Source organism: Amblyomma americanum, chromosome 2, assembly GCF_052857255.1.
Source record: "Amblyomma americanum isolate KBUSLIRL-KWMA chromosome 2, ASM5285725v1, whole genome shotgun sequence".
NCBI classification, from domain to species: Eukaryota; Metazoa; Arthropoda; class Arachnida; order Ixodida; family Ixodidae; genus Amblyomma; species Amblyomma americanum.
Window position 1 is genome coordinate 166,591,861 of NC_135498.1, and position 143,179 is coordinate 166,735,039.

General features: G+C 47.4%; 1 protein-coding gene and 4 non-coding genes across 7 annotated transcripts; all 5 read right to left on the minus strand.

Moving 5' to 3' along the window:
- Window positions 1-225: 225 nt before the first annotated feature.
- S6k (Ribosomal protein S6 kinase) lies at window positions 226-67,202 on the minus strand. Of its 3 annotated transcripts, none has more exons than XM_077655430.1 (16): window positions 65,409-65,860; window positions 64,138-64,175; window positions 58,226-58,343; window positions 51,843-51,911; window positions 51,005-51,076; window positions 43,000-43,133; window positions 40,720-40,820; window positions 40,223-40,313; window positions 38,950-39,040; window positions 37,689-37,730; window positions 36,383-36,448; window positions 26,910-27,050; window positions 24,539-24,646; window positions 19,779-19,885; window positions 13,181-13,415; window positions 226-6,427 (listed from the first exon to the last, which is right to left on the minus strand). In XM_077655430.1, exons 1-16 carry the CDS (start codon window positions 65,499-65,501, stop codon window positions 6,422-6,424), a joined length of 1,512 nt encoding a protein of 503 aa, XP_077511556.1. In that variant the 5' UTR covers window positions 65,502-65,860; the 3' UTR covers window positions 226-6,421. The 3 variants fall into 3 exon arrangements, with proteins under 3 accessions (XP_077511556.1, XP_077511555.1, XP_077511554.1); XM_077655429.1 differs by lacking the exon at window positions 226-6,427 and adding an exon at window positions 67,112-67,202 and having other exon boundaries at window positions 10,291-13,415; window positions 65,409-65,567; XM_077655428.1 differs by lacking the exon at window positions 226-6,427 and having other exon boundaries at window positions 10,291-13,415.
- A 63,853-nt stretch (window positions 67,203-131,055) lies between these two features.
- TRNAK-CUU (transfer RNA lysine (anticodon CUU)) lies at window positions 131,056-131,128 on the minus strand. Its single transcript has one exon. It is a non-coding gene; the product is annotated as a tRNA-Lys (tRNA).
- A 71-nt stretch (window positions 131,129-131,199) lies between these two features.
- On the minus strand, window positions 131,200-131,272 carry TRNAK-CUU (transfer RNA lysine (anticodon CUU)). Its single transcript has one exon. It is a non-coding gene; the product is annotated as a tRNA-Lys (tRNA).
- A 35-nt stretch (window positions 131,273-131,307) lies between these two features.
- On the minus strand, window positions 131,308-131,380 carry TRNAK-CUU (transfer RNA lysine (anticodon CUU)). Its single transcript has one exon. It is a non-coding gene; the product is annotated as a tRNA-Lys (tRNA).
- A 73-nt stretch (window positions 131,381-131,453) lies between these two features.
- Window positions 131,454-131,526, minus strand: TRNAK-CUU (transfer RNA lysine (anticodon CUU)). The gene has a single exon. It is a non-coding gene; the product is annotated as a tRNA-Lys (tRNA).
- Window positions 131,527-143,179: the final 11,653 nt, after the last annotated feature.

Sequence of the window (143,179 nt, forward strand, 5' to 3'; positions counted from 1 at the left end):
CATGAAATACTATCAGGTGTCCAATAGACCGGCACTGTTTTTTTTTAAAACTTCAGCTGCATTAGACAAAAGGCAACAGCATTAAAATACCTCTACGATAGGTATGATAGCACACAGTGCTGTGGCTTTGGTTAAAGAGTCTTCTTGAACACTCACTATTATAAACACACAGAACACGATGCAGAAATGTGCACTGATCCCCAACAAATAAGTTGACAGGAGATCTCGGGTTATCCATCTTTTATTTCAATAACATATTGCAACCTAAACGCGCACATCAGCATTCCTGTAACAATACAAAAGAAAAAGAAAAAAAAACTCAAAAATGAAGACCATATAGAAATAACTGCAAAAACAAAAGAGCTGTAAGAAAAAGCGCTTTAGAAGCCAATTTTATATAAATGTAAAAATGAAAACAAAAACTGAGTAATACCTATACTACAACAAAACAACATGCACTGAAATTATATTAAAAACTGGAGAACAAACAAAGAACTGCACACACACAAACACACTGATATCTTCACTCTATGCATTTTTCCAGGAGAAGCCTTACACTCGCAGTTGTCTGCAGAGTAAGAACTGAACCAGTCAAGGCAAGCACTCAAATTTAGGGGCAGTTCGCTCATTGGATTTGTGCAGTGCTGTCTATGCCACCACAACAGGTGATGAGATCTCGAGGCAATCCACAGTCAGGCAATCGTGTCATCTTGCTGTACAATGGGCATGTGCTCGATATAGCTGGCCAAGTTCACACAGGACTTCACATACAGGTTTCGGCAGTTTACATAACATAGAAAATCTAGAAAGCACTGGTGCAGCAAAATGAGCAATTCTCTCCAAAGCAAATGAAATCCTGCAATGTCACAAAACAATTTTTTTTTTGACGGTTTGTGTTGAGCATGCCAGTATACTGAACCTGTACTCTGTAGTAAGGATTTGTGGCGTAAGGACATGTCAGCACCAATGGAGCTTTTTGTAGCTTACACAAAGGAGAAACACTTGCTCTTTAGATTGTTGCGAGCTCATGCATCAAGCGCACGCTGCTGCTTCCTGCATGCTTACCACGCATGCACAAACCGCCCAGGGAGCAAGGTGGCAACCCACAAGGAGCACTCTTTTTAAGGGTTTATAGAAGCAGCAAACTTGGCCAAGAACAGCGACAACAACCTGTTACCCGTTACAACACACGTACGTGCGTGACGAGGACGCACAATTCTTGATGTTAGGAGACGGCTGAAGACTGCAAAGTGGCATGGTGTACACCCCCGCTACGATACTCTCATTTCTAATCCCTCCACGCTTGCTGTCAAAAATGGGCAATATCACTGCAAGCACATTCATGAGCATTTTCTTCGCACACAATGCAATGTACAAGTGTGTGGCCACTTTGGGTAACACCTGCTACTCTGGCATATGAAAGCAAACCCAAGCATGTGTCCCGTTAGCCACGAGATTGACAGCACACAAATCAGCAGCAGGGCTAGCTACTTAGGTTAACCCATCATGTGCATATGACTAATGCAAAGATATGCAGGGCGTGCCTTGCAGTGCACCAGGCTAGGCGGCAATGCTGGAGCACCATGCGAGATCATATGCCACGTTATAAAATTTGTTCGCCTTGCAAACCTTTCACTTGCAGCAACAGCACCCTAGGCAGCAGTCACGACAGCGGTGCACAGAGCCACAAAAACATATACAGTGTCATATCAACCAAGAACTCATTGCTTGGCCCAAAATCGCATGACACGGCCCAAGCTCGAGATGTGTGGCGTCTTTTTGAGAAGATGCGCATGTTCAGCATGATATGAATGCAGCATGAGCCCCGCCAGCTAACGGGTGGCACATGTCTGTATACGAGGCACTTGGCACCTCATGCGCGTGAGCCTGCCGGCACAGTGCGAATAGACATCACCATTATCGCATTTTACAAGAGTCGATGATGCACAGCTGCTTTGCTTTTTCTCTTTCCACAATTTAAAAAAAAACGTTTGATTCTATCAGTGACTGCACAGCAGTTTTCAGCTGGATGGTACACACACACGTATAGGCATTCCCCCTCTCTACTCTTCGATTCCTGCCCACAGACTACCCTGTTTAAGAAACAGGCACGCTCATGTTTCCCTGACTGGAATTATGCAGAACCAAGGCAGTAGTTATCACTCGAACAACCGGAAAACAGTGCTAGCCCAGTGCCACAGTGTCTCGTTATTCCAAAAGCAAATGGCAAGCTCAAGGGCTTCAGCAGACAACAGTACAAGCTGTTCAAGTGCTACATCAGCCTAGGACACTGCCAGCATTCCTGCACCACACTACAGCAGCTCCCTGCTACATTCGTGTTGCATGTGATATCACGGCCGCCATGACCAAGTCAAAGGCCTTCTACAGTGCACGCTGGTGCAAGCCGCTCTGATGTCGGTGCAACCCATCTATAGCAGAAAGCGCCCTCGATGGCAGTGCTAGTGTAGCATGACAATGTCTGCTGCTTCAAGAGTACTACTTTTCCACAGACCATTATCAGCAAAAAAATCAAATGCTTTACCAGCTGCAACAGAGTATTTGGGCGTCAACATAATAAGGTCAAAAAGAGAGTGCTTGCTCTCTATTCCAATGGCAGAACACCACGGATTCACGGTGCTGCCAACAAGGCTGCACACATCTGTGTCCAAAGCCGCATTGTAGAAATCTTGAGCATGCTAAAGCAACAACCTCTGCCAATTTACGCTTGCTTAAAGCAACACAGCAGCTGTTTCCTCAATCCTGAGGTACAGCGCCACTGGTTCAGGTCACCCAGGGTTTGTACTCCTACTATCATTGAAATATGTGCGCAAATCAGCACCTGTGCCAGCAACAAGCATACATGCTTAAACCCATAATAAAGAAAAAGCTTGCATTGAACTCAACGGTCTCCGCTGGGGGTTCCAAAAATGATCATGCACCGTCTCTCGTACCCTGGTCGCTAAACCATGCTCAAAAACATTCGTAGCCTAGCTCTCATAAGACAAACACCCTTCCTATCTGCACGACTAGTGGCATGCAACAAACGGCAAGGCCAGGCGCTCCCATTGTGAAACTGAGGGAAAGCACACAGCATTTCTTGGCACTAGATGGCAGCCCAGCTGCTAGAATGCACCCCCTCCAGCAGAGACTATGTGCATGGTAGCCTTTAGTTGTCCAGAATACTGCCACTGACCAGGCACACTTCCAGTGCACACTTGCATACGACCCTCACATAAACAAAAAAATTGCAAACATGACATTTTACAGCGATTTCTACAGATGGATACCAAGTTTCTCCACAGAATCTCATAAAATGGCAGCAGCTTCAAATTTGTTTTGCGGAGCAGTTCCATTAAGGCATACATCACTCCATTCTTGTGCAGGTGGCACATTTTGGCCATGTTTCTTGGCACCACTCTGAGTACTTCGGACTGACGTAGCACTTCTTGCATATCTATAGAGAATACTAAAAAAGCAAGCACTGTAAGACTGCAGAAGTGCACATGGCAAAATCATCAACAGAGATGCTGATTATTAGAAGCTCAGTCAAATAACGCGCTCACAACAGATGCTTCCTAGCATCTCTTTCAAGATACTATGTGTTTTTGAACTACGCAGGAGTGCTGAACACCACCTTCGAGCAGGAATTCACCATAAAGAACGAATTAAAGAGATTTTCTTCGCATGCTCCACTAAGCAAGTCAAGCCCTCAAATGCATTTTCACAGAAGGAAGTCGGAGATTTGATGCTCATGTCACCCAATGAACTGTGAGTAACCCTCAGACAAGTACGCCACCACAGGACCACAGTCTCAAGGACTGTGTATGGCACTACAAAACCGTCCCGACAATGCCTGGCTTGCACCAATGCTTTTGTGCAATAAAGTGTCGAGAAGAAGCTGCACTCATGAGCCACCTTATGAACATGGCCATCCAGCAAGCAGCACGATGGCAGCCCAAGGAATATCTTCAGCAGTGCAACTTGATGAAAACTTCAGACCAGAAAAGCTGCCTCTTTCAGAGCACATACATACCTGGCACACCAAGCTCTCGGAAGATTGAAACAAGCTGATTGAAAGAACAAACTGCTCCCCACCAACAACATAGTTTGCAGGTTCAAATCCTTCAGCAAGTTTGCCAATGGTGTTGCTGCCTCTCTGTTAGCAAGTTGTAAGTGGTGGAAGTTCTTGACGACGATGTAAGGCACTGTGTTTTTTTTTTTGCGGGGGCGGGGAAGGTTGTGTTCAGAAGAAGTGACCGTGCGGGAAGAACCGTGCCATTTTTACACCAATAGTGGAAAGTGACTGACATGCACTCTCCAGATGGTGGTCCAGGAGCCACATGGTGACCATTCCTACAAGCTTTCTAAAACGCGACTGTTGCGCATCGAAGTACACATACAAAACACGATAACCATCACAAGTGCAGTCTTGGCCCACAAAAAGTCTACTGAACAAAGGAAAGTGTTACAGCAAAAAATTAGAGAAGCAAGAGAAAAGAAGAGATGCTGTTCATCAAAAGTCTTCACGATTCAAAGCAACGTCCCAGAGACGAAAAAAAAAAACACGATGGAACAAATAAAAGCTGCACAACAAACACCATCCTGATCTGTTTGCCTCGTTGAGCGCATCTGTGCAAAATGCGATACCAAAATTACGTGTTGGCAGATGCACCACACAGTGAAGTGCAAAACAGAACATCTCTACTCTTCAGGCTTGTTCAGACAGATTATTGTCTTGAGAATGGAACACACATAGCTCTGTTTCCAAGGTGCCCACACATGGATTACACATAATGTGTGTTACACGGAGGGAGTTTCAGCAACAAGCCAATGGGCAAGAAACGAAAGAGACAAACTCCGCTGCTCTTTCCAGTGACTCATGTCGTGAAATTTGAGACACCAAACCTGAGAAGAACAGAAGAGGTCGTCAAGAACTGAATGTGGCACAATGATGTCCATGGATACACAAGCAACGACTGCTATGCTAGCCTGTACCAATGCCAAGACGCTACACTTGTTGGGCCACCTAACCTTAGTTTGCCACTGATTACGTCCGACAGCCAGTTCAGAGTAAGGCACCTTCATTTGATGAAGTTGTTTGTTTTTTCCATCAATATTGCCCACACACTGGCTACGTTGGTCAAAGCGACTGCTTTTGGCTCACTAGGGGCAATGTGAACAGCAGCCGCTATGCAATTTGGCCGGCTGCCTTGACCAGAGATCGGGCAAGATAATGTGACCACAGAGCACAATGCACAAAACTCAAAATGTTCTTAACACCACAGGAGAGCCAGGAAGTGGAGACATTATTGCAGGAGGCGCATAAAAAAATAACAATTCAGGCATGTTGCAAATTTCCTTACTTCGAGAAAGCTAGTGTGCAACTGCAAGATGATCTCCAAAGATTGACAGCACCATTGTAATCTTCGTTTCTCGACTGCAAACACGCTGCACGTTGAAAGCTGTGCAAAGTGGCAGCAGTGAACGCGGTGTCAACACTGTTCCTTGCACAAGAGAAGCAGGCACACACATTTGTTTGACAATGGCCCAGAATGGTCCAGAGAAAATGCTGGACCATCCCCTGACAGCAACCAACACCAACGTTGGGATGAAGCATAGTGGAGACGCGGCCAATAGTTTAACATGCTACAGGACTACACGCACAACAGACTTGGAACCAAGTGCACACTGCTGATGAACAATGGCTAAAACGGCCAGCACAGCTAAGAAGTTCAGACTTTCCACTGACCATCGTGCAAAGATGGCCGTCTTGTAGACAAACACTAGTGTAGACACACAAACACGCAATGCCTGCTATGTACAGATCTCAGACTATGCATGAAATAATTGGCCCACACACACAAACATGCAGAAAAACTTGTAGCGAGACAGTACAAACAAAAAGCACAAACCAGGACAGCACCGGTCAAAACAACAGTCAACTAGGGCGGGCAGCACCGGAATGGGCAACTTGTGCCGCAAGCATCTGTGCCGTGGGCCCCCAGGCCCAAACATAGCCCCCTCCCACCATCAGGTGGTGCACGGGATATGCATCACGTCAGTACTTGATCGAGCCAAAATATACAGCATTGCCGCCACAAGAGCAAAGAGGTGCAAAAATACAACGAGTGGCTCCTCCGCGCACATTTACACCGCCTCTCGTTGAGCAAAGCAGGATGCCTCCACCCACACACAACCAACGGCGCGGGGCAGAGTTCGATGCCGCACTCAACCCGCCTCAATCGATGCGAACATGCACACGCTGAAGGGCGGCCAATTACGGCCGATCGCCGACACTGCCGCTTTTTTTTTAGGAGAGGCCACCAGAACGGCTGGCCCTGTCCCCCAAAAGACTCCTTGGCACGTGACACTACTAGAGGACGACTTGGAAGCCAGGAGAAGCCGGCTGGCACGGTAGCTGTTACGGCTGCAAAGGAAGAAAGAGAAAGAGGGACACCAGGTCCAAGCGGTGCAAGACTGTCCACTGCCGCACATTCATCTCGGTGCAGGGCAAGATTTTGGGAGGGGGCAAGGGGGTTAATTTGTCGTGGCACAACAGCAAAGCAGAGCTGCATTCACTAAAGAAGCCGGACAGAGAGCACAGCTGAAGGCACTCAGCTAAGCTGTCAAGCACTTTCTCTTCGGTGGTTTTTGTGTGATCAAGTTAACAGTCTGCCTTTAAGGCACACTGTACATGATATATGAAAGTCAATTTCAACTAACTGGCAATGCACCAAAATCTTGGCACACGGGTGTATGTGCCTGGCCTCCACGGCCACTGTGACCGCGATGGTATGTTCATACTAAGGCATTTAAGTAGTAATCATCATCAGCCTGACTGTGCCCACTGCAGGACAAAGGCCTCTCCCATGTCTCTCCAATTAACCCTGTCCTTTGCCAACCGCGGCCAGCGTATCCCCGCAAACTCCTTAATCTCCAGGTCTTACGTGCAACTGGTCCGCAACAGATTTCTTCCAAAGCAGAAAATCTGGCTGCTCGCACCAGCTAAAATGGAATGCAAGGAAAAGGTTACGTTCACATCAACATCTTGGACAACGTGCAGTCAAATCGGTGACGTAGGCAGATTAGGTGCGATCATCACAGTATTTCAGGGCTGGCAAACTTCACTCTTGATGCTGAACGCCGAAGTGTGAACACACCAATGCTCAAGCAAGCTCATGACCAGCAACACAATGCCATACTCACTAAGCTATAGCAAAAACCAAGGTGTATAAACTTTTTTTTACGATATTCCGCAAACTGCCAATGAAAGGGGGCCTGCAGCCCTGTCAAGCTGGCTTCTGGCAGCTTTTTCTGCAGGCTTCCTGCATCATGTAATGTGACGTGAATAAACTTCTTCTTCTTCTTCACTTAAAAATATGTACTCTTTTAATGATGCCCACTAATTTCTAACAATTAAAAGCGATTCTTTCAACATCATGGTGTCCAAGTTTCATAAACAGTAAAACCCAGCCCATGTACAAAATTCCAGCACTTTTGAACAGTAAAATCCCAGGAAACATTAACTTCCACTTTATTTTTCTGCTGTTTAAATGGGCAGCAAAAAAAGTTACTACCTTGTGAACTATCATATAAATATCATAAATAGCTGCAAACATAAATGTGGCACCAGGCCTCCGAGTCGAAATGGTTGGCATTTTGTTCCCAACAAGGTCGAAAAGCAGCGAAGATGACTCTGAAATAAGTGCACTTGTTGAAAGTGCAGCAATCTATTCCTGAGTGTCCTTAGGAGTGGGGAAGTATGAATTTGCCACAACCAAACAATAATGCTCTACAATTATCCGGTTGTAAAAATCAACCTGGCCAGTCTTCCGCCTTCTTAAAAGCTGTGCAGCATGGGTGCCTTCAGGTATCTGCTAGCAAAGCCAATGCTAATCTTCTGCGACACCATACTTCACTGTATTTGGGGTGAATTAAGCATTTGACATCAGTGAATGGCAAGAAAAAAATAAAAACAAAGTCTGCTCTCTGTAGCTTAACCAACCTGGTTTACCTTGCGTGAAAAAGGCATGCCCCAATTTATAAACCTCAACTCTCGATTCTTTAACCACAGTTGTCGCACACGCCGTGCTCTTAATGGTAACAGCAACAAACAAAACCAGGGGACTAAACTTTTTTTCCAATCTAACAAGCAAAGGACATTTTCGGGCTGTATGCTTATCTACAATGAACTACGATGTTAGAGTGAAGATGACAATGTCTTACCGTACCTTCACTAGATTATGTCTTACAGTACCTTCACTAGATTAACTCATGCTGGCAGCCCAAAACGTTCAGCAAGGCGAATGACGACAAAACAAATGCTCTCCATAACACAAGAGAACAGTAATGAATTGGAGACAAAGAGCACAGCTGCACTTTGCAACTATGCACATGCGTCTCAAAAGGAGGAAGCCACCAAAGCTGCCACATGGGCCACAAAACACGGCACTAGCAGATGAGCCCCTTTACAGACATGTCAAATTCCTGCAGTCTACACACAGCATGAGGTGCTAAATGTGAAGACATAGCAGTGTTGCCAAGAAACGAATGGCAGCAGAGATGACAAAGTGCCTCGGTAATCAAATCATCCTTAACAAGACTTGGCAGCTGGTATGACAAGTAATCCATCTCACTGGCATCTGACATCCATCCTTCCCCAGTAGGCTGCTGCAACATGCATAGAAGTGCACTTGTACTGCAGCCCGAGATAGCTTCCACATGGATAGCTTCCAAGCCGTCAAGCATGCGGAGTATACAGTGGCATTTCTTATTGGCAATTCAGGAACCTGTCTCAATTTTCCGGGGCACTTACTCTGAAAACTTCCCAACTTTTTTTTTGGCTTGGTAGAAGCACCAGAACTCTAGGTACATAAAAAACAACTGTGATGGCAAAGAGACTTTGATGAAATTGTGACCTATTGGACTGTACCTTTAACTGCACACCTGAGCACACAAAACTGCTGTCCGAATGCAGCAATGTGCACAATCCAATGCTGCTCAACAAAAACTCACACACACAAGCAGGAGCTGCACTATCATTTTTTTGTCAATGTTGTCGCAAACCATAATAGAGTGCCAGGATGCACACAGTTGGCACTGACTCACAAAGGTCAGCGAGCCCCTCCTACCCAAAACCGCAGCCATAGTTTGCAAGTGAACAAAATGTATTCCGATTTTCTGCAAGGGTTTTTCTGTGACGCTCATCAGAATACTGAATTTATCCATTTTAAAGGACACATTTTTTTTTTTTCCACAAAAATTAAGCTTCGAAATGGCATGCACGATAGGAATGGAAAACCTGAAACCGCACTATGAACAGCCTCAGTGAAATTGCAATCACAAAATTGCAGCTAAGCGTTTCTGTATTGGATGATGGCATGATTGGCATCTTGGAGAAGATAGCCCAACTTTCCCTGTGCTGTCCTCTGCTTTCAGTTGACATCATTCATCACAACATGCTGGACATCCCTTCAGCATGTACAGAGGCCCATCAATACGACAGCACGAAGGCCGAAATGCTGAAGTGTACCAACGGAAAAGATAAACTGCCAAGAGCAGATTCAGGTTGCTTAAACAAACTGCGCCTCTTCCACTTTCATGAACATGACAATCAGCTGCTTCATTCAGGCTTCAGGAGTTGGGGGCAAGTTAGAACCGCATAATGGCGGTAGTTTTGTTGAGGCATTCATCACTTCCCTCACCTGTTCCGACACCGAACCAAAAATGTGCTCCTTGCAAGTATGCTAACAAAGCAATGAAGAAAATTGCATTCACTAAAAAAAAAAAAAACACTCATGCACACAGAATGACAACTATATTACATCCGCTCAGAGTTAAACATGAAAGCAAGCATCTCTTGTCTGAATCAAGCAAAAAAATTAATCAACTGCTCAGAACCTTCCCATAAGAAGCAAACTCATTGTCGAGCAAGAGACAATATGCTCTTGCGAATAAAAGCATTCAAGGCACCTAGCACAAGATCTACACAGAATTGTGCGGAATTCCCTTGCTGCAAGCACGTTTAAATTTACACAGAATGGCACGGTTCACTTTTTGGGCAAAAGTTGTGAAAGCTGGACTGGCATGCACGAGAACCGTGCTCATTACCGCATGCAGGGTGAAGCGAAATCACGGTGGGACTGGTGCCGCAACACATTACTTACCTTTGAGGCTAAGCAAAAGTAAATGGGGAGTCATTGACTCAAAATCACTAAATGTTTGCTGCCACCCGATTTGCCTAGTCGCCGATCGTGGCGCAGTTGAACTGCTCAGCAATCAACAACCTCATCAAAAGCCAAAAATCTTCTTTTATTTACAGCCTGCCAATGATACACAAACTGTCTTCATTTCCTGGAAATTCAACATTGACTAACCAAATGGGATGCTCAAAGCGACTGGCCTGCACCTGCAAGTCATCAGTTTGCATCGCACCCCTTCACGGAGGCTTTTTTCAGTGATTCACCCGAAATAACGACAAAGGTGCCCACTGCAAAAACCTTAAAGAAGGTGACAGCAGAAAGGAGACTTCAGTGCCACAGCACACGCCGCTGCTGCGCAAAAAGAACTGGAATGATGTCAAGATACAGTTCGGTGAAACTAACAGATACACCAGTCATTGCTAAAAGCAGGCGCGACCTTGCGTTCTTGCCAACTGCGCCACCAAAATGGTTGCTTCTTCATGACACTATTCAAGCATTCCGTGCCTGATATGCCCAAATATTGCACCGAAGAGACTGCGGTGATGACAAAGTGAGGCCATTTCTGACTGAACCCTTGCCACCGACCATATCACACTATCTACCTCACACAATGAAGCAGTGAGTTCCGCCACTTTGAAACTACCATTCATGGGATGCCCACTGAGGACAGTGACAGCCGCAAAACTTGCAGTTTCCAATCTGTGCTTACAAGAAAGCACCCGTCATGCAGGTGGCAACAACAAGTATGGCAGCAAAACTTAAACCTGCTCTACTGAATGTAACACTTGTCCCTGAATCTGCATAATCCGCCAGGTGCAACACCTGTTCATTCTGGGGAGGCATTCAACACGACTGAAGCATACGAAAGACTATCACGCAGGAAGGAGACAAAAGTCAGCATCGAGCAACAGACTGTCTGTGCATGCAAACTAAATGTGACTCTACAGAACAACACTGACCCACTGCCACAAGCAGCAGAAAGTCTGCACCAATGCGTACTCCAGGAGCAGAGACGACCACCTCTAATAATGACATGCGCAAAACTGAGAAAAAGTGCCAGCAGCAGCACAAATCGCAAACCAAGAATAGAATTCTGTTGAAATGAGAAAGAAACACTTAAAAAAAAAAATAAAGTGGGAGTGGTCTTGGCGATGCTAGAGAATGGTGTGCGTGCAGGCATTTACGCCAGCTAAGCGAAGCATCCTCCGAATGTGCCCATGCATTGTCACTGGAGGGAAGGCCTGTCCAGGAGCATACCCTGCTCTCGAAGCCAGGCAAAGCAAGACAACTATTTCACACACAGGTCCCATCCTAAGAAATATACTGGAGCCCTATATGAGAGAAAGGTGCACTGGTGCTATTTACAACTCCACTCATGGAAAACAAGCCTAGTATATATAAAACTGAGGCCCTGAGGAAAATGACGTGTGCACCTTAAATATGAGCTGCTGCAACCTAGACTGAGGCGACCGCAAGTGGTCCGGTCAAGGCCATGTAAGCCCCTTTGACATCTCGACAGAGCCAGCTCCGAGAACAGCCCACCCCAAATCTCGATGATGATGGCAACGATTGATATAAAAGACTGCGAACTGCCGCCGACTCCTCCAGTCACTCCACAATCGTACTGGAGAGGCACTGACTATCTGCAGTTTGATGAGCTAGCACTAAAAACACAAAGTGAAAGCACGTGGAAGCAACGAGCCAAGGCAGGGCAAGTCTGCATACCACGTTTGTCACTGCCTGCCCTAAAGGTTTTTGTGACATAATTCAGATAACACAAAATCTAGACTGAAAACTTGGAAGAAAGGACTATCAGCCAGATTTTGCAGCTTACAGGCCTCACTACCAACCATGCTGTGGAACGACAATCAAATCTGCACTTGCGTGCCTCAGCACAATTCTGCCATCAAGGCACACCTGCCTGTTTGCGGGAGCAAGTCATGCTAGGAGAGCTGTGTGGATGACTTGTTACAGAGCCTTGTACTTGCCAAACAGACCTGAGGCAAAAAAGAACTCGAAAGAACGATGAAGTAGTCAGCCTGTAAACCACTTTTCAGTTCACACTGAAAACCTAGATGATCAGGTGAAATAAACTAAAGGGCAGGGTTGACCAACTGATATCTGTTCTGATGGCATGCAGCTACCTTTGGGCTCAGCTCTAACCGAGCAAATGTGGAAGCTGAAGTTGAAATGTGCAATATAAATGAGGAATTTGGCCTTGATGGGAGTAGAAGATTCGAGACAAGACCATAAATATAAAAGTGGCACACATGATGATGACAGAGCTGCACATTGCAGCCGTGTGCAGCATTCGCTTGTCTTCCACAATACTGAGCAGAAATTAATGCCCGATTTGTCTTCTCAAGGAAAACAGCAGCAGGTGAGTGACTAAGTACCTCTGCTAGTTTTCCAGATCTAAAAGCGATCTAAAATACAAACTGGAACCCAAGCTGCTCGCTAATGCTGCGTTGTCTTCACGTCATGCCGTGGGAAAGTGAAGGCATGAGTGCGAACGGACGGAAAAGAAGGCACACTTGGAAATCAGGACTCGCCCCTTCCCGCCAAGCTAGGTCGGCAGCCATGCATGGGCTTCGCCAAACTCTAACAAGGAAGCAGGACGCTGGCAGTTGAGAGCTCTATAAGTTTCGTAAACGACCTGTCACTCTGAACTAGAGGCAAGTCTGCTGGCAATGTTTAAAAGCCACAGTAAACACTAGGAGTGCAGAAAAGAAACCCCACAAGATGCTGGAATAGACAAATAAGGCAAGCACCGCCCCTACATGATGAACATGCTTCGTCAATAGATTCCAACAAGCCCACCCGCTCCCACCTCTTGGAAGGAAGACAGTCAGGTGCAAGTGTGGGAGGAAGGAGGTGGAAAAGTGAAGGCGGTGTGTGCCAGGTGCTCAGCGGAAGGGTGCACCCAGATACGCAAGCAGGCGGCGCGACCGGGAGCGGGGATGTTCGTCGTCACGTGCCTTGGGTCGGGGTGGTGGGGCCACCTTGCTCCTCGTCGGGATGGCCGGCGAGCGCGGAGGAGCTGCTGCGACGACTGCGGGGGCCGCAGGAAGAGGCAGGGGCCCGCTGGTCGTGTCCATCTGCTCGTCCAGCGGTGAGGGAGGCAGGCCACCGTTTGTCCGACTGCCTCCGCTGCATGTCACCAGGGGAGACGGGCTGAAGCCGAACTGTGGCTGGGGCCGCTTGGACACCGGGCTGAGGAGTATTGGGAAAGAAGTAGCCACAGCCCTCATTAAAACATAATCTCCAGCCTACTTCCAACACCAAATGATTGCCTAGTTACTGGTCACTAGACAGGGAGAAAATGGTTACTGAGTGTGTTACCAGAAGCCAGTTTTTCTTCTCAGTGCCTTGTAGCTATATAGTGTAGGTAATCCACTTATAAAGATACCAGATATAACGATATATCACTTTTAATGATCAAATTCTTCAGAGTTGTCAATTCTCCTATTGCCCCTATGTAAAAAACTGTATGTAACGATACAATTATCGGAAAACTAACAAATACAACGATAGGGTTCTGGACACCCGGATGGTGTTCACCACCAAGATTTGTCTGAAAATAAATACTTTGAAGCGAACGATGTAAAAACTCCGCGACCAGACCGGCATGGCAAAATCCATCAGAGAGCATTGCCTATGACCATGGGAACTAAGCGCTACCACCGTCACAATCACTGGAAGGAGGAGCTGCTTGGCTGCTGCCCTACAACCACCGCACTTTGCCTCACACAAATTTAGTTTCTGCATGAGATGGTTAAGAATTTACTTTTTTTTTAAAAGTTGGCTTTCCTTGCGAGTTCTCCTGTTTCGCACTGTCCGCAGTGCAGACCCTGGCAGCATGCCAAAATGCTGTGCGCCGAAAACACTGCGACTTGCCGCAGTGGCTCAGTGCTCAACACGCTCATCTACCAAGCCCATGGAGGAAGGAAAAGAGGTTTTCTTCCTCCATGACTGAGCCGGAGTTCCAACCGCGGCGGCCGCGTTTCGGTGGAGGTGAAATGCAAAAGGCGCCTGTCTGCTGCGTGATGTCAGAGCACGTTAAAGATCCCCAGGTGGTCGAAATTATTACGGAGACCTCCACTACAGTACCTCTTCTTCCTTTCTTCTTTCACTCCCTCCTTAATCCCTTCACTTAGACGCGCTTCAGGTGTCCACCGAGATGTGAGACAGATACTGCACCATTTCCTTTCTTCAAAACCAATTTTCGAATAACATCCCGAGTTCCAGAGGGAAGGGGGGGGGGGTGAACTTTAAGCTCTGCAAATTTGGCAGATCGCAAAGACGCTGTGCGCCCTTGACTGGAGCACGGGTGGTGGTGGCTACATGCTTGGGGGTTCCTTTTGCTTTTTTTTTGCAGGTCCAGATACAACGATAATTGGCTTTAACGATCAGATTTTTCCGGTTTTCTCAATGATGTTATAAGTGGATTGCACTGTATATAGCAAAAGCCCGCTGTCACGTTCCCAGATGCTGCGTTTTCGTGGGTCAGTCCCTTCCAAGCTCCCACAGATATCTAACCTAACTCGGATATTAGTCACAACTAGGGCAGCTTTCCCACATGCTACGTCGCGAATGTCACTTCGCGATGGCGATTTACCCCACGCCGGCATTTTGAAAGCTGCACATTTAGTGCGCACGGAATGGCGACAGCAAACCGGTCAAAGCGGGACTAGAGACTCCATAGGCGTTTGGCGGCCTCTGGCATGTTGCGCCGACGCTGAGCACGCTGACGAGTGGCGCGAATTTTGTTGTGACTATTGGTGCAGTTCCATCACCTCTGTGGTGCAAGCACAAATGAGCAAGAGATCGAAAACATAAAACTATGCCCTGGCAAATGCCACGCCGGGGCAGCGTTATACGACACGTGGTTGCACAGCTTCGCTCTGAGGAATTTGTCATTCGCACTGTGCTTGTCACCTGCAGACTGAAAACGAAATTTATATGTTCCAACAGATGAGCACTGTGTATGACTGAAGCAGCTAGCGTAAAAACAGCACTAAAACGCGTACATCACAACTATGGTCTGCGTGCCTCTGCTCAGTTAGGACTTTCTGTGCATGCGAGCGATCACGAGAGTCAAAGCCTTGCAAATTCCAGAGACGCATACTGCCTTTACTAAAAAGTAAAAAAAACTGAGGAGAACAATGTAGTTTTTTTCATGGATGCTTCCAGGCTGTCATGTTTCCCAGCTCATTTTTTTTTTTCCCACGACCCCATCAAGAACATAACCGCAGGGTTCTATTGTACCATCTACTTCTTACTTTTCAACTGCTGTAAACTGCAGTTGTAGCTACATGTGATTTCAAAAATTTCATTGAAGAAACAAAACATGGTCCTGTTGAACACTGTGAAAGCTGGAAGCCAAAATTCATTATTTCCAATTAAAATGTGCACTTAACCATGTCAGTGGGAACACATACCGACGTGCTTTTCATAAAGAAAGAGAAGCTCTAGGAAGACAAAACATTAAGCTCTTATAAAGTTGTCGCACCGTATTTACACGATTTTAAATCGACTCGAATGTAAGTCCCACCTCCCACATCACATTTCTGAAAAAAAAAGAAGAAAAACTTGGAGGTAGTTTCTTAGGCTCGGACTTTAAATAATAGAACGCGATAGCACTATCCTGCTGCCTCCGCTTATCGCCAGCTGCTATCGGCTGCCGTGCGCGGGAGAGCCCGTGGGCACATTCCAAAACAAAAATGTATTAGTCGCTGGACTACTTGTCCACACTTGCACCATTGTCCTCACTAGCACTGCCATCGTGATCGCTGCTGCGTTCTCGTCGTTCTAACATTGTCATGCAGCGAAATCCCGCACTTCACAAACAGCCACATCGCGACATCTCGCGGAACAGCTGAAAATTTTGTCTCACTGCAGCTGCCACACCTGTATCACCCGTTGCGAACGTCGAACTTGCGGCCCGGCGCACAGCTCGTTTCTTCGGCGTAAAGAATAACAGCCATCATGAATGTAGCTGTGAACGAGCGCCGGTTGCTTACCGGACCCACAGCACAAATAACGAATGACGAACCACTACATTAAAAACTTGCGAAACGCGGCCGGCAGTAGTCAGATACTTCGGAGCAAAAGAGAAACTACGCGTAAACGGCATCAGCTCTTCCATCGGCTACCGACACTCCCTAGCGCCGCTGCGGTTTCGAGTAGCGGTGCCACAGCGATTGGAACAGCGGCCCTTCCATCAACTATCGACGCTCTCTTGAGCGCCGAGTGCGCGGTTGAAAGTAAAAAAAACAAACTTGGATGATGCATATTAAAAGTAGAATGTGAATGCATTATTGGGCCACCGCTGCTTATCAGCAGACGCAATCTGCGGCCATGAGTGGGGAGTGGGCTGGTGCCGGTTTGCTGCTTATCGCCAGCCACCATTGGCCGTGGCACGTGGGGTGGGGATGCGGTTCTGAGAGTAGACAAAGCAGCTGCTTAAGGCCAGCACCAAGAGCAAAGCGACCGATCTGCGCAGCAAAAATACAACCACGCTGTAGCATGCGTGTTATCTCTTTTGCCTCGCCTTTATTTATGGTGCGATCCTTTGGTTTCGATTTTAAGTTGACCCCCCCCCACTTCGGATTTTCGAATTGTTAAAAATAGGTCGACTTACAGCCGTGTAAATACGGTAACCTTGATTAATAAAAAGAATGCCAACATGAAGAATAAAACAAAATAGTAGGACACTAATAACACTGATCACAAATTTCTTCGAACTCGGAGATGAAGCGCTATACAGCTGAGAAAGCCTGCCGGCAACTAACGCAGCTGCGTGACTCACACAGCTGCATGACTCTTAGCCAAAAGTGGACGGACAGATCATGCCTCACAGCCATTTTCACTGTTAGCCTACGGTCCTTTGAGATTTTCAGACAGACTATACAAGACCGCCATTTATTTAGTAAAAAAAATTTGACTGTATAGCATGGAACTCTGTCACGTGTCATCGCCACACCCATGTGCTACATTGTTGCAGGCTCTTCCCACAAGCTGTGCATCGTCAGCGACAATATTCCAGCAAAGACAATATTCTGGCAGATGCGATGTGGTGAACATGTAGAAATTAGCATATTTGCACTGTAATTAAATGCAACCTTTGATCGTTTGACTCATGCAAGGCCTAAATGGCTGGCCAGTTGAAATCTTGCCAACGAAAGGTAGGTTCTAAAGACACTCGAGCTTGGGGACGCTGATTGGCCTCCATCTCAATGCATGTGCATGCTGGTGTTTTCTAGTTCGAGAGCGGAGCTGGCAGCGGCTTGAAAATGCGTGCCAAGACTTCGCTAGACCGAAGGTTTCTCGTGCATATGGCAGGAAACGTGCACGATGGAAGTACGCAATGCGATGTTCTGTTTTTATTAGTCAATTTACTGCACACTTCGGGACATAAGGAACGAATGAATCGTGATGGTCTGGTTCGTTATAAGTGGCTTCAAGCAACCTGAACACTTCGAAATGGTGGCAACAAATAAGGTTACGCTTGCCTGGATAGCTGGCACATGGCGCCGCCCAATACGGAAGCAGTGAGTTTGGAGGAGTTTAGCACAATTACTGAAATTTTTATCAGGAGAGTGCAGCTTATCTGGTTTGGTACAGTTTGGCACAAGGGTGGCGTCACTCCTTGCCACTGCTGTGTGCTGGTGGTGCTGTGCGAGGAACCCAACCTAACTGGCGCTTGGTGCTCCGGTTTTCGTAGCCACCAGATCGCCACAGATGGCTTTGGAACAGCACGACAGCTTTGGAAGCGGTCTCTCCCTACTCTCCAGTAGGAGTTGCCCGACTTTCTGTCCCATCAGTGACTAAATTGCACTGCTCCTCCGTGTGTTTCTGACAAACTGATTTCTGCTATATCGAACATTTAAAAAAAAAGATTTTTCACCTGTAGGCTATGACAAAAAGTGACTACAGAGGAGTATACACCAGTCATACCAGCAACTTATGTTATGATGCAAGCCATAACTCCCCACAGGTGGCGGAAAACTATGACAAATAACCAAACAGAGGCGTCCGAGTGGTCCCATTGTGAACAGAGTCAGCTGAAATAGAAGGCTGGGGTTACCTTCCCCAAAATACAGGCACTACCTGTGCCCAGACTGTTGGTGCTTGTCGACACCTCCATGCTAGCATGCACTGCATTCTGCTGACGATTCGAGTGCCATCACTGAGGCTACTAATTTAGTACTTCCACACAACAAAAGAAAAATGATAAAGGAATGGTATCAAGAATTTTGAGAAAGCTCAGAACTCTTTCACACTATTCAGAAATTAGAAAAGCCACAATAAAAAAGTTTCCAATGATGGTGTCTTCCAATATCTAAACACACATAGGGCAGCTTTTTAACAAGGAAGCCAAAGTGACAACTAACAAGCCCAATACTTCTTCAAACAAACTTGCAGCTCGTTTTTTAATAAACATTGCTCCTGCTGAAGCTCTGCCAATGTACACAGGGCTGTGGCAGTCTATTCAAGACAGTTTAGACTGCCATCAACAGTTCTTTGCAATAAGGGTATGAACACATGGTATGTGAAAATTTTTCCTTTCTGCTTGAAGCATGTGCTGCATATCATCTGTTCCATGTTTCTTGACTCTACATACGACCGAGGCCAAAATGCAGATGCCATTCGAGCAGCAATGAGGCCATGGGCCTTTTGTTGGGCGTACATTTCTCAGCCTGTGCCTCCTTTCAAATTCACAGACAAGCACCCCAGCAAACTACGACGCCACTTTAAAGGGGTACTGCGATGCTTTCCTCGCTACTGATTAAATCATTAAATATTCATCGTGCTTTGTAGAGACCACTGCGAAAAGAATTGGTGTAATCGGAGCATGCAAACTAAAGTTATTCCGCTTCGAAAAGTCAAAACAAAAAGATCAGACGAAAACAACTTTCACTCACCCATTTCACTTATTAAGTACTGAGATTGGGTGATTTGCCGCTACCAATCGGAACCGTGCCTAGTGCACAAGCAGCGGAAGCTTGCATGCACCTGTTGCTTTGTTGGGGCAGTCCACAGCCCCAGGGAGACTAACAACAAAGGAAGGCTGTCAGCTGTCCGAACCTCCCTACCCCCCCCCCCCCCCCCCCCCCAACCTCGCCTCCCATCTCCCTGTTCAGCCTTTCTCTTCATATTTTTAGGTAAGATGTGTGGACAGTGCTCGCATCCATGAGGTTTGAAGCGGAATGGAAAGTGTTGCCCCCATAGCATTATTCTTATGATTTTTTGTTTGCTTTTACTCTTTCTTTCCAGTTTTTATGGCATGTGAAAAGCTTTCAGTATTTTGAGATATTTTGGATCCATTTCGCGAGCATAAAGGAACAATATACTCAAGCTCGAAATGAGCATTTCTGGAGAAGATTAAGATATTAAATATTCTGATTTCGGTTATCTCTTTGGGCGTTCCGGCATCACAATGTCCCTTATTCCGCATACAAAGAATAAAGACCTCATGCTTTATCTACGTCGCAGGGCCCCTTTAATGTCACGCATGTTCACCGTGCAGCCCCTACGCAGACCAGCGGAGGTGCACGCAAAGACCGTATATACCTGAAGGGTGCCCTGGGGCTGTTCGTGATCTTGCGGGGTGAGCGGGCCTTGATCACCATAGGTCGGTGCAGCTCCTCCAACACCGAGGGGGCCACGTACGTGAAGCCCTGCACATAAACGAGGGCACATGCACTCTGTACAAAGACGTGAACCCCTATTCTCAGTCAACTCCTAGTGGCAGCCTAGACTTAGCCTTTATGACTCTTCATTTCTGTAATGCTTGCGCTCTTCCACGAATAATATTCAATACAGTTGAGCACACGTATAACGGGCCCTCTTAAGGGGGAAGGTGGGGATCGGAGTGAAGCTACTTATTTTTTTCTAGTAGAGCAATGAAATTTGGCACGGTTATTGAGAAGTGTGCTGAATGACTAATTACAAAGTTTGATTGATATATAGAGTAGTTTTGACATTACAAATTTTTATTTGCACCCAGCTTGCAGAAAGCCTGGCGTGACAAAAAACGTGGTAGAAGCCCATAGTTGCTTTAATATTTTAGCCAAATGAATAGTTCATGCAGTGATATTCTCCGAATATTTTTATCACCCTTATTTTTTTACACAGGACATTGTATTGTCACGGTGTTGGTGACAATACAGGGACCCAGCAAGAGAGGGCTAGGCAGCACTTCCTTCGGTGGGAGAGACGGCGAACTTCAGCGTCCTTCAACCCGTGCGCCGCCAGCGTCAACGTCTTTTTGCCTCAGCACCACCTGGCATTCCTCCCCTCTTAAAGAAACGCACGCAGAAGAGGGCGCGAACACAAGCACACTCAAGCACACAAGAACAGGCTCGAAGAATCTGGGGGTCACCGTTAAAAATACGGCTTCATGCGTAGAACATGGACGATCTCTGGACGGGGTAGTCGACGGCTTCTCTGCTGTGAAAGTGCCATGTCCGATAGTACCTCGTAATTAACATTGCTGACGTGCCGCGAGACTTTATAAGGATCGAAATAGTGGCAAATGAGTTTTTTGGACAAGCCTCGCTGTCGAACAGGTATCCATACCCAAACCTGGTCACCGGGATTGTAGAAGACTTGTCTGTGCCGGAGGTTTTATTGGCGCGAGTCTTTATCTTGTTGCTGTGTGATCTGAATACGTGCTAGCTGACTAGCCTGCTCGGCTTCGTGGGCAAACTTCTCAGCGTCACCAGAAAGTTGGTCATCGGTTGCGCAAGGGAGCATTGCGTCGAGCATCGCCTGAACCTCCCTGCCGTAGAGGAGGCGGAACGGTGTGAAATGGGTAGTCTCTTGAACTGCTGTGTTATAGGCGAATGTCACGTACGGTATGATCATATTCCAAGTCCTGTTTTGCACATCGACGTACATTGCCAGCATGTCCGCCATGGTCTTATTAAGCCGTTCTGTCAGCCCATTTGCCTGCGGGTGGTAGCAGTAGTTTTACGGTGAGTCGTACCGCTTAGCTGAAAAATTTCGGCCATCATCTGCGAAATAAAGGAGGTCCCTCGGTCGGTAATGACGTAGGTCGGGTTGCCGTTGCGAAGTACGATCTGACTCATGAAGAAATCTGCACCCTCGGACACTGTGCCATGCGGTAAGGCTTTTGCCTCGGCGTATCGAGTGAGGTAGTTTGTGGCAATGATGATGTACCGATTGCCACCTGAGGACAAAGGGAAAGGGCCGAGAAGGTCCATGCCGACCTGATCGAATGGGGCACGTGATGGTGCAATAGGTTGGAGGAGCCCCGGAGCCTTGGCGGCTGGGGCCTTACGGTGCTGACATTGCCGCCAGCCACGTACCACGTTTGAAAAATGCGGTCGTTATCAACATGCCAATTTAGCTGAACAGTAAAAAGAATGAGCTAGTTATTAAAAATAAACGAATGTCACTGCATAGAGAATTTACTAAGAAATACAGTGCAGCACACCCCATGCACATCCCACAAGGCATAGTTCTATGCTTTCTGCAACAGGACAGTCTGCTCAAAACTCGCTTCTGAGAAAACTGGCTCTAAAGTCTAGTAAGCACTGCAGATTTATTAGAAGGCACCAGAACTGTAATATTTTGCATGATTGCTGTCAGGCATCTTCTTGCACCTTTGCCCCTTTGTTTGGTGGGCTCTGGACGCCTTCTTCAGGTGTTCTTGGTCCTTTTCTTGAACCCTCTGGACAGCAAGGGCACCATGATGCACACCCAAGGTGGCACACATTTCCGAGTAGGCTCCTTGGCTCCCTGAATTGTACTTCACGACTGCCCCATTTACTGCCGTCTCTATCGCAAAAAGCGAGGCATGCTTGTCCTTTGACAGTGCTGACCAAACTTCCGTTCAGTTGCGGACGCTGCGCGAAGGGAGTCGCGAACGCTGCATGTCTGCGCTTCTGCCTTCACTGCCGACGACACGAAACACGGCTCGAGGCGCGCCTGAATGGTTCTACGTTCGGGCGACGATTCATCCGGTGAATATTCAGCTATCGCACTGTAGCTCGTCGACGGTTGGGACTCACTCCAGGCTGCGTGTCCATGTCGCACGATGCACCAGAAACAGAGCACACCGTCTCTGCCGACGTCGCCTCCAACGCTGCAATCTCGGCTACCGATTCGCGCGGCCATATGCAAAGGTGTAAGAGACTCCGTTGCGCGTCTTCCGTCATCTGGGTTATCGCAGTCAATGGCACAGGGAGACTGTCGGCTTTGTTCCTGGAGTAATGTGGTGCAAGATAGCGCTGCACGTTCAGTCGGGTGCTCCGCTTCTCCTGCTGGCTGCAGTCTTCTTTTTCTTGCCATAGGAGGCTTGCACTTCCGTTTTCCGTGCTTCGCGTGCTTCGTTGAAAATTTCTTTTCAAATGAGCGATGATTCATTACTAACCTGTGGGATTTCAGAAATCCGAATTCTACGTGTCAACTGAAGACTCCAGCATGGTTTGGGAAGCAGAAAACAGCGGTCCGCTGTGGTTGCCAGCTTGCCCACTGCCGCAGCAGCAACCAATGGGGGGGGGGGGGGGGGGGGGGGGGGGGGGGGGGGGGTGCACCTTTCAGACCTGCAGCCAATTGGAGGCCCGCTTTCATAGGAGGGCCCGTGTGACCACACCTGGCATACCCGCGCTTCTTTTGTGTTTGTGCGACTGTTACAAGATGGCGACTGAAAAATTCAGAAACAAAATGGCGGACCTTTGAGCTTTCAAACGATACCAAGATGGCGGCGTTCGGTGGCGGGAAAAACGAGATATGGCTCCGCGAACTGCGGTGATTTTGTGCGATTTATAACTGTTTTCTCGCCCTGCGCACCGACAAATTAAACTTTTTCCGGCACTTTTAGCGCGTTTTCAACGAAACCATTTTGATACAACGTAGATTAGGTGTTGCAGATACCGAAACGCGTGGTTTCCCAAAATCGATTTCTTTCCGCGATTTTTGCGATCTGATCCCCACTTAAGACCAACTTTCGCTTATAACGAACGAGACTTGCACGACCGTGAAAATATACATTGTTTCAATGGCACAAAATCATCCGTATAACGAACGTCATAAAGCCCTTTGATCGGTTACAGCGAACAGACGGCGTAAACCCGGCGCCGCGATGCGAGATAACCAGCCTCCGACCCCTTAGTGCGCCTGGAGCGCGGCATGTCTTCCCAAGCCTCATCGCAGGCGAGCTACCCTTTCCCCGCCAACGCGCCTTCCAAGATCGCCCCTCCTGCCCCTCCTCGCAACTGGCTCCCCACTTCTCACTCTCTTGCAAATCCACACGTGGCCTCTGCGATCAACCGCGCCGCCGCCGCTGCCCATCGCGGAGGCCTCGCTCCGTGAAGCAGGCCTTCCATGAGAGCCAAGAGGTGGCTGCACTGATGCTCACGGACGCCCCTCATTGGTCTCTCCGCTGGCGCTGTGCGGCTGTATCTTTTTAGTATCTTTAGCTTCATTGCTTGATTGCCGGCTGTGCACGTTGCACGTCTACTCCAACGCACTCTTTTGACACTCTGGTTGCGGTGCGGACGTTTCGTTGGCTTCGTTCAAATCTCAGGACCTGGTTGTAATTCGGGATGGGTTGTAATTCGGGTGCCCATTTTCACTGTATTCAGTGGTAGAGATGATGAAAGTGGCCTGGGCGGAGGTGACGGCTACTGACAAGCGGAACTGCTTCCACAAGGCCGACTTCGTCGACACAGTGTCTGATGCCGAGCCTGCTGCTTCGGAAGATGACCAGCCCGGCGGCGATTTGTGGCAGCGTGTCGTCGACTTCGACATGGGGGGGTCATGACATAGGTTGGAATGATTTTATCTGTCGATGACGACGCCGACACCCTGGAATTGTGCACGGACGAGGGCATCGCTTCTGAAGTGCGGGACAAGAGTGACGCGGATGAATCAGATGAGGATGAAACTTCGGAGTCAGCACCCGTAAGCGCGCCTGTAGCAATGGGCTACATAGAGAGCCTGAGACAACTTGTCTATGCCAAGGGCCTCGGCGAACGCACGCTTCTGCTTTAAATAAACTGGAAACCTCCCTCATCAGATCTGCACTGCAAAAACGGACTTTTTCGCAAAGAAAAAATTTTGTGTTTTGACAACCAACTGCCTTTAAAGCTGTGGTCCACTTACTACGAACTTCGGGATATAACGGACGGACACTGCGTGACGCTCATGTTCGTTATAAGCAGGCTCGACTGTATTTAAAGGCATTTTTTTTTTCATTCCATTCATATTCAAAAATTTCAATATTCGCACACACCCTACAAAAAAACTGACAGAAATGCATGCAAGAAACCCCAGAAGAGAGATGCAGAAGCAGGGTCACTCACCACAAACACCTGGTTCACGCTGTCGCTGAGCATGCCATCATCGGGGCTGTCAATGGGCGTCTGCTTCGTGAACTTGGTGTCAAACTGGGACACATCCTCATCGCTCAGCTGGACAGCAGAGACCACAAGGCATTAGCAGCGCTCTGCCTTGACTGCCTTTTCTGTATGCAGCCTCTAAGCCAAGCACGCGGCCCTTAAGCTAAGCACGGTATTGGCACTAAGCTAATACCTACGCTTGATGAGAGACAAATGAGTGCAACATTATATATATATAAAACACTTTGCAGCCCACCTACTGTGGTAAATGCCCTGCATGGGGCTGGTGCATTCCCCAACAATACATATCACCCTGTGACAGAGTGCATCGACCCATGGATGCCTGGTGTGACCCCCAAACTTCTCTACACACAATCCTTCGAGGGACTCCAAGCACTCGCCCACTGGCTGAAGCAGAGAAAGCAAATGTGGTGGCCAGTGAGAAATAAAACTGTGGTGGTGCCATTACACCAACTGTGCTTGTGGGTATTGAAAGCCTCAACCTTGGCGTAGACATGCGCACCCTAACAGGTGCAATACATGCAAAAACAATTATCACCACCACCACACAGATAAAGTATGCCTGGAGGTGAGTTTCTGCTCATGAGCAAAACGGAAACAATTTGCAGCCAATGCTTTTGTGTGCAACTTTTAAGCAACTGCGGTGTCATTCAAGTTGCTTTGACTCCACAAGAAATTCAAGAACTGGCATGCCTCGGACTGTCAATCACTGCAGTTCCATTTGCTGTGCAGGAGGCCACTTAGCACAAAATTTAAGTCCCTTTCTTTATACAGTCACCGACAGATTTTTTGCACTCAGTGGGATCCGGAAAATGATCCAAATATAACTGCACAGTTCGCGAAAATGCACGGACCAAAAACAAAACATCACTTTTCAGCAAAAAAAAAAAAACAGCTTTAAAAATATGGGGATGCTTAAGTCAAACTAAGAGTGGAATGCAACAGCATTAGAAGCAATGTTGCTCACCTCCTTCATCACATACACAATGCTGTCATCATATCTTTATTTGCATGCAAACAATCATGCGCTATGTGAGCATTCAGTTGTGCACTCCCCCCTTGTTTCTCAGCCTGAATGTTTGCATTGTGGTCATGTGACCTGGTGACATCACTGCTCTTTCGATCAATCAGCACCTTTTGTGAGTAATGCAGAACGCAAAATTGCATGATGAGAAATCTAATGCTGCTGCATTAAAAATCACAAACCGCACCGCTTGCCCTGTTCTGTTTGCAAGCGATAATATTAGTCTCTGCAGGCCACCCCAACGGCAACAAAGAGCATGCCATTGCTTCATGCGGTGCCAATTGACGATGAAGATCAAACAGACATGCCTAGCCAAGGCACTTTATCCAACTGACTCCATTTAAATCCAAGATGGCACTTTTCATGGTGGCGAAGAATCGGTCAGTTGTGACAGCGATGCCAGCATGTGTGTATATTAGGCAGAAAGATTGAACTTCTGGTCAAAAAAAGATCTCCACAGTATTGCTGGTGTCTATTTTAGACCAAACATTGAACGTTTGGACTCCAGAGAGCCTAAAATGTCGGCCGTGGATATAAGCGTGCATGCTCCCATGATGTGCATGACAGTTCTGAGCGAAGTCCAGATTATTGCAGTCTGGAAAATTTGTCAGCTACTGTTCCTGCAACCAATGAAACTTTAAGCTGAAAATGACTGTCTCAATCTCTTCCAATGCTCTGACAATTTGGCAAGTGCTTCCAGGGTCACTAGAACCACTGAAATTGTAATGTGAGCCCGACACACCAGTCCTCCTTACCACTGCAATGACAATGCACTGTGGCACCATAGCAGCACCGCAAAACTGCAATCGTTCCCCAACAAGAAAAGAAGTGGAGGGGACACTTAAGCTCTGACTTAAGTGTCTTCCTGAGCTCTTCTCGAGCGACCAACCATTAATTTAACTGCTGCCTGCCACGATGGGCAGTTTGCTCACTATCCAGTAGGCAGCTTGTGATGACACTGCAAGTTCACGTGACCAAGGTGGCCCACCTGCCTCCTAGGTTGCTTCTATGGGGACCACCTGCCAGAGCAATGCCCACGATTTTTGCGCTCACAACGGCGACGACGACAAGTCCAACACCGGATTTTTTGGTGAACAGGATCTTTTAACGCAATTGTATTAAAAACTGAAAACCCTCGGTTTTCAAAATTCCTCTCAGCTGAGGGTAGAAGGCATCAGCTGACTGAGCACTGGGAACGCTGGACCACACTCGGTACCATCAAGATATGTAAAGAAACCAGCTGCCCCATCAGCGAGGGACGCCAGGTGAGAGATGGCAGACTAGACCCACCAGCTGGGGCTTGATAGGGGGGTCAACGCGCCTGGCCAGGACATCCTCCCAGTTGACGTGCCGGAAAAACGGGTGCACCTTGATATCCTGAGCATCCCTTGGTCCACTGCCCAGCCGCTGGAGAACATTGCGCCTTAGCAGCTGGGGGAAGGGAACAGGGATATGGCATCAGATTTACGGTTCCAAGCAGCACTCGCACGTGCAAAGCTCCGAACTGCTGCGTGGAGCTCTTGGCACAAAGTCAAGATACAAAAAGAAAAAAAAAACACACCAAACATTACAGCAACACAGTGCACATCGCACTGAATGAGGGTGTATGATTAGTCAAGTATCAAATTCAAATTGGATAATAACCAACAATAACCCAATCTAAGTTTCAATTGTCTATAGTATTCTGATTTACAAATATTTCTCAGCCTGAATATAGTTAAACCTCAATATAATTAAGAATGTAAAATCCGCAGTTTACTTTGCGAAATAGAATTTTTGCAACATTAAAATTTGTCTAAAGGAATGCAGAGAATCCTCCTAAACATTTCGCGGACTACTCGAGCCGAAAACCCTAATTTGTGATAAAAGTTGCTGGTTTTTCGGGTGATGGGGACGACGCTCCTGTACCGAGCTTTGCTGTCACCACTGCCCTCCCAAACTGTGGGTCCCCGATCACACTGCCTCCCTGATGGCACATCAGCCGCCACAGCGGCTTTCTCCATCGCTTTCTCTAGGTTGGTGGCAGCGGGAAGTGTTCTCCAGCATGGCCTCCACCAGTCAGTGCCAGAAAAACTGAAATCAGGCCCACGCTGCACCTTGTCGCTTTTCCACCTTTCCGTCGCAAGCATAATCGCGTGAGCCCATGTACTCACAGGCACAGTTTGAGTGGGGAGTGAGGTTGTCAGGCTGACAGGTGTTCCGACCCTTCCAATCCTTTTACCAAGCCTTACAAATAAAACATGATGATCACAGTGGCCTCCCTTTGAGAACAAGCAACGCATCTCATTCATGGCTGATTTTCGGGTGCTGCAGCTGGTGCTGCATTGCTGCTTGTGCCGACTAGTGGCCTAGTGGTACAGATGGTACAGCAGGAGGTGTGCTCCACCATCATCGCATTTACATCTGCTATGCACTCTACATCAGCCAACCAGGCGGCGACCACTGCCATGCATGCGCTTCAGTGCTCACTTCCCTGCTATGCACCTTGCTCAACCATTGATGCTCGCGGCACTATTTCTCCTGAGATTCGTTTCAAGCCAGCAATGAAATTTCTTCAAGCTGAAACAGCAGTAAAATTTACTTAATCATACTGAACTAAAATAGATGATGTTCCATGGACACAAGGTTGTGAAAACCAGAGTACTTCAATATATCGAGGGTTTCTTTAAACCTCGATGTAACGAATTTAACTGTAATACAGTTGAACCTCGATATAACGAAATACAGTCAAAACTCGATTTACGAAACGCGATATAACGAAAGTCCCGATTTAACGAAGATATCCCGGTTCCCCTTCAGATGCCCATAGGGTCCAATGCTTGGACTGGCTCAAAATAACGAAACCAATTTAGTCAACTGCCCCGATTTCAAGAACCTCTACTCGAAAAATGGGTGTGAAAAAGTTAATTTTCAGTCCATTTTGTAGAGAACGCCCCAAAATTTATTGATGCAAGCCAACGGCCACAGGGTCAAGTGATGGATGCCCTTGACCTCCTGCGGCAGTTTGCCGGAACACACAAGGGAACTAAAGACGCACTTCACTTATGAGAAATCCGTGCGGCCATTGCTTACGAAACGCACGCAAGCAAAGATTACAGACTTTTTTGCTGGTAAATAAATTTGTAGTCCCATGGGGCCCTTGTTGCGATAATAATTTTTGTTTCTTTTCATACGTGCTAGCGGTGTCTGTCGTTTCCGTAGGCCGCAGCTTTATTTTTGGCGCATTTACGCTTTGCAAATATGATGCCGCAATACCAAGAAATGCAGCACTCGATTTAACGAAGTTCAAGATTTAACAAAATAATTTGCGGCTCCCCTATATTTCATTGAATCGGGTTTTAGCTGTAGTATATTTTAGAAACCTTGTTATACTGCGAACTTCGCTGCATCGAGGTTTTAGTCTTTCAGTGACGCAAATGATATTACGCATTATTTGCCCACGTGCATTCATGAAGATACAGTTAAACCTGGATATTACGAAGTTGACAAAAGCTCGCAATTTTTCATTACACGCAGGTTTTCGTTACATGCAGGTTTCGCATGAAGGCTCGTACGAATGATGCAGAAACGAAACCAAATGTCTTTAGATATAAGTTAAGGTGAACTCACCCTTGAAGCATTTATTTTACAGTGAAAAACTGCGTAATTTCCGCTTGCTTGTTCCGCAAGAGTGAAGGCACAACACGCCACTTCAAAGAAGCTAAATCATGTAAGGCTCCATCATCGCGCGAGCTGACGAAATGGTGCAACATGTCCATTGCGTTCATCACCTTCTTTGCAGCAGGCACGTCACACGGATCTGCCTCACAGGCACCATCATCACCGCTATCGGGATCTTGCACGTTTTCAGCTAGTGCTGCATCAGTCAGTTCTTCTGTAGCAGTAAAACTCATCACGACCAACCGACGACGCAAGACGACACGCCGACAGGCAGGCCAAAACAATTCGGACGAACCAGCACCAGGGCACAGCTGACACACGCACATGTGTAGATGCAGGACAACACGCAAAATGGCACGTCTTCTCGCCGTCTCTCTCCCGTCTCTTCCCCGCCCCGGTAATGAAAGAACCGGCCATCAGCGCTGCTTTTACAGTGAATTTTTACAAAGAAGTGTGTCGAAGCCGTTGAAGCAAATGAAAATCACAAAACTGGAATCTTGTGCTCAAATGCATGCAAAAAAAAGCTACAGCTACAAATGCCACCTGGTGTCACGCTACGCAAGCAAAGCCTGAAAAGGCTGCTATGTTAGCCATGGAGCAGTGCTAGCCGTCACAACCATTATCATCATCGCCAACTTTGCTCGGTCGCGGCGATCCCAGGCGTTCGCGTAGCTGCTGGCTGCTTACAGTATTAATATTCACTAATGTAGTGCATTTCTTCAGCAGTACTTTCCATAAAAGTGCAAAACGTAATGACTGATCAGCTTCGAGAGTTCGTTACATCAAGGTTAACAGCTGCAACGCCTTCGCTGCATCGAGGTCGAAAATACATGGGCTTCAATGTGGGCAGCATTGCGGAATTCAAAAACTGCATTAAATCCATGAATTCGTTACATAGAGGTTCGTTGAATCAAGGTTTAACCGTATGACGAGAGATTTTAAAAGAAACGCCAAATAAAACGAGTGGTGAGAGTAGTTCAGTAAAGCTCCGTTACCTTGAAATTGCATTCCTAAATATCGGTTTAGTCAAAATTTTCTGCAGAGCTGAGCCGCTTCCCACAGTACTACCACGAGCTTTGCGTGTTGCTGCAGCGACTGCCACACAGTGGGCAACTTCAGTGAAATGAAACCAAGTGGCACTGCTGAAGTCCATTAAGGAGGGAGATGGCTTCAGGTGGCAAAAAAAAAAAGCGAAAAAAATCATTTTTCAGGAATAGAAATCTGCAGCTGTTTTTCTACTAGTCAATTTCCCCGGCTCCAGAGTAAATAATTCGAATGCAATACGATTTAAAAACGTAGATCCGTGCACACTCTGGGCAGATTTTCACGCAAAAACCATGCTTTTTCCACGACACGCAGCCGTCATTCTCTGGCAGTGATCGCCACCATATTGGTCTCATTCAAAAGAGCAGCTTTCTGTGTTCAATTTCGCGCCACTGCTCCGCTTTTACGCTTAATGGTTGCAGAAAAAGAAGACGCAAAAAAAGTTACGTGCACTGCTATTCGCTAGTTGGTGCACATGACTGAAACATGTTATCTGATTGGCTAACCCGCTTCCTGTCGTCTGCTTGACGCGTCTGTGGCCGGCCGCAAGTGGGAGCCATCTTGTATGTGTATTGTCGTTGGTGCGCCTTCGGAAAGAAGAGGAAAAAGTCACTGACAACTTTAAGAAGAGGAGCTCCGTAGAAATCGCAAGCATCACGGATATAACACCGCCCAAATCGCGTTGCAATGTGGGGACCGGGTTAGACCTAACCACAACGGCGGCCGTGGACACAGAAACCTGGGACAGTGGTCGCGTTCGGCAAGACACCCTGATGCTCAAGCCTTCCGAGGTCGACACAATTACAAGGGAAGTGCATGAAAAACTGTAGCAGATGGCATTGACTCCTGGAACAGAGCGCAAGGCAGCTTTCTTGGGTGGAACCTAAGACGCCACGACTGACTACCGCTGCCGAACAGTTCGACGGTGCGACCATCAAGATTGTTAGTTTGAAATCTGCACAAGTCGGCAGGAAATGTGCAGCGCACGCTGAAAAAGCGCCATGTCAATGCTAGTAAGCAAGCCGACTACATTCCGGAAGGCTATTAGCAATTTCCCAAGGCCACTGGACGAATAACTTTTAATTTTACTTCAATAAACAGCACTGTTTTTCTCATTTTTCTCAGAATGCAAATTTTGGACACTGAGCACATTTCTAAGTGGCATGTCTCAGCATCTATAGCTGAGAGAACCATAACTCTTTTTAGTATGCAGCTAGGTGATCTGAGCATGCAATGTTGGGAGCAGATTTTCCATTAAGGGTCAGAAATTTTTTTAACGATCTACCGTATTTGCTCGAATGTAACGCGAGGGGTGACTTTACATGCTGCCCAGCGGTAAAAAATAAAACCACGAATGTAACGCGAGGCTTAGGGACACAAAACAAAGTACCTTTAGTAGACATCTTTGAAAATTTTCGAAAGCTCTGCGACAGGGGACACAAAGAGAATGACACGAAGGACAAGCGCTTTGTGTCCCCTGTCGCAGCGCTTTCGAAAGTTTTCAAAGATGTGCCTACTAGCTCAATTGTCCGTGTTAGTAGACATCATGGCCAAAATGTTTAGTCATCTTCCTCGCTTTCGGAGGCAGAGTTCTCAGAAACGGAGTCCTCCTTTTCGCTATCGAAGCCTCCCGGTAACTTCTGCCGCATCGATGTTGTTCGCCGTACAGAGAACTCATTCCTCTCCATGAACGTTTGGGTCCACCCACGAGATGCTCTGAACTTCCCATCTCCCGAGCAACGTCTCTAACATTCCCACGGATCAGCTCGACACCGACCCCCATGAGACGGTTGCGCTGCTAGACAACAAAGTCCCCCACTTTTTTCTCCATCTAGACGTGATGGCCGTGGCGAGGTTCATGAAATCCTTTGCAGTCGGGCTCACATTTAAAAGCCCCTGCCGCTGCAGCTGCCATCCGCGGATGGTTGACTCGTTGAGGTCAAGTCTTCCAGCTGCCGCAAAATTCCCTACCTCTTCAGCTAACAGGATCGCTTTTCTCTTAAAACGAGCGTCGCACTGAGCATGACACGTTGCCATCGTGTGCACTGAATCAATACACCACGAGCGACGCCACAAGAACACGACACGGCGAGGCATTGAGCCCAAGGTCGCAACGAACACAAAACAATGACAGAAAAAAACGCTTTGGCTTTGGATGGATGAGGATTTGGCTTCCGTGGTACCCAAGTTGCCAGCATAAGACCGCAAAACTGCGGAAACCGAAACCAAGCTGATTGCTTTGAAATGGCTGCACCGCGGCACTGCTTTAGGCCAGTCGAAGTGCGGTATTCAATTATAACGCGGGGGTAGACTTCAAAGAGAAAAATCCGGAAAAAAAACTCGCGTTACATTCGAGTAAATATGGTATTTCTTTATTGCATGTTAGTCACAGTTAGTTGTATGAATTTCATTTTGCTATGAAATCACTAATAATGCTAAAATTATAAAACTGTCGCCAACATTGTGTACCATTTTATTTCTGGAGTCTAACAATGTGCCATTTTTCAGCTTTTGTTTTACTTTTCTTTCTATTGTTCTGGTGAACAATGAGGGCTAATTAATTACATCTTGAGAACTAATGAACCTATAAAAAAGTAATATTTTTGAAATCGGCATGAGGAGGGCTGATGGGAGCGGGACGTGCAAGCAGGAGGTACCTTCAAAATAGCGCAATTGGTTTGGCTTGCTTTGTGCACTATGTCATCGATTGTGTGTGTGTGTGTGTGTGTGTGTGCGTGCGCACGCCGGACGCGATATAACGGCCATCAACTGTGTGCAAACTTCACGGGACCGGGCACGATGGTGCAGTTTGGTTTAAGGGGTTTAATGCCCCAAAGTGACATCGGCTATGAGGGATGCCGTAGTGGAGAGCTCCATAAATTTCGACCACCTGGAGCTCTTAAAACATGCACTGTCGCACAGTACATCAGCGCCTTGTGTTTTGCCTCCAACAAAATGTGGCCACCAAGTCCCCGGGATCCGCAGCAGGGCACTCTAACCACTAGCCACCACGGCAGGGAGAGATGGGTGCCAGCAATATTAAGTATGGTTCATAAACCAGAAACATTTGTTGTACAGTAGAACCCCGCTGTTACGTTCCTCACTGCCGCGTTTTCCCGGCTGTTACGTCGTTTTCGTCCGGTCCCGGCATAGCTCCCATAGGATCCAATGTATTGGGTACCCCGCTGTTACGTTGTAGCTGTGAAAGCGTTCCTGCATGATACATCGCAACCTGGCACCCCGAACCCGACCGGGCAACGCGCGCCAACTGCCATTTTGACGAGTCGTGGCCAGACTTGGCTACAAGACCATGGCCTCCGAGATCACCCCCTTGCACGCACGTGGGTAATCTCGGAGGCCATAAAAAGCCACACGCGAGTTGGAGAGATTGCCACTAGATGGCCACTGCCTCGTCAGCCGAAGCGAGTAAAACCCGCAGGCCCGCAGCAATCCAGTCTTTCTTGTTTGTGCGGTTCAATGCATTCGAGTCGTCCGTGTCCTTCCGTCAACAGCTACACTGCCTATGCCTCGTCAGACCTCGCTAATCGTCTTTCTTGTTTATGCGGTTCAACCCATCCGAGTCGTCCGTGTCCCCCCGTCAACACCTACGCTGCCTATGTACAGGAAGCCCATCGTAAAACGCTGTCTGGCGCGTATTGATCGCGGACAGCAGCCTACGATCGTTTCAATACTGGACGCTATGCACTACATCGCTTCAGCGTGGACTGCAGTGAGCGCGTCAACTGCACAGCACTGCTTTGCGCGGTGTGGCTTTCGCATGGACGGTGGAGAGGAAACTGCCAGGGAAGCTGAAGAGACGGAAGCAGCCTCTCATGATCAAGAGCCGAGTGAAGCTTTGAATGCGCTGGGTGCCACAGGAGTCACATATGACCACTATGTCGCCGTGGATGCTGCTGTCGTGACGTCCGAGTGTCAGAGTATCGCCGAGATCGTTGCAGACTCGGTCGCGAGTGAAGCCTCAGACTGTGATGACGATGAGGAGCACGAGCCGCATGATTCCGGGGAGTTGGCGGACCTGAGCTTTGGAAAAGCTGTCGCGGCTCTGGACCTCCTCCGCAGGTACGTCGCACCTCAAAGCGACGCTGAGAGCAATGCGGCTTTCCAGGCCATCGAGAAACGTGTGGCGTTTGTTTTCCAGCGAGCGGAAAAAACGGCAATCGACCATTCTTGATTTTTTAAAGACCTAAGCTCACTTGATGTCAAAATAAATTGTTTCAAGGCAAAGCTGCACTGTTTTCATTAATTTTCAGACCTTTCCTCACTGTTGCGTTTTCCCGGCTGTTAAGTATTTTTTTTGCGGTCCGGCGAAGAACGTATGAACGGGGTTCCACTGTACAAGCTTTGTACAAGGCAACCCACTTCATGGTGTGGTTATGAAGTCAGTTATTTTTGCCCGATGTCTGCTCCAGAGCGTCGGCATTATGTGGCACTCATAGGTTGCTCCTACTAAAAATGCTTGTTCATTGCAATAGCAACCTTTACGTTTTTAAAACAAGCAAACATTTTTTACTAAACAAAGTGGTGGAATTTGCCCAAATTTACTTTTTGTGCTTGCGAAAACTTCATCGTATCGAAACTGCAGCGCGGAACTACTTCGTTAAATGAAGAAAAAAATATACATGCATTTCAAAGGAAGCAAGAAACTGAAAAGAGAAAAGTTTGTTGCATCGTGAACTCTGTTACATCAAGGTTCAACTGTACTGGTTACTCCAACACTGGAGTTACTGTATTTACAAGAATGTAAGTCGACCCCCTGACATCAGATTTCAGAAAAAGAAATAAGAACTTGGAGGTCGTTTAAGCTTGCCCTTTAATAACAGAATGCGATAGCATTATCCTGCGGTCGCCGCTTATCGCCAGTCGCTATCGGGTGCTGCGCGCAGGCGTGCCGTGGGTTCATTCTAAAACGAAAATGTATTAGTCACTGGACTACTCGTCCACACTTGCGCCATCGTCCTCACTAGCGCTGCCATCGTGATCGCTGCTGCGGTCCCACACCACGTCGTTCTAACGTCGTCGTGCGACAGAATCCCTCAATTCGCAAATAGCCACACCACGACATCGCGTGGAAGAGCTGAAAATTTTGCCTCGCTGCACTTGCCACATCTGTATCACCCATTGTGAAAGTCGAACTTGTGGCCCGGCGCACAGTTCATTTCTTCGGTGTAAAGAATGACAGCCATCTTGAATGTAACCATGAACGAGCGCCGGTCGCTTACTGGACTGAGCACAAATGACGAAGCACTACATTAGAAACTTGTGAAACGCAGCCAGCAGTAGTCAAATGCCATAGAGCCAAAGAGAAACTACACGTGAGCGGCGCCGGCTCTTCCGTCAGCTGCTGACACTCCCCGGCGCCGCTGCGGTTCAGAGTGGCGGTGCCGCCACGATTGCAACAGCGGCCCTTCCATCAGCTATCGACGCTCCCTTGAGCGCCGAGTGCGCAGTTAAAAGTAAAAAAAAAAACTTCAAGAATGCCTATTAAGACTAAGAATGAATGCGTTATTGGGCGACCGCTGCCGCTTGTCAGCAGCCACAATCTGCAGCCACGTGTGGGGAGTGAGGCACGCCGGTCTGCTCCTTATCGACAGCCGCCATCGGCCGTCGCATGCAAGGAAGGGACGCTGGGGTTCTGCGCGTTGACATAGCAGCTGCTCAAGGCCAGCACGAAGAACGATGAGACGGAGCCGCGCAGCAAAAATGCAACCACGTGGTAGCAAGCCTGATATCTCGTTTGTCTCGCCTTTATTTATAGTATCATGCTTTGGTTTCGATTGTAAGTTTACCCCCCCAACTACGGATTTTCAAATTTTGATAAATGGGTAGACTTACAATCTGTACAATACAGTAAGTACAGCTAGTCTGAGACAGCCCATTTAGTGTGCACAATAACACCGCCTGTCGTTTTCACTGCATGCACTTGCAAGACATGCCGCAGTGCTTACAGATGGGGCGAACTAGCCAGAGACTGATTCATGCCTTTAAAAAGGCACCAGCACAACACACTCCACATGCTAGCCTGTGGCCTTCAAGCTCACCTTCCTTAGAAGATCTCGTGCATCAGGTGTTAGGTAAGGGGGAAGATTTAGCCGACAGCGCAGGATCTGAAACAAGCAATGCACAGCACAAGCACCATTACTGGCAGTGAAAAAGTGCAATGACCAGTGCCAATAATGCAACGGCCAATCAAAAGAATCATGACATGAAGAGAATAAGAGTGACCATGACACTGGTCTTAGACCTCTTTTCCTTATTTTTAGTCCAATCTTAACGAAACTGTACTGCCTTGCTCAACTTTTACACCAATTTCAAATTTGAAATTACTTTTTTCATAAATTAGCTCCTGAGATAATTTTAATTAATCATTAATTAGTACCTCAATGCAAAAGATTCTGCTTAATAAAAAAATTTTAATGCATCGCTGCATTGTCTAATCAGCAAATAGTGCAACATCAAAGCTATTTTTCCATTTTATCCTTATCAGTAATTTTAAGGCCACTTGGAATAACAACATTCAAAGTGTGAATATCGTGCATCGACAAACTTCATAAAACTAAAAATTTTTGAAGCGTGACTGAACAATTGTGCTTCCATTATTGCACACACTGTGCCTTCAGCTTCCCTTAGCTAACAATATGACATCTCTATCTGTCCTAGATGTTAACATATCAACATAACTAACACAGCTAGGTGTCCAGAATTTTCATGCCGTTAGATTGTCTGCTCCTGCAAAAATTCAGCCCTTTCGATGATCTAAATTTAACAATATGGTCAAAAACTGATGTCCTGACAATAAAAAATGGTAGAGTTGGAAAATAATAGCTGTAGATACAAGAACTGTAATTTTTAGGACATCTGTTTTTGAGCAACTTTTTGGTCCCAAAGACAACAGTCCCCCTTAAAGCTCTACAAGAAGTGAAACACTATCAAGACTCAAATGTCCTGGCCTGACCTGAGGCTTTCTACACTGCACTTCACCTTTTTCCCCCTTTTTATCTTCCTTCGCCACCCACTGTGTGCTTCACAGCTGCTACGGCTGCGAGCTCTTGGTACTGGTAGCCTGCCCTAACAACAGTGTTCTATTAAGGTGGACACGGAAGACTGCTTTTTCGTTAGTGCTATGAAGCATGTTGATATTGGGGGGTTCTATTAAGTACACAGCCCTCCCTCAGAGCGCCCCACCAACTCTTAGCACAGCTTTGGAGCAAAAACTAACCAGCTTCCTTTCCTCTACAAAGAAAAAAAAAAAATACACGTGTACCCATTATCTACACACCATTATGAGAGGGGCACAAACTAGATACGGTGAGTGCCAACTGCCACATCCAACAATACAAAACTCACCTTCTCTATTGTCTTTTTCCTGTTCTCAGCAGTGTACGGAGGCTGAAAAAGAGTGAAAGACCGGGCACGCCAATTAACACACTACAGTAGAAATCTCTGACACGAATCCCGTATCATCCGTAAAAATCACATTGTCCGAAATTTTGTATCATCCAAACGAACAAAATTTATATGCAGAAGCATAGAAAATGCATGCACACAGATCTGTTTATGGCTGACGGGATTGATTCCCAGCCATGCGGCCACGCTACTCACGGTGCGTGCCACACAATTAGTGATCGCGATTTCGGCGATGTGAGGGCTGCACACCGCTGCTCACTGTTCGTGGTGCGTACCGTGTGAATAGCAATCACGATTTCTGCGATGTGAGGGCCGCGCACCGCCGCTTACTGCTCGCAGTGCGCGATTTCGGCGATGTGAGGGCCGCTAACTGCTTGCGGTGCGCACCACACGATTTCGCCGATGTCAGGACTGCGCACCGCACGATTAGCGATTTCAGCGATGTCAGGACCGCGCACCGCCGCTCAGTACTCACGGTGCGCACCGCGCGATTAGCGATAGTGATTTCGGCGATGCCAGGACTGCGCACCGCCGCTCACTGCTCGCAGTGCGCACCGCGTGATTAACGATAGCAATTTCGGCGATGTCAGGGCTGCACACCACCACTCACTACCCGCGGTGCGTACCGCGCAATTAGCGATCGCAATTACGGCGCCGTGAAGGCCGCGCGCCGCCGCTGCGCGCGGTGCGTACCATGCGATTTCGCCGATGCGAGAGCCGGGCTTAGTGCTCGAGCGTGCGATCGAGGCTCGCATGTTCGTATCATCCGATGTGGCACGGGAGAGAGTTCGGAACATCCGGAATTCTGTATGCTGTGCACAGTGCAATATGACCGAGTAATTTTACGAATTCATATCATCGCGGAATTCGTATCAACCATGTTCGCATTACCGAAATTCTGCTATATGAATAAGCTGAGTGAACCAAGCTAAAAGGAAAGGACCCGAGAAAGGAACAGCGATATACTGCTTTTTTGTCAACAATGCACTGCTTCCATATTAAAATGCACCAATTCATCCTTTTCCCCCACAATATTTAACACGTGTACTGACTAGGGATCTGCAATCACCATGGGCTAGTGCTAAGCTCATTCCTGGCTAAGAGCAACATGCTAAGATGCGCAAAGGCAAGTGAAATGACTACTGCAACAAGTGTAATGAAGTGCAAACGGGAAAGCAAGATGCCAAGGGACACTACTCACTGCTCCTGTCAGCATGTCGTACATGAGTGCCCCCAGACTCCACCAGTCGACCGCCTTGGCATGGCCTGTCCTGGTGAGGATCTCGGGAGCCCTGCGTGGTGGACATTGGGCAAAGATGAGTGCACGCGTGAATTACCCGCTCATGTGACGCTAGTCACAGTACATGTAGAGTAAAATTCTTATATTTCTGCAGTCCTACGCAAATTTAACCCGTTAAGTCAAACCAGCAATTGCATTGGCTTAGTCAATTTGAGGACCAGGGGTGCTATGTGGGAACGGCCCAGCTCGCCACAAAGTTGGGAACGGCAGAGTTCGCCACGGCAAGCGTGCGATGGGCAAGAAATTCAACGTGGCCAAGAAATGCGTCCAACGATGGTGCAGCCAAAAGGATGCACTAAGGAACACAAGCTGCAAAAAGTGAACTTTCCGTGGCAAGCCATGCAAGTTTCCCAAAGTAGAAGCAGAGCTGCTCTACTGAGTGATGAAAGCACGGAACAACAGCTACGCGTTGACAGCGGACATGCTGCGCAGCTATTTGTGGGATGAGTGCAGCACCAGAGTGCAGCACCAGCTCGGAGTCTGAATACTCCATGAGTGACAACTGAACGTAGAATAAATGCTGCTCATTCCCCGATTGGCGTGTTTTTACTGTAAATAATTTTCACACATCTACTGTATGCGCACACCGAAAATAGGCCCTCAAATCTGGAAAAAAAACTGCGGCCCTTACACGCGTTTATACGGTAACTGAATTTCTTCTTGATGCTTTTTTCAGTTTCAGCTTCATCAACCAAAGGATGGCTGTGACAAGTAGTCACGTGAGCCATGCAAGAAACTAAAAGATCACCGACACGAAGTTTCAATTCACTACAACCCTTAAGCTAGCATGCTTCAAGAGCTGGAATGATGATAAATGGTGTATCAGCAGTCCTATTGCCATTTTTTCCATGCCTCACGTGACCTAAACACCAACTAGAAGTCACAGCCATCGTTCGGATGATAAAACCGAAACAGAAACAGCACTAAGAAGAAAATTAAATTATAAATTATTTAGCAGTCGCAGACGAATATCCCGCGGTGATAAATGTGCAGCAACGTCTAACGCATTATTTGAAAGAAGAAAACACACAAGAAAAAATTTGGTGTCTATATTCCTCATGAATCTTATTGGACAATGACTAGTGGTAAAAAGTGTGGGGTTCTGCACCATAAACACCTGTGCTGCTAGTGAACCGCACTGCAATAAGAGACAGCAGGAGGTGAGGCCACTCACATGTATTCTATTGTGCCACAGAACGTGTGCGTCATGGCACCATCCTGGATAGACTCCTTGCATAGTCCGAAGTCTGTCAGCTTCACGTGACCTGCAACAGAAAAGGGCCAAGGTGGAGGGAAGGTTAACCCAAACACCGCTCACTGAGTAAACTAATTTGCACTGCCCAACTACAGCCAAATCTTGTGGAAGGCCTCCTCCAACTTTTGCTTCCAATATAGCGGGCATTAGGCAGAGTTTGAGCATCTTTTCAAGGGACTATGCTGAAGAGACCAGAACATTGATTCGGATCAATCAGAAGTTTTAACAGAAAGAGGTCAAATAAACTCGAGTCCACAGAATATTCCTTTGATGCAATAAAGTCACCAGTTCAGCCCGTCACTACAGTCAACAAGGTAGCGCCACTTATTCTTGTGCTGGCCTGGAACATCCCCGCATCTACACAGGGTTCACTGCACTGACCCACTGAGAGCCCAGGCTGCTTGCCGCCCACTTACCCTGGGCATCAAGCAGGACATTTTCTGGCTTCAGGTCCCGGTAGATGATGCCCTCCCGGTGTAGGTGCTCCAGCGCCAGCACTATTTCAGACAGGTAGAAGCTGCATGGAGGAAGAACGCATGGGCATTGTGAACAACAGTCCAACAGCAGCCCCACTGCTTCCCATTCAATGCAGTACGGCACTGGCTCTTGAGAAATAGTACTGACAAGTTTTTTCAAGCACAGTTTCTGGTGCCAACAACAGTGGACAGGGCCTCGGGAACAACACATTAGGAAAAGACATCTCCAAGTGTGCTTCAAATAATATATTACTCCAGTGCTTCTCCTACAGCTCCGGTTTTGGTTTCCTCACACTGCGACCCCAAAAAACTCAAAAAACAATGACGCTTTTTCTGCTGCACCAGCCGCTTTTGAGCGCACGTCGCTTGTGGTGGTTCTTTGGTTGTCCATAGCTGCCACAGCAATGAATTCTTCACTGTTCTGCAAGCGAATGGGACTTGTGGTTTGTGCTCGCCTCCGAAGCATACTGGGGCACATCTCCAGTTCAGTTGTTTCTAATACCCTCTGCAAAATCATTACCAAGAAAAAAGTTCAGGACAATCCCCCAAAAAGTGCTGCAAAGAATTGCAAAAGCTGAGACCACACCAGTCGTACAAGTGCATTAATGCCTTCTTTAAAGGGCTCCGAAGGTTTTTTTTTTTTTTTTACATTCTGAGCTGATAACTGCGTCCAGTTCTTTAGAGTCCCCCATCTACGGTACAAAAAAATAAGTTTCCCAAAATCATTTCAAGACAGCAAAGACTGCGAAACCAAAACCGAAACAGTCTTTTGGCCAAACTATGATGTCACACTATCCAAAACTTATCATACGTGCAATGATTGGCTAAACTGGTGACTGTAAGCGATAGCTCGGGTCTTTATTTCTCTGAATTGACAAAAAAAAAAGCACGAAATTTTGTTCTTCAGCAAATGCAGAAAAAATACCAGCGAGCATGCCAACCTGTTGACATCATGCATGTAAGGTTGCCCGTAGATATCACCCCGATTGAGGTTACGTCGCCTGGCTACAAAATTTGGCACAGTGACCAAAAAACTGCGGGGAAATTACCCTGAAAGTTTCAGCAAAATCCTTGGGTTAGAAACACCTAGTTAATATTTACAACGATTGCACAGACATCTGGCATAAATGCAGTAGAATCTTGTGAACTTGAACTCCAAGAGGACACCAACACAGTTCAAATTAACCTAAGTTTGAACTAACGAAAGTAAACAACAAGTTCAAGAAGCAATCTCGTAGAGAGATTACCCTTTTTATTGTTTCAAAAAGTTTGTGACCACAGGCTGCTATTATTTTCCAGAAGGCAACCGCCAACATCTGATCTGTTCTAAACTCTTAATGAAAAGCCTCCTCTTCGCCTTCAAAACTGAAGATCTGGCAAGTGTTCAGTGTGTTCGAGACTTGTGCAGCGGAGGGCCACACAAGTCGCAAAGGGCGTGCAGTTGACTGATTTTCGATCAAGGAGTGGGTCAACAGTTGCAAAATTTGCACTGTACTCGGCAACAGCTTTTCTTGGCAATAAAGGAAAAAGGGGCAGAGTGTCCGTAGCTGTGTCATTTCGCCAAACAGTTTGGCCACATGACAGTGCACCTGGCCGCCTGGCACGCTACTCTCTCCGCTGTACACTCACCCTGTCGCTGGGGTAGCTGCGCCATCTATGGAAGCTTCTTGTCAACTAGACGTGCACCTAGGAATTTTGTAGTAGTGAAGAAAAGTTTCTTCGTTGATTTTAGACTTTGAAAATTGGCAGCTATGTTAGAAATATACTTCAGATAATGAATTCTGACAATGTACTATGTTTGAAGAGAAAACTACCAACACCAACCAGGGACTACATACTGCTGCCTAGAGAAGAAAGTGCGTTTCAGCTCCGCAGTTTCCACGCAGTTGCCAGAAAAAGATCTCGCGAAGTACACCAAGGGCGTGCCGCGACTTGCGGGTAGCCCTGCCAGAAGGTCTTGTTTGGAAGGAGTTGTTGGTCTTGACATTACCGACAATGAGAAGCTAGGTTAGAATGGGCTTCTGTTCACTTCCGACAGGTCACTGACATCTGCAGCATTTCAATATTTCCACATTGCACAATGACATCAAGCAAAAAAAATGCAGTGGTCCGACGAGCTCTGTGCTCACCCTACCAGTGCACTCCCTAGCAGCAAAATGCCCACGTGACACAGGCGGCAGTAGGGAGTGGTGGTGGTGCATTAAGGAGGAGAACTCTCACCTGGCGGTGTCCTCGAGGAAGATTCCCTCCCGCTCAAGATGCATGAACAGCTCCCCGCCACTGAGGTAGTCTAGGATCAGGTAGAGCTTGCCACCGGTTTGGAACGCATAGATGAGGTCCACGATGAAGGGGTGCTGCGTGCAAGACACTGCAACTCAGTACGCCCGTACAGTACACGTACAGCCGATACAGAGAACATGCGTTGAAATGTGTTCAGTAGGCCAAAGGCAAGCAAGCAAGCAACCTCAACTGCGCTTCAGTGCTTAAAAACGGCCCTTTCTTCAGGCACGCTTACATACCGTATTTACACGATTGTAAGTCGGCCCTTTTTTGAAATTTAAAATTACGAAGTGGGGTGGTCGACTTACAATCAAAACGAAACCTTGAACTGCCAATAAAAGCAAGAAAAACAATCTATCAGGGACGCTACTGCGATGTTAGAAGTTTTTGTTTGCTCTACGGCTCCAAGTGCAGCATTCAGGTACTATTCCACGGGCTTTTTGGCCAGGATTTTTCATTTTTTATTTTTACTGCACACACCGTTACCCACCGCGATGGTTCAGTGCTACTGAACAGGATACCCGGGATAGAACCCGACCGTGGCGGCAGCATTTCGATGGAAGCGAAACGCAAAGGCGCCCATGTGCTGTGCGATGTCAGTACAGCACGTTAAAGATCCCCAGGTAGTCGAAATTATTCGGGAGCCCTTCACTACGGCACCTCGTTCTTCCTTTCTTCTTTCACTCCCTCCTTTATCTCTTCCCTTACAACTGGGTTTCCGCCGATATTTGAGACAGATACTGCGCCCCTTCCTTTCCCCCAAAACCAATTTCATTTCATTTCACTCACAGGAAGGACCGCAGTCCCGCTGTTCCAATCGCGGAGTCTGCGCCAGCGCCCGGGAGTGTCGCTAGCTGAGGGAAGAGCCGCTATTTCAGTTGGTTGCGAAATAGGTAACAGCGGTGCTTCTGGGGAATGCCGATGTTTGCTGGAAGAACCGACGCCCCGACACCGATCACTCTTTGCTTGGTGGTGCTTGGAGCTGGTGCTTTTGACTCGACTGCCGGCCGCGTGCTTCGCCATGAGCTCTCCAGGTTCGAAAAGCATTTGGCACTCATTCACTGCAGCGTTCAAGAGGGAGGCCATCATTTACGCCGAAGAAACCAACAACTGCGCGGCGGGCCGCAAGTTCGACGTTTCTGAACGGTTGGTGCGGGAGTGGTGGAAGCAGCGAGACAAAATTTTCGATTGCGACTCCAAGCGAAGAGGTTTCCGTGGGCCGAAGTCTGGACGCTTTCTGGAGCTGGAGGTCACGCTTGCAGCGTATGTCACTGAAATACGTGATCGGTCCCTTCCAGTGACATGCGAAATGATCACGCAACAAGGCCGGGTCTTTGCTGCGGAAGCTGGAATACTCCGAACAGACTTCAAAGCCAGCAGGGCTTGGGCTTCGAAATTTACGAAGAGGGCTGGCTTCTCTCTTCGTCGGCGTACTAGTGTATGCCAGAAGCTGCCTGCTGCTTACGAGGAGAAAGTTCTCGCCTTCCATAGGTACTACCTCAAGCTCCGCGACTCGCGGCGATACCTGCTCGGCCAAATCGGCAATGCGGACCAGACTCCCGTCTACTTCGACATGACAAGCAACACAACAGTGAGCGTGAGGGGAGCTCGCGAGGTTAAGCTTCTCACGACAGGAAACGAGAAACTTCGGTTCACTGTTATGCTATCATGCTTGGCAGATGGCACAAAGCTCCGACCGTACATCGTCTTCAAAAGAAAAACCATGCCAAAGGAAATAAATGTTCCCGAAAGGTGTGATTGTGCGAGTGAACGAAAAAGGCTTTATGACGGGCGACTTAGTTATTGATTGGTACCGTCGGGTGTGGCTTTTGAGGCCAGGGGCATCCCTCAAAAATCACCATCCGAACCTCCTCGTGCTGGACTCATTTCGCGGCCACCTTACCGCGAAAGTGAAATCAGAGCTCCGAAAAGAAGATACAGATATGCTGGTGATACCCGGCGGTCTGACGGGGCAGCTGCAGCCGCTAGACGTTGGCATTAACAAGCCATTCAAGGACTTGCTCCGGCGTGAGTACAACGAGTGGCTGGCGGCAGAAGGGCGGGAACTTACGCCAACGGGGCGCGTGAAGAGAGCCTCCCTGGCGGCTTTGTGCGGGTGGGTGATTTCTGCTTGGGCGGCCGTTCCACGCGATGTCGTGGTGCGGTCATTTAGGAAGTGCGGGCTTTCCATGGAGGACGATGTGCTGTGGGATCGCAGTGGCGACTACGACGACGACGACAGCAGTACCACTGAAGATGACTCAAGTGAGGATGAATAGCCCATCTATGCAATAAATTTTCGTTTTTGAAGCGCTCCACCGGTGTTTTTTTTTCGGACATGCGATTGGGGGGGTCGACTTACATTCGCGTCAAATTTTCTTTTTTTTTTTCAGACATGCGATTTGGGGGGGTCGACTTACATTCGAGTAGATTTACAATCGTGTAAATACGGTACAAGCTCTTAGTGATGTTCATCTATCTGCACTCCAGTGGCATCTTGCAAGATGGCATCATGGCCACATAGGAAAGATACTTCTATGAGATGCACAGAGCAAAACCTCATTAAGTCAGACTTCAAAAGACTGGGGAAAATGGCCCAATTATCCGAACAGTCTGAATTAACGAGCCAATACCGTTGTGATCATAGTAAATTTATTTAGCAAAAATCTGGGTGATCGTCCTCTGCTCGAGATGAACACTGTGCAGCGACAACAATTTTTTGCAGTCCCGTCTGGTGCTTGACTGTGTGCACACTGTCGGGGAAAGTCAATTCTGAAGTGCTACAAAATGGCAAAGACCTCCTCGGCTTCCTTCACGATGTGATGAGATCGCAATGTGGCCTCCTCCCATGCGGTGTCGTCGTGCATGATGAGACTCCACAGCACAAATTATGAATAGCGCGCGACAAGTGTGCAGTTATGGCGGCGGAATGGTGAGGCGCCTCAACACGGCCCTCTGCCTAGAGCCGGTCCGAGCTAACAGGCATAAACCCAGCCGAGTCCGATACCACAGGCACACATGAGCGTTGGACGAGACAACGCCAGTCATCCAAATTATCCTGATTACAGGTCAGGGTTCGCACAGGCTACAGAGAAAAAAATTCAAGGATATTCAAGGCCTTTCAAGGCCCTTCTAGAGGTTTTTCAAGGACCTAATACGTCACTCCATTTGTTAGTTTTGAAGACAAAATTTTCAAGAAAATGTAACCATCACATTTATTGCACTCAATGGCGAAGAAGTACCAAGCAAAGTTTAAGAGACCTCCTGAAGCTTTGCCTCAATCTCATTGCCTCATCTCATTGCCTCAATCTCAATCTCAATTCTTTGGCTTTAGCCTTTGCAGCTTTTCTCAACGAGACTGATTTTATTATGTAAGCGAGGTTCAGCTGTTTTCGCCTTTTCAGCACACTCATCTGCTGACTGATGCAGTCAGGTCACTGATTGCTGCTTCGAGTATCTTTTTTTTTGTTGAGACTGTCAAGCTGATCCTCAGCACAGCGCCTTTTTGACTGCTTAACACGTTCTTGTTCCTGCCGCTTCTGGGCTTCTAAGTAAGCACTATAATGATACCTTGCATTTAATACAGCCTTTCTTAAGTCTTAAGTGATGACAATGTTAAAAATACCACCTGCCTTTTCCACTGCATCGCACACAATTCGTTACGAGACGTAAGACAGGCCTTTCAAGTTCTCTACGCAGATCTGGCGGTTTACGTTGAAGCCTCCCTCAACAGTTGCTGTTTCGGATGACGATCTGTAGGAGCAATGGGACGAGACTAGCTTTAGCTTCCACAAAATTTCCGCATCTGTACCCAGCTCATTGACCTTGTACACGCTGTCGACGTCAGATGACCGCGACGGAGCATCGACTGGTCGCATGTTTGTGCTAGCAGTAAAATATTCGCACACCGAACCCGCCGCAGCTCTCTTCATAGTAATCCCTCATTGTAACGAAATCACTTTACTCGAAATATCGCTTTATTCGAAATTTCTTCTGATCCCGATCCAAACGCATGAAATTTAAGCCGCATTACTCGAAGCACACGGAGAGCTTGACACGCTTAGAGCGAAGTGGCGAGCGGAGGCATCGCCACCGAGCAGCGCAGGCGACCCTCTTGCGCATGCGGCGTCAAATTAATACCATCGACGAATTAGTCTCATGCAGGCACAGAACAGGCCACAAATGTACCAAACCTACGACCGATGACCTGCACGGAAACCAAGCGAGTGCAGAGTGCTCCCAGCTGTTTGCAGTGGAGCGAATGGAAGCTGTCAAATTCCACGGAGCAGCAAGAGTTAATCTCGGTCGCAGTCGCAATCTACACGCACATAAAGTGTTCCTGACACTTTGCAAAGCCAGAAAAATGCGGTCTATTGAATGCTGAAAAGTGGCCAAAAGACCACGGGCAGACTTGCGCCATAGTATTCCATGGGGTGCGCTCGATAAGCAAAGTTTTACTGCTCTAAAGAGCACTACTGGCACTGAAATGTGCCAAAAAGCACAAAAGAATTGTCCCTCCGATTATGGGCCCATTCACACCTGCGAGTGGCAGAGGTTATGCCACTGTTTTGGCTGAAAAGCGACAGTCGCAAACGGTCGCATTGGTCGAAAAGCGACAGCCGCAGGCCAGTCACTCGCTGCTCGATTTTCCCGAATTGCGACTGCGAATCACCAACCGCTCAACCAATCAGTGAGCGAGCCGAGCTTCAGCAAAGACGCCGATTGCGGACGCGCTGGGCAACGAACTGAACTGCTCCCCGACTGCCGTAGTCATCGCCAAGCCTAACCATTTCACATCAGCCAAAGCAGACGAAACTCTCGAAAGCGAGCGAACGTCGTTCCCGAGAGTTTTCGCTTCAAACGAGAAGGCGACCTGCCGGTCGCGCTTGCAAGTGTGAACAACGGTGCTGTCGAGCTGCTGCCTGGTCGCATGCCCTTTGCCATGTTCGGCGCGAAGAGCTATGTTAACAAATAGAATAGACAACTTTGGGGAAGCCGGTCTAGAAATTTGCTTGCCGCCCGCCATAATCGGCATGCATTGCAATAAAGCAACGCCCCTGGCTTCGTTGAACTTTTGACGGCGCAAATCAACTGATAACTTTCCGAAAACATGAAAAATCCAAGAGTCACCAGCGGCGAGTCAGGCTATCAACATGGCAGGTCAACGCAACCATGGTGTTTCCCCGGCGATTTTCCCGAGCCAGTCATGGTCGATTCGCGCCATCAGAATAGACAAAACGGTCTAAATGCGTGGTAGGGTCACTAAATTTTGTTCCTAGACATTTTTCAACAGCACGGATGCGACGCTGTGCGAACACAAGACACTTGAACCATAAAATTAGCATGGTGTTGAATAATATGGTGCGCCGAAAAACTATCGTTTTTCAAATTTCACAGCTGCATACCTTGGGGAAAAATTGCCCAGTAATCCTGCAAAGCCCCTATTTCAAAACAGTTCAGTTTTCACGATCACGATGCATACGCACAATGAGCGGATAATCTTTTTTCTTTGCGAATAAGTCGTGAGGGGCGTCGTTTTTTGAGCACAACAAACACAACCTCAGACTTGAGCCACGGCAGCTGCGGCGCTTTCCAGTGCAATACTCTTGTAGTCTTCATTGAACCTTCCCCTATAAAAGTGGCCACTGCCATCGCAATTCGACATACCCCGAAGGTTGAATGCATGGGCGGCAACCATGGCCTCGTGCAATGCTTGGTCAGATTAGAGCAGGGGTTGCATGTGCCTGCTAAGAACCTGAAACAGCCAAAGATCTTTGACTTTCTTTGCACCTGAATAAAGTTTTGCTTCACTGAATACACTGCATTTTGACTTCCTCGCAGTTGCGGCACAATTAAAGCTCGACTGCTTTAGCTTTTCTCGGGTGGTCTCTTGTATAGAGTTACAGTCGAGCCCGCTTACAACAAACATGAGCGTCACGCGGCGTACATTCGTTATACAACAAAGTTCGTAGTATGTATACCGCAGCTTTAAACACAGTTGCTTGTCAAAACACAAAATTTTTTCTTTGCGAAAAAGTCGTGATGGGCGTCTGTTTTTGTAGCGCAGATCCAATGAGGGAGGTTTCCAGTTTATTTAAAGCAGAAGCGTGCCATCGCCGAGGCCCTTGCCATAGACAAGTTGTCTGAGGCTATGTAGCCCATTGCCGACTCCGAAGTTTCATCGTGATCTGATTCATCCGCATCGCTCTCGTCCCGCGCTTCAGAAACGATGCCCTCGTCCGTGCACAATTCTGCGGTGTCAGCGTCGTCATCAACAGAAAAATCATTCCAACCAATGTCATGAGCCCCCATGTCGGAGTTGATGACGCACTGTCACTAATCGCCGCCGGGCTGGTCATCTTCCGAGCAGTTCCGCTCGTCAGTAGCACTCACCTCCGCCCAGGCTGCTTTCATCATCTCTACCGCTGAATACAATGGAAATGGGCACGGTGTTCCCGTCCGCCATCCCGAATTACAACAAGGGCCCGAGATTTGAACGAAGCCAACGAAACGTCCGCACCGCAACAAGAGTGACAAAAGCGCGCGATGGGGTAGATGCACAACGTGCACAGGCGGCAATCAAGCTAAAGATGCTGACGCACAGCACCAGCGGAGAGACCAACAAGGGGCGTCCGTGAGCGTCAGTGCAGCCACCTCTTGGCTCCCACGGAAGGCTTCCTTCACGGAGCATGGCCTCCGCGATCGGCACCGGCAGCAGCGTGGTTGATCGCGGAGGCCACGCGCGGATTTGCAAGAAAGTGAGGAGAGGGTAGCGGAGTTGCAAGGAGGGGAGGGAGGGCGATCTTGGAAGGCGCGTCGGCGCGGAAAGGGTAGCTCGCCTGACAGTGGCATGAAACGGGGCGGGCAGTTTGCCTGTGATAAGGCTCGGGAAAACATACCGTGCACGGGGCGCACAAAGGGGTCGGAGGCAGGTTATCTCCCATCGCTGCGCCGGGTTTACGCTGTCCGTTCGCTGTAACCGATCAGCAAGACTTATGACGTTTGTTATACACGTGATTTTGCGGCATTGAAACAATGTATATTTTGATGGTCGTGCAGGTCTCGTTCGTAATAAACGAAAGTTCGTCTTAAGTGGGGCCGTTATATGTGGGCTCGACTGTACCGCTTATAGTAGCGAATTTTTTCACCATCCTGCTGACTTCGTTATAAGGAGGGATTACTTGTGCTATGCTTCCCACTCTTCATTTGACTTTTCAATGCACTCTCTCCCATGGCAAACAGGTCGAAGGACTTCCCGTATGGTTTGCATTTCGCTCGGTGCGGATTCGCTGCATTCGGAGCTAACCAGTCCTTGTAGTCGACGTGGCTCAGCCACGCACTTTGAAATTTACTTTCCAGGCATTCCTTTGCATTGCTGAACTGCTGCATTGACACGCAGAGAACAATCTGAAAGTTTGTCCGTGCAAAATCTTCACGTCTAGTCAAACACCAACGCCCGTGGAATGCAAAACGGCAACACGCCCAAGGAGGGGAAAAAAAACATGCCAAACGGCCAGAGTTGGCGATGGCAATATGGCTGTACCCTTTTGAATGGGCAATTACACCACCTCAATGTGGCCAGCCAATAACGCACATCCACCAAACTTGTGAAACTTTTAAGAATTCCTTTTTAAAGGTAAAGTAGGAATATGTGTGCCGAGAAAAAAAAGTTTTGTATTTCACACGAGTTTTGCGAGCTTCTTTTACCGTAAATCGCGATTTTTGCCTTTGGTACATGATTATTCAAGGACTTCCAAGGATTAAAAAAAAAATCAAGTACTTTTAAGGGCCTTGAAACTCGCATCTTCAAATTCAAGGGTTTTCAAGAGTCCCAAGGACCTGTGCGCACCCTGCAGATTTAATGGGTTTGAATTAATGAGGTTTCACTGTAAAGTGCATGGCGTGAACTAAACAAGCACAATCAAGTACAATCTGTCCCACTCACCTTGACCACTTCCAGAATATTTCGTTCCGCCTTTGTGTGCGCAGTGTCCTTCTGGTTTCGCACAATGGTGGCCTGGCAATGAAAAATGAAGCACACGTTAGTCCACAGTTTTGTAATGGGCCACGACAGCATGCAGCAGCGTATCCGCTTTCTGCTCTGCAGTATGCATTTATCACTTCAGCATACCACAGTGGGATGAAATGCGCTATATGTGGCGAAACACATTTACCAAAATTGGATCGCTGGGGCACAGCAACGCACAAATAGCTTTCGAGGTGGTGCATCCATAGACATGGTAGAAAAGACAACAGACAAGGTAAACAAACAAATAGCATGGCATCCAGACATGCAGAGGCAGAAATCGGTCAGGAAAAGAAACTAGAATGTATGTTTTCTTTTCATTTCTTTAACAAGAATTTAATGAGAATGAAGAGCACAAAAAACAAGAGTTAGAGCAACCAGCAGATGGCAAGTCATGTGTCATTCGGAAGTTAATTAAAACAAAAAGGGCAATGAAATGTTCAGTGGCTACGCTGTCACAGCTACACCTTGGATGCCAGTGGAGCAGACGAGTCTTTGTCGAAACTGGCTTTAATACGAATTCTCACCACCTTTAAGGGCATGCGTGGCTCTAATATTTCGCAGAAACGGTCCCAAAGGCCTGATCGATGCACTGGGCTTGTTTACTAGTAATGCTCTAACCTGGTCAGGCTAGAACATTCATGTCCACATTTAATGTCCACCAACCTCCATAAAGGAGGTTGGTGGACATGAAATGAGACCTCTCAAATTCGTGGCTCTGCTGAAACAGGAAGTATTAATAATGGCAGAAACGCACCTTCTTGAGCACCTTCATAGCGAAAATGCGGCCGCCATCCTTGCCGGTGAGCTTGCGTACCTGAAACACCTGAAACAGGAACAGGGGAACAACACGGTCAACCTTGGAAAAAGAACCACACAAGAAAAGAAGGCACAGGCAGGATAGGTGGCCCTCTGCTCTTCCTGCGCTAGCAAAGAAGCACACATGTGCAAAGTGACACCAGTGAAGCCAAGTAAGCGCAGAAAATTCTTTCAATCAATCACTGCTTTCCAACATGACACCTTACTATTCATTGTCTAGCCTGAAATTTTTCCAATACACTACCGGCCTCAATACTTTTCTCAGTCCCCATCAAGAGCCATCCCCACGGTAATCTACTTAGTAAATTTTATGCAGATTTTCTTTTCATTTTGCACACCATCCCTTCCCTGACATTACTGATGTTCCATAACACGTGCTGTCTACATCAAATTAACAAAACAATAAGCCACACTGATATCAGTACAAAACAGGCACATGGCAAGCCCCCTTGCCACCCTAGCATCTCAGAGAAGTGAAGTCCAAGTAGTGCCACATTTGAGCAAGGCTAGTACAAGGTGAAAGTGCACAAGGATTAAAAGAAAAAAATGGACTGTCTAGCATGGCTAAGCATGGAATATCATGCACTAGCACTGGCTGCAGAGGGCATTTAAGGTCCTTATCTGCTAAAGGCCTTTACCATAAAGGCCTTCCACCTAAAGGGCTTTACCCAGAAGGCATTTACTATGAAAGCCTTCAACGTAAAGGCCTTTACCCTGAAGGCTTTCACCCTAGGGTACCGTTCACCCAGGTGAAGGCCTGCCAGCTGTACACACTGGACAGGTTTCCAACAACCCGATGGACAGGTGGGTTGCCTGCCACAAAGCAGGCATCAAGCATGGCCAATATTCGAAAATGCGCCTAGTAGAGCTGCCGCACTAAAACACATTAGCGCAAGCACACAGTTAACTGAACTCCCCACGAAACATGATGAAAAATAAAAATACGTTTCAGCAGACATATTATTAGAGATGCTGCTAGTACACCATCTTGTATGCAACGTATAATGTGGCAATGCCGGAGAAATGAGGAAAGGCAAATGGATCTCGCTTAATTTCACCAGCATCTCATGCGAGCAACTCTCATCTATTGCTTACTGCAGTAAAATGCAGGAAAATGCACTTTCACAGAGAACAAAGTTCCACTTCCTAGCCTGTGCCTCGCTGCTGCGGGTGTCAGGCACCTGACAAGACTGTGGTTGGCACTTCGCCAGCTTTCAGAATTTGTTGCACTGATCCAATGCCCATGGGGTGTGCCCGCGTATCTCCCTCAGTGTAAATAGCAAAACCTGTCACCACCCCAATCGGCCAATCGGGCGCGGTGGTCGCTGCTGCGGCCAGAGATGGCATGTCCGAACCAGATCCTTATGCTGGTTGATGCCACCAAGTTCCCCGCATCGGGAAATGTTGCAATGGAAGACAAAAGTGGAACGTTGTACGGCATGCCACTAGCCACGCGTAACGCCATCCTCAATAGGAGTAGCTTCCTGTATTTTATTTTATTTGGTCTAGTGGTACAGCCCCTCCATGTCGCCACAAAACAGGAGGTTGTCCAGAACAAGCAGCACCTTCCTCTCCGCCCACTTGAGTTTGAGGCCAAGCTTGTACAGCCAGTCCTCAATAAGACTTGCATCATGCAGGCACACGTGTGATGTGTGTAGACAAGTGAAAGTTCTCGACGCATTTGAAGCGAGTCTGTGCTCTGGCTTGCCAAACATGAGAAGTCTGGGTTTGTAGCTTCTGTAGATCTTCACATGTCTCGTTACTATTAACCCTTCTTTGCTCAGTTTGCTGCAGGCGTAGCGCTCCCCCACACGACACACAAAGGTTGGTCAGGCAAGCACTTGAAAAATAGTCCCGTCTCAATGGCATTGTGAAGGTGAATTAATTAGTGCTTACTGCTACAGCAGGAATTTCAGTCATGTTCACAGACGGTCAACGGAAACAGCTTTATCCATCGCTGCCGCTTTCACAACTCACCATTTTGGAGGCCCTATCCCTGCTTGCAACACACGACCCCAGCTACTGCAGCAAATTCAGCTCTCAATGCCAAAACTGTAAGGCTAATTTATTGGCCTCTACTCCACAGGACTGGTTCATTCACTGGGATATCAGAGGAGCGGGTTCCCTTGAGCCACACAGGGAACCCCAGCTGTGGAAGTGCTTCTCGCCTACACTTTTCTCAGCCTATGATCCAAGCTTGTGTTTCGGTTTTAGAACAGTCGTCAGCGCTATTTGCACAATCCCATTGAAATGCGTTGCTCCAGGCTCATCTACTTCTGTAGCAGGGCAATTTCTCCCTCACTGAGGAAGTTCCGTACTGCCCTTGTGGATACATGACAAAAGCCACAATGCGGCTGATGGGGTAAAGCCCCACAAGACATGGCGTAGGATGTTAGTCCAGCAGTCACATGTTTCGAGGTTGGCTATCAGAAGCCAAGCTGGCCACGTGTCACGCACATCACTTCCATACCCACACATCAACATTTTGTCTCATTTTCTTTTTTTTTTGTGCTGCAAGAACATGGTACATTATCAGACTTTTGCGGTAGGAGTGGCTCACATACTTTTGACCACTTTACAAACACTAGTTTTGGCGACAATATATCTGAGGCTAAGTCTCCCTTGGGCCTCTAATGTGCACTGCTCAAACAGGAAGCAGAACCTTTTTTTTGTTTTATGTGGTTTGACATCCCAAAGCGACTGAGGCTATGAGAGGCGCCGTAGTGGAGGGCTCCGGAAATTTCGACCACCTGGGGTTTTTTAATGTGCACTGACCTGGAACAATACACGGGCCTCTAGCATTTCACCTCCATCGAAATGTGACCATTGCGGCCGGGATCGAAGCCGCATTGTTTGGGTCAGCAGCCGAGCACCAAAACCACTGAGCCACAGCGTTGGCTTCAGGAAGCAGAACAGGCTCGTTAAAAAAGCTACAGCAAAAAACTGTGTCCGCTCTGCTCTTGCCAAGTCGTGTGAACATTAAGTCCGTGACAGCGTCAATGCCCAACTAAGACAACTGAAGCAGGCAGGGTTCCAAGGAGAAATTGCGACCTCAATGGTGGAAAGCCAGATTCGAGAGGTGAAGTCTGGTGGGCGGCGCAAGCCAGAAGAAAACACACGCTCGCAACAGTGACCCGTTTTTGTGCCCTATTGACATCAGGTGTCACACCGCCTCAAAAAGGTTGGCGACAAATGCGATGTACGTGTTGCATTTCCGGCACCGGAAAAGCTGGGACGCACGTGCCGCCTGGTAAATGACATCAAGAAAAGGCCTGCCTGCAAAATTAAGCCCACCAAACCCCTCGTTAAATGTGAGGTTGGCGTGCTGTATAGCATCCCCCTCGCCTGTGGCAAGCATTACATCGGACAGACAGGACGCTGCATCAATAAATGCTTGCTGGAGCATAGCAGGACAGCTCATTCATTAAGTGGCGGAGGTCATTTAGCTGACCACATTAGCCGTTGCTCGCAAAAGTCAGCATGCAAGGCGTTTTTGAATGAAACACGTGTGCTGCGCAAGTTTATCATTCAAAATAGCAGGGAAATTTTAGAAGCATTCTTTATCGCTGCCAAAAAAGAGAACTGCGTCAGCAGTCCTTCTGTTGCGCACCGAAAAAAAAAAAAAGATTATCTGAAGGCAAATGTGTTTGGTGGGTCAACTAGGTAGGCGTTGTGGTGGCGCGCCGATGTGTTGAGGGGCAAGATACTCTTATGCCTATGTTTTTGTTTTAATTTCTGCCACCTTGAATAATTATCTGGCTGCAGAAATACTTTTTCAGTCCCAGAGGTCACTAGTAATTCTTTGCACATAAAAAAGCCTGTTTTGTGGAATAAACCTCAGTTGAAGTCCGGCGTTCGTGGCATCTACTCTCCTTGTCAGTGTGTTTATGCTGGAATGATGTATTATAAAAATACCCATAAATAGCCCCGTTTTCTATGCTTAGCCAGAACAGGCGTTTGCAACCACAGAGGAGAAAGTTGAAAGAGGCTTCACGTTTTACAGTAGCTAGTCACACCCAACGGCTACCCTTGCACTGAACTGGAGAGTGTTTCTTCTATCATTAGTTGGTTGCAATTTAGACCTTCACTGTAAAGCAAATCTTGTGCTTGTTCGTCCATTTATATACTGCTGTCCTGAGGTTTAGAGTTTTGAAGAAGAGACTAAATAAGCAAAGAAAGCTGGGCAAGCTTGTGAACATTCACAATTAGTCCTTTTTCATGAAATCCATGAAACCACAGCAAATGTGGCTGTTTTGAAAAACAGAGCTGCAGTTCTGCTCAACCAATCATGTAACTGCGAAAGACACTTGGAACAGGCTAACTGGTGACTATCAAATGACTGAATACAACACCATACGTTAAACCGTAAACCAAGCCAAATAAACATAATTACTACTGTTCCTTATGCGGCACTCCAAATGGTGATGCTTTGCTCCTTTCAAACATATCACTTCCAATGGTCTTTCTTTTCTCAAGGCATGTGCCTGGTTTTTAAGTGTTTCTGTGGCATGCACTTTAGCAAGTTTCCTACAGAAAAATTGGTGCATAGCTCTCAACAAAAAAACTCGCGTAACGTATCACAGATGTGCACAAAAGCTCGTTTCATATAAAATTAAATGACGTTTTAGGAATCAGCCCACAAAATACACATTCCATGAAAGTTGTGACTTCATTAAAAGAATATACTTTAATGTGATAGCATTTAGGTTGCAGTCTTGTAAAATCAACCGGTTTCTCCGTAACTAAATTCCCTGATTGGCCGAGAGGGTTGTGACGGCATCAGCACCCCCAGGTTTGAAAATCTGAGGACTGGAATGTTCCAGTACCTTCTTTTGGATTACCATACAGGATTATACAAACCAGACCCAATAATCCACTAATTAATACCCCTAATCCACCCATAAAACCCTAATAACCCATCTTACTGCACCCACTAATCCCAACTAATCCACCTTAATCTATTTTGTGGGGTGACCCTAGTACTTCCAAAATTTTGAAGGTCCTTTGGAAAAACATAGCGTGCCACCCAGAAATTTGAATTTTGTTTTAATTAATAGAAAGTAATAAATATCCAGGTCTGAATTGTGAATCTCCTGTATGCTGACTCACAATGGCAGAGGACAACTAGAAAACCAACCAGAAAGTGTAATAAAGTAGTAATAAGATGGTGTAATAACGTAAATGAGAACAAAAGAACGGAATAAAGAGGCAATTCAATACGAAATCGTAATGGACAGAAAAAAAAAAAGCTGACTACGGACCTGCACCAAAGCAAAGAACGAAATCTGGAAGGGAACTTTCTATGACAATGCCCAACACTTCACAGGTACATCCGGCTGCCTTAGAAACAAGGACTTACAAAAGGGCCAACACATGCACAGCGAGAGGATATGGTAGGAAAACCACTAAAACCTCATTGGTTAGGCAGTTGTGCAGCCCATTCAAGTGCAGCTTAGTCTTCCCAAGGCTAGTACTCTAGGGAGAAAACGTTAACTGATTTACCACAGAAACTACAAAAACACAAGCTGGCAAATGATTAGTGGCATACAAGTGAGAAAAAGTAAATAGACATCTAGCCATTCATCGACCACCACCTGGTGAATCTGCCGCCCTGCACAATTCCAAGAGGATGCAGCTTGCGTTTTATGCTAGCTTCTGTTTGAGCGCAATTCCAAGAGGATGCACATATACTGCTACGAAGCAGTATGTGCATCCTTTCCTTATCACTGCTGGCAAAAGCGTCATCATTCTTCAAGTGTTATCATTCAAAGTATTATCATTCAAAGCCACAGCTTTGCAAGAGGCAGGAAGGTTGTTCTCAAAACATAACTACCACATGATTATGCATTGTCCAGGACTGATTATGATGTAAGCATGCTAGCTGGAAAGTGTGAATAAAGACTGGCCAATGGTCACCTCTAGCCGATTCTGACAACTGCCAAGTGTGAGCGCTGCTATCACCTCCGCCAAGTAGCATTAATTTCAACACGCTCACAAGTTGGTCTCAATAAAGAACTTCCCTCCATGGCTTTTGTCTTGTTGGCCCCACCATGCTACAACAGCATCAATTGCTCCGCATCCCCCGACTGTGCCATCCCATAGAGCATGAAAAAAAGCAGATGCTTTCCATGATAGGAGGCACTCCTTTCAGAATTTTCTCATGCTTGGTGCAACCACGCTCGGTTTGTACCACGTCCAATCATCACATAACTAACACTGCCCATCCCTAAGACTATTGGGCAGTTTTTAATTGGTCATCATGAATGCAATAAAAATGACCAAATCATTTACTCCTCTGTCAAAAGTGGGGCTTGCGCGCACCTTTCCATAGCCACCCTTGCCCAACACCTTGAGCAGCTCGAAGTCCTTAGGGCCCGTCTTCTCCTGGTCCGGATTGACTGTATGCTCTGACAGCTGGATCTTCTCCACATCTTGCAGCCTACGGCAGACCGACAAGACACGGGAGGCCAGTTGTAAGACAAGGAAACATGTCTATACAGGGTGTCCCAGTTAACTTGGACCTAAATTTAAAACAAAAAAAAATGACAGGGCTTCTAACAGCCACACAGGCGGCAACACATTAGCCTGTGCATGTGTGCCATTGCAGTTTGCTCAATACAACACCTCGCACACTGCTGACTGCAGATCAGACTCTGGCATCACAAAAGGTCATGTTATGGAAGTGCCCATCCCTTGCTCTTCGCAAAGGAAGCTCACCAACCAATGGACATGCAGCGCCTGCCTTTTGCGGCCGCATGACCAAAGAATGCGTCCAGTAGCTCAAGCTTTGCTCTGTCTTGTGAGGACAAAGAATTATCTCACAAATGAACAATAAAGAAAAACACTAAACACCACTAAATTGATGGATAAATGTCCCAACATTACAAATAGGTCATTTTTACCAAGAACAGAGCCTGGACAAGCCTCAAAATTACACAAAGTGAAAGACGCGCAGTGATGCTACTGAAAAAACTGGTAAAAACTGGAAAAGGGGAAGCGAAATGTGTTGAAACTAAAAAATCTGCGAGTGATCGAATATATGTAGTTTCGAGGAGTGCAGTTTTTTCAGGGACGGTCTCATGCCTGCTTGGCCATGGCAAGTGTGACAGAGCTTATAACGGAGTCAGCCTGATCACAAATTGAATAATTGGGAGACACCACAGAGCTACGTGACCGAAAGGAATCCACGTCTGTTCGTTGCAATGTTTGCTTGCTGCAATATGTGCAATGAAACCTAAATTTGGTCCCTCCTGCTGCTCGCGGCTGTTCATACTGCGAGCGATCCAAACAATCACTCAAAGCAAAACGTATTCACATGTGCTGCGCTCCTGTGCTTACTACTAGTCCACAAATGCCGAAAAGTGTGCAATTACATGGACTGATGGGTTGATACGTTACCGCAACGCTATTACCACTAATGGCAGGCTGAATCTCCATGTGTGCATTGAGAATTCCGAACTCTGTTGGGGAGGGGCACTGCTCAAGTCACGACGTAATGTATGTCTGGCAAGGCTATGCATCGTCTTATAGAGTGGACCTATTTACGCCTTCAGTATACAATTTATCACAATGCAACGCAGAGTTTACCGGCCCGTACATGCCATGTGCTCCAACTTTTTTTTATTTGATACTGTGAGTCCCATCAGGGACTGTAACAGGAAGGGCTCTGAATGATACAACAAATCAGGTATGTAGCACACATTGATAAGTAAAACAACTTAAACAATAACATATGGCAAAAATAGTCACAAAATCGGTTAAAGAATTCAAGTTGAAGTATAAATAACCGGCTGCACACATGGTGACAAGGATACCAAAAAAAGGAAATCGGCTGCAGTTAGTGCTGTAATTTCAGTCTAGGCACAAAAAGAAAATGGCAAAATAAACTAAACGCATCTAATGATGAGCTGTTAGATTGATCTGTGTTTAGATTGTTCCATTAACATGTAGCCCGTGGAAAAAAATGAGTATATGAATATGTCAGTACGGAACCGAAACTTAATTTGTGTGTTAGGTTGTGGCAGGTCAATCTAGTCTTTGTGGTCGTTATGTATTCCGTAGCGGGCACTTTTAGTTGGTTGTGTGTTAGCAGATACATAATTTTAAGTCTCGCAAATTTTGCTCTGCTCTCCAGGGTTAGGAGTTCAAATGTTTTAGTAATTCTGTTGGTGAATCTGTAAGGGTGCGTTTATTATATCCCCGTCCTTTTTTTACGATATACACATTGTTGTCGTCGCTGCATTTTTGCTAACTTTGCAGTTAGGTAAAAAGTTCGTTCCACCGCTTGCATTCATGGTGCGATGTGCAGATGCAATTGTTTTCGTTAACGGCATTTTTCTTTTTTTTCTTTTCAGGTGGCAATATCTACACGCACCCGACGTTCGTGAACACGTATGTGGGGTGGCAGCACGAAGTTGTGGCCAAATTTCTGAAGTCCCTACATCGTGTGCTACTGAAATAAAACTGCTTTGTTCGAACCATCCAAAAGCCCAGTATCCTAAAATTATATGCAGAGTAGTTGGTAGGTCAGGCGCCGTGCTTCGGGTGTCAACATATCGGGTCAACGCAACCATGGTGTTTCCCCGGCGATTTTCTCGAGCCAGTCATGCTCAAATCCCGCTATCTGACAAGACAGATGGTCTAAATGCATGGTAGGGTCAGAGACTTGAACCGTACAATTAGCACAGTGTTGTCAACAACGGTGCACCGAAAACTCTCGTTCTGAAAACTTCACGGCTGCACACCTCGGGAAAAAAATTGCCCAGTGATCATGCAAAACCCCTACTACAAAACCGTTCAGTTTTCCCGATTGCGCTGCATACCCATAATGAGCGGCTAATCGCTTTTTGAGCACAACAAACACAACCTCAGTCTCGAGCCACGGCATTTGAGGCGCTTTCCAGCACGATACTCTTGTCTTCCGTGACCCCCCCAAAAGAGGCCACTGCCTTGGAAATACTCCGAAATACCTCCATAAAAGTGGCCATTGCCTTCGCGATTCGAAATACCCCGAAGGTTGAATGCATGGGCGGCGCCTACGGCCTCGTGCAATGCTTTGTCAGATTAGGGCAGGGGTTGCACGTGCCTGGTAAGAATTTCAAACAGCCAAAGCTCACTGCCTTTTTTGCACCTGAATAAAGTTTTGCTTCACAGAATACACTACATTTTGACTTCCTCGCAGTTGTGGCGCAATTAAAGCTCGACTGCTTTAGCTTTTCTCGGGTGGTCGCTTATATCAAATTACCGCTTATAACGAATTTTTCCGCCGTCCCGCCGATTTCGTTATAACGAGGGATTACTGTATGCACCTTCAATTGTGTGCCTCCCTGGACTTTAGTATCGAAACTGTGATGCAACCGTTAATCGTACAACACTGTTCCGGTTGGTGTCATATGTGGCCGTGTGTGTGTGCATGGTGTGTGAGGGTGGGTGTCAGTGCACCCAGGGGCATTAATGCTTTCGCATTCCCACACATAAGCAGTCATAAGTTTCTCTGCCTAATCTTTTTATGTTCACTGAAGGTCAAGTTTCGAAATTACCGAGTGCCATTCACTAGCAGCATTTACTCGCTGCTAATTCATCACAACTTTCAACTTCATGGCAGATTGGTTAACTCCCTTCGCCTATGAACTCTGTTAAACCCCCTTAATTTCGGGCCTGCCATATGTGCGCCACGCAAATCTTCCTTGGGGTAAAGAGCCTCCTATCATAAGGGAGTTCGACGTAGCCATGTGACAGAGGTATTTAGCCACTTTTTAAATCAGTTTATCTAAAATTTCACACACTTATAGCCTCAAACACAACCTATGCGTTTTATTGCTTACAATACTGCTGCCGCATGAGCATTTCCAACAATCACTGATCTCTTTTGAAATAATTAAAAGAGTAAAGACACCTAATATTGGTGGCATATTTTCTTCTCTACAATGATGCGGAAGACACTACTGCGCACAAATCACCATGTAATATTCGCCTACGACTGCTAAATAATTTATAATTGAATTGTTTCTGTCGTGCTGTTTCGGTTTCAACAGCCGAGCGGTAGCTCTGACCTCAAAGAGTGCTTTTGTGTCACGTGAGGCATGGCAAGATGTCCATATAATCGCTGCTTCATCATTTTAATTTACTGCAGTGATGAAGCCAGCTTTCCTCAAGAGCCGGAATGACAACGAATGCGGAAGCATCAATTATATTGCAGTTTTTTCATGGCTCACATGACTTGTAAGCACATGTTGACGTCGCAGTCCTCATTCGGCTGTTGAAACCAAAACAGCATGAGAAAGAAATTCGATTATAAATTATTTAGCGGTTGTAGGAGAATACCAGGTGGTAATTCATGTATAATAATGCCCTGCGCATCATTGCAGACAAAAAAAACACCCACCCAGAAGTTAGGTGTCTATACTCCTTTAAGAATATACTCTACCAAAAGCTGCCACAAGATATGAAGTATTCAATTCAAAATCCACTGAATGAACTGTGAAGCCCAGAATGATGGGCGAACCTCAATCATCTAATGGCAGTACTGCACACTGGCTAATGGCCAATATTATGTGCGAGCACAATTACACAGGTAGCTTGCATCTTCTGCCCCGATACATAGGAGGGCAATGCACCAACAAGGCAGCAATCCAGCTGACGAAAAGAAAGCAAGTTTATGCGGGCAACGATTTGACGAGTGATAGTGTGCCAGCAAAAGTCACTGTGAATGTCCGAGATTACAGAAGGTCACCGACTTTCGTGGCAGTCGCAGTCTGACTCTGCCTTACATGCTGGCAGTTTCGTGCTTAAAATATTAGGGTTTTGACCTGTTCACGGCTAGATGCTAAAGAATTCATTTCCGCTAAGAAATAAGTCAATAGGATTATACCAACTGTACAGTTTTTCCCGCTGTGATGTATTTTAAAGGGGCCCCGAAACACATTTTCAGTGCATTGTTTTGCCTGTTGGTTGCATAGGATGAGTTATAGTGATGTTATCAGCATCGGTCGTACCGCGTGTACTCCGGTTTTTAAAATTTTTATTAGCTCGCAAAAAACCAATTCATGACACTGACGGTGTCACCATACAGTGGCGGTTTTAGCAGTGGATATGACATCACTGGACGGGAGCCTGATGATTGGACAAACAGTAAATATACTGCAAATTGTGTTAATAAACTGAGATACGTTTTGCCATGTTTATGAGTTTTTTTATTACACCAAGAAAACCAACTTGTTTGCCTTAGATAAAAGCACTTTAAACCAAGTAAAACGAAAATACACCACCAGAGGCTCTGGCTACTTTTTGCATCGAAGGGCTTTGCGCCTCTTTGTACACATCCTACGACCTAGCACACAACACTTATGGCTACTCGCTATGTATCTGAGAACGGCTTTGCGGGATCGATCCGATTGAGTGATTCCACTCTACAAGTGTTCATTTCAGTCCCAAGGTAGGATGCAAAGAAAAAAGCCATTCGTTTCACATTTAGCACTGCGCATCAGCTTGTGGATCACCAGGCGGCGGTGCCAGAAGGTGCCATGTTCCCATCAACAGCACGCGCACCTTGCTTGCCGTAACCAATCAGCGCGTTGTTAGCGACGGGCCACGGTAGGTGGTAAGCAGTAGTGGTACGTGCTATGCTAAATGTATCTAGTATCTTGCGCAGGCTGCCACTCCGTCGCAGTATCTCATGCTTGAGTTCGGATCCATAAGTCAGGAATCGGTGTTCCCTTCTGCACCGTCGACGTGAGGATCGCTGGGTCAGCTGGGTCAGCTGGGCGTTCACATGGTTGTTGTAACCATGAAAAGAGCGCTACCAGCCTTGGCAAGAACGATTTACAGCGATTAGGCAACCATGGTGTGCTAACTTGCCCGACATGCTCAGATAGGCTGTTTTGATTGATTCCGCCCTGTGGTGTCATTAGGGGCTCGAGAGTGAAATGGAAATGGGGAGCCGCGCAAACAGAGTTGAGGGCAGCATTTTGTTTGCTTGTATTTTTAACTTTCTTCATTGAATAACTTCCGTTGCTATGCATCGATTCCTGTAATTCTTTTTGAGTCAGCATCTGTGTGACATAAAGAATCCATCTGAAGTATAGACTGCATCCATTCAAGCAGTTTTTGCAGCCCCTTTAAAGCCAGCATCATGGTTTCAACGAAAAAATGTAGGCAGTCCACACTTTTGAACTAATTGTACCTGCAGAAAAAGAAGACAGGCACAAGAAAAAGGAAATGTCAAGAATGCTTACTCTAGTATGGAGTTTATATTCGGCTCCACCGACAGGCTCTGCAAAAAAAAAAAAAAGAGAGAGTTAAGAGAACATTCAATGTAATTAAGTTCAGTTTTCGAAGGCTGTCGGCTTCTCAACAGCCCCAACTGTCAACGCACGATTCCGCCATCATTCAAACGCGGCTCCCCGGCGCACGCAGCCATCCACGCGGCGAGGAAAGCCGCACAGATGTTGTACTACGCGCACCGCGGCGGCGAGTACGTCACGGCGAGCGTCCGCGCTGCGCCCCTCCCCGCGGCGACCTTGCGAGGGCGAAAGGCTAGCGGCGCTTTGCAAGTCTGCATTTCGAGGTCAAGTTTATTCGAGAGTATTGCGCATCGCGTTCCACGCCGGCCAACCGCAACAGGCGTTTTGTTTTTGTTTGCCCCGGCGAGCGGCGGTTTCTTTCCGTTGCCGCGGCCTTCCGCGCATTCCGAAAGCACAACAAACAGGAAACTGCGCGTCGTCGTCGAACCTTCTGAATCAGCGAGATCAGCTCCCGCGTGCATATATGACGCAGACAGTGCGCAACGTCGACACAACGCGCGCACCCATGAGACAACGGCGCGACGTTCGGAAGCAGCGAGGCCGCGCCGTTTCCGCCTCTTTTGCGTCACTTTCAGCGGACTGGGGCATCCGCACACGCGGGATCGTGGGAGGTGGGCTCAGACTCGGTGGCGTGGCGTAGTGTGCAAGGACCCGGCGGGCATGAAAGAGGGGGGGGTTCGTAGAACGGCTGATCGCTATGAGGGGAAGAGATGAGAGGGGAGGGTGTAGCCAGCGCGAGCCAAAGTCCGAACACCTGCGGCTCGCGCAATTACGCTTCCTGGGAAGGCGCGCCGGCGGCGCCGGCACTCAGAGAGCGAGCGCGATGAAACCGAAGACCCACGGCTTTCGCCAGCGGCTGCGAGCACGTGTCAAAATAAACACGCGATGACGACGTAACAGTCACCGGTGGAAGACCACCGATACCTCCCCCCCGGCGAACGGGCAGCGGCGAATTCCTCCCAGCAATTGCCGCCGGAATGCGCCCGAACTGGGCTAGTGGAGCAGCGAGCAAGGACGCCCGCGTGCGCTCGGCCGCCATACGGTACGCTTCTCCGAGCACGCCGCATGCCGAACGCGCTAAGGGAGCCCGGCGGGATTGCGCGAATACACCGCTAGACGCGGTCGCACCGCTGGCACTCGGCGGCATGCGGTGCCATGCCGTGCCATGTGCCAGCCGCGGGGCCCCACCGCTGATTGCGTACCTGCTCGTCCACTTCGATAGCGTCGTCGCTCGACTCGTCGTTTCTGTCATGTTCGGCGTCGTGGAGCTCTAAGTCGAACACTCCTGCCATCATAGCAGAGTCGGCGGACCCAGCCTGCACTGTTCACTACGACAGGCCCATGACAAGACCACGTCCAAGCTGCACACACGCGCGCAAGCCACCGAAATTCACTCAGCCGGCAGGTGATTCCAGCGACGGCAAAGGGTACCACGCTGGTCGCACACTCGCGTCCTCGGCCCACAGGGAACAGAAAGTCGAAAATAAACGCGACACTTGCTCGGATAGCCGCTGGCAGACGCAGATACCCTCGATAACGGATGAAGTTTCAGAGTGAAAAAGGAAAAAAGTGCCAGCGAAAGGGCTTTTTCTCTCAAGGCTTGTCAAAGATAACAACAATTGTCAGACTCAGCAAGGCTTGGCCTTTCACTCTTTAAGCGCCTTGGTGGCGCCTCAATCGAGTGAGTTTACTTCGGCGGCCGCGTTTGCGGGCTCAATCATGCCCGCGAAATTCAAATAAGAAGCACCGACGACGGTTTGTACATCCTAATTGCTGCGCCCTGACCGTGAGGCCCCATGATGACGGAAATGAAGTTCATTCATTCATTCATTCATTCATTCATTCATTCATTCATTCATTCATTCATTCATTCATTCATTCATTGTACATCGCCTTCTGCATGAAGAGCATAAAATTGAGCATTTGTTTCCCTTTACATGAGAACACGCGTGAAAATAGGAAGTGCACAACTGGCCGCTTCCATTCAGTGTGAGGTCTGCTGGAATAATACGTCGGAAATGCCAAAAAAAAAAGACGAGGAAATGCAAAAGTGAGGTGACGACATGCAAGGCTGGCGGCCACCAGAACGCAGCTTCTGCCAAGTTTGTGGTTCCAAAAAGGTCGCGGCGCATTGAGTTAACGAAAGAATGAATGCGCGCGCAGGTCTGAGAAAGTTTTCAAAGCATTACGAAAATTGAATACCAGGGCGACAGCACTGCCACCGATTACAGCACAGGAACAACACTGCGCGCTCCTGGTGGTTGATTTCCAGCTGAATTTTACTCATCCAGAAGGGAAGTCGCACTAACCAGATGCACGAAACAACTGTCTTTCTACAGTGCGCTGTCAGCCGCCTTCGCTCAGATTACTATAATCATCTCGTGCCTAAAAAAAGATAAAAATAAACGTCAATTCCTTTTTTGATGTATGCATGCACGGACCAGTAAAATCCAATTGGAAGCCAGCGCTCATGCAAGCATGTTTTTGCCGCTGCTTTCCCGGTTGTAACGTGGCCTCGATCCGCACTGCTAACCTTACACGAATGCATCAGCACAACAAAACAAAAATGACGAAAACTTTCGTTCATCAGATTCCTTGGAATGAACCATCAACCGCTGGAACCTTTGATCCACGCAAGACAGCTTGCAACATATATCGTTTCCGTCGCGCGGATCTAGAATCAATAACGCTATCTGCAGCTATCTAAACAGGGCGACAGCCTCTCTTTGCTGAGATCAGACCGACAGTGCAGCTAGATCGATCTGCCAGCGGGTAACTGCGTACTCTGTCGTTATCAAGCTTGTCATTTAGCTAACGCACAGGGTTCTCAAGAGTGACAGAAATAGTGAACCCCTGATTCGTTTTGGCATTGGCTCGTCATTAGATTCCGAACCCGGCGACAAACCTGGAGTGGTCTGAACCGGCTTCCATGCAGGTGCGGCCAATTGGTCGTCTTTGCCGCCACACCCGTCGCCACGCAGCATCTCCACAGCGGTGGCATGCCGTCGGTGGGTGGACCTCCGGCGCCTGCAGACACCAACGCTCCGTCACCCAAGAGCGACCATGCTTCTTCTTCTTCTTCGTCGTCGTCCTCTTAAGGCATGGCACATACCCACATGGGGGGATTGGCCAAGGTGTAGTGGCATAAACAAGGAAATTCGGTTGTGGTTGTCCTCAGACGAACACAGTTGATATGATGATGATGTCCTCAGGCTTTGTGGCACACAAACACAATTTTTTAAAGCGAAATTTATTGCCCCAGGGCATCAATGATGGGTGAAGGGGTGATGAATGATGTAGTAGAGATTAAATGAATGGAAAAAGGTTAGCTGATTTGATGAAGTCCAGTAGAGAACGATGGTACGGTCCCTGCGTCCAGGCAATGTATGAAGCAGGGTTGCTTGGTGAAAGGCCTGCTACCATCAGGTGTCGGATCCTTGTAGGCTTGAGAGCTGGGCAGTCCCACAGTAAGTGATGAATGTCGGCCTCAATGTCCTCGTGTTTACATATCGGACACCCTGGACACGAACACAGTTGTGTGCTGTTTGCTCGTCTTCTTCGCGCAGCACAGCACGTGACCGAGCAAGACCTGTTTCATTTTCGCCTTAACTGGATATATCTTTCCTGTCGGATGCCCCGGTTCCTAGCCTGTACGCATGAGGATAGCGAGGTGGTCAAGTTGGTTTGCCATCGTCAGAAGGAATAGTGCGGGAGGTACAGAAGCACAAACTGATTGCCGCTGTGCGCTTCGTTCGTCCTTCGTCTGCGCGCACTGTTCCTTTTCAAACTGTAAGTGTGCATGCGTCCCTCGTTACATGACTTCAACCTCCAGTAACAACACTGACGTCCGGAGGACGTGCGGACGTATCCCCAGGAAGTGCGGAGAAACTCTTGCGGGCATCCCTCACATAACCATTTGGCTGCACTTTCTGTATCCAAAGAAGGTCCGCTGGAAGTCCTTGAGAATTTATTTTTAGGCCTTAATAAGGAGACATTCGTTTTTGGTCATATAATTGTTAATTTCCCTGGGGGATTTTTATGGGCCCAAGAGAAAAGACTTGCTCGGCCCAAGCGAAATATATTCGCAAAGCCTTGGCTACATTTTCTGCGATTTAGGCTTGAAGAAAGAAATAACTGCGCCTTATTACAATGGTGTAGTTGCTTGGCTCAGTGACGAATTTTTTACGGGTAAAAGCTGCATGGTATCACAGGCTGTCGCAGCGGAATGTCTAACAACAAGCATATGCGAAGCATAGATCAGGCTAGAAAAAAGGTGCAAACCAAAATGCATCACCAACATACTGAGCACATACATAATAATAATAATGATTGGTTTTTGGGGAAAGGAAATGGCGCAGTATCTCTCTCATATATCGTTGGACACCTGGACCGCGCCGTAAGGGAAGGGATAAAGGAGGGAGTAAAAGAAGAAAGGAAGATGTGCCGTAGTGGAGGGCTCCAGAATAATTTCGACCACCTGGGGATCTTTAAGGTGCACTGACATCGCACAGCGCACGGGCGCCTTAGCGTTTTTCCTCCATAAAGACGCAGCCGCCGCGGTCGGGTTCGAACCCGGGATGTCCGGATCAGTAGTCGAGCGCCCTAACCACCGAGCCACCGCGGCGGGGCGCACATACATCCACAGAATCAATAATTTTCTTGTGTCACCACAAATTCATAATTGAATGAAATAACATTGCTTAACGTGCAAGAGTGACTAGCTCCAAAAGGAGGGCGTCAGATTTCGAGTACACAATCTCGTGAAAATTATGCACATACATCCACAGAATGAATAATTTTCACGAGATTCTGTACTCGAAATCTGACACCCTCCTTTTGGAGCCAGTCGCTCTTGCACGTTAAGCAATGTTATTTCATTCAATTATGAATTTGTGATTACACAAGAAATGCAAATGGGCGGACCACGTTGCAAATATCTACTATTAGGAAAACGTGACTCCACTCTGCCAGCTTTGTCGCGAACATTATGCATACGTAATCAGACGCGATTCAAGTAAACAATTGAAGCTTTCTCGGCCAAAAATTATGACAATGTGAAAACTGTAAGACACTGTTATGTAAATATTGAAAGTAATGGTCGATTCTTATGATATGTAGCAAAATCTTTCTTTTAAAGTGTTTCCAGCGATCGCATCGAACAGTTAAGACTGCCATAGAAAACCAATGGGGAACGCTTTTGACGATAGCAAAAACATGAATAGAAAAACATGCAGGACTGCCATCAGGTGATCTGCGGATATATTGACTGTTATAGTGAAATCTTACATTATACGAAAAAAATGCGCTCATAAACGGTTTCCCGCTCAAAAAAGCTTTTGTCCAGAATTGCTGGATACGTGCCCGTAATATCGCCTGAACGAGATATCCACTGGATAACATGTCAGGAGATGTCAACAGAAGGAGTGTATATTAAGTTAGCGTCTGTAATATCACGCGAACTGAATATCCACCGCGTAACGTGTCAGGACATCTAAAAGAAGGGTTTTCCACCAACTGCTGTTGTCACTGGGCCCAGGGTACCTTGGCATTTAGCTGTAGCAGTGTTATTTCGAAACGCATATTTCCAGCGGTCTGATTCCCCATCATAATACCGGTAGTCCTGGCTATGTTAAGAAGACAGCGACGTTGTACTACCTGTATTGTTGTATCACTGTATTGTTGTATCAGGGACAAGCGTGTCGAAGACGCGTGAGCAGCAGTTGAAGTTGACAGCCAGCTGCGTCATTATGGGATGGCTCGAAGCCATGCTTGTGGAGGTGAAAGGGGGACTCGTGAGGTCTAACCTGTGGTAGCTGCGAAATGAGGTGATCGTTGCGGGACGTGACAATATATATATATATATATATATATATATATATATATATATATATATATATATATATATATATATATATATATATAGACAAGGCAAATGAAATGAGGGGCTCGTGTGACAAATATATTAAAGGGACACTGAGGAGAACCCTAACAAATTTTTTTTGTTAGCAATATCTGATAATAATAATTGGTGTTTGGTGGAAAGGAAATGGCGCAGTATCTGTCTCATATATCGTTGGACACCTGAACCGCGCCGTAAGGGAAGGGATAAAGGAGGGAGTGAAAGAAGAGAGGAACAAATAGGTCCGTAGTGGAGGGCTCCGGAATAATTTCGACCAGATAGTTCGGCATTTCATGGCTTTGTTGACGCTTGTCCGGGAGCGAAAGATGCATTTACTTCAAAGAAATTTGGATTCGAAGTTGAACATTTTTTTCCCGCCGCTCCGATTCAAACTCGAGAACTCTTATGACGACACGGAGAACTCTTATGACGACACAGAACAGAGTGACGTGAATCGTGACGTAAACGGAGACTCCGTGATTTCTGGCTGCTGCCGAAATGAAAGCTACCGCCGCCTCACGTTGAAGGCATCTATCGGGGGGTCGCCACCGTCGCTTCGTTTACGTTTGCACCGGCGTCTTGCCAGCGTTACGATGGATCCCGTTCCCGAACCCGACGACGTAGTCCTCGAAAAAACTCTGGCCTGCATTTCAGCCACCTCAGCCCCACAGAGCGTGCGATGCTTTTGAGGGAGCACGGTTAGCTTAGGCGCCGGCGGGTGGTTTCCCCCTTCCTCCGAGAGCAGCCGTTGCAAACTAGATATCATAACCCCAGTGCGGGTAATCGCAAGGGGCCAGGGCAAGGTCGGCGCCTTACGCCCATCGGAGGCTGGTCGGGGCTTTGGGGCCAACCGATTGTGATTCCTTGAACGGCGCGGTTGCACGGCGCAGCAGGCGGCGTCGAGGTCTCCCACGGTTGCAAGGGCCAAGTTATTTATTTTTTGCCACAAAAAACAAATGGGTGCTCGAGGGCGGTCTCGCTTAAAGTCGGCGGCTTGAAACCAAAGCCGGCGCACGACGCTTCAACGGCTTCCGCTAGATCCAACGAATCCACTGGATCTGGCTCTCTCGCCAACTTGCATGTACCTTCAGATATGTACTGTGAATGGATTAAAATAGCCGAGCTAGAAAAGAACAGCTCCGCCCAACTGCCGCAGCTATTGAATATAACGCGCACCTCGCCGCGGAGCCAAATCAGTCTGGCCGGGCCGGCGGCGGCTGGCGCACTCGGCGAGAAATGATACATGCTGCATCTCCCCGCCAGTGCGGTCAGAGTGCGCCGAAGCCGCCGAACGCGTCGGCGGTGAAGCGCAGCTGGAGTATAGAGGGTCTCGCTTTGACCGACCTTACTTCGCCGTGCAGCGCGCGCGCGCGCCTCGCCGCAGCATAAACGCGCCTCAACAGAGCCTGCGCTTAACCGCTAACCAACGTATTCAGCGGCGGCATCCATGGGAGCCACTGAAACCCCCCGCCAACTCACTGAATAAAAGAAAAGAAGTCTGGTGCCGAGATTCGGAATCGAACCATTGAGGCGGGAACGCTACCGCTCCGCCACGACGGCTCAAGCTCAAGTTAGAGCCGTTAATAAAGGCGCATCTAGTGAATGCACTCTTCTGATGCAGAAATCTCCGCGCTTTCGCTAGGTATATCCTGGCCTAACAGAGCTAGGCCATCAGCAATTTTTCTGAACTGCCTTGTACCTTGTCTCCAGTCCCTAATAAACGATTTCCGTTAAGTAGTTTGAAGTTGACTGGCACAGCCGGGAATGTTTCGCCGGGCGAGCGTGCGAATACACATGTGCTGCCTTGTACGACCACCGACCATCGTGCCATCATAGCTTTTCATCGACCGTGGCGATTATCTGACAGGCCTTAACTGGCTCCTTCAAAGGCTAACTAGCACTTGAAGCGGCACTTGGAGTTCCTCTGCTGTTCGGCGCTTGTAAATCGAAGAGCGTCAAAAACAAAACCACAGGGCACGCAAAGCTCATAGACGCGAAGCGCCATAAAAAATCGAAACTCTCCTGGCCGCCTGTGGCGCCGCCAAGCATCCGTTTTCTTTGCTTCCAACATTCAGGTTATCTTTTGCCTGCCTTCCTTGTGTGATAAAAGTGCAATACTGGTTTTTAAACAAAACTTACTTCAATATTGATCTGCGCAACCTACCTTTGTCAGCCTCAGAGATTCGCGAACCCAAGTAGGATGGAAAATTCCTCCAAGGTGGCGTCTCTTGTCCTATGGCGTCGCCACGCTTGTACTTGCGAGATTGGCCTGTGGTGGCGATACCTGTATTTTGGGTCTTGCTATTTTCTACCTTACAAGAGCTTTGTTTTCAGTAAGAGCGGCGTTTTTGTGATCAGGAGCTGGTATTCTATCGATACAAGCCAATTTCAATTTCTCCTCAGTGTCCCTTTAAGGAAGCTAACCGTCACCGAAAACAAGGTGCATAGGGGAATGATTCTATATTTTTTTAATTGTAATACCAATCAATTGGTTTAAAGAAAATGACTTATAAAGCAGCAGAAAAAAGCTCTGTTGGTAGAGCACCGGACGCGATATTCGGAGGTCGTGTGTTCGGATCCCACCGGCGGCATGGTTGCTTTTTCTGCTGCTTTATGTCATTTTTTAAAACCAATTGATTGGTATTACAAATAAAAAAAAATCGAAACATTCACCTATGCACCTTGTTTTCGGTGACTGTTAGCTTCGTTAATATATTTGTCACACGAGCCCCTCATTTCATTTGCCTTGTCTGCTAATAGCTTAACGGGGGTCTCGGTTCTGGCAGTCTTGATGCCATAGGTAGCATAAGAGGGCTCTCGCACAGTTTCCGCCCTCGCCGTTAGATGATGTTCTACGTCACACTCGCGGTATTACAGGACGTGCTACGTCCACCGCTATGGTCGAGGATGGCGCTGGTGAACACTCTCAAGGTTCGCTTACACCCAATGAACATAAATACCCACGAGAGCAGCAGATTGGACAGCCGTCGCCGTAGCTCAATTGGTAAGAGCACCGGACGCGATATTCGGAGGTCGTGGGTTCGGATCCCACCGGCGGCATAGTTGTTTTTTCTGCTGCTTTATAAGTCATTTTCTTTAAACCAATTGATTTGTATGACAAATTAAAAAAAAATAGAAACATTCCCCTATGCACCTCGTTTTCGGTGACTGTTAGATTCCTTAATGAACACACACACACACACACACACATATATATATATATATATATATATATATATATATATATATATATATATATATATATATATATATATATATATATATATATATATATATATATATATATATATATATATATATCTGTGTGTGTGTGTGTGTGTGTGTGTGTGTGTGTGTGTGTGTGTGTACCTTGAACAGCGAGACAAACTGTGCTATGCGCTCTCCTCAAACCAAGCATTCTTGGACAAAAATTTCGAATACTGGAGTATTATAAGGCACTATTATGGAAATATTGAAGGTAATGGTCCACTGTTTCAATGCGTAGCAAAACTCTTCTTTCGAAGTTTTTCTTTATTCGCATCGAGTAAAGACTGCCATATGAGATCAATGGGGAGCATTTTGGACGATAGCAAAAACGTTAATAGCAAAAATAAAGCAAGCGTGCCGAGGAGAGATCTGCGGCTATATTGATTGTTATAGTGAGATCTTACAAAATATGAAAAAAAATTGTGATGATAAAGTCTTTCCGGACGAAAAATACCTTTATCCAGAATTGTTGGGTTTGGTCCGCTTTGATGCTGCCCCACTGACGGAAATCAAAATCCTGGGACGGCTGAGCCAGAGCGATGGCGTTGACCATGAAGGCAATGCAGTGCTTTGCTGCCTGATGGAGTTGTGGAGCATGTTCTGCGAGGGGAGCGAACCAACTGCACGCGCCTCGCACCTTCGTGTTTCTGCGAACACATTCCGCTGAGACAACTGGGGGGCACAATACGGCTGCCGTCCCGCTCCGTATCTCATTCGAATGAGAAACTCGTCAGCGCAAACACCTTGGGGGACGACTCGTCAGCCGTCGCCGGCAGTGCTTCGGATGTGTAACTATAGGCTGATCCGGGTTGTCCTGTCGATCGTCCGTTCCAAAGGGTAAGCAACGAAGCCGCGCCTCAGAAGAGAATGCGGCATGCCGGCCCCTCGAAGGCACCAAGTAGTTCCAGCATCTTCACCGCTCAAGAGAAGGAAAACAGGCTTTTGTTCCTTCGCTGACGGTTAGTTATGGGGGCGCTTCAACCGGATTCAAAAGGCGTAACTAGAGCTGGCCGTGCCAGGTTAAACGGCTCTGCTTAGAGTGAGTGAGTGACTAAACGTTATTGCTCTTATAAAGGAGTCTTGCTGCTTGCCCAAAGATTAGAGAAGGAGCATCCTACTCAAGGGAGCTCCTACTCAGGTGATTGGGAAACAAATGGCAAAAAATTGGTAGGGTTTTAATGTAGCTAAACCGAGTAGACCGCCGAAACGGTGTGTTTAGCCTGGTTAACTCATTATTTTGCTTTGCTAGGTCATCAGCACGTCTGGTGACGACATAAGCGTCAGGTTAAGCTTATCAGATCTGTTCACGAGATGGAAGTAGACGAAGACGACGATGTGCAATGCAGAGCGCGAGTCACGTGGCGTGGCCGGCTGCGGCGACAGCAAACCATCCTTTCCTCCTCGCTGTGTTTAAGAGAAGATTAAATGCTTATTTGTCTGTTTTGCTTGCGATCACTGGTCACAGGAGGCAGGGGTCTTTGTGGGGTTTTCCTAAAGAAGTCGCTGACACATTCCGTTCATCACTGTACGGTTTTCCTTAGAATTCCTATGCCATCTATCCAGAAGGCTGATGAGAAAAATTCTAAATGAGGCGTTCTTTCCTGTACCGATGTATTCTAACTCTTACACCTCCTTTCGAGACAGCAGTGTATTAAAGCGGGTGCAACGGATGCGTGTTAAGCGGCCGCAAAGACTTTCTTTTTAAGCTGCGCACTTGAACATTACCTGTGAAAACTTGGCTTCGAGAAAAAGAAGATTTTGTGCCAAGGTCTATGAACCGCCGCTTGTGTCAGCAGCCAGAAAGTACAACCATTGTCCGTAAAGTTTCGAGACTGATTTATTTTCTTCTCTAGAAATGATTCCCCAAAGCAAATGTTGGTGCGTATGTGTAGTGCCATTTTATTTATGTTAATTGCTGTGGCAACCACTAGATGGCACTACATGTAGAAAGATACGTTGTCACTAGTCGTCTGCGCATTCTACTGTGAGTGAAAGTAAAGAGATGGAAATCCACCTCGAACAGCGTGTAAACATGACATTCTGCGTGAATCTTGGCAAGACAGCCATACAGACGTATGCGCTTCTTCGTGACGCTTGCGTCAACAAGGCATTATCGCGGGCGCGAGTTTTCGAGTGCCATAATGAGGTTCGTTTCGAGGAGAACGTCGGTGGATGACGACACAAGGCAGGGGCGCCCTTCAACCTCACAGAATGAAGACAACGTGGCTCGGATCAGGGAAATCGTACAGCAAGACCAAACCATTACAGTCAGCGTGCTATCAGGTGCTCTCGACATTAGTAAGACAACATGCCACCAAATTTTGGGTGAGAACTTCGGGAAATGAAAGTTGAATGCCAGACTTGTGCCGCACTCCCTCACACAGGACCAGAAGGACACGCGGGCATCAGTGAGCGCTGATTTGCTCACCGAGACAGAGAAGGATGCTGCATTCGTCGACATCATCTTTGCTGAAGACGAAACATGGCATTTTCAATAGGATCCTCAAAGATGCAGAGCGCCGAATGGCGGTCCACAAGCTCTCCGGCGTCGAGAAAGGTGCGGCGACAGAAGACCAAAACAAAGACGATGCTGATAGTTTTTTTCGATGCCAGAGGTGTCATACACCTCGAGTTCGTCCCATAAAGGCAGACGGTGAATCAGGAGTTTTATATCCGTGTGCTCCAACACACGCGTGATGCACTGCGACGCCGTCGCCCTGACTTATGGGCATCTGGACAATGGAGCCTTCTCCACGATAACGCAAGGCCGCACACTGCTCTCAGCGTGACAAAAGTTTTCGCCAAGCACAGCATTAGTGTACTTCTTCATCCGCCATACTCGCCACACCTCTCCCCATGCGATTTTTTTCCTGTTCCCTCGTGTGAAGAGAGCCCTAAAAGGTCTCTGGATGGGGAGCGTGGAGGCCATTGAAGACGCCACGACAAAGGAGCTGACAGCCCTGCCAAAAGAAGCGTTTTCCAACTGTTTCCAAAACCTTAAGAAGCGTTGGAAGCTGTGTGTAGACTGCAAGGGACACTATTTCAAAGCGGTGCTGCACAAATGCTTTCAATGTTAAACTCATTTTTTAATGATCTCAGTCTCAGAACTTTACGGGCAAAGGTTGTATTGGTCATTGCAATGCGTTTTGTCATGATGCCGCGCTTTCTTGGGACATCCCTCAAAGAACCGTGAGAAAGGACATTGAGGTTACGCCCTATACTATAATATTTTGCCTACAATAGAAGGTTCTAAAGTTCCGTGTGATATTTTAGTGCTCATAGGACTGTTTAGCCTGTGGGAGAGCCGCATGACAGATCGCCACGAAGAGCCGCCACGTTTATCGAAGTCTCTGTTAGTGAGCAGTGTGCTACGGTGGGGGGGGGGGGGGGGGGTATATGCTGCGCAGGATCGACCTCCTGCTGGCTCCCTTTCCTCGATGCATGAATGTGTCTCCTGGAATTTTGATTAGCAGGCAAAGTGAGAGCTGGATGCTGGTGTGACTGTGTATGACGGGTTGCGTGATGCGACCTGGTTAAGTCGGACTTGAAGCCTTTCAGTGTGGTCAGGGTGGCAGACTTTGCGGACTGTTTCGCTACGTGTTCGAAGGTCGGCCGCACTCGACTCGCCAAGCACAGTATCATCACTGACGCGACTACGCGACCTGTCTGCCAGCGCCGCTACCGTATTTCGCTGATGGAGCGCGATGCCATTCAAAATCAAGTTGCCGAAATGCTTGCGGACGATGTCATTCAGCCGTCCACCAGCCCATGGGCATCGCCTGTGGTTCTTGTTAAATAAAAGGGCAACACTCTGCGTTTCTGTGTTGACTATCGAAAACTTAGTAACGCGACCAAAAAGGACGTTTACCCACTGCCCAGGATAGACGACGCGCTCGATCGATTGCGGGGCGCCCGATACTTCTCGTCCTTAGATCTTAAAAGTGGGTACTGGCAGATCGAAGTGGACGAAAGCGACCGGGAGAAGACAGCTTTCCTGACGACCGACGGCCTCTATGAGTTTAAGGTGCTCCCATTTGGTCTGTGCTCAGCACCGGCCACGTTCCAACGCATGATGGACACCGTTCTCTCCGGCATGAAGTGGCAGTCCTGCCTGTTGTACCTGGACGATGTCGTTATATTTTCGACCACGTTTGACCAACACTTGGAGCGGTTGCGCATTGTGCTACAAGCACTCATATCCGCACAACTCACCATCAAAGCCGAAAAATGCAATTTCGGCTTTGAAGAACTTCGCTTTCTTGGTCACGTTGTCAGCGCACTAGGTGTTCGCCCGGACCCTGACAAGACCGCTGCCGTCTCAGGTTTTCCATGACCAAGTGACAAGAAGGCCGTTCGCCGGTTTTTGGGTCTGTTCTCGTATTATCGGCGCTTTGTTCAAGATTTTTCTTGAATAGCTGAATCGTTAAACTCACTGACTCGAGACGACACGCCCTTCGTGTGGGGAAGCGACCAAAAGGCTGCATTTGTCGAGCTTCGCAACCGTCTACAACGTACTCCGATACTCGCCCATTTCGATGAACACGCTGCCACGGAGATCCACACTGATGCCAGCAATGTGGGCCTTGATGCGGTACTGATCCAGTGGCAAGACGGTGCAGAACGGGTCATCAGTTATGCCAGGCGAACACTTACGCGTGCCAAGACCAATTATTCTACGACGGAGAAAGAGTGCCTTGCAGTGATATGGGCCATCAGCAAGTTCCGGCCGTACCTCTACGGGCGACCCTTCCGTGTGGTAAGCGACCACCACTCCTTATGCTGGCTGGCGAGCCTCAAAGACCCCGCAGGACGCTTTGCTAGATGGAGCTTACGTTTGCAAGAATACGACTTAACAGCCGTCTACAAGTCGGGCCGTAAGCATCAGGATGCGGACTGTTTGCTGCGCGCGCCTATCACAATAGATACTGAAGAAACCGCCAATGATTTTCCTTTTCTGGGCGCTGTTAGTACCACCCAAATAGCGGAGCTTCAGCGGGCGGACTCGGAGTTCGCGCCGCTCATCGATTTCCTCGAAGGCGTCGACGCTCGTATCCCGCCTGGTTTTCGTCGCGGGCTCCACGCTTTCACTTTAAAATCTGTTCTCTACAAGCGCAACTTTTCCATCAACAGAGAAGCGTTCCTGCTTGTCGTACCATCACAGCTGCGGCCAGAGATTTTGAGTGCCTGTCATGATGCACCCTCCGCCGGCCATCTCGGAGTAACTCGTATACGCGCGCATTAAGCAGAAGTATTATTGGCCCAGGTTACTCCCATCAGTGTGGGCTTACGTAATAACATGCCGCGACTGCCAACGTCGTAAGTCTCCTCCGTTGAAACCAGCCGGATTTCTTCACCCCGTCGAACCACCGAAGACACCTTTTCACCAAGTGGGCATGGGCCTCCTTGGCCCTTTTCCGAAGTCTTCATCTGGATTGTCGTTGCTGCCGACTGCCTGACACGGTACGCTGAGACCACGTCTCTTGTCAAATGCACTGCTGCTGAAGTTGCGCAGCTCTTCGTACACAACATTGTCCTGCGTCATGGAGCCCCCGCCGTTGTTGTTACTGACCGGGGAACTGCTTTTACTGCCCGCTTAACCCAGTCCGTGATGACTCTGACGCACACCAGCCATCGACGTGCTACGGCCTATCACCCACAGACAAACGGATTGGTAGAGCGACTCAACCGCACTCTAGCCGACATGCTTTCTATGTATGTTGACGTCGAGCATCGAACTTGGGATACCATTCTTTCGTACGTAACGTTTGCCTACAACACCGCCGTGCAGGAGACATCCCGACTGACCCCCTTTCAGCTTGTCTCCGGTCGGCAAGTGACCACTCCGTTGGATGCTATGTTGCCCGTTGACCCCTACTGCGACTCTGACGCTGACCTCGACGCAGACACCTTCGTTCAGCGTGCTGAGGAAGCGCGGCAATTGGCACGCCTGCGAATTCACCACCAACAGGAGACTGACGCTGCTAGGTACCTCAGACGCCGCTTCGTCAGTTACACGCCTGGCAACTTGGTGTGGGTGTGGACACCTGTTCGTCGCCGCGGCCTTTCTGAAAAGTTGCTGCGCAGATACTTCGGCCCTTACGAAGTACTGCGCCGCATCAGTGATGTGACGTATGCCGTTGCTCTCGTCCAAGCGGCTTGCTCATCGCGCCGGTCGCACCGTACAGAAGTCGTGCACATTGTTCGCATGAAGCCTTACCACAACAGACTCCCTGACTGAACAGCGGTTCACTGCAGCTGTATTTTGCTGATATCTCCCTCCTAGCCGCATCGTGGCGATGCTGCAGAAGAGGGGGCAGTGATACGTGCCACCATGGAAGAAGAAGGAAAAGCGCCTGCATCCGAAGAGAAAGAAGATGCTGCTTTCCCGCTCGCGCGCTCGGACCACTTAAGGACCGTCACAGTTTCGCGTCTCGTCTGCGGAGGTTCTCCTCCGAATTGCTCCTAACAATATTGATATAACCGCCAGAAAAGCCGCGAAAATGCTCAACCTACTCATACGGACCCTTGGGACTGCTCCTCAGATTCTTAAAGCTACAGCATACAAGTCACTGGTAAGGCCTCAATTGGAATATGCGTCCGTAGTCTGGGATCCGCACCAGCGGTACCTGATTGATAAATTAGAAGCAGTAGAAAACCGCGCAGCTAGATTTATATCAACACAGTACTCCAGACATATCAGCATAACTCTGATAAAGAAACACATCAAACTGGAACCGCTACAGATAAGGCGTCAGAAGGAAAGACTCAAACTTCTGCACTAAATATACAATGACACGACAGGCATTGATAAGGAAAAGTACCTCAAACATCCCACCATATTTCTAACGGGACAGAGCAGTCTTAAAATATGGGAAATTACGTGCAAAACGAACTACAAAAGCTACTCATTTTTTTCCACGTACTATTTCTGACTGGAACAAGTTACCAGCTGAAGTTGTGAGTGTACATCGAGATATATTTTTACGGCTAAGCAATAATATGGGAGTTTACTGTTCTTTAAAACCATTATTTGTTGACCGAATGCACTGTTGCTCCTGCTTTTGTATATTGTTGTTTAATTTGTATTGATACAGTACTTTTTTGTCTCCCCCCCCCCCTACTTTTTTGTTCTTTCTCTCATGTGAGTTTTTTTTTTGCACTGCTCGTCACTTTAGTGTTGCACCCACTCCCCTGGTATAATGCTTCGGCGCTGCAGGGTGTACTGAAAATAAATAAAATAAATAAAATAAGTTTCGCACTAAAAGCAGTTTGTTCTTCCCTTTGACGTGTGTATTTACCCCTTTTGTCCTCTTATATGCAAGTGGTACAGACAGATGCCTTTTTTCTTGTTGTGATTTTATGCCTGGATATAATTACTCTACTAACCGTTATATTAACCCCGTTATACCTAGCGGCACGGGTCGGGACATTTTATTTTCAAGTCTTTTTCCCAACAAATTCTTTTTAGTGCAAATTGGAGTAAACTGATGAACCCAAACATTCTTCGGGACAGAGGGTCAGTTTTTCGTCCTTGTCTATTTCGCCATGCATTTACCGGTTTTGGCCTGTTTTATGCAAGTGGTAGAGACAGAGGCCTTTTTTCTTGTTATTTTATGCCTCAGTATAGTTACTCTGCTTACCCCTTATAGTAAGTCCGTTATACTTAGCGGCACGGGCCGGGGCATTTTATTTGCCAATCTTTTTCCCAACATATTTTTTTTAGCGCAAATTGGAGAAACTGACCAACACAAACATGCTTCGGGACGGAGGGTCAGTTTTTCGTTATTGTCTATTTCGCACTATATTTGCCCGTTTTGGCCCGTTATATGCAAGTGGTACGGACAGAGGCCTTTTTTCTTATTTTATGCCTCAGTAAATTTACTCTACTTACCCCTTATAGTAAGCCTGTTATACTTAGCGGCACGGGCCGGGACCTTTTATTTGCCAATCTTTTTCCCAGCATATTTTTTTTAGCGCAAATTGGAGGGACTGACCAACACAAACATTCTTCGGGACGGAGGGTCAGTTTTTCGTTCTTGTCTATTTCGAACTATATTTACCCGTTTTGGCCTGTTATATGCAAGTGGTACTGACAGAAGCCTTTTTTCTTGTTATTTTATGCCTCAGTATAGTTACTCTACTTACCCGTTATAGTAAGCCCGTTATACCTGGCGGCATGGGTCGGGACATTTCATTTTCCAATATTTTTCAAGTCCCAACATATATTTTTTTATTTGCCTTACAGGTATCCTGTCTAAGTCGCCCAATTCAGCACCCTGCCCTGTTTCTAACGAACGGGAAGAGTCCCTCCCGCATCCCTCGCACACACACAACAAAGTGGGTGGTGCTCTGCGCGCAAAGGTATATATACTAATGATTTTATTTAGAAGTCAACATACAGAGGCCTATCTACTGCCGCATTTACCTGTCGGGCAATTCAATCAACACACGAGAAGTTTAGTAGATAGACTGTAGCGAAAAGAAAGGGAGCAAAAAAATGATGGTCAATTTGCGTAGTTAGGTCAAATGCGATTTAGGTGCGCTATCACTTTGGTTTTCATTTCCGTTCCGGTGTTCGGATCCATTGTTCATGACCAGTGGAAGTTGTTCGGATAGAAATAATGGGCTAACGCCTATATATGCGGAATTGATCATTCTCTATTTTACGTTCACAGATTATTAGGAGTCCTCTAGTGCCTTCCTGGCGCAGTGGTGCAGTGGTTAAGCGATGCAGTGGTGCAGCGGTTGGCCGATGCGCCACTGTCCTGCGATGGCAGGTGCTGCCATCCGCGGGGCTAGTGAGACACAGGGGCGGAATTACAGATCGCTCTCAATCGAAACTCTATCAAAAACAGTCTCATTTGCCCCTCTCCTATTGGTCGGCCGTGAGCGGCGGCCATTTTGATTTTTTTTGCGTCACTGACTGACGTCTTAAACGGTCCAGAAGTGTTGACGTTGCCCGCCTAATTATGCGGGCAGATTGAGACAATTTTTTTCAGACTAGAAAATGTAGTCTCAAAGCGTTTGAGACAGAAAATGGCGGCTGTTTACGTCGTCGTATGCGCGGGTGACAGCGCAAGCAACGGTGTAGGAGGGTGCATGAAGGCGACTTTGACGCGCGGGACGAGTTATTTCGACGCTTAGACATCAGAAGGAGACTGCCCAGTGGCTGTGCGACGAACTCGCCGTTGAACTGGGAGGTGCGCGGATGAGGGAAGGAAGGAAGGAAGGAAGGAAGGAAGGAAGGAAGGAAGGAAGGAAGGAAGGAAGGAAGGAAGGAAGGAAGGAAGGAAGGAAGGAAGGAAGGAAGGAAGGAAGGAAGGAAGGAAGGAAGGAAGGAAGGAAGGAAGGAAGGAAGGAAGGAAGGAAGGAAGGAAAGAAGGAAGGAAGGCCTCAGACGTTGCTGGCACATACCCACTACGGGGGAATGGCCAGGACAAGGCGGTTAATTGCTGGATCCAGGAAAGTTTTGACGGGAAAAGAAACGGTAATAGGATGTAGTCTGATAGATTGGAAGACAGAAGGACAGGGGTCCTGTTAACTTGGAGATCGAATACGGGACAATGGCTTAATGTGCATAATAGTATACAATACCTGTAATGTTTCAATGTCGTACTGACTGAGAGCGGGAATAAGAAATTAGAATGGGAGGCGCTGCGTTCCTTGAAAATTTTGCACAGCAGAGCGCACACTCCTGTCGCTTCGTCCAAGCAAAGAAGCGCCAATGGAAAGAACAACCGCGGAGGACACAGGCAAGCCCAGTTGATGAAATGGAATTTGCAAAAAACGCTTCCTCAAATGAGAGAAGCGGCGGCAGAACAGCAGGAAGCGATCTATTGTCTCAGGTTTTGCACAAAAAGGGCACAGTGGGGAAGCCGCCAGGCCAGATCTGTGAAGGTAGAAATTTAGAAGGGGAACCTGGCAACGCAAGCGCGTGAAAGAGACCTCGAGTCTGCGTGAGCGCCAGCCTTTGCTACTCCAAGGATGCAGAAGATGCTGATATTCGGGAGATGATGTAAGAGCCGAGGCAGCAAATTCTTGAAATATTGTGTAGCTGCGAAACCTCACCGCAGCTGTATATGCACACGTAGGCAGGACAGCAACAATTGGGCCGCAGAGAGAGGCTCTTGCTAAGGAATCTGCAACCTCATTTAAGTGAAAACCCATGTGACCTGGTACCCAAAGCAACCTTAGCGAATTTAGATGGAGCGGAATCAGGAACTTAAGGAGGCGTAATGCCCGAGACTCAGTGGGTGAGGATAAGGAAGAGCAAATGGACAAAGAGTCTGTCATAACCACGACCTGGGAAACGGTAGTTTCTAATTTTCGTAAGGCTAAGATTACTGTTAATAATTCAGCCAGAAAAATGGGAGTGAAGTCAGGAAGACGGAGAGAAAAAGACCAATCCAGTGAAGGCGAAAAAATTCCCACACCTGGCTTCTCGCGATCCTGCGAGGCATCGGTAGCAATGAGAACATGAGAGGGAAAGGACCTTAGGGGGTCCTGCAACAGACCCTGAAGAAGCGGGAAGGGCTGCAGCTTTGCATTCGATGGGAAAATGTCATCTAATTCAATCTGGACAGATGACGAATTGTTATACAATTGGCGGACATCTGTGAAATGAATATTTATGGGATCAAGGAAGGACTGCACGTAACATATCTGCGGGGTATGAAATTGAGACCAGGCAGCACTAAAACAGGTGGAAGGTTGACTAAGAAATATCATAATGGAAGCGTGAAGAGTTGAGTCGCACAATTTTAAAAATGTTTGAACTGTTAAAAGGCGAAACATAGCTGATGAGGATGGCATTCGCGTCTCAAGGTGCAGAACAGCAGTGGCGACATATTTTGGAAGCCCAAGACAAATGCGCAACGCCTCACGCTCCAACAGCACGCACAAGAGGGCGAAGTTTATAGGCAGGAGCTCCTGAGAATAAAACACACCCGAACTCCAAAATTGGGCGGACGTACATTTTATAAATCATCAGAAGTGTATGCCTTCTCATGCCTGACCTAGCACTATAAAGCCTGCGCAGGATGGCAATGGCCCGAACTCCTTTTGCAGAAATTTGCTCAATGTGTGGCCGCCAGGAAAGAGTAGAGTCGTATATTACTCCGAGATACTTCACCGTCTGAACTTGAGGTATTATGTTATTTCTATAGACCAGACAGATATTTACAGGAACAGAAACTGGAAATACTAACAATGCGCATTCCTTCACATTAAGGGACAGATGAATTCTTCCTAACCAGTTGTCAAGAACATTTAGGTAATTTTGCAGGGTTCGATAAAGAGTGTGAATGTCACCTGCTGATGCAAAAATGCAATGTCGTCGGCGTACACGTAAGTTTTCACATTTTGAATGCATAGAATTGAGCTTAGAAAAATGTTAAAAAGAACAGGTGAGAGAACTGATCCTTGCGGTACACCTCTTGCCTGTGGAAATCTCCTTGAGGAAACACCATTTTGGCAGCAGTAAAATTCTCTATTTCCCCCAAAAAAACAGAAATCCAGGCTACAAAATAGCTTGGGAAGTTCAGTTCCTGTAATTTTAGTAATAGAGGCGAGTGCTCAACGCTGTCGTATGCTTTGCTGACATCCAAGGTGACAAGCGCAGCAAACTGTTTTCTATTGCGAGCTAATTTAATACGACTCTCTAGCTCAGTATGAGCGCACCAAATTGAACAACCCGGCCTGAAACCAATTTGACATGGATTCAATAGAGCATTTTCTGAAATGAATGACATGACACGGCTGAGAAGGACCCTTTCCACCAATTTCACTAGGTTCGATGTTAACGAAATAGGGCGTATATTGTCTAAAGTTAAGCCCGCCCCCCCCCCCCCCCCCCCTTGCTTTTTAAGCAGTGAAATATTTCAGCAAGACGCCACTCATGCGGTATCCAAGGAATGGTTAACTTTAATGGAATGGTTAACTAGGGCCAACAGGTCTGCAGGAGATTTATTGAACAAAATTCTGATAATAGATGAAGTGACCTTATCTGGGCCAGGAGCCGCTGGGGATAAGCGCAGAACAATTTGCGACAGCTCAGGCATAGAGACCTCAGTGAAATCACTTGAGGTGCATGTGAATATAGTAGGAGAAGGTAAAGCAGATGTAAAGCGAAGCTCTAGGCCACACGCAATATCCTCTAAGGCCTTTGCGATGTCAGCAGGGGACTGAACAAGGGATTCAATGTTGGCAGCCGGAGGAATCACCTTGTTGCGCCTCATGAAATTAAACAAAGCTCGTTTATTTCCTGATTGTGAAAGGAAATCATAATGGTTTGTATTATACTCCTCCTTTGCAAAGGCGACGGTGCGCTTAAATGTTGCTGCAACATACTTATAATCCAAGCAATTTTTGGGCATTGATTGATGAGAAGTTTCTTCCAAGCTGGTTTCCGTTGTATATATGCACGCGTACACTCAGCATTTTACCAATTGTTCGCGATTGCACCCTTGGTTCTCTTAAGCAAAAATTCAGACTTTTGCCTTGCGTGGTCCAGTACTGAACATAGATGTGCAGCCTTGCTTTCGGCACTTCTCTGAGCGCAAGTGTCCGAAGTGATTTGGAGGGCTGATTTTAGCGTGTCTTTAAAGCAACTGTAATTTATTAACGTGCGCTGATGTCGCTCAGGAAGAGTTAATTTACACGCAAACTTGAAACTAATCGGTAGATGATCACTGTTTGTTGCATAGTCAACAGGCGCCCAAGACATAACCGAGACACCTGGGGAGGAAAAAGTTAAATCCAGGGCAGAGCGGCATTGGCTCTGAACAAACGTAGGCAATCCGGAATTGTTGCAGATCAAGTTGTTGTCAGAAGCCCAATCAAATAGTCTAGAACCAAAGCTGTCTGTTTTAAACCCCCAAGTCACATGGTGCGAATTAAAGTCTCCAAGTAATAGAACCTGAGATCGGCTACTAGACATGAGTGAGTCAAGGGGCCGAGTGTCACGCACACCAGACGGCAAATATGCATTAGCTACCGTAAAGGGCTGTTGACCTGGTTAAACTGAGGTCAACCGCAAGATTTTCACATTGTTTGTCCGCATATTGGAAAGAAATGCATGCCCCGTGGCAAAACATTGTAGAGATGAGCACTAACAACCCTCCCCCTCGTGATGGCCGGTCAAGCCGGAAGGACGGTAATTCTCGAGATTATAATTGAAATTTGAAGTTAGCCATGTTTCCTGTAAAGCAACTAAATCTGGTAGAAGCTGATTGCATAGGCAATTTACATCTGTTGAAGCTGAGAATATAGATCGACAATTCCACTGGAGTACACTTAAGAACCCTATCTTGGCGGATGTGCCGCAGCCGCGACTGCCTTTTCTAGAATCCTGGTCTTAGCGTTTTGACTTGCGTTACTTTTCTTTGTCTTTGTCTGGGGGCAAGATGGACCTGCAATATTCAGAGGAAACGCACTTCGTTTCTGGGCGCGGAGATCAGACTCCATATCCATACAGTGCATAGAGGATGCGTCCATAACGCTGTTCGAAGGAGAGGCCTGAGAGGCCTTTTGTTGCTCACATTGTTTTTGGCCCTGTGGAGCGGAATCGATTACTACAGAAGGAGGGGTAGCTTCCGAAGCCAAAGAAGACAAGAGTGGAGCGGTGGGCGCCTGCAGAAGATTGGTCATATGAGCAGCTATGACCTGCGAAATGCACGTGGACACGGTTTCCATAATGCGATCCATTGCATTTGTCACAGCTTTCTCAAGTGCCGCTGTAATAGCCTGGTACCAACTAGAATCCATTATGGGTGGGCATTTGGCGGCCACACTAGAGTAGCCTGAGGCTCTCTCCTTGACTGCGGCGAAAGCCTCTCTCCGCGTGCATCTGCGCTTGTCTATAACCTCGAGCACCTGAACTTCTTGTTCTCGTGCAGGACAGTCAGGTGAATCAGCAGGGTGAGCACCGCTACACAAACAACATTTCTCTTGCTGTTCAGGACATTCCTCTCTGCAATGACGTTCCACAAAGGCACAGCAGCGTAAGGCCGATTTGCAGGCTTTGCCGCTGTGGCCAAATCGCCAGAAGTTTTGACACTGAAGGGGCCGAGAGTTAAAGGCATCCACTCGAAAAACCAATGGCCACACCTTGATCTCTGACGGGCAAAATACTCCTGCAAATGTGGCAATGACGGACTCCGTAGGAATTTTTACTCGTTCAACCATCCTGCTGAATCGATGGACAGCAATCACTCCTGCAGGCGAGAGGTTCTCAAGCGTTTCCGCAGGGCTCAATCGAGAGTCGACCCCTCAGACCAAGCCCTTGGAACATGCTAGATAAGGCGGAATGAATGCGTTCACCGGGTGGTTGGCGAAGGTCGTACACTTTAGCAGGTCTTCAATACAGTCTTTATCCGGCGACCTGCACAAAATACCACCCCTACCGAACTGCCGGACATCGGTAATGTGCTTAAAGTGCTTCGATGTGGACTGAAGGGCCGCCTGCACTGCCTCCGGGTTGCTCAGTCGGATAGCGCCTCCATCGGAAGGCACTAAAGCGACCGGAATGTTCGAAACACGACTGCGGAAAAAGAGATCAATTGGGAACTGGTCTTGAGGAAGAGATGCCGACCAAGGGGAAAACCCCTGGCCGGGAGAATAAGTAGACATTAAGCTCTCGTCCCGCGCCCGATCATCCCAGAACAGGCGAAAGCAGGCACAGACAAAAAGAAGGAGAATTTAGGAAGCTAGCGCAACACCGCCAGGTACTTAGCCGCTGCCCCGAAGCCTGGGTTGCTGGGCCACGTCACCGAACGCCGAACGCAGAACGAAGACCACACGGCGAAAGGCGCGCGATGAGTGCGCTGTCAGTGGAGCGGCAGGTGCTGTGCGCGCTGCGCTTCTTCTCCACCACTGGGTTTCAAGGTGCCGTTGAAAATGAAGAAAACGTCGGCGCAGCCCAACTGACTTCTTGCGGCGGGTAGCGGAGACCAATGTCAACGTTGGGTCGCAGAAGGAGTGTGTTCGCTTTCCGAGGAGAAGGCGGCGGCGAAGGAGGGCTTCCTTTGCCTAAACTTTCGCCGCTGCAGCACCTCCGGCGTCGTCGGGTGTGTCGATTGGGCACTCATCACTATCAAGGAGTCTGGAGGCAGTGCTGCGAACGAGCCGCAACCGGTTCTACGCTGCGAACGTGATACCTCGGCCACTGTTTCTGACCGCATGAGTTCTGCTACAAGTGCGGGCCTCGGCAGCTAGAGTAAGTTCGTGCTGTGTGTGTTTTTTCTCATATCTGTGGCGCGAACATGCGCAATCTGGCCGTGGACACGTGCTGACCCGCATCCTTCAACGACGCGTTCGTCTGGCGGCACTCCAAGGTGGAGGACGGCCTACTGGACAGTTTTTTTCTGGGTAAGCAGTAAAAGAGCCGTGTCAACTGTCGGGCGACCTCAGTCACATATATTGAGCGGCAACACTATGCATTTGCCCTGACCTGCTGAAGCTACAAGGATGAGTCTGGCTAGTTACACCAATGCAGACACGTTACAATATGATACAGTGTATTTCCACCCTTTGGTAATTATAATTGCAGCAGAAACACAGGACACATATTAAATTGTTGAAATACATAGCATTTCCTGTCGAAGAAACTAAGGCAAAATGCACCAGACAGCGCTTGTGTTGTGTCGGTAATCATAGCGCATCATTTATATCAACATAGTGGTAAAAGACGGACCTTAAAGCAGTGCTCACTTATACATCTCAATCTTGCGTGTCTGTGTGCTCTTGAATGTCACTTTCAGCAAAGCATGGATGTGGGCTACTTGGCATGATTCTTCTATTGTATAGCAGAGCGTCCTGTAAGGCTCTTGAGATCACCGAGAAAGGACATGCTTAACTGCGTTTCTTATTATGCAGGAGACTATGTGTACCCACTGGAGCCATGGCTGCCTGCACCAGTTGCGTGGCATCAAAGACCTGACTCAGCAGAAGGCCTGTACAAAACGCCACATGCTTTCACACAATTTGTGGTTGAGCGCTGTATTAGTGCGCTGAAGAGCGGCTTCCGGTGCTTTCAAAGGCACCGGATGCACCACTGCTAGTGAGAGAGGACAGTGTGCATCGTCACTGCCCGTGCCGCACTTCAGAGCCTCTGTTTGGATGTGCCTATGTCAGCAGAGGGTGCAGGCGACACTGCCACTGACCCAGATAACAATGGGCCACCTCTAAACGGTGGCTACCTCGTAGAGACAGGATCACTCCTCACCTACCTCCAGAGAAGAGCTATGCGGTGCTGCATTTTCAGCCTCTGTAGGACGACCTTGTCTCCAGAGGCAGGCGTACCTATGGGTGCTGCAGCAACAGTTGCGGTGGTAACTCTAGTATGTAGCGACGACTCACCATGCTGGCGTGGAGAGTCACATCAGCCACTGTTCCTGTTGTCACTGTCATTGCCTTGTGTCAGTGCACAACACACATCTGCAAGTGCGAGAGCAACTGTGTGATCTGCTTGTGCTCTTGGGCAACCTATGTGCGGCCAGAAGCCTGCAGTGACAAACAAGTGCCCCCACCGGCCGCCACTTTATTGACAGTGTGTTTGCCAGTATACCTCCCAGTCACTCAGCAGCGTGTTGCACAGTCTCTTTCTGAAGGCGGAAAAGGTTTTGAAACAGCTCACCCAACATGTGAAAGGCATAATTTCGCACTCTCTTTTGCCAATGCTTATGTCAGCCTACCTGCCCCTTGTCTGCTATCTCCTTCCATCTTGGTGGAGCGCCTGTGGTCATTACCCGTGTGACAAACATGCATGAACAAAAGTGTAGTGCTGGAATAAGGCACGAAATATTTGTGATGCTTGTTGAAACCCAAAAGCACCATCAAAGCTGTTTTTAATGCATCATACATTCAGTAAGTGCATTTATTTTTTTTAGGCACAGCATTTGACACGAGTGTTTCTATTGCAGAAAAGGCATTGCACATACAAGCATACTTTACCTTGATGTACAATTACCATATAGCATTTCCAAGTGCAGTTATGAAAAATATTTTGAAAATTGAGTTCAAGGTTCCTCTTTTCTTTCATACAGAGGCTACCCGTACAATAAATACTGCATGGTACAGTGTACATAATGCATTTTCTTGACTAGAAAACATTTTGGCACATATAAGTCGTGTAAATACGAAAGCTAACCTTTTAGCTTGATGGTATGTGACTAGGGGTTTCACTCTGTGCTAAAAGCTGTACCTACTGCAAGGAGGCCACTGTACAACAATGCATAATAAATATTGCAAGGTGCAGTGGCTACAATGACTGCTGAATGTCTAGAACATCTTCACTGATAGACAAAGATGTGTAAACATCACAGACACATCATCGAGGAGATGGTGTGTGAGTAGAGGCCATTTTACAATAACAGAACATGTAACACGGTTACTGGGAATGCTCTACAGCTCTAAGGATATACAGGATGCTCCATTATGGGGAAATTTTGAGCACTCTGTTATTGCCCAATAACTGACACCTAGCTTGGTTTGCGATAACACAAGGCTATGAAGTCTTCTCCATTATGACACGAGACGGTGACAATGCCTTTGCTATCGCATAATATGAGTGAGAAGTGCAACTGCTTTCAAACTACTTTTTGTCCAGGTATTTAATATCCTAGTCATTTTCAACTGGCTGTTCCCTTTCCTACTGGAGCGGACTGTATACAGGGTGCCTCAGACAAGATGGACAATATTAAAAAAAAAAACGTAAGTGTTCTTCCAGACAGAAAAGAAGTGCATGTTGTTAGAAGCTATGTAACGTATTTAAAGCCCTTCAAACACTGCCCTCATCAATTGTAGCTATACCAACATCACTGCCCTGTCGTACCTACCTCATTGCCCTGAATCATATACAAACTATATAGCACGTCCTCTACACATTCATTGTGGAGAATGACAGTGCTGTGTACCAGCGAACGTGAACAAAGGTGCTCAACTTTCTGCCCTGTTTCAATCAGCTTCTACACAAGCCATACAAGCATCTTCTTCTTGCCTGGTTGACCCCAGTAAAGATCAGCAAATAACGTTAATGGAACAAGCTTGTTCCCTCCTCAATGACGATATCAAAGTTATCAAATCAAGTGCTTCCTTTTCTCTAAACAACTTGAGTGGAGCATACACATCACAATTTCTGCATCTTGCACAGGAATGAAAAACTTCCGCAACAACTGAACATCAACCGAACGGAGCTACAAAAACAGCAACGAGACAAGTGCTTAGCCCGATGTGGGCGGCATGGCTTGGTTACGCGGCAGAAGAGTGCTGTCAGAGGCAGATCGTGTCGGCTCTCATTTCCCGCACCGAGATTGCTAGCTATCAGCAGCTGAACCCGTCTGCTGCCGTCTGTCGGCAGTTGCTTCTGTGTGATAATTCATGGTTTTCCGGTATTTTCGAAAGAAAAATAAACAGAGCCACAGGTCACTCAGTCATCGATAGTAGGCGCCGACCGAGAACACAGACAAAAGTCTTCGTCGATTTTCGAGCCGAGCCCTGCTTGTAAGTTGATAGCGGCAGGTCCGTAGCATTCAGTGCCTTCAATCAGATTTTTCTGCGCACTTCGGACATCCATAAATTACCTTGATTTTAGACGACACGCAGAAAACAGGAACTAGCCATGGAATCAGCGGTTTTCTTGCAGGCCGCCATGTTCAAGCGATACCACTGCCAGCGCGCCATCATGGCGAAGGAAGTTACCGAACAGCAAATTTAATTGCAAACCAGAAAACGCTTCTAATTTTTCATCATGTTGTTGAGTTACCAAAACGGTTTATTACTAAAACAAAACATCATTTGTTTTATTCATTGCGTTTCTGTTTATTTTTAAACTGACATGTTCAGGCTTTGCCCCTGACAGCGCACCTTCGCGGCAAGAAAAGTGATTGGTTTTATGGGGGTTTAACGTCCCAAAGCGACTCAGGCTATGAGAGACGCCGTTGTGAAGGGCTCCGGAAATTTCGACCACCTGGGGTTTTTTAACGTGCAGTGACATCGTACAGTGCACGGGCCTCTAGAATTTCGACTCCATCGAAATTCGACCGACGCGGCCGGGATCGAACCCGCGTCTTTCGGGCCAGCAGCCGAGTGCCATAACCCCTCAGCCACCGTGGCGGCTGCAAGAAAAGTGAGTGAGCAGCAAACTTAATTGGAAAACTGAAAACACTGCTTGTTTTGCTTGGTGCTGATGAGTTTGATTACAGTTTCTTAGCAAAATAAAACATTGCTCCTTTTATTCACTGCGTCTTTACCGAAAAACAGTCTACGGTCCCTTGTCGTGCGAATAAATGGTTCCGGGGCGAATCCCTGCAAATAGCCACCGCAACCTTGCTGCTAATTGGCGGATTCCGCGGTCGGCATCTCGCGGTGTCGTCATTTTGACGTCAAGATCTCAATATTGAGACTGTTTTTGAGAGTGATCCGTAGTACCCCACAAGAGGCAGTGCACCGGATCGCTCTCAAAAACAGTCTACATTTTGAGATCGTGACGTCAAAATGACGACACCGCGAGATGCCGAACGTGGAATCAGCCAATGAAGAGCAAGGTTGCAGTGGCTGTAAGCAGGGCTCCGCCCCGGGACCATTTATTCGCACGACAAGGGACCGTAGACTAATGTTTTGCTGTAAAGACGCAGTGAATAAAACGAGTAATGTTTTATTTTGCAAAGAAACTGTATTTCAAACTCAACAGCACCAAGCAAAAAGAGCAGTGTTTTCAGTTTTGCAATTAAGTTTGCTGTTAAGTCAATTTTGTTTCCGCGAGGGTGTGCTGTCAGCGGTAAAGCATGAGCATGTTAGTCTAAAAATAAACAGAAACGCGATGAAGAAAACAAATAATGTTTTATTTTGGTAATAAACTGTGTTGAAAACTCAACAACACGACGGAAAATTAGAAGCATTTTTCGTTTTGCAATTAAATTTTCTGTAGGGTAACTTCTCTTGCCATGAGGGCGCGCTGGCGGTGGCATAACGTGAACATGGCGGCCTGCAAGAAAACAGCTGATTCCATGCCTAGTTCCTGTTCTTTTGTTTGCGTGTCGTCGAAACTCAAGGTAGTTTGCGGATGTCATAAGTGCGGAGAAAAATCTGTTTGAAGGCAGTGAATGCTACGGGCCTGCCGAGATCAACTTACAGGCAGCGCTCGGCTCGAAAATCAACGCAGACAACTTTAGTCTCTGTTCTCGGTCGGCGCCTATCGATAACCGAGTGACGTGTGGCTCTGTTTATTTTCTTTAGAAAATACCAGAAAACCATGAATCATCACACAGAAGCAACTGCCGACAGACGGGAGCAGACAGGTGCAGCTGCTGATAGCTTGCAATCTCGGTGCTGGAAATGAGAGCCGACACGGCCTGCCTCTGTGGCAGCAATTACTCTTCTGCCTCGTAACCAAGTGATGCCGCCTCATCGGGCTAAGCACTTGATGTTCCGTTGGTATTTTTGTAGCTCCGTTCGGCTGATGTTCAGCTGTTGCGGGAGTTTTTGTTTTTTCCTGTGCAATTTGCATAATGGTGATGTTTATGCGCCACTTAGTTTGCTTAGATAGCAAGGAAGCACTTGATTTGATAACTTTGCTATTGTCACCGAGGATAGAACGAGCTTGTTCCTTTAACGTTATTTGCTGACCTTGTAGTAGATCCAGGGCCAACCAGGAAAGAAGTAATTTGCTTGTATGGCTTGCGTAAAGGCTAATTCCACCTGGGCAGAAAGTTGAGCAAGTTTGTTCATGTTCGCTGGTACACAGCGCTTGAATTGCATATGATTCAGGGCAGTGAGGTAGGTAGGACAGGGCAGTGATGCGTAATATGTTATTGTATTTTTCTCAGCAGGCGGAGTGATGTTGGTATGGCTGAGTTTGGTGAGGGCAGTGTTTGAAGGGCTTTTAATACTTTGCATAGCTTCTAACATGCAGTTCCTTTAAGGTCGAAGACCAATTAGGGTTTTTTTATTATTTTATGGTCCATCTTATCTGAGGCACCCTGTATACAGGCCGCTCCAGTTAGAAAGGGAACAACCAGTTGAAAATTACTAGGATATTAAATACCTAAACGACAAGTAGTTTGAAAGCAGTTGCACTTGTCACGCATATTATGCGATAGCATAAGGAGCTTGCCCGGCATTTCGGCATTGTCACCGTCTCGTGTCATCATTATCAAGAATTCATAGCCTTGTGTTATCGCAAGCCAAGCTAGGTGTCAGTTACGGGGCAATAACCGAGTGCTCAAAATTTCCCATAATGAAGCTGCCTGTACCTTCTTAGAGATGTAGAGCATTTCCAGTAATGCTGGTGCATGATTTGCGATTGTAAACTAACCTCTACTCACACATTATCTCCTTGATTATGTGTCTGTGATGTTTACACATCTTTGTCTATCAGTGAAGGTGTTCTAGTCATTCAGCAGTGATTGTAGCCACTGCATCTTACAATATTTATTATGCATTGTTGTACAGTGGTCTCCTTGCGGTAGGTACAGCTCTTAGCACAGAGTGAAACCTCTAGTCACGTACCATCAAGCTAAAAGGTTAGCTTTCGTGTTTAGACGACTCATATGTGCCAAAATGTTTTCTAGTCCTGAAAATGCATTATGCACACTGTACTATGCAGCACTTATTGTACAGGTAGCCTCTGTATGAAAGAAACCAGGAACTTTGAAATCAATTTTTCAAATTTTTTTTCTTAACTGCACTCGGAAATGCAACATGGTAATTGTACATCAAGGTAAAGTTTGCTTGTATGCACGCTGCCTTTTCTGCAATAAAAACACTCGTGTCACATGCTATGCTTAAAAAAGTAAACGCGCTTAGTGAATGTATGATGCACTAAAAACAGCTTTGATGGTGCTTTTGGGTTTCAACAAGCATCACAAATATTTCGTGCCTTATTCCAGCACTACACTTTTGTTCATGCATGTTTGTCACACGGGTAATGACCACAGGCGCTCCACCAAGATGGAAGGAGATAGCAGACAAGGGGCAGGTAGGCTGACATAAGCATTGGCAAAAGAGAGCGCAAAATGATGCTTTTCACAAATTGGGCGAGCGGCTTCAACACTTTTTCCGTCTTCAGGAAGAGACTGTGCAACCCGCTGCTGAGGGACTGGGCGGTATACTGGCAAACACTCTGAAAATGAAGTGGCAGCCGGTGGGGGCACTTGTTTGTCACTGCAGGCTTCTGGCCACACATAGGTTGGCCAAGAGCACAACCACACCACACAGTTGCTCACACACTTGCAGATTTGTGTTGTGCACTGACACAAGGCAAAGACAGTGGCAACAGGAACAGTGGCTGATATGATTCTCCACGCCAGCATGGTGAGTCGTCGCTACATGCTAGAGTTACCACTGCAACTGTTGCTGCAGCATCCATAGGTACGCCTGCCTCTGGAGATAAGATCGTGCTACAGAGGCTGAAAATACAGCACCGCATAGCCCTTCTCTGGAGGTAGGTGAGGAGTGATCCTGTCTCTACGAGGTAGCCACCATTTAGAGGTGGCCCGTTGTTATCTGGGTCAATGGCAGTGTCGCCTGTACCCTCTACTGACATGGGCGCATCCAAACAGAGGCTGTGAAGTGCGGCACGCGCAGTGGCGATGCATACTGTACACTCCCACTGGCACTGGTGCATGCGGTGCCTTTGAAAGCACCGGAAGCCGCTCTTCAGCGCACTCATACAGCGCTCAGCTACAAATTGTGTGAAAGCAAGAGTCATGTTGTACAGGCCTTCTGCTGCGTCGGTTCTGTGATGCCACGCAACTGGTGCAAGCAGCCGTGGCTCCAGTGGGTAGACATAGTCCCCTGCATAACAAAAAATGACGCGGCTAAGCGTGTTCTTTCTCGATGGTCTCAACAGTCTTACAGGACGATCTGCTATACAATAGAAGACTGGTTCCAAGTAGCCCACATCCAGGCTTTGCTGAATATGACATTAAAGAGCATACAGACACGCAGGATTGAGATGTATCACAAATATTTCGTGCCTTATTCCAGCACTACACTTTTGTTCATGCATGTTTGTCACACGGGTAATGACCACAGGCGCTCCACCAAGATGGAAGGAGATAGCAGACAAGGGGCAGGTAGGCTGACATAAGCATCCATAGGTAAGCGCTGTTAGGTGCATTTTGCTTTGGTTTCTTCAACAGGAAAAGCCATGCATTTAAACAATGTAATTTGTGCCCTGTGTTTCTGCTGCAAATATAATTAACAAACGGGTGGCAATACATTGTATAGTACTGTAACGTGTCTGCATTGGTGTAACTAGCCAGACTGATTATTGTAGCTTTAGCACATCAGAGCAAATGCAGAGTGCTGGAGCTAAATATATGTGACTGAGTTCGCCCGGCGGTTGACACGGCTCTTTTACTCCTTACCCAGAAAAAACTCACTGTCGTCCAGCAAGCCGTCCTCCCCATTGGAGTGCCGCCAGACGAACGCGTCGTGGAAGGATGCGGGTCAGCGCGTGTCCGCGGCCAGATTGCGCATCTTCGCGCCACAGATCTGAGAAAAAACACGCACAGCACGAACTTACTCTAGCTGCCGAGGCCCGCACCTGTAGCAGAACTCATGCGGTCAGAAACAGTGGCCGAGGTATCACGTTCGCAGCGTAGAACCGGTTGCGGCTCGTTCGCAGCACTGCCCCCAGACTCCTTGATAGTGATGAGTGCCCAATCGATACACCTGACGACGCCGGAGATTCTGCAGCGGCGAAAGTTTAGGCAAAGGAAGCCCTCCTTCGCCGCCGCCTTCTCCTCGGAAAGCGCACACACCCCTTCTGCGACCCAACGTTGACATTGGTCTCCGCTACCCGCCGCAAAAAGTCAGTTGGGCTGCGCCGACGTCTTCTTCATTTTCAACGGCACCTTGAAACCCACCGGTGGAGAAGAAGCGCAGTGCGCACAGCACCTGCCGCTCCACTGACAGCGCACTCATCCGCGCACCTCCCAGTTCAACGGTGAGTTCGTCGCGCAGCTGCTGTGCAGTCTCCTTCTTAAGTCGAAGCGTCGAAATAACTCGTCCCGCGTGTGAAAGTCGTCTTCATGTGCCCTCCTGCACCGTTGCTCGCGCGGTCACCCGCGTATACGACGATGTAAACAGCCGCCATTTTCTGTCTCAAACGCTTTGAGCCTACATTTCCCAGTCCCAAAAAATCGTGTCAATCTGCCCGCATAATTAGGTGGGCAACGGTAAAACTTCTGGGTCGTTTACGACATCAGTCAGTGACGCAAAAAATAAAAATGGCCGCCGCCCACGGCCGACCAATAGGAGAGGGGCAAATGAGACTGTTTTTGAGACAGTTTCGATTGAGAGCGATCCGTATTGCCACCCCAGGTTGCTCTTGTCGAACAACCTATCATGACCAATGAATAATTGAACTGCCGTCTGTCACGGTGGGTTGTCTTCACAGTGGGCTCTGTATCTATACAGGGTGTTTTACCACAGAATTTACACAATGTAAAAAAAGGGCCTCTTGAGTTACAAGAAAACTTTTTTCGGCACAGCACTCTGAGCGGTGTGGTACATCAGAATACAGCTAATACGTGCTAAGTAGCAGGCTGGTTAACCAATATTGAATAGTTAACTTTTGAACAGTTACCGTTAAGCTCCTTAATTATTGAGAGGCATGTAGCCCACTGTAAGTAATATCCATATCAGTTTTTATGATTTCGTAAACACATTTACTCTCGCTGCTTTGGCTCAACTAATTTTGGCTACACTGCGCCAAAACACACGCGCTTTCGAGAAGCTAGCAGGCAAAGCAAACTCACCAGTGCATGTAACTTGTCGAAATAGCCCAAGTTTGTTGGGCCACAGCGCCAAGGATAAACGCGTTTTCGAAACTATAAAAACTGCAATAGATATTAATTACGATGTCAAAGTGAACTATTCAATATTGGTTAATCAGCCTTCTAGTTAGCATGTCTTAGCTCTATTTTGATATACTACACCGCTCAAAATGCTATGCCGAAAAAAGTGCTATTCTAACTCAAATGAACTATGTTTAAAAATTGCGTAAAATCTTAGGTGAAAAACCCTGTATATATGCACCATCAAGGTTGCCCACAACCCAGTGGGCAGGTGGGCAGCCTGCCACAAAACAGACCAAAGGCAAACAAACAGACAAACAAACGCCCTCGTGCGCTGCAGTTTCAGCCGCACATGGCACGTCATCTGGGAGGCACAGTGGAAAAAAGCGGTGGTTCGGATCCGACGCCGCCCGTACCGCTGACGCTGTGCTCCTCCTATCTCGTCGTTGCACTTAGCGAGAACAAATAAAAAACGCTTTGTAAAGCACACACACTATAGCACTGCGGCGCTTCGTCGTCATCGCTTGTGGCTACAGAGCGCGAGTCTCTGGCTGAAGCTGCTGCCTCCGGCTGGCTGTCCTGTCCTGCTGCTATCTGACTACTGCCCGCGTTGGTCGCCGTGGCCCATCAACAAATCCACTCTTCACTTAGTGGAGGTGCCACGGTCCTCACCTCCGACGTCGCTCTGGAACTCCGCAGTCGCACGGTGTCTGTTCCATGGCGGAGACGAGCCAGCAGCCCCCGCCCCACTTCCGCCTGTCACCTGCTTTGGCGCCTTACGTCAACTAGACCCCGCTATCTTCTGTGGCAGCTGCGACCAGGATGGCGAGGACTGGTTGTCAGCCTACGAACTGATGAGCCGACACAACAAGTGGGATGATGCCCTCAAGCTTAACAACGTAATATTCTTAAGTCTTTATTCAAGCCAGGAGTTACAGTAAGACACATGTATTTCACGCATCGTATTGAGTGCTAGCCCGGATCACATACGTGCGCACATAATATACATCCCCACAGCACTGACGCACTGCCCTCTGGTTGTGCACATGGTATAGTCCATCAAATACTCTGGCCTTCGTCGCTGTCGCAGAGGTCTTGGCAAAGGCTGTGAAACCGGACTAGCTATCTCAGTTTACTCAGCGCGCTGAGGAGAGAGTGACGATGCTGCTGGCAGGTCATGTTCTGCAGCACCATCTGGCTGAGTACCTTGCAGGTGAAGGCGTGCGTTCCTCCTCGGGGTCTTCCTGCTGTGCTGACAGCGGGTATTCAAGAACTGAAGCGGATGCGAGCTGCTCGCAGCTTGACTCTTCCGAGTATGTTCACCATTCGTGACGGTGAATCTGGTCCACATGACATTTCCATAAGCGACCATCTATCGTGCGGATCTTGTAAGACAAAGGACCGGTAACGCCGCGTATATGACACCTGGTAGCCACTTGGGTCCAGTCAGATAATTTCTTATAAAAACAGGTCCTTTCTGTTCAAATGTTCTGATATTTTGATTTTCCTGCTCCACAATCTTCTCTTGTATGAGCTTCATTTCATACTGCAAGTCTGGGTGGAGTTTGTCAAGCGCAGTACGAAGTTTTCGAGCCGTCAGCATTTTGGCGGGGCTCTTCCCAATGGTGGAATGTAGAAGAACATGTTGACTTACAAGAAACCGAGATAACCTCGTAGCTGTGTCTTCACTTCCCAAGCGTTTCAGGACTTGCTTTGTCTCCTGAACCATCCGCTCAACTTGACACTTGGACGACGGGTGGTAAGGTGCCACCTTCACATGCCGAATTTGGTTCTTCGGTATCAATTCCTGGAATTCTTGTGAGACAAACGCAGTTCCGTTGCCCTGCACAATGGTGTCCGGTATACCACGTGTTGCAAAGAGAGCACGCAGTTTCTGGAAAACTGTTGCTGAAGTCATTGATTCAAGTTGAACAACTTCCAACAATTTGGAATATGAGTCTACAACAAAGAGAAAAACCTTTTCCGGGAAGTGCCCTGAAAAATCAATATGAATCATAGGTCAAATGGTTTTTGTGAACTCCCACGGATGAAGTCTGGCACGTGCAGGTGCTGGCCTTATTTCCTGACGACAAAGGCATCATCTGATCTTCTTTTCTATGGATTCATTGATTCCTGGCTACCAGACCGAGCTTCTGGCTAGAGCCTTCATGCAAGCAATTCCAAGATGCATGTTATGAAGAAGACTCAGAACCTGGTCCCTCGCTTCTCCTGGAATGACTACTTCCCCACAGCAGACAACCTCTGTTCTGCGACAGGTCAAGTTGTCGTCGAACAAAAGGCTTGAACTCATCTGAAAGTTTTCCTTCAGGCCGTCCCTTGACTTCCAGTGCAATACTCGAGCTAAAACAGGGTCCTTTCGAGTACAGCGTGTTGTCTTCTGTACGTCCCAAGAAATTTCTGGTGCTGCTTATAGCATCGCGATCTCAAACAGTCGCTTTTACAAAGTGCTCTCATCCTCCTGCGTCAATTGCAGTCGGCTGAGTGCATCTGTATTCTGCAGCTCTGGTGCAGGTCTGTATTCTAGTTCATAATCATATGCAGACATCATCAACGGCCATCGCAGCATTCGGGGATAATACCTGAGGCATACGTTTGGAGGGGTGCAAGAGTCCTAACAAGGGCTTGTGATCAGTCACGATCCGGAAGTGACGTCCATAAATAAACTTGTGGAACTTCTTAGTTCCGAAAAGTATGGCCAAAGCTTCACGGTCAGTCTGCGCGTAACTTCGCTCGATTGCTGTCATCGTTCGAGAACCATAAGCAATCGGCAGTTCCTGACCTCCTTCAACGTGACTTAAAACTACTTCCAGACCATTGGAGAGCCATCACAGGCCATTACTAGCGGCTTGTCGGCACTACAGCGAGTGAGGACATCAGTTTATTGCAGCAGTTGTTTGGCCTGCCGGAAAGCGTTAGCTTCCTTAGTTGTCCATTTCTAACCACAGCCACTGTCCAGTAGCCTGTACAGAGGTTCCACGGTGTGTCCTGCTCCTAGCAAGAACCTATTGTGGAAGTTGAGTGCACGAATGAATGCCTGCAGCTTGTGGGTTTCTCAGTGGGCACAGGCCACTAACCACAGCGGGTTCGGGCTCCGCGTGAGCCAAGGGCCCCGATCAGCTGTCACCACACGCGCCCTGGGGAACCGCAGCGGCGCACTCAACCTCTGCAGAGAGGAGAGCGACTCAGTCAGAGTTTATTCAGACAGCGTATAGTACAGTTGCCTAGGGCGCAGACCAAAAGGCAAATGGATGCCTGACAAAGAGTCTGCGCTTTTCTTGCTCCCATTCGAGAGCACAAGACATTCAGCGCATAAAATAAACACTAAGCGAGATGGAAATACAGAGTGGCTAGTTAACATTGAAACTGGAGTTATTTCATATTGAACATTTATGTGCAACAGTTGGGCAAATACTGTGAGAAACAACAGAATAAAAACGAAAAGGGTGGCCTGCAGTGACAACAGATACATAGTGATGCTATTTTTGAAAGCTTTCAATGATTGACTTTCCTGAATAATGCTTACAGCAGGATTGTGATCATTTATAAAACTAGAATTTCTGTAGCTAAGTTTTTGGGTGCCGTAGTTTGTACGTATTTTTTCCTTATTATAACGTATGTGCCGGGTGTTGTAGGTGTGTGTTTTCGTTAGATACTGACGACAAAAAGCGGTAGGATCGGAATGCATTTGTATGTAAGTAGCTAACGCTATCTTATTGTTTATAACATTCCACAGTGCAAGCAGTTGTTTTCTAAACAATGGGGCCGTGTGGCTAAGGTATGGTGCATTATCTATTAGGCGCAAAAATTTCTTTTGTAATAAGTATATGTTTGCTATGCTTGTTTTAGGTGCTGTGCCCCAGACAAGAAGACAGTAGTGGAAACGCGAATGTACAAGTGTGTAGTATAGTTGTCTCTTCAGCCAGATAGCCAAAATGTCCTTTATTTTATACATGATACCAATGGACCTAGAGATACCAATTCGAACTTTTTCAATACGGGGTGACCAGTCTAGATGTTATGACACCAAGAAATTTATGTGATATTACACGTTCGATAGATTCATCGTGAAACTGGATAAGTATTTCTTGTTTTATACAATTTTTACAAGCGCGAAATATAATGTACTTAGTTTTTTTAGTGTTTAACTCTAGTTCATTACCGTGGAGCCACGTCGACAAATTTTCCAGCCATACATTGGTTTCTACTTGGAGAACTTCTAGATTTTGTCCGCTCATGAATACATTGGTATCATCAGCGTACAGTATTATTTCCGGTGTAGACGGCACGTTAATGATATCATTTATATAAAGCAGAAATAACAGCGGTCTAAGGATTGATCCTTGTGGAACTTCATAATGTTTTTCACCTAAGCTGAACTTTGCATTCGTAATATTCGTGTCCTGGTGACGATTTAAGAGGTAATTCTTTATTAATGTGAGAACCGTTCCCCTAATGCCAAACTTGTATAGCAAAATAGGGTGCTTAATGGAGTCTAATGCCCTTTTAAATCTACAAAAACACCTATTGTATATATTTTCTGCTCAAAATTGTCTATTATCTTGTCCTTAATTTTTATTAGCGCTGTTTCAGTAGATTTCTCTTTCTGGAATTCATATTGCTGCTCGGCGATGACATCGTTTCGCTTTCAGAAGTTTAGTAGCCTGATGTTTATAACTTCTTCAACTACTTTCGAGAGAATTGGTAGGGCCGAAATTGGCCTATAATTATTTATATCATTTCTATCACCTCCCTTGTGTATGACGGAGACTAGCAATTTTTAATTTATCTGGAAATATTCCGGTACTCAAAATCAGGTTGCATATATGCGTAAGTGGCTGACTAATCATGTGACTGATGGATTTTATAGGTTGAACGGTTATGTCATCAGCACCACATGTACCGCTATTTTTTAGGTTTTTGACTACTGTGCAGATTTGTAATTCTGTAGTTGGAAACATGAACATTGAGCTTTGGATGTTGGACGTGACATACGTTGTAAAATTACAGTTACTTGCCTGAGATTTACTTGAAGCCCCTGGTACGAGAAAGTGCTCATTAAGTTTGTCAGCAAGCGACGCCCCTGTGTAAGGCACACCATTTAAAACGAGTTCAGAGATGCCGTCGCTTTTGTTGTTGGGCATTAGCTTGTTTACTGTATTCCATACTTGTTTAGGGTTGTTGCAGATATCAGTAAACTTAAGTTCGTAATAACTAGTCCTGGCTTTTTTATTATCAGAGCTTAACTTATTACGAATTCGTTTATATTTAATCAAACAGTCCATATTTTTCGTCCTGATGAAAGAGGAAAATAGTCTGTCACGTTCTCTATTTTTTTTCAGAAGATCGGCATTTATCCATGGCTTTCTGGATTTTTTAAACTTTTTGAATTCTACTGTAGGGAAGGCTTGATTGTAGAGCTCGGTACCTGTTTTAATAAAGACGTCATATGTTGCGACGGGTTCAGACTGTTGAAGAACATCTGCCCTGCTTGTTTCTGCTACTAAGTTTCTATATATTATGGTCTTAGCTTCATTAATGATTCTGTATGTAATGGGCGCACATGTTTTGGAATGACTCTGTGGTGTACAGTAGGGTTTAAAGAACATAAAATAGGTAAATAGTCACTAATATCAGCTATTAGTACACCTGCTTGCACATCATCCTTTTTGTAGCTTGTAAAACACACATCTAGTAAAGTATGGCACATGTCTGTCGCTCTAGTTGGCAAATGTATTACATTTTCACTACCAAACGAGAGAAAAATATCAAGCATTCTTTGCTGATTAGAATGAAGCAATAAAAGATCGATATTAAAATCACCACAAATAACTACAGACAACTTAAACTCAATGCACTGCTCTAACATATTTTCAAGAAATGCTAAAAAAAATAGCCGGTGATCTAGAAGGCGGCCTATATACAACGGCCAACATGGTAGCAACACACTTTAACATGAGACACTCAAAGTGTTGATTTATTACACAAAACTCTTCTATGGTGACATCATTTAAGTAGTTAATTATATAAATAGCCACAACTCCCCCTCTCTTATCACTCCGTGAAATTGATACGCATTTGTATCCTGGAAACTGTATAACATCATAATCGTTGGTGAACCAAGTTTCAGTGAAATCTAAAAATTCAAATTTATGGTCTCAAATCAAATCATCAAAGGAAGCTTTATTTCATAATTAAAAAAAAACTGTACAAAATATTTGGACCGATAGCCTACATGGCTAGTGTCCGGTCCAATACAAATCAAGTCATTTAGGCATTTAGGCAACCACATAAATATGTAAAGTGAGAAAAAAAATGAAAACAGCGAATTAACACAGCAAAAGCATCCAGTGTCCGATCGCATGCAAAAACAAGGCATTTTGGCAAACGTACAAGGAAGGTATACACCGGCATTTTAAGAAACACAGAAACACAAAAAGGAAATCACATGATTACTTGATTATTCAAGAAATATAATTTAGAAGATAGTTTAAAATTTCTGGCAAGCTTTATTTCCAACGGCAATGTATTCCAGACTTTCGTCCCAATGAACTCAATTAATCTCTCACCGTATGTGTTGTGATGGATCGGAAGATTAAAATTACCATTGGCAGCATGCCTTGTGTTGCGAACAGGCAAAGTGAATAAGCTCATCGGGGGTGGAGAGTTAGTTGTTAACATGCAGTTTACTAGAAGGGAGATTTTGCAGTCGCGTAGGGCGGAAAATTTTAGTACTCGAACTTCTTCAAACAGATTGTTACTTGGATGATGCAATGGAGAATATGTTATAATCCCTAGTGCTCGCTTCTGCAACCGTTGCAGAGGTGTGAGATAAGTTGAGTATGTGTGGCCCCATGATTCGCAGCAATAACTCATATGACAATGAACGAATGAGAAGTACAAGCTTCGTAATATGTTGCGAGGAAAGTATTGTCTAGCCTTAATAAGGACGTAGCAACCAAACGCAGCTTTATTACAAACGCTGTTCACTTGATTTTTCTAGTTAAGGTTATTGTCAAAGATAACACCAAGATATTTAAATGAAGGAACTGATTCGATTATACAATTGTTCAAGGAAATCCTAATATGGTTAAAATCAACGTTTCTTCTTCTTGTATGGAAGACGACATATTTAGTTTTCGCAACGTTCAATGTTAATCTATTGTTACTGAACCAGTTGGAAACAGTCATTAAATCCTGCTTCATGTCGTCTTGCATCGCAGAAACCGATTTACCTGTGAATATGAGGGCCGTGTCGTCTGCATACATGAGAACCTGTGAAAGCGAGACTGAACCTGGAAGATCATTTATATAAATGGAAAACAGTACTAATGCATGGTCGAATGCATGGTACTAAGCAGTGGTCTAATGCATGTAGGAAGATTTCCACAGAATCCTGTTTATTCCGAAGGCTTTGAGCATTGAGATGGAATAAAGAAATTTTTTTTTCTCTCGTAGGTGCTTTGAATGTTTGAATGAATCAGCATCATGATAAGAATATGTGAACGGGACTGTCATTTTCAAGGGTGTCAGTGCTATCAGTTACCGCGATGCGCGTACCGCCCGTTACTCAACGTATCTTATCCAGATCGTTTGTCGTCCTAATCCTGATAACTCGGCTGGGGGGGCCGCGACGGACAAACATTTTTCCATTCTTTAGCCAGGTAAACTCATACTCTTTTTCTTTCGCCGTTTTCTTCATTTTCCAAAAGAGCGTCTTGTTCTGTGCTGTCAGGTTTTCATTGAAGAATATTTTAGATTTCGTTTCCTTTAGCTGCCCTTTTTTTGCAAGCCATGCGTCTCTCGTTGAACGGGATACGAAGCGTACAACAACAGGTGCAACCTTCTTAGCACTCTCCTCGACCTCATTGTTATTGCTAGAACGTGAGGGCCATCGATGAACAGCCTCAACATCTGCCTTGGAAAGGAGCGGAAGTTCGAGAACGGTGGCGAAGACATTCCAGTAGATCTTCATTATCATGGTGGGGCAGCCCAAGTGTTTCTAAATTTGGACGTCTGCCGTACTGCTCTAGTTCGTTAACTTGTTGCCTTAATTCCTGGTTTTCTTGTTCTGTTACCTGAGCTTCGAGCTTTTCCACTCGCTTTCCGAGGGCAGATATGTCTGCATCCTGCTGTTTCATTTTTGACAAAACTCCGTCGTATTTTGTGGACATTTCCTGCATAAACTGCTCAACAGCATCCACAGTGGCCTTTATCTCTCCTAGTGTGTCAATTTTTGACTTAACCTCAGGTACTTCTGTAAGCACGAGACGAATATCCGCAATTTAACTTGCAAGATTTGCTTCCGGTTCCTCGCCTGTTTTCTTACCACTCTGGTTGCTTCGAGCCTTAGCTGTTTTACATATTGGGCATTTTCATGCTTTTTTTGCACTTTCTGCCTTTTTTTTGTATGTGGCTACATTTACTCCTGAACATGTGCCAATATGATACATATAATGACATTCCGAGCACGTTAGAAACACTTCATCTTCAGAAAGCTCTTTGTTGCATTCAAGACTTGTGTGTCATTTTTCCTATCGTCACGACAGACCTAGCAGCCAGCAGCAGCGGCTACCAGAAAAAAATTGCAAAAGATGCAAGAAAAAACAGAAAAGACCAACCTGCAATTTAAAATGAAGGTTTTAGGGCCCGGATAGAAGCTCCTGCGGTGCCGCGGCTGCTGAATGCTTGTGAAGCAGGCCTTCGATGGCGCGCTACATTTATAGCTGTTGAGTCTCCAAGTTCATGAAGGAGACGTTTATTCACGCCGTCCTCCAGCGGTACACAGACTCAAGTCACCCCGTCCCGGGGCGCGCGAGGAGCAAGGCTCCGTAATGCGCGCTGCTAGCACGCCGCTGCAGGAGTCGTTGGGCCGTTTGCGAGAGAGAGTGGGCAGTCAACGCAAGGTGCGCCTGTCGGAGGTAGCTGGAACCCTGGGCAGGCTCAAGCCGCTGCAGGTCGAGGACCCGTACTGGCGAGCTCGATTATGCACTGGTCCGAATGGCAAAGGCCGGCCCTGACAGAGAGCACCTTACGCTGTCTCGGAGGGGTCTCTCCATGGCTCCGCTCGGTCGCGCGGCGTGCGGCCGTCCATGCGGGTCCAGAATTCCCGCCAATAGGCACCAATGGCAAAGGCCCTTGGGAAGCCAGGGCGGAGCTGCGGTTGAATGACAGTGATTAGTCACCCAGCCGCCTCTCCGTTGCCTGAGGCGGGAGAAAGGGAAAGAGGAGAACAACGCGGAACGCCGGCAACAGCCGCGCAAAGGCAACGGCGGGCAGCCCGGATTCCCACAAGCTCCTTTTTGCACTTTGGTTCTGGTGCCTCCTGAACAGCCTTTATCTTCTCGTCTGCTGGCTGTATTCCCGCTTTGCTGACATTGTATCCCAAAAATGCAATTTCATTCCCACCAAACTGGCCTTTTTCTTGGTTCAGCCGAACGCCATCCTCCTGGATTCGCCGTAGCATCGCTTCGAGACGCGCGTCGTGCTCTTGTTTATCTTTACCGCCTACCAGGATATCATCGAGGAAAACTTGAGCACCATCAACGCCTTGGAGTATCTCATCCATGTAGCGCTGGAAAAATCGCAACTGCGACTGCAACGGCAAATAGAAGACGTGTGACACAGAGCTGACAACGGTGTGCGGTGAAGGTCAGCAAGACAGCTGTTTCCTGTCAGTCACTTGTTGGTACGACTTATCAAGGATTGATCAAAGATTGCATGGAGAAAATAGCACAACCTGACAGTTTTGAAAATAGTTCTTCTGTTGCCGGAAAGGGGTAAGTGTGCCACTGAACAAGAGGATTTACCGTTCTTTCATAGTCACCAAATATTCTCACTGTGCAGTTCTTTTCGACAACCGGAACAACTGGTGTCGCCCATGTGGAATGCCGTACTTTCTGCAGGATTCTGTGTCTGACAAGTGTGCCCAGGGATAATTCCTCATCTCGGCTGGAAAGCAAACAGAACTGGAGAAGGCTTGAAAAACTTTGGCTGGGCAGTTGGTTCGACTTCCACTCGCACGGATGGTCTTTTGCTTTTTCCCAACCCTGGTTGAAAAATTTTGCCATACTTGTGCCCCGCCGCGGTGGCTCAGTGGTTAGGGCGCTCGACTACTGATCCGGAGTTCCCGGGTTCGAACCCGACCGCGGCGGCTGCGTTTTTATGGAGGAAAAACGCTAAGGAGCCCGTGTGCTGTGCGATGTCAGTGCACGTTAAATATCCCCAGGTGGTCGAAATTATTCCGGAGCCCTCCACTACGGCACCTATTCTTCCTTTCTTCTTTCACTCCCTCCTTTACCCTTCCCTTATGGCGCCGTTCAGGTGTCCAACGATATATGAGACAGATACTGCGCCATTTCCTTGCCCCCCAAAACCAATTAAAAAAAAATACTTGCGCAAAAGCGTTCCTGTCGATGAGTTCCGGACGTTGGCTGTCGCTTTCACCTGATGTATCTTGACTTAATAATAATAACTGGTTTTTGGGGAAAGGAGATGGCGCAGTATTGTCTCGATCCTATATCGTTGGACACCTGAACCGCGCCGTAAGGGAAGGGATAGAGGAGGGAGTGAAAGAAGAAAGAGGTGCCGTAGAGGAGGGTCACGAAATAATTTAGACCACCTGGGGATCATTAATGTGCACTGACATCGCACAGCACACGGGTGTCTTTGCGTTTCGACTCCTTCGAAATGCGGCCGCCGCGGTCGGTTTCGAACGCGGGTACGGGTACTCCGGATCAATAGCCGAGCACCGAGGATCTGTAGCCGGCGGCTCTAACTTTTGTTTTGGCAGACGCAGGTGCCGCATAGTCCTCTCATTAATCACGGAGCACACAGCTCCTGAGTCCACTTCCATCTTAATGGGCTGTCCATTGATTTCGACAGACACTCGAACTGCCGGCTCTTCGGATGCTACTTGGAAGGTTCCGTAAATGTCAGCTGTTCTGCCGCCGCTGCCATATTGGCTCTTCGGCTTGTCGGAGACGCCTGTTTCGCTTTATGCTTACTTTGACAAGTCTTCACAATGCGACTGCGCTGCTTACAGTAATGGCATTGCGCATACCAGAACGGGCACTCGTGAGCCTCGTGAACCTCTGTGCAGTTAAAGCATTTGGCGTCTGGCCACGTTCCACCATTTTTTCTTTCTCTATGGTTCCACTGTCGCGTTGTGCGTTCGCTTCGCAGGGCTTAGCAATTGCAGAGGAATTTTTCTGAACGCTACAAATTTCTTCGGGTAGTGTCCCCCGAATTTTCACAGTTTCATGGTAGGCATATTCTGCTGCTATAGCTCTCTCTCTATCTGGCCATCGTGAAGGCCAGTTTGGACTCGGTAAGTAGCTGCTGCTGTAGAGATTCATTGAGGAGACCGCAGACCAAACTGTGTCTGAGCATGTCCAGCGTTGAGACAAAATCGCAGTGCTCGGACAGTCGGCGAAGTTCGGCAACGTAGTCCGCAATGCTCTCCCAGTACGCTGGTCACGTTTCCCGAACTGAAACCGTTGAACAATGACGGACGGCTTCGGGTTGAAGTGCGTCTTCAACTTGGACCCGATGTCGTCGTAGTGCGTCTCTGAAGGCAGCGTCGATGAGCACAAAGAACGGATTACAGTGTACGTTGCTGCGCCACACACCGTGAAGAGCATGCCATGTTTATGCTTACTTGATGTGATGCCGTTAGCAACGGAATAGAACTTCAGCCTTTGCAGGTCCAAAGGCCACGCCGCACCAGCACCGGGGTCGAATGCTTCAAAAGTTCCAAGGGTGGGTGCCGATGCCAGTTGCAAAACGTTGTCACCGATCTGCTGGGTCATCTTGCCGCGCGGTGCCGTTCCGCTAAATCCTCGTAGCCACTATATTATGTCTTTATTCAAGACAGGAGTTACAGTATGACACGTATGTACTTCACACACTGTCTTGAGTGCTAGCCCGAATCACATATGTCCGCACACCACACATTTTCTTGCTAATAGTAAGAAACTCTATGCTACACACCACCACAGCACTGAAGCAATGCCCGGGCTGCCCCATGGTTGTGCACATGGTTGCCTACATAACAATTCCACTTGACTGACGTTGCCTGTCTGTTGTATCGGAACCACGAGTCAGACATTACCACCTGGCCTACATTCAAGATCACCTTTGCTGAAATCTTCGGCCGTCGTGCCGTTCGCAAACGTGCTGAGCAGCGCAGCAGGCAGGAGAAAGGTTCAACAGTTATATCGAGGACGTCCTGGACTTATGCAAACGAATCAACCCGACTATGGCGGAGGAAGATAAGATCCGGCACGTCTTGAAGGGCATCGTTGACGGCGCTTTAAACATGTTCATCGCTGGGAGTCCAATTACCATCGCGACGGTCTACGAACTCTTCCAGAGCTTTGGCGAGCTACGCTAGCAGAGTGTTTTGGTTCGCCAGCCGGCTGACGCGTCGCTCGCAGGATTGGCCCCGGAAACCGAGCCCACTGGCCTCTCCGCAGAAATCAAACAGTTTGTACGCGAGGAGGTCGCCTGTCAGCTGTCTCTGCTGCCCTTTCCACCGGAACCACCATCATTCCTTGCACCGCATCTCGGGCACAAAATAAGCGACAGGTCCCGGAAGTTCTCCCTTCCCACCATCCTCCAGCTCCTGTCCAGCCCCAGGCCGCCCTCACTCCACCTGAAACCGCCGCTGAGTTACCCCGACACCTTCATGCCGCATCCCATTCTGGCGGTGCCTCGTACCTATGCCGAAGCAGTGGCTCCCACAGCCCCTTCCCTGCATATGCGTATCCTTCGCACCTGGTACGCTCGCCACGCACTTTAGCTAGACCTGCGCCGCCGCCTGCAGCTACATGGGGCACATACCGCGACAGCGGCTTGCAGCGTTTCGAAGGAGTGCACGGAACGCCATCACCGGTTCGGCGCGAAGCGTGCCCCATTGGACAATTTAAGGAAAGGACGCCTGTCTCACATATCTCGGTAGACACCCGAACCGCACCGTAAGGGAAGGAAAATGAAATGAAAATGGGTTTGAATGAAAGGAAATGACGCCTGTCTCACAATTCTCGCGGGACGCCCGTACCGCGCAGTAAGGGAAGGAAAATCCCTTCCCTTATGGCGCGGTTAAGATGTCCACCGAGATGCGCCATTTTCGCTCACAGCCAACGCCGCCGACGACACCGGCTTTTCTGCGACACGAGCTCCTTAACGCTGTAGCATTAAAAGCCGATTTCGTCGGCGTTGGCAGTGAGCGAAACGTGGCGCAGTATATGTCACATCTCGGTGGACACATGAACCACGCCGTAAGGGTGTCCAACGAGAGATGTGAGACAGGCGTCTTTTCCCTAAATTGTCCAACGGGCCGCGCGTCCCGCTGAACGGGCGATGGCATTCCGTGGACTCTTTGGCAACGCTGGAACACGCTGTCACGTCTCTCTTAAAGACGAAGCATAAGCGTCCTCCGAATTTTTTTCCTTCCGATGTTGCTTCCCGCCGTCGTCACGTATCACTGCCCTTCGCCGTGCTTGACCTGCGCAATGGTACCAGCACACTTCTGGTGGCCAACACTCTCGTCTCCCGTCACATTGATTCGTGGGAAGTGCGTTGGCCGTATTGAGCCCGTTGATCCTACTCTTCGACCTTGACGTGGTCGCACATTCGTCTGCTTACTAAGTTGATGCCTTGACCTCTACTCATGTGGCTTCCGACCCACCTCAGCGTCATAACTCCAACCGTTCTGTTGACAGCGCCTTCGAGCCGCGCTGCCGCGAGCACCTTCTTGACCTGCTGCACCCTTAACGCTCCTCTTTCGACACGCTGTCAGCTTAATGGGCCGGACAGCGACCGTCTTCCATCACATCGACACCGCCCTGCGACGACGCCTTCGCGACACTCCGCCACGTTTTGACTTCATCGCCATTACGATCCCGATGCTCCCAAGGAACTGCACACCGATGCCAGCGGTACCAGCCTCGGTGGGGTCTTCGCTCAGCGCAAGCCTTGCTTTTCCGAATACTTGGTCGCCTATGCTAGCCGGGCTCTTAATAAAGCGGAGTCCACCTACTCCGTCACTGAAAAAGAGTGTTTGGCAATAGCCTGGGCGATAACGAAGTTCCGCCATTACTTGTATGGCCACACTTTCGACGTCGTTAAGACCCCCATGCCCTTTGCTGGCTCGCTTTTCTCAAGGATCCTTCACAACATCTCGGCATTTGGACCCTCCGGCTTAAAGAATATGGCATCCATGACGTGTACCGCTGAGGCCGCAAGCATTCTGACACACGCTTTCTCTCGGTAGCCGGTGCCTGCACTTACTACCATAGCTCCACATCCTCGGGCCCTCCACTGCCAAACTTCCCGCTTCTCCATCCCTGACAGTCTTCTTTACCGCCGCAACTAACCTCTGACGGCAGAAGATCGCTACTTGTCATCCCACGCCATCTCCGCTCAGAAGTTAGTGCCGGTCACCATGTTGACCAGCAAAGCGATCAAGCTGGCGTACTGAAAACCTATCATCGGCTTCTTCAGCGACCCGCCGCGGTGGCCCAGTGGTTAGGGCGCTCGACTACTGATCCGGAGTTCCCAGGTTCGAGCCCGACAGCGGCGGCTGCGTTTTTATGGAGGAAAAACGCTAAGGCGCCCGTGTGCTGTGCGATGTCAGTGCACGTTAAAGATCCCCAGGTGGTCGAAATTATTCCGGAGCACTCCACTACGGCACCTGAAGCAGTACTATAACCACATCGTCGTCTCTTCGCCGTAACTCGCCAGGATGGCTACTCTTCCCCGCCAGAGCCATTGTAAGAAGATGAGGACGACTCAGCATTGCCGCGCTTCGTCGTCATCGCTGGCTGCCACAGAGCGCGAGTCTCGGTCTGAAGCTGCTGCCTCCGGCTGGCTGTCCTGTCCCGCTGTGATCTGACTGCTGTTGCGTTGGTTGCCGTGACCAATCAATAAATCCACTCATCAACACCTCTGTTGACTGTATCGTTTATGGCCGCCTCTATCCAAATTCGTGTACAGTGCTTTTCATGTGTGCTGCGCGCTTATCATGTTTTTTTTTCAGGACTGCGCAGTCAAAGCACGACCGATCGTTTGAACCAAGCGCGGGGGAAGCAAAACGAACAGCGGAGTTTATGCGCTAAGATGGAGCTTTTATAGTCAGTGTTATGCAGGTACGCAATGGCTCGACGCCTCAGGGCACGTCTTCAAACAAGACCCGTGTTGCTTGGCTTGGGACGCCGTAGTGAAGGGCTCTGGAAATTTCGACCACCTGGGGTTCTTCAACGTGCACTGACATCGCACAGTACACGGGCCTCTAGAATTTCGCCTCCATTGAAATTCGACCGCCAAGGCCGGGATCGAAGCCGCGTCTTTCGGATCAGCAGCCGAGCGCCATAACCCCTCAACCACCGCGGCGGCTCCCGTGTTGTTGAGTGAATGCGTGGTTTGACCCGCTAGCGGAAACGCCTTCCTTATGACGGTTTCCAGCGGTTCTCAGCGCGCTTCTGCGCAGTCTAGCTTGCTGTAGACGTACGCCACTGCGAGCAAAGTTCATTAATTGCGGCAGTGATTGATTGCTTGCTTGCTTGGCGTTCATGGCTGCCCCCAAGAACCAAGAGAAACGGCACTTTAAAACAAGCAAGTCGATTTATTGTTACGTTTATGGGCGTCATATAATAAGAGCTACAAGGAGCCAAATATCAGCGTTCTATTGTTTTCTCTGTAAATCATGCTAGAGAGAAACAAAACAGCGTTGCAGCCAGAGCAGTGTTGCATGCAGGGTAAATAGGCCATCCTTAATGATGTAAAATACAGCGCAAAGGAAACACGAAAGACAGACAGGATGACGCAGACAAGCGCTAACTCGCAACTGAGGTTTATTGCTGAGTGTATGCAATTTATGCATGGCGCGATGAAAAACCTGAAACTAACGGGTCCCCTCGGGAGCACAGTCAAAGGATCCGTATGTGATCCTTTGACCACATACGGATCTGTCCCGATCAGTGTATCAGCCGGCCCTCATTTGCTATGGCAGTTTGTGAATATAATTTGTTTTGTATCCGCCGCGCAAGGTTACTGATAAAGTGTCTTTATGCTACTCCCCTTCCCCAAGCGATGAGTGACATGCGCTGCATGCGTTTTCTTTTAAACCTTTGACTCGATCGGCTCCCGAGAGGACCCTTTTGTTTCATGTTCTTCATCGTGCCGTGTGCAAATTCCGTACATTTAGGAATGAACCTCAGGTGCGAGTTAACGCTTGTCTGCGTCATCCAGTCTGTGTTATTTGGTGTTTCATTTGCGCTATATTTTACAGCATGAACGTTTACCAACTCGACCAACTTTCGGCTTTACTTAGTAAATAGGCCACGCGTTTTGTGCACACGGTTTCGTTACTATTTCTAGAGCATGCGCTGACATCCACGTGAAGACATTGTTATTTACTTAACTGCGTACCGGAGCCAATGACAACCAGTGCTTTATCGCGCATATACAGCAATAGTAGGGGTTTATTATGAAAAAAAAAATGAAGGAAATGTTGCCGGCCGCGATCTTTTTTAAGCCCGCGAGCTAAGTCCGATGGAAAGAAGAGACAGGGAGAGGATAGAAAGGAGCGATAGCGAAAAAAGACAGGTTGAGTTATGCACAATTTACAAAACACAAAAAGTAAACAAATTTCTGCCTCTCGCGCGGAAGTGTCCAGGCACTCTCTGTGGTATAACTGCGTGAACGACGTACCACTGCACTTATATTTGCGGAATATATAAAAATAACGTGTATTGCAAAGCTGCGCGCACGTCGCCTCCTGTCGCTAATTAATCGCGCGTGCGGCACACTGCAAGCTGCCGGTTGGTGCAGCCAGCCGCATATTGTCGAAGTAGCACACTCTGAGCGTTGGCGTTACTGCGCGAACTACCAGGCGATGCACCGAGGATATGCAGTGCTCTAAACCGAATTACACATTCTGTGAAGAAACGAGCCGCAAAAGAATGGCACTCACAACGCCTTCCGTTTTGGCTGCACACTTCCAGAAAAAGTGCGAGGGCACTGCTGCGCCAAAAACTTCTTCACCGTCATCATACACAGAATTGGCGTGGTGCAATTTGCGACCGCGCACCGAATTGCTGTTTTTAAAACGCGACCGCGTTTTCAGTCGTCCGGAAGCTACACAACACCGCGCGCTGAGGAGCTTGCAGGACATGCCTGCTGTTCTTTCCGGACACTGCGCTCAAGCAAGTCCCGCCAGTTGTTGCGAGCGAGCGAGCGAGAATAAGAACGGCGATGGTTGCCGACCCTGCTGGTGGCTACCGACGGAGCTCTCAGAGCAATAATTAGTGCTCCCATGCCTCCATGGCCCGGCGCCTCAGGGGAGACTTTCAGATACGACCCGTGTTATGAGCTATACTGTGTGGCTTTCCCGCCCCGCAGAAGCTTTTTTCTTTTTTTTAACGCCTTACCAATTACTGCTTCCCGCCTGTTTTTCCGGTGTCGAGTCAAACTCCTAAAACGAGATGCCACTAGCAGAAGCGCTTGCACCCTAGACACCCAATGCAAGGCAACGCCGGACGAATACCACGCCCGGCCAAGAACGGATGGTAGCTTTCTTTAGTTGACCCGCCGTGGTGGATTCGTGGTTAGCGTGCCCGGCTACTGAGTAGGAGTTCTCGGGTTCGAATCGGACCGCGGCGGCCACGTTTCGATGGAGGCGAAACGCAAAGGCGTCCGTGTGCTGTTCGATGTCAGTGCACCTTAAAGATCCCCAGGTGGTCGAAATTATTCCGGAGCTTTCCACCAAGGCGCTTCCTCCCGCCTTTCTTCTCTTAGTCCCTCCTTTATCCCTAAAGGCGCGGTTCAGGTGTCCACTGAGATGTGCCCAAGTTTTTATATCTTTGGTTCGGTTAGGTTTTAGTTTATTTTCAACCCAAACACGCTGTATGCGTGTATGCGACGCAAGGCATAAAAGCGGCCGAAAGAAACTTCGTTCTAACCCACTGACGCTGTTGGGAAGCACGCATTTCATGGTTCCCTCCGCTGCCTCACACGACAGCGGACAACCGCTTTTCGCGCGCGCTGCACACAAGGAGGCGCCACTTACTCTGGAGCAGTGGCCCCGCCATGCCAGCGCAGGAGGACGATAACTATGGACCTCCTGCATGTTTGTAAACAAACGAGGTGGCGCTGCAGTCGCTAGCGAGCTCGTGGTAGGCAAAAGGTCGGGGAGTGGCGTCGCGGATAGGTGTTGAGCGCGGGTTTTCAAGGCTTGTAGGCGCGTTACCAGTTTCTTTGAATCATAGCAATGGTCGATGCTTCCAACTTAGTAATTTGTTGAAGTACACGAGCTCGCGTTGGCCACGTGCGGCCTATAAAGAGAAATAGTTTGCCACTGTATTGTATATAATGGTTAGTAGTAAACATGTAGAAAGCGTTCCTGCCGTTTATTTATGCGCTAGGCATTGAATAAAACAAGTTTTTACACTATGCACTAGCCGGAATGATTTTACTTCGGGACAATAGTGAGGGGAAGTGCTGGCCTTGTTTCGTCGGAGCAGACATAACGCTCATCGTCTGCTGACATAGGTACGTGTCGCGCTGTGCGAAAAGTGGGGACAGCGTCGTGTCCCTGATCTCCTGTCTCGCTTAGCACTGTTTTTAGCCGCATGACCACGCACCAGCCAGGCCGATTTGTCCTCTTGTTAAGCTGGTCGATTTGGTGAAAATTTTTGATTTCTAGAATTATTTTCTTTCCTAGCCCTGAAGTCTAGTTTCGTGACGAAAAATTATAGCAAAATATTGAATACAAATTTATAAATTACGCTTTTTAGAAGTGTGGTCGTAAAAAATTGTGAGGTAATTTCTTTGATTTCAGTGCCGCATTTCTTTGACCAAAGCGAAAGCGAAGATGCCATAAACGAGGGAATAAACTTTAAGGTTCGTTTTGTGACCTCTAATATTTTCTGCGACTGGATCACTCACCTTCGTAATTCGCATGAAAATAAAATGATTCCATTTGTCGCTAACTATTCCTGAGACGTTGAGGAGCGTAATAAATCTCTCGATTTTTTCCCCTACACGTGCAGTACTGTGTTATTTCTTGCAAGAAACGTTTTCATGTAACTATGCATGCATAAGTACTGATCATATAGAAAAAGAACTAATCGCGTCATCGTACAGAACAGGGCTTTATGTACATGCTGGCATAAAAAAAAAACTGCGCACTATCTATACTCAATTATTTGAGACCTTGGGGGGACTTGGCGACGGTGTTAATTATAATTACCCAGAACTGCACCAGGTATAGCTATAAATAAAAGGAGTGACTGAAACTAGCGTAGGAATTTCATATTTGCACCAAGTTTAGTTACATATCGCATGCATGAATAACGAAAACACTTTTCATTGCCGCGTCCCCTCTCAATCTCGCCACGTGTCTGTTAGTAGCACGCCTGCGGCTGCTTCTTAATTTCCAAACAAGCTTCGCGATCATGTACTATCTCATGAAACATGACACATGCATGATGCAATGAAAAAGCATATGGCGTTTAGCACACTTAAGGTACGATATTCTAAGCACACCAACGCGACCGCGCAAGATTGACACATCTTACCAGACTTCTTACTACTCGAATGAAATAATTACGTCGTCATATCAAGAAACAGTTTCAAGTAAATATTAAATGTCATAAAACGCGCCATTAAAACATGGTGTGCTATTAACAAAAAAACGCATTCCTTGGGGGCGAGTGAACCTGTCGGCGCCCCGTGCACTCCGGCTCAAGGTGATAAGTACGTGTGCAGCTGCATGTCTTTTTTTTTCCTTGAGCAATTATCAGCCTACTATACTGAAGTTCAGGTGAATGAACGCAGTAATTTGCATGCTATTAAGTGCATTGAGTGGCAGTGCCTATCGATTCCCAGACTTCGCGCTTTACTACCGTGGCCCAATGCCTGTTAGCCAGTTTCCGAATGCGGCATTTATGCGCGAGAAACCTATCGAGGCTAATTTAATATTTTTTATGCTACTACGCGGATCCAGCAGTGACGCAGCTGGTCAATACATGCTGCTTCTGCAGTGCACAGGCTTGAAGCAGCCGCCGGTAACTGCGGCAGCTGCGGTAGGCACAGGCAAGCGGAACCTGTTTTGCCTACCATGCGAAAGTCGCTGCTAACATCAGCGCCACCGCATCTTCGTGACGTCGCGGGGTGAAGGAGGTCCATACGCCGTGCCAAGCGCCTATGGGTGTATGGATGGATGGATAAGGCTGAACCCTTTAAATCGGGCGGTGGCTCAAGCCGCCTAGCCATGACTCGTAAAATTTTACTCTGTCTCCATTTTAGCCGCCAATCAGATAACCTTCGCTTGGTTACTTATACCCGCTTAAAATATATTTTTACCTCACTGTCCTTAAACCCCAATGCTTTGAATAAATCAGCCCCACTGGTTTCAACTGTAGGGCGAAGCCCTTTATAGAAAAGTACCAAGAGTTTAGCCGTTTCCTCCTCCTCTCCGCACGCACCGCGCAACGTGTCCATCTCATGTACTTGACTCTATTTGTTTTAGACCGCAAAACTCCCGTCTTGGCCTCAAACAACAAAGACCTTCCCCTGCAATTTTCATACATAATTTCCTTGGCAGTTTCCTGTTTAAAGATCCTGTATGTTCCAAGTGCCGATTTCGTCAACATCTCTGTTTTCCACAGAGCTCTTCCTGTTTCTTTAACCTTTTTCTTAAACGATAATTGCTGATTTCCCCCAACTGCTGTTTAGATATTTGCTTGTCAATTTTTTAGTTCGCTTTCTCCATTTTGTATCCACATTTCTCATGTACAGTGCTGTGTCATGTGCAGTGGCTTCCATTTGCCACTGCACGCTTGATCGAGATAGGCGCGCATCATTTGCTGCCCGTGGATGTCCCGCACAGTTAATTTCGCGGCGAAAACATGCGCAACGGAATCACACGGCATGAGAGTGGAGCTGTAGCTGATGTTACGTCTCACAGGGACGGTAGCGCTTGCCGCAAACGAGCGTCGCCGAGCCTTGCCAGACGATGAGCTGATCGCAGTATGCCGCCTCTGCAGACAGGCGTTTACACAACGAGAAATCTTTCTCATTTGTTTGTAGTGCGAAGCATTTTACTCATTTACACTGAAAGCGTAGATTTCTCGTGTATTGAGACTATGGCATCGGACTTGTGCTTAATTGACACAGGTGCAGTGTTGTGAAAAGGCAGAGATAATAAAGCTGGGAAAAACAAATGCTCTTAATTATTCGCAAGCGAAATTACCCGCTGATATGTTTAGACGGAAACTATATGTATTTGTTGCTGAACTAAAATGAAATAAGCCTCGCTTTCACGTGCGCCACTACACTGATCGCTTGAAGGAATGTTGACAGATTGCATTTTGCAGCTATGTAGCTTGCTATATACAATTAACGTGAAAAAGTTAAATATCCATATTGTGTAAAATAGAGTAATTTAATTATCGCTTGTGAATAATACGATCAGCTTGATATCAAGGCACACGAATGGACCCTCTGACGTAAGAATTTTATTCCATTGGCATGCCGTGCGCATATTTGAAGTGCTGTCATCGTTACAAGCACGGCGCGAATGGGTGCTCTTTTCGGGGAAAGCGATTGAGATTATACCAGAAAGGCATATCGCGGAAACTGTGCCCAACTGTCCAGAGTAGACCATTTGTTTTTAATGTTTCAATTTAAAGGGTGGGTATACATTCGCTTCGCGTGGATAAGGGTGGCTTTCTAGGCGAATTACCTAATGTGCAGCCTGGAAAGGCTCATTCAGTCTGGCCCGATCTATTCCATCTCATGAAGAAACATAATGAACCGAGACCAGCAACATTACCAGCAGGAACAAAGCAGACGAAGCTGTGCAAAGTTCGTGAACCTAATCATGGCGCGTAAAACACTTGCGGGCAACATCACAATTTACGAAAGCTGTATAGGCACCATGGCTCCGAAGATCGGGCTTTCTCGAACACCATGAAGTCATAGCACAAAACTCTCACAAGCGATGTACCGCCCCAAGAGTACATCGCTCAGAAATGCGAGTGCAATAACACAGCCGCTTGGTCTAGCGACCGAATTTTAATAAACAGCGTGACGGGCCTGGCAGTTTATCAACATGTGCACGGCGGAGAGCGTCCACCGATAATTTTAATGTGACCGGCTGCATTTAGGTGTAACCTAAATGTTGAATAAAAGTCAGGACATGATAGGCGCGGATACGCGGTCTTCTGAGGTGAATTCTCTTCAACCGTCATCTGCTCCTCGATACAGCCAACTCATGGTTAGAAGCATACAGAAGCAGTGAGCCGCTTACAACTTGGCTCTTCCTTTTTTTTTTAAACGCGCACTTGCATCGCAAGGCGGTCTACTGCGAGCCATAACAAGGCGACTACGCGCGAAAACGATCATTCAATGTGGGGGGAGAGAGAAATACAAGAAAGGCAACAAATGTAGCGTTCAAAATGAATACGACCCAGACATTTATTTTTCTCGTCGAGCAGCCACGGCCTTCTGCTGCCGAGAGAAGGCGCAGCTAGGGCACAAGGGCGTGATCCTGGAGAGTTTTAAAAGTTTTCTCGCGGCCAGCTACGCAGAAGTACATTCCTTTAGGTCACTGAAGACTTAGATGAAAATAGATTCGCGACTATGCAATACTCAACATGATGTAAGCTATCAAAACACAAGCGCATCTCGAAAGCGCGCTGAAACGGACGGGGAAAGCGGCACACGCGGCCCGCTCACGCTTCGTGGGCTTGCCAACAGGCGGCGCAGCGATCGGTTTGCGCATGGCGTATAAGTGTTGCCCCACTGAAACACCGCAGTGCCCAATGCCCAATGCTCGACATATGACCCTCATGATATGACCCTATATGACCCTCGACATATGACCCTCGCAAGGGTCTCATGCTCTACCGACTGAGCTAGCAGGGCGACGCATGCACAGTACGGGAATAAAAATACAATGTTTACGCCCAGTTACTTGCACGGGAGAAGAAAAAAAGACCAGCACTCCCAACTTGGGGCTCAAACCCACGACCCTGAGATTAAGAGTCTCATGCTCTATTATGCATTTTTTTCTTTATTGCATGGAAATAGTGCCGAAAAGAAAAGTCTAAGCACGCTTACGCCACAAAACACCAGATCACCTTACCCCTGCATGAACCCTCCTTCCAAAACATCAAGTCTGGTAGGCACACACATGCATCCAAACAGGCGAGCCAGCTAGGCGGCTCTGGCAGGGCAGCATATACTCCCCGCATCAAAGCGCATTGTTCATGAAACAAAGATTTAGACGACCGTGGTGATTCGGCGTTGCGGTCCATCATGCGGCTCTTCCAGAGACTAAATGGTTCTATCAACATAAATAAATCATATGGCACAGCACTGCTTTTCTCCGCGGGCAAAAAACGAATACTGTAGGGTGTGATGTCAACGTCCTTCTTAATTGTTCGTTGTAAAATGTCCCAGAAGAAGATAGCATCAATGCACAGAACAAAACAATGGTCAATAGTCTCTGGTGTATTGCACAGGAGACAATTAACCGTCCATGGCGCAAGCACCTCCTTAGCATGAAGCCATGCCTCCACAGGCAGCGTTGACGTGTGGAGCTTAAAAACAAGTTTTTCGCGGCAGAAGAAATGCACATTCGCCTAACATGTTTTAAAACAGTGGTGTCAAGGAACTCCAGAAAACGTTGCCGATACAACGGTACAGGGAACAAATACTCTGTAAGTGTTTGAGTCATCTGCATTCTGAAGAGGGTATACAGGTAGTCTAAAGAAAAGCGCACAGTGAGGAAATTGAAGGTGTCAGCAACTTCCTTAAGGAATCCCCATAAAGGCCCCTCACGAGTGTGTCTCGTTGGTGCGAATAGGCAAGGCAAATGAGCACTGAGACGCCAAATAAGCACGGCTGCTAAAAAAGGGTGGTTTGAAGATTTGAAAAAGAAAAAAACGCGAGACAAGCTGATGCACAAATAAGTGAACAAGGCCGATTCCACCAGACTCTATAGAGAAAGAAATAGGTATTCGCGATGCATGGGTTCCCATTTGGAACGCCATACAAATGTAGCAAATATTCTGTGCATCACCTGCACTTTTTTCTTCGCACAGTGGAGAACCTGCATCACATAGGCAAGTTTTGCAAATAAAAAAAATGTTGCAGACTTGAGCCCGAGAAAACAATGACAGTTCCCTACCCGTCCAAGCCTGGGCTTGTCGTCTCATGGAGACTATCTGTGAACCCCAGTAGGCGCCACTGTTGCGAAATTGGTGAAGAGGAACCCCTAAGTACTGAAGGGGCCCGCAGTCCCAGCTTGACGAACAGATAATTTCAATGGAATAGGCTTGGTTAGCTCTTGGTTAACAATTAGCCTTGTATAGGACTACTTATAGCACAATCTTATGCCCCTAAGCAAAACATCTCCAATATTTGCATGCTCTAAGACCGCAAACAATAAATCGTGACGCACTTTATCAAAGGCCTTGGCAAGGTCAATCTGAATTAGAGCTACGTGTCCGATCTCATCTGATACTGTCTCCACTACTGAACGTGCAATATGAATATGGGTTTGGATGCTGCGGCCTCTGATACCGCAGACCTGACGCGTGCCTATTAAGTGAGCGACAACTAGCTGCAGACGATTACAAAGAACCTTTGCAAAAAGTTTATAATCTACATTACAGAGGTAAATTGGTCGATATCCCTCAACTGTTTTCAACCGAGTGGAATCTGTGATTTTTGGAATTAATATAGTATGCCCAGAATAGAAAGTGGGGGGCAAAAAACCAACATCGTAAGAAGCCTGGAAAACCTCCATCAAGACAGGCGCTAGGCAAGTGGAAATGTTTTATAGAACTCGCTAGTAATGCCATCTGGCCCAGGAGATTTCTGAGCCGTCAGGTCAGAAATGGCAGATTTAATTTCGTCCAAAGTGATAGGCCCCTCCACTACAGCACGCTGCTCATCGTCAAGTCGGGGCAAGGATTCGAATAAGTGACTGTAATCTGATGTCACGTTTGTGGTCGCACAACCACCAAACATCTTCCGATAATAGTCAAAGAAAGCCTCAATAATACCAGGACCATCGCTGTATGTGCAACCACCATACTGAATTTCCAATATTTCTTTAGCCAGAGCAATCTGCCTTTCATCACTCAGGGCCCGACGAGATGGTTGCTCATCCAGAAACCTACGGGTCCTAGATCTTATCAAGGCCCCTTTGTATCTTTCGGTTTCAAACTGCTGAAGCTCTGCTTTTACGGCAGTGATATCTTCTACATAGGCACCTGGGCTAATCCTCTCGAACTCATGTAGCTCAACTAAAGTATGGCCGAGCTCTCAAAGGTGATGTCTCTTCAAAAACGCGATTCTTACTGAGACTTCAATAGCACTGTTTTTGTTTCTTGTTTAAATAAGTCCCATTTTTGCAAAACTCAGAGATCACCGCGTGACCACGTCTCCTTCAAGCAATTAGATACAGCACGTTTGAAGATTTCATCTGAGAGCAGGCAGCTATTATGCTTCCACAGCTCCCATCGAGGATGGAGTATGCGCCGACTGTACATCCCTATCTAAAGATACACCATGCAGTGATCACTGAAGAATATGGGCCGCACCCAGTAACCAAAAACGCTGGATAACATGTCTGCTGAAACGTAAATCCTGTCGAGCCTAGCACTAGAGGAACACTGAAAATGAGTGAAATGGATGTTATGTCCTTATCTTGGCCGACATAAACTAGGTTGTATTCGAATGCCAAATCAGTGAATAAAGCAGGACTAGGTTCATATCGCTTACTTAACACTGCTCGGTCTTCATCCCAACAAACACAATTGAAATCACCCAAGAGCACAATTTTACGATCCGTGGACAAATGGTCTACTAATGACAGGAAAAGTAGCCTTCTATCACCCTTCTTTACAGGGGCATAAACACAAACAATTCGCCACTGTACACCTGAAATTGCGAGGTCACAGCAGATAAGTCGCCCGTCATCATCTGTGCTATACGACACGGCAGTAATCCCCAGTATGTTGGCCAGGAATAGCATGCACCCACCTGATAAGCCTCTCGAGTGACTAACGATAACATTGAATTCTGGCAAAAAAGGCTCGACTGCAGCTTCAGTCTTCTCATAAGAGGACAGCTTGGTTTCTTGGATGGCTGCCGCACTCACACCCCATTTGTTTAAAAGATGCCGTAACTGCTGTTGCCTTCGACGATTACGCAAACCCCTAATGTTAAGGGTAGCGACCTGACATGCTGTGACGCCCGCCATTTTTGGTGCTTGTCTTATTGAAGGCCATCCCCTGTACTGGGGTGGCCGGCCTGCAAATCGGCGGCCTGTGAGGCAGACATCGCCCTGCGTTTTGAGGTGACCCTTCCCAATGCCACCACACTAGGTGCCTTCTGCACATCGCCATCGACACACACCTCATCATCTGCAGGACGCTTCAAAGGTGCGTTGTTGTCCATTGCCTCTTCTGAGACAGCCAAGGCTTCGGCCCATGAAGCCGAGTGGGCCACGCCACTCGCAACCACGCTGACAGCCGACGGGGCACCGAACACACTAGAAGCTGACACTTCAGGCGACACACTGCTGCCCTCCGGCGACGAAGGGGCATCGCCGGCACAGAAGGCATGTGGCACATTCACTGGATGAATCGCCTCCACTGACTACAGCAGGAGCGTTCGGCTCTCTTGATCGCTGAGTGACAGGCGGCTCCTGAGCAGGAAGCACAGTACTCAAAGTATCAGACCTTGGCAGACCCGGGGCCGGTGGCTTTGGGTCTGGAGACGGGGATTCCCGTTTGTCCGTACTTGCAGGCGGACCCTTGCCGTTTTTCGGCGCAGGAGCCTTTGATCCATCTTCTGCTTGGAGCTCATGACTCAATTCACCCGACGCTGTCACAACATCCGACACATCCATAATGTGCTCTGACACCACTTCATCCTCATGTGCCCAGTTGCCTTGGCGTAACCTGTCAGCATAACTCATAACACAATTGTCTACTGCGTGCCCAAAGCGTCGGCACTGGGAGCATCGAGGCGTACGACACTGACGCCGTACATGGCCCACACGGTTACAACGAAGACACAGCGGAGGTTTGCCTGGGATCACAACTAAAGCTTGTACCCCGGAAACGTTGAGCGTGTGAGGTATTGTACTTGCTGACACCACGTCCTTGAGCGTGAGCGAGATTTCACGGTTCGCTGTTTCCAGGTGCTCCGTTCCGGGGCACAGCCACTTCTAACGCTCGATAGTTTGTACAGTTCCAAAAGGCTCCAAAGCTTCCACAATCCTCCAGTGCTCCATATAGCGCGGAAGCCAAAGAAGCTTAAGCTTCACGTTTTTGGTGTCTGTGTCGAACACGATACATTTTAGACCTTTGACGTGGAGCTCAGCTTTATCAATAAGCTTCTGTTTTGAGGAACTGCTCTCGCAGGTAGCCATCCAAACGTGGCTCATTTGGTACTGGCCAATACAAAGAATCTCACGAAGGTCCACAAGCTGCGCAAGCGCGTCTCAGACGTCGGAAGCAGGTATGGGCGACGCTTGAGGTCAGCCAGCAGAAAGACGGTGTTGAGGACAACATTACCGGTAGGTAGTCGAGGGAAGACAACTTTGTACGGGTCCGTGGCATCTTCAGATGACGAGAGACCTCGGCCAACGGCAGATGTGCTGTTTCCAACTAGAAGCATTTCGACACACAGCCGTTCAGAACGGCTTCCTCTAGCCGGGGGGGGGGGGGGGGGGGGGCCGCTAGCTTGGCGACACGCACTGCGGGAATAAAAATACAGTGTATACGCTCAGTTCCTTGCACGGAATAAGACAATAAGACCAGCGCGCCTAACGTGGGGCTTGAACACACGACTCTGATATTAAGAGTCTCATGCTCTACCGACTGAGCTAGCTTTTTTTTTATTGCCGGGTTTCGACAGATTACAACAAAAAGCATACACGCGTGTAGACACCCAAACTACAAAAAGGTAGCCTACAGCCCCCAGAGGGCCAGGCCTTGTCAGTTTAAAATTCCCTGAGTTCCGTCAACGGTTCGAGCTTTGAAAGCCACTCAGGGGAGATGCTTGTGTTTTCAGCACCTCGATGAACTTGCGCATTGTCTCACGGAAATACAATCGCGCAGGCCGCGCATCCGGGTCACAATGAAAGCCTGCCATTCGGGAGCGCCATATGCTATGGAGGCCCGGGAGCATTACTAAATCCAACGGCATGCCATCTTCTTTTGCTGTAGGCAGGAATCGGATTCCATACGGATCCAATGGTAATTATTTTTTGATGGTCCTTTGAAGGACGTCCCAAAAATATACCCCTTCCCAACAGTGCAAGAAAACGTGGTCGATTGTTTCTGGTTGTTTACATATAAGGCAGCGGGAACCCCAAGGTAGGTAAAACCCCTTTTTTTCTTGGAAAGATTTTACAGACAGAGTCCCGGTGTGAAGCTTGAAGAAAAATTTTTTTGTTCCCGGTGGTACCTGCATTTTTTTCACCCGTTTCAGGACATCTCTGCCTGTGCCTCCGGAGCATATTGCCCTGTACATTGGCTCCGGCAATAACACGTCACATACATCCTCGTACAATGTCTTCCGCTGAACGCCACTTAAATAATTTTTTGAAAATCTCGCCGTCAAAAACCTGACGCTAAACACAACCTCTTTAAGAAAACCAAAAATACCTCCAGTCATAGTCTCCGTTCCAACAATGAAATCTGGCGCAGCACGCCCGAGCCTGACTTGGCATACGGTACGTAGAAAGGGATCTTTAACGTCACGAAGAAACAAAAGTCTGTTTACTATCTGCCGTATGAACAAGTGCCCCAGACCAAATCCCCCTACCTTGACGCTCCTAACAAATTTGTCCGGCTGCACCTCTCCCATTTTGAGGCCCATATAAAGACAGCGAAAGTACGGTGCAGCTTTTGCACATTTACCTGTAAGCAGTGGAGTACTTGCATCACGTACCAGAGCTTGCTTATCAAAAACAAATTGCACACAGTTGCTCTTGCAAATACGGACAAATTAGCACTTTTCCATTTTTCGGCTTTCTCACGCGTTTCTTCAACCTGTGTTTTCCAAAAAGGCTCAGTGTCCCTGTAAAATTCGAGCGGAACACTTAGGTATTTCACTGGTGTTGTCACCCAAGAAACGCTGGCGAAAACAGCTGGAGTTGACGGCCATTCTCCGTGCCAGAATCCCAGGCACTTGCCCCAATTTATCAAACTTCCGGTGACCTCACTGAAATCCTTTACTGGTTCGATTGTCCTGCTTATGATATCTTGTTTAACGCAGAAAACAGCAACGTCATCTGGGTATGCTAAGAGCTTCACTTCTGATGCCTGTACACGAAAACAATGAATAGCCTCATTTCCTATAATGTTTAGGCAGAGGGTTTCTATATAAATACAAAACAGCAGGGGACTGAGGGGACAGCCCTGGCGTACCGATCTCTGCACACTAATGGGGGCCCCCAAGGTCTTGTTTACTATTAACCTCGTAGTGCAGTTACGGTAAATCATGGCCACACCCTCTCTGATAACAGAACCAACGTTAATGTAATGTAGAATACAAAGCAGCAATTCGTGCGCCACACAGTCAAACGCCTTCTCAAGGTCAATCTGAAGAACTGCGACCCGAGCATATATTGCGTCACAACACTCAAGCACGCACCTAGCCTTGTAAGTATTATCAACAATGGAACGCCCCTTGATCCCACACGTTTGGTGAGATTCGACTATTTTATGCATTACGGTCTGTAGCCTGCCTGCAAGAACCTTCATATAAATTTTGTAGTCGACATTTGTGAGGGCTATGGGCCTGTACGATGTCACCTGTCTGAGTTTTTCTGTTTGATCGGTTTTTGGTATGAGCACAGTATGCGAGGATGCATATGATGTAGGCAGAGCATGCAACACATACGCTTCATTAAGTACCACTGAGAGGAGCGGTGCTAGTCTCTTCTTGAAAGCTTTATAAAAAGCCGCGCTCAGGCCGTCAGGCCCCGGCGACTTTCCTGAGTTTAATTTATCAATAGCCTGTTCCACTTCTTGTTCGCTAATTGGCAGCTCTAATCTTATTCTGTCTGCGTCATCAATACGTGAATGGCCCCTAAAAATATCTCCTTAAATCTTCCCATGTCAACATGCCTCGAAGCGAAAAGCGCTTGATAGTAATAAAAAAAAGCCTTTGATATGCTGTCATCGTCAGATGCAGTGGCACCGCCCCATTGAAATTCCGCGACATGGTTTCGCCGAGCGAGCGCCCTTTCCATTCCTAACGCCCGTTTCGTGGGTGTTTCGCTCGCGGCGAATTGCTCAGCTCTCGCGCGCAGAAGTGCGCCGCGATGTCGCTCTTTTTCTATCGTTTCTAGCTTTTGTTTGGTTTTTCGGACGTCTTCACTGAAAACACCCGGTGCCTTGCATTCCTGAGCAAATAACTTGTCCAGTAAGGACTTCAAACGTGCCTCGCTTAACCTTCCTTGAAAACGTATGCAGCTGGCCCTTTCTATTGCATACACTTGTATCCGCTGTTTGCAACATTCCGTTTTCTCCAGCTGCCCGATTGCCATTAACGGTTATTTTATTAATTTCCTGTGCTGCAAACCCGGTGAAAATTTCGTCTTTCAGAAGCTTATTGTTGAATTTCCAGAGGTCCCACTGGAAAGAGTTTTTACGTTTTACCGCGCCTATACTGCATTTCACCAAGCAGTGGTCCGGGAAAGTTGCAGGAACAACATCGTAGCTGTGACACTGGCGACAGGTCGACCGATACATATATTCTATCAATGCGGGGCATGGCTACTTCATTGGAAGTGCATGAACATCATGCCGCGCTTGTATACCACGCATTCAGTCACGTCCTCCAATGCAAACTTATCGATCAAGTGACGGAGAAGTTCGGTGCTTTAATCGCGGTGGGACCGCGTGCTGGTTTTGTCAGCCACGCTCAAGACAATTAAAATCTCCCAACAATATCAGGTGTTTTTCTGTGCGTAAGAAACGCTGAATGCTCTCAAAAAAAGCTACCCTATCCTCGCCCACGTTAGGTGCGTAAACGCAAATTAGTCGCCATTCAGAGCAGGCGAAAGCAAAATACACTACTACACAACGACCCGAAGGGCACGATGTGTACGCCTGCACCTCGAGGCTAGGCTGCTTTTTTATAAACACAATGCATCCGGCAGATGTGCCGACGGCATGGCTCACGACCGCATAGAATCTTGACGTAAAACGTTGCACGATGCTCTCGGTGTCTTGTTCCCCTTCCACTTTCGTTTCCTGAATAGCAAGCAGATCGATATTATGATCTGTTAAAATGCGGTGCACTTGGCTCTGCTTCCTCTTAGCGGCAAAACCTTTGACATTGAGCGTTGCAAAAGTCAAGGAGGTTGCAGAAGCCATATTTAAAAACGTGTGAAGACGCCGAGAGCACCGTGCTCACCTTTCACGTCTAGCACGAAGCTAGACGCCGTTGCCACCACCGGAGCCGTCAGGAGCGGATGCCTGGTTTTGCTGCGGAGGCAGAGGAGGCGCCTTCTCGGCGACCCGCTTGCCTGCCGCAAGGTTGGGCGTTGGCCTGAGTGTTGATCGCCTGGACTGGGCTGTTTTTGCTGGCGGCTCCTCAACGCCTCCAGCTGCGGGCTTGTCCCCTTCGTTGTCGGTCAGGCCGTGAGGTCGCTTGGCCGGGGCGGTGACGGTCGTCACACGGGCGCCGCTCTGGTCCATCTGTTCCTCGCTGGTCGGTGGCTGGTCGACATTTTTAGCCGGATGACTGGTCCCGTTGCTGGATGACCCTTCATTTGTCCCAGCAGGAATTACCGTCCCCGGTTCCTTCTCACCGCCGCTGGCAGTGTTTCCGTCGCCGTTCGGGTGCCCCGAAGACTCCGTCATCACCGCCGGTTTCGTCGTCACGTCGGTTCCCTTTGCCGCCTCTTCTGTCTCGGCGACGTCCATAATGTGCTCCGTCCTGTCGACTCCCATTGCCAGCCCGGTTGCCACTGCGTATGTGCGGACGCAGTCGCTGTCGGCGTTGCCGTAACGCCTGCATTTCGAACACCGGGGCACTTTACACTCTCGCCGAACGTGGCCCGTGCCATGACATCGCAAGCACTGCATCGGTCGCCCCGGCGCCACAACAAGGGCCAACTCCCCGGCGACACGTATCTGGTGAGGCAGAGCGTCGACCTTAAAACCAGGTTTCAGTTTTAGGAGCACAGTTCGTGTTGTAGATCCCTTGTCGTGGACGCCTTGGACGCGCCACCGTTCCCGGGTAACTTCGGTTACCTTCCCGAACGCAGCAAAAGCCATCCGGATGTCTTCGTCGGCCACGCCTTCCAGCATCCAGTGGAGCCGTAGCTTGACTTGTTGGTCTTCCGGATCGATGATAAGACATCGCCGTCCTTTCACTTTGAGTTCCTTGAAGGCGAGAAGCCTCTTGGCTCCTTCAGCGGTCTTGAAAGTCACAGCCCAAACGTGGTTGATTTAGTACGCCCCCTAAAGCCACCACGTCAGGGAGCGTACCAGCCTAGGCCAGCGCATCACGAAAATCCTCGACCCGAAAGGGCCTAACAAGAACATCATCGTGCAGAAAAAGTGTATTTAAAACCACACGTCCGGTAGGCAGCTGCGGCAAGATCACCTGATAATCCGTATCTTCGTTTCCCTCGATCCTGTTTCCGCGGCCAGCAAGGACCGCTGTCGCCGCTCCGCCGGAGCTCATGATCCTGCGTCCGTCACGCTCGGTGGCCGGAAGTAGAATGACCGACTGAGCTAGCCGGGCGGTGCACGATGCGGGAATAAAAATACAATGCATACGCCCAGTTGCTTGCACAAAGAAATAAAAACAGCGCGCCCAGCGTTGGGCTTGAACCCACGACCCTGAGACTAAGAGTCTCATGCTCTACCGACTGAGCTAGCCGGGCGGTGCGCGATGCGAGAATAAAAATACGATGTATAGGCCCTGTTGCTTGCACGGAAAAAAGAAAAAACAGCACGCCCAACGTGGGGCTTGAATCCATGACCCCGAGATTAAGAGGCTCATGCTCTACCGACTGAGCTAGCCGGGCGGTGCACGATGCGGGAATAAAAAGAAAAAACAGCAAGCCCAACGTAGGGCTTGAACCCACGACCCTGAGATTAAGAGTCTCGTGCTCTACCGACTGAGCTAGCCGGGCGACGAGGAGTGCCGGAAGAAGAGTCCCATTTATACGTCCACTTGCTTGCACGGCAGAAAAAAAAAAAGCAGCACGCCCAACGTGGGGCTCGAGCCCACGACCCTGAGATTAAGAGTCTCATACTCTACCGACTGAGCTAGCCGGGCGCAGACAAACATAATTGAGAACGTATGGGGGCAAATGAGAAGTCAACTGACCCGTCGTTCAATATCAGGTCAGTCTCGAGAGGATTTGTGGAGGGCAGCCAAAGAGGAATAGGATCGCTTCGTTTGCTTCCTGGTCTCGTTCCGGCGTTGTACGCCTCCATACCGGGACGGCTTCGAGATGCGGTCTCTGCCGGGCGGGATATTCACCAAGCATTAGGCAGGCTAGAGACTTGATATGTTGAGAAAGAATTTCTCGAATGTTAAGCCGAAAGATCGACGGCTAAAAAATGTGCGAAAATTACCGCGCAATAAAATAAATTTTTCAAATACCCATGCTGTGTCAACAATCAATCATCATTTCTCTGAAAACACATGCACCAAGAAATGTTTTTTGATAGGCTACAGATTTCTCGCCATTTCGTGCCATTTATTACGTAGAGTCGATGGATGCGAAGAACTACCATCTTGTTTCGTTCGGAAATGTTATCATCGCCAGTTACAAAACGTCTAAACTTATACTCAGCAATATTTAATCACAAGGAAGCAAGAGAAGCGCACCTTTTCTTACCATATTTAAGAAAAAATGATAACGAACAAAAGGGGAACGCAAAAATATATTGAGGTATTCTTTGCGAAAAGAAGTAGGTGCAAGCGCCTGGAAACTCAGTAACACTTTCTACCGAGCCATCAAAAATGCCAGATTTACATTTAAAACGCAGATATCCTATTCTCATTGTATGCGGCCGATGCACATCATAAAACCGTAATACTCGCTCCTGCTACACATACTTCTAAATTATTTCCTCTTCATATTCTTCAAACTTTATCTTGATGAAGATGATACCTGGCACCCGTAACACATAGCACCTAAGAGCCTTACTTGTCAATACACCAATAATAATTTTCATTATTTCCTGACATTACTTATATTTACACCAAATCTTAACAGTCCTAAAAAACGGCTTTCGCGTTATTCGCCCGTAGCCTACAAACCTCCGTAGTTTTGGGTTAATCTTACGCAGCCATTTTCGCATTTTAACTTGATAATCATCGTTACATTTTTCTTGAAACTGTAAGGGACCGTTATTTCACGAAGACTCTTTTTTTCTCGGCCCGCAGTGAATATATTACTCTCCATTGAAGTTTTGCATAAACTGCCGCCTTTTCATCTATTACAATAACCACTTCGATTTATGTAATACATACCCGGCTTTTCTCCACATGTGGCTTTTATTGCAACTCTCTTGATTTTCCTAATGCGGTGGCTCTTTGCATGTTACCACTCTGAGACAACGAACTACCCTGGTACATTATTTGAGTACGTGATGCATGCACGATGACACCTAAGCATTCAGCACGCGGGCACGGTGGCTTACACGGAAGCAAGCAGCGGACACGCACACAGCATATCAAGATATTGTCTTCAATTTTTTCAGCATTTCATCGACGTACTGCCCCGTGTCATCGTCAGAGGATAACCGAGGTGGGCGTGTCTGGCACCCACAGTGAGCGCCACCTGGACTATCGCTTACCTGCAGCCGTGCGAAACACGTATCTTCACATTCTGGCAGCAGCAGCGGACACGCACACAGCATATCAAGATATTGTCTTCAATTTTTTCAGGTTGGTGCTTGTTCGTATGCTTTATTGTAAACGGCATCGTCACCTTGCCGTCGCTGCTGCTGCCAGGTTTGTTGTGGTGTAATTTTTGTCGCCTCTAGGACTAACTTTGTCGGGTGCTTTCGCCGAGCTCCTCAGCGCGAAAATGGACAGTGCAAAGGATGCCCTACAAGATTTCAGGGCTCTCGGGGATAAGCCTCCAGGGAGCATTAAGGAAGTAGCGAAGATTCTTACCGAACTTCTAACTAAACTTGATGTATTTGCATCCGACATGAAAAGAAGCGTCGAAAAAATGGGCGGCTCAAGCACTGAAATTCGCGCTGAGCTCTCTGGCATTAAAGAGTCAATTGACTTCATGAATGAGGGGTTTGAAAACTTCAAGGCAGATGTGGAGGGTTTTCGTCGGGAGCTTGCGGAAGTCAAAAAACAAAATGAACATTATCAGAAAACAAATGAGCTTCTGCGAAATGAACTGCAAGAGACAAAAAAAGAGATGTTAGAGCTAAAACAGTTCACCAGGAACATAAATCTTGAAATCAAGGGACTTCCGCTTGCTCCGAATGAGGACCTTGTAAACTCTGTTCAGAAGGTGGCTTCTTGCCTGGGTGTCGCACTTGCCGAGTCTGACATTGATGTAGTGCATCGAGTGCGCTCTAAAGATAAGGATAAGCCAAACGTGGTGGTCAAGTTTGTCACAAGGTCTATCCGAGATAAAGTGCTCAATGCAGCTAAAAAGACCAAACTGAATACGAGACTGCTTGGTTTTGAAGAACAAGAACCCTTGTTTGTTAATGAGCACCTGTGCGTTGAAAACAAAGTACTACTATCTAAAGCAAAGAAAGCAGCTAAGGACCACAACTGGAAGTTTGTTTGGTTGTCACAAGGAAAAATTTTGATGCGTAGGGCAGACAACTCTACTGTTCTGCACATCACAAGTGAAGGTGACTTGGCCAACGTTGTGTGACTTTTCTTTTTTTCTGTCGTTCAGATCTTAGCATGACATTTTTCCTGTTTCTTTTGACATGGCTTTTACGTTTCAACAAGTTGACGATTTGATGCGTGATAAAAGCTTTTCAATTTTGCATTGTAACGTGCGCAGCATACGAAGTAACCTAAATAACTTGATTGTACACATGGCAAGGTATGAATCCTGTTTTGATGTAATAGCCGTGAGTGAAACGTGGCTTAAGCGTGATGAAGTAGTCTCTTTCCCGGGTTATAAATTTTTATCCCAGCCACGGGATACACGAGCAAGGGGAGGTGGGGTAGGGATGTTTGTCAGAGATAGTGTCTCCTACCAGCTAATGGGAGTGGTGTGTGTTAGTTTTGACTGCATTGAAACCCTGTTCATAAAACTTCAGGATGGTTTGATGGTTGGTGTGGTTTATCGGACACCAAACACATCGATAACGGAGTTCCTTGAGAAGTTTGAAATGATTCTAACAGAATGTTTTCATGGGCGTCGCTCTAATATTGTCATAATGGGCGATTTCAATTTAGATCTATCACATGGAGTACAGAACAGCTACACTTTCCTTCTCGAATCATTTGCCTTACGTAACCTTATTACAGAACCTACCCACGTAACAAGTACTTCAAGTACTCTAATAGATCACGCCCTCTGTAATATTGTCCCAGGTGTGCTGGCCGGTACCTGCGCTGAGGTGGTAGCCGACCATTCACCCATTTTTCTCGTAATAGAAAAAGACCTGCCTCCACAAGCGCAGTTGACGCAGTGTAAAATTCGTAGTAAGATAAACTATGCAGCACTGCGTGAAACATTAGAACAAGCCGACTTCACTACGGCATATGATGAAAACGTCAATACTGAGTGTAAGAACTTCTTAGACATCCTTAAAAATGCCATTGAACAGAGCTCTCTGCCAAACACTAATAAATACAGCCAGCCAACGTGTCCTTGGATGAATACTGAAATATTAGCCGTGTTAAAAGATAAGGACAAATGGTATTGTAAATGGAAGCAGTTGAGATCAAACGAATACTACCTAACCCAGTATAAGCGCTGCAGGAACTTGTCTGTATCTCTTATGAGAAAAAGAAAAAACGAATATTATTCATCACTGGTGAAACAGGCGCATGGAAATACAAAAAAAATTTGGGATATAGTGAACAACGCAATCGGCCTGCGATCCAGTACGGCAACACTCCCTGAGACAGTTGACGAAGACACAGTAGAATCATTCAATACCTATTTTACCTCTATTGGGCCTACGGTTGCCGCGCAAGTTCATGCTGACGCACCTACGGCGAAGATGCCGGAACGTGTTAACAACAGTTTTGCTTTGCCTGACATAGACATAGAAGAAGTAATCACTGCAGTCGGCAGCCTTTCAGCCGGCAAGGCGGCAGGACCTGATGCAATACCCGTTAGAGTGATCAAAAACAACATTGATATACTAGCGATCCATCTACTACACATATTTAACCATTCATTGGCAAACGGAATATATCCTGACGAGCTGAAGGTTGCAAGGGTTGTACCTATTTATAAAGGCGGTGAGCGATCTGATCCGCGAAACTACAGACCAATATCGGTATTAAATGCAATTAATACAGTTTTTGAAAAGGTTCTTTGTAAACGTATACAAAATTTTCTAAATAAATATAACATTATATGTCATAATCAGCATGGCTTCAGGCCCCAAAGGTCAACGTCATCCGCAGTTCTTGTTCTTTCACAACTTATAAATTCTGCACTGCATAATAACAAGCTGGCCATAGTAGTATATTTAGACATATCAAAAGCTTTCGATACGGTTGATCACACAATACTACAACAGAAATTGGAAACCTACGGTTTAAGAGGGAAAATTCGTGATCTAATTAAAAGCTATTTTACAGGACGGAAACAATATGTTGTCTGAACAATTTAGCCACACTACCGCAAAGCATTAATCTAGGTGTGCCTCAGGGCTCCGTGCTTGGGCCGCTATTCTTTTCCCTTTATATTAATGACCTTCCATCAACGCTGAAATATTCGAAAGCTGTAATATATGCTGATGACACTGCACTGCTTTTTACAGGGGAAAATTTAGTGGCACTTAAATGTATAATTAATGAAGAGCTTGGTGAAGTTTCGCAGTGGTTTAAAAGTAATCGGTTAACCCTTAATACTGAGAAAATAAAGTACACCGTGTTTCACTCGCGCAGGAAGAACATGAACTACGAACGTATATCTGTAACTATCGACAACACGACTCTGCTGAGGGTGCCTCAATACAAGTATCTTGGTGTCCTGTTCGCGTCTGATATGCACTGGAAAGAACAAATTAATAATGTTTGCTCCAAATTAGCCTATGGTTGTCATGTTTTACTAAAGGCCAGGGAATGCTTTGATCTTCCAATTCTACGCGTTCTGTATTTCGCCTTTGTGCACAGTCAATTATCTTATTGCCTGGAAGCGTGGGGTGGTACATATAAAACATACCTAGATCCTGTTTCTCGCCTTCAAAAACGAGCTATTCGTATGATAACTTATTCAAATAATACACACCCCAGCAGGCCACTCTTTCAGCAGCTTCGTATCTTACCCCTATCAATGGCATATAAACTGAAGATAGCTGAAATAGTAAACAATGTAATAAAATCTAACAACCCCCTGCCCCTTAGTTTATTTAGATTACCAATGAAACAAACAAGAGCTGCAACTAGCAATCTATTTAATTTACCACCTTGTTTCAATATGTACGGCCGGAGACTCCTAGAATACAGTGGAGACCATGTGTGGAATGAAATCCCGAATGAAGTTAAAGAAAAAAATAACTTTTCAGCATCTTTAAAACACTATTTAATTTCCATGGAAATGTAGGAATCAATTGTGTGTGTTAATCTTGAAGTTTTTTATTTTACACGGTCTGCGGTAGTATTGTGCTTGTGTTGTATTTGGACCCCTCACTAGCCGTAAAGGCTATGGGTCCAACCAACAGTTTGTGTACTGTTTCTGAGAATAAAGTGATACGAAGGAAAAAAAAAAGTCCGAAAGCATCTCAGGCTATGAGAGACGCCGTAGTGGAGGTCTCCGGAAATTTCGACCACGTGTGGTTTTTCAACGTGCGCGGACATCGCACAGTACTGGACCTCTAGAATTTCGCCTCCATCGAAATTCGACCGCCACGGTCGGGATTGAACCCGCGTCTTTTGCGTCAGCAGCCGAGCGCCATAACCACTAGGCCACTGCGGCGGGTTACATGCACGAGGTCTCTGTCATCGACGATGAGGCATATAAAAAACAGGATTTCCGTCTTGCATCAGAACCGCTCCCAAAGCCTTAGAACAGGCGTCAACTGAAAGCGTCATAGCCCCGTTGACGTTGTAGTATGCCAGCGTTGGTGCAATTCTCAGGGCTTGCTTGATTTCTATCAAGTGTCTTTCTTGCTCTGCTCATGCACCCACAGGTTCTCGGCGTCTTTGTTTATGAATTTTTTTAAGGGCACTGTCTTTTCTGCTAGGTTGGATATGAATTTCTGGAGATACTGAACCATACCCAGTCTCAGCAGTTCAGTTCTGTTGCCCGGTTCTGCAAGCTTGTCTATAGCAGTTACCTTTTCTTGGCCGATCATGAGTCCGTCTGCAGTTAAAACGAGCCGTAAAAACTTGACATCGTCTTGGTCGAAAACACATTTGTCTTTGTTGAGTTTTGCCCCTGCTTCATGCAGTGCGTCCATGACCCCTTTCAGGGTTGTTTTCAAGTTGGTCGCTGGTTTCTGCATATACAAGAATGTCATCTATTGAGTTGACTGTAGTGGGCATGCCTTCGAGGATTCCGGTGATAACTTGCTCGAACCCATCAGTTGATGTAGCAATTCCAAACCGCACTCTCTTGAAGCAAAACCTACCTCATGGTGTACTGAACGCAAGTTACTTCTTGGCACGCTCTGACACCTTGATTTGCCAGAATCCTTTCTCCAAGTCTAATAGAGTAAACCGCTTGGCTCCTTTGATGTGCGCAAAGATTTCTTCCAGTGCCTTTAGCCGATAATTTGTTCTTAGTCACTTCTACTGGATAGATGCCGATTTTTAGCTTTGCTCGCTGTTTGACCCCAATGATTTCACTGTTAAATGGTGTCGGCTCTGTGATTTTTTTCAATGATTTCCTTGTGTTTCATGCTTGTCAGCACTTTCTTGACTGCATCTGTCAGAGCTTAAGGGATCATTGTTGGAGGTGTGTTTATTAACCATGCGCTAGCTTCTTCTTTTATGTCCACATCGTATTAAAAATCTTTCATGCATACGATGCCTTGGCAGATATCTTCCTTTGGACTTCCCTTGACTGTACGAACTCTCTTCACCAGATTGAGTAACTCGCAGGGGTTCTGTCCTAGCACTGATGGGACATCAACATCGACAACTAAAATCTTCAGCTCAGCTGGTTGACCCCTTACTGCACAGGTTTTGCTGGCTTCATCCATCACTTGCATCTTGTGGTTGCTGTAAGTGAAATTCTTCTGGGTGTAGATGGATATATGTGAATTTGCATGATTTGTACTTTCTTCAGCGCTAGTAGATTGCACTGTGCGCCTGAGTCCAGCTTCATGTTGTCTGTTACGCCCCCGTTGAGCTGAATTTTTTTCCCAGATTGTCTTTATTTCTTTTTTGCTCCAACACGTACAGCTCTGTGTCTTCTTGGACATCATGAAATGCACGTGATGCTGCACTTCTTTTACGCCTGTTCGGCAAATTGCTGCAAAGTGTTTTATCGTTTGGCCCTTGTGGCGCCGCTTGCCGTAAGCTGGGCATTCTCTAGTCTTGTGGCATCCCGCCACAGAACTTGCAGGCACATCTTGGTCGGCCGACCTGCTTGGGTGTGGCGTTTTTGCGTCCGCGACAGTCCTCCTTGAGCTCGCATTTTTATTCTTGATTGTGTCGATTGTTTTGGTGTCCTTGCTCGCGATTTCTTTCAGTTGCATCGATGCTTGCTGACTTGCCTTGCATAAGTTGATGGCTTTTTGAAGATCTACGGCAGAATTACTCACCAGCTTCTCTCGCACATTGTCGTTGGTTATGCTGAAGATGATGCGATCTCTGAGCAGCTCGCCGGTCAGGTCTCCGAACTGGCATTTCTTTTTTCCTGCAGCCTCGCTGCCGTCAGAAACTCGGTGAAAGGGTCACTTTGCTTCCTCTGCTTGAACTTGTAGTGTTCGTAGGCGAGCTTTATTTATGGAGTGAAGTACACTTTGAACCTCTGCATGACAACTTCAAGGTTTTTCATATCCTGCTCGCTCAGCCAGAGAATTGTGAACGCTGCTAGAGCATCCGTTCCGATAATAGTTTAACTTTGACACTTGCACGTCCGGCTGCTTCTTGTGGAATAGTATCGCTGTGGAGTATCACCCGTAGCCTTGTAGCCAGTCTTCTTAGAAATTTGGTGACAGTGACGACTGGTCGAGTGGCTTCGGGCTCTTCAGACCATCGTCCGACGTTACTTCGAAATCCGCGCTGGCCTACTTCGCGTTTCTTACTTTCCCGGTTTCTTCTTCACCGATTTCGTCTTCTTTAGCTCCGCTTATCTGGTCTTACTCTTCTTCGTTGTTTATCTGGAACGACCACAATTCTGACACCATGCATACAACGATTATTTTATTTACTGTGACGGGAGTTACATCACTGCGTACACGGGCAAATTAATCCTGCCATCGTCTGCTTGGCTCCCTGTCAGGTTGGCCGTGGCTTGGCATTGGCCAGCTATGGCTGCCTGACATTAATAAGTTTGAAAAGATCACCACGCAAGCATGGAGGAAGGAAAACTGAGGAGACGCCCTCGCTATCCGAGTTGCACACCAAAACGTGTGTCGGAAGTCATGTGTTTTCGCAAAGACTACTAGGAGTCTTAGGCCAACGGCGCAGCCAAAAGTAACGCTGGACGTTGCGGCGTCATCTGCTACACTGACTGCTGCGCTTGCGCAAGCGCGCTGAGAAGACGGCCAAGTAGGAGATGAGCTGAGGGGAGTCGGATTCAAAAAATGCGACGTAACCGCCTCTCCTCTTTTCTTTCCTTCCTTCATGACGCACGCCTTATTTTCCGGATGCTGAAATTAACTTCAAGTTGTACAGCTAGTCGCATTCGTTGCGATGGTTGCAGTGATCGCGAGCGCAAGAGGGAGTTCCTGCGGCGTAGCCATCATCGATTTTGATCCCGGTTCGTGTGTACTGTGTTTCAGAACTGCCGTGAATGCGACGTGACCTTTTGGAAAGCTGTGTTTTTGCGTATGCGAAACTATCTCTGGTGCACGGCAGTTAAGCTGCTTTCTGTCACGACTTCATAAGCGTCGCCACAACTCTGCGGCTTGGTGCTCCATAAAGTGCATTTCGCGGTTATGGGTGGGCGGATTACGACAATGTACCGGCGGTACTGTGAAATCTTTGTGAAAACATCCGTGTGCATGGCAGCTATCAGTTCGGCAGCGTCATCTTTTTTATTTCCTGTCGGGTATGCCAAAAAGGAACACAGCAGACGTTTGCGCTTCTCAAAGCTAGCAACGCATATTAAGATGTGTGCTATCAATATGGACACTTTGGTTCCCGATCAAAAAAGTACATAGGCCGACGTTTCTGCAATGGCGAATCCTGATGAAAAAAATTTTCAGTAAACTGCTGTGATTAAATTTTATTTTTTTCTTAGCAGCATGGAGTGAAGTTGGATTTCAGACAAATGCTAGGAAATATTAAGTGCGTTATCTTGGTTGCTATGGCCACCGGTGAAATGCAGTGGTCTTAAAGTGCTTCGTGAGCCATGGCAGGCGAGATAGAAGCTTTGAGCAGATTTAATGCTTAACTGCCGAACTGTTCGAGCACAATTCACTAACAATCAATTATTACCAACTGGCCCAAATCGCAGCCTTAATTAACGTATTATATGAGTGACGTACCGAATGGCAAACAGGTGTAATGCTCTCTGGGCACTTTTATTCTCCGGGCACCTGGAAGACCGTTCAGCTTTTTAAAGTGGCAGTTTACAAAAGGTTTCACTTAAATTACACACGCCTATGTCGAGCCATATGAAGGGTGTATGACTGTTGCGAAGCTGTGGCAAGTCACTGAACGAGGCACTATTGCTGTCCCTGTTGTAAGGTGATCGAATTAACTAGGAGTTGGGGGGGGGGGGGTCGTATCTATCTGCGCACATCGATAAGCAAAGCCGGGCACTGCGAGTTAGGTTCTTTGTCTTCTTATCTGTGTATTCTGTTCCAAGACCCGTCACAACAACGCCAGAGGTACAAGTTATCCAAACATGCTCGCACATAATGGGGCTAAAACTGGGGTCAAACAGAAGGTGGGAGAGCGATGAAGAGAACAAGGCGCAAACTGTAAACCTCCACGACGCGCCTTATTAAAACCGGAGCTACCTGAAGGGCTTTAAATCGAAAGGTTCCTTATTCTTGCTTAACTACAGCCTCTCAGTCCTCCGCACTGCGCAAGCGCCATGATCTCTTGCTCGCTTTTTGTGATAGTAATCGATGGTCCACTTACGCAGGTTTCTCGGTCTGCATTGGATACGAGAAACGCTTTTACGATTTCCTGCTTCAGTCAGTCTGTCACACAAGCAACAGTAAGTGCTCCTTAGAAAGAAGTCGTGCAGGATTGGAAACAATAGTGAGCAAGATGTCCGGAATGGGTGAACTTGTTTTTGTCCATAAGCACACCCCAGTGTGCCATACCTTTCAGAGGACAGTGGGTTCCGGCGCGATTTTTTTCTCAGTCACCAAATGTTTACTGTCCGCAATTTCACAGACGTTGATTTCTCGGCTCGTTATATCGCTGACCTTGTCACTTGTGCCGATTAATTTTTCTGGGAGCCTTGACAACTAGCATACATCGAGCTTCCTACAAATGTTTTTAAGCCCGTGCACTTCATCCCGTGCTTGCATATAAAAGCATCACTGGCTGCTTTCTTCGCCGGTTCTTTCATCGCCTGTCCTTCGGTCGTCGTTAACCACAGCAGCACTCATTTCGTGTACGCGCCTCCGAAGAGTGGTCCTGAAGTTTCGGCCACCTAAATCGATAAGGCGCTCACATCCATTTTCAACAGACTTGGGACATTTAACCACTGCACATATGAAATGCTGAAAGTCATTAATGTCAATCGAGTTTCACGTCGCTGCTGTATGCAAAAGTTCTTAGCATAACACACTGACGGGCTCGACCTTGTCGCCTTGTGGCCAACATACGTCCATTCTGAAATCAGTGGTTGGTGCCAGTCTGCCGTCGTACTTGGCGCGTAAGACCCAAGTGAACGCCCCCCCCCCCCCCCCCCCCAAAGAAAAAAAAACCCTTCTCTAAAGCGCATTTTTAATCTTTCTGCTCCATCACTCGGGCTAGGCATTGCAGGCGGCTGAAAGAAAAAAAAATGATGGTCGATTTGCGTAGTTAGTCCAAATGCGAATTAGGTGCGCTAGCAGTTCAGTTCTCACTTCGGTCCCGGTGTTCAGATCCAGTGTTCACGAATGGCAGTTGTCCAGATAGCGATACTGGGTTAATGTCCATATATGCGAAATTGGTCATTCTCCAGATTCATAGGTCCCTAGGAATCATCCTACCACTCCCAGCGCAGTGGTGCAGCGGTCAAGCGATGCGCCACTGCCCTTCTACAGCAGCCATCCGTGCTGCCATCGGTGAACTTGGGTTGCTTGGGTTGGGTTGCGATCCAGGTTGCCCACCATTCGGTGGCCACGTGAGCAGCTTGCCATAAAACAGGCTCCAGACAGACGGACAGACAGAAGGACGGACGGACAGACAGACATATATTGGTGGGGGCAGAGAAAAAAGAAAAATAATGTTGCCCAGACAGAGATATATTGATGTGGGCAGAGAAAAAAAGAAAAATAATGTGCCAGCCAAATAAATATAAATAATAAGCCAGCCAGCCAGCCGGACGGGCGGCCGGACGGAAAGTGCTAGCGCACTACAAACGCTCCCTTAAGATTAGAATCATTATTTCTGCTCACAGCAGAAGACTGCGAAAACCTTTTAAAAAACGGCCTGCTTTTCGGATGTGTGCAACCACAGTTCTGTCAGG

Excerpts from the sequence above, each read along its gene's own strand:
- S6k (XM_077655429.1), bottom strand. The coding sequence starts at position 65,501 with ATGATGGCAGGAGTGTTCGACTTAGAGCTCCACGACGCCGAACATGAC. Across the intron at positions 40,314-40,719 it reads TGTCCTGCTTGATGCCCAGG|GTCACGTGAAGCTGACAGAC; the intron begins GTAAGTGGGCGG and ends TTTCTGTTGCAG. Across the intron at positions 37,731-38,949 it reads ACGACATGCTGACAGGAGCA|CCTCCGTACACTGCTGAGAA; the intron begins GTGAGTAGTGTC and ends ACTCTTTTTCAG.